The sequence below is a fragment of the Spinacia oleracea genome, chromosome 3 (genome assembly GCF_020520425.1).
Source record: "Spinacia oleracea cultivar Varoflay chromosome 3, BTI_SOV_V1, whole genome shotgun sequence".
Classification (NCBI taxonomy): domain Eukaryota; kingdom Viridiplantae; phylum Streptophyta; class Magnoliopsida; order Caryophyllales; family Amaranthaceae; genus Spinacia; species Spinacia oleracea.
The window spans coordinates 134193621-134337799 of NC_079489.1; the positions used below are offsets into that span (position 1 = coordinate 134193621).

Below are 144179 nucleotides of genomic sequence, written 5' to 3' on the forward strand. Positions count from 1 at the left end.
CCAAAATTAGAACAAACTTATCTGATTTTGATGAACTGAATGAAGAACAGTTGTTGCGTCGTGGACACCCACTGTCCTAAAAGACGATTCCGCGCTACCTCTCAGTGCAGTAGAACAGAAGCGGTCGCCCTCCAGGATTAGCGCAACTCCGACTTTGTGTGCACTCACAAAATCGGATGGAGTCAGAACATATGCCCAAAATCGAAGACAATTTTTGTGCGAGAGAGAGAACTGTGTTTTGATATTTCTGAAAAGTGTTTGAATGATTTTCTATGTTTTTGAAAGAATCCGAAATTCTGATTAAGTAATCAGAATTAAGGGAAGCCAACAGCCAGTAACGGTCAGAAGCAATAAAGCTTTGTAACAGCTAAAAACGGTCAGAAATGATGAATGTTGTAATGGACGTAATTAATGGTAATTAATCCAACGATTACGTAATCAACCCACCCCACGCCCGCGAACCGCATTCCCAAGAGCCCAAGGCCCACGACCTGAGCCCGGCCAGGTGCACGCTCATGTGTTATGTGTCCACCCACCACTCTCACAATTTCTTAAACAAGAGTTACATCCATTCCTCAATTAATAAACAAAGAGAACATGAGTTTTTCATGTGGGACTCTATATTTTTCACACTATTTTTTCCTTTGTGTTTCCCAATGAGAATTGCCAACACTTTTTCGTGTCGGATCGGTCCTCGAGTCGGCCTGGCCCGCAACCCTCTTCACACCTAGTAGTAAGGAAGTTGGGTCAAAATTCACAATTTCCTAAACGACTGCCGTGGATGGGGTCCAATACTCCAATCTAAAAGACAAGTTGAACTTTGAGTCAACAAAACAAACTTACCTTCTTCTCTTTCCTCTTCCACCACCACCACCTTTTCCTGTTTTCCTAACTTACAAGTTTGAAGAACTGCACAAACTAAACGACTTTCCTGACACGAAAACCCAGAAAAATAAAATGAGATCAGAGACAATAACACTGGTGCTGGTGAACTTAGCAGGAATCATGGAGAGAGCAGATGAGTCACTGCTACCTGGAGTATACAAAGAAGTTGGAGCAGCACTTCATACAGACCCGACTGGGCTGGGCTCATTGACCCTTTTCAGATCCATTGTTCAAGCCTCTTGTTACCCACTTGCTGCTTACCTTGCTATCCGCCATAATCGGGCTCATGTCATTGCTCTCGGCGCTTTTCTTTGGTCTGCTGCTACTTTCCTCGTCGCTTTCTCCTCCACCTTTTTCCAGGTCTCTGTCTTTCCTCTGTTTTTATTCTTCTTTGTGTTAAGTTTCTCGCAAATGAGATCATTTACACATGTTCACATGTTCACTATACACCAAAGAACAAGTGCAAGTTTATAGGCTTTGTTTTTCTGGTTTAGTTTCTCTTCTGTCTGAATTTGCATAGATCTAACTCACGTTGACTTTACTCAATATATCATATTCTGAGCTAAATTTACTTTCTTTACTGTTCTGATCAACCGTTACTCACTTACTGTTCCATTGATTTTATACAGTCGAAATGTGTTATTACTAATTAAAACTTTATGAGATGAATATGATTGTATGAGAATAATTTTTGAGACGAATAAAACAGTAACATATTTTATTTTTCTTGGTAAGGTAGGAATTTTATTGAAAAGAAAGGTCTAAGTACAAGGGTGTAGAGGGCATACCCTCACCTAAGGGTAAAGAACGGCTTGTTTGGCAACCGATCATAAACGTGTCAACGGAAATGAATTTGCACGTAAATTTACAAGGAAAATAAACATTTATTTCTATGGTAATGTTAGTTAACTCAAAATTTCTCTTTTTCATAAATTTCCATTACAGTCTGTTACCATTTGAAGAGCGATATTGGGTGAGAATGCAAATTTTTGAAGGAAAACACCTTGTTTGAGATAAGTTTCATTATAATGTTATTCCAACCATTTATTAGCGGATTCAAACGGGCCGTTGAAGCATACTTTCTAGGAAGGGCTTCCTCCCCTTAGTCTCCCTTAAAACTGTTTAACACAAAACAAATAATACCTTCTTGTCAAAAAAAAAAAAAAAAAAAAACAATACCTCTTAGTTTGGATAAGAAGAAAATTGTCAATTGCTACCTACGTCTTTAGTGACTTTACGAATTATTACCTATCTGGTTAGAAGTTGTCAATTACTACCTAGATGTTCAGTTATTGTTGTCAATTGCTAGTTTGCTACCGTAGCCCATATTTGTCCATCCCCTTTTCCTTCCCTTCCTTTTTTTTCTATCTGTTATCCAAACACATCGACATCGTACATCACCGAATTACAAAAGAGATACCAACCACAACCCACATTTAACAGAGACAGGTAATCAATGCACTTGACTTTTGTGGTCACCTCGAACTTCACTAGTTTAACAACCGCCTCAACAGTATCAATTGACCTACAAATTTGTTACTATGATGTTCAGCAAAATTGAAGGTCAAATTTAGATGAAAAGTCTCTTTTATCTTGCAGTGGAGGACTGGAGGTACAATTATTATGAATATGGATTTACATTACATGAAGTTTTTACTCTTCATTTCCTACGTGACGTTTCCTAGTCGAGTCCAAGTGATGCAAGTTAAATGTACACTTAATGTACATAGTGATCATGTTCTGAGGGATGATACCCTTATTTGGGGCATTGTACTTGTAAGATGCTGGAAAACTAATTCCCTGAACTTTTGCTATTTATGGACAGCTCTCATAACCCAATTGCTGGAACTCTATTATGAATCTTCTGAGTTGTGATTGATGCTGATTAGGTGGCAGTGTCAAGGGCATTGAATGGTATTGGACTTGCTATTGTTATACCTTCAGTACAGTCCCTCGTTGCAGACTCCACTGATGACAGTAACCGTGGCACAGCATTTGGGTGGTTACATCTCACAAGTGGCCTTGGCACAATCCTCGGAAACATCTGTTCTGTCTTAATAGCCTCAACATCCTTCATGGGAATCCCTGGTTGGAGGATCGCTTTTCATTTGGTCGGGATAGTCAGTGTTATAGTTGGCATTTTAGTGCGTCTTTTTGCCAATGATCCTCGCTTTTCAGATAAGAGTGAAAAGTCTAAACATGAAATAAAACCACGCGTATCCTTTTTGGAAGAAATGAAGGATCTGTTACAGGAAACAAAATCAGTTGTTCGAATTCCTTCTTTTCAGGTATTTGTTGCTCAGGGTGTGGCTGGTTCATTTCCATGGTCAGCATTGTCATTTACACCTATGTGGTTAGAGCTTATTGGCTTCTCACACAAGACTACCGCGTTACTTATAACCATATTTGCTGTTACTGGTTCTTTGGGAGGTTTTCTTGGAGGTAGAATGGGGGATATCCTTTCAAGACGTTTGCCTAATTCTGGAAGAATCATTTTGTCTCAGATAAGCTCTGGTTCTGCTATTCCATTAGCAGCAATTCTATTATTAGGTTTACCTGATAATCCTTCTACTGCCTTCTGGCACGGTTTAGTTTTCTGTGTTATGGGACTCGTCATAACTTGGAATGGAGCTGCCACTAACAAGTATGCCCTTTTACTCATTTAGGCCTCTTTTTGAACTTTCTGTATTTGTCTGAATATAACTGACGGTTATGGTTGATCAGCCCAATATTTGCAGAAATAGTACCTGAGAAACAACGAACAAGTATATATGCATTGGATCGTTCTTTCGAGACAATACTAGCCTCATTTGCACCCCCAATAGTTGGAATCCTGGCTCAGCATGTTTATGGGTATAAGCCAGCTGCAATAGGATCATCGGACGCTGCAGCAATTGAAACAGACAGAGAAAACGGTAAATCACTTGCCAAGGCGCTATACACAGCAATTGGAATTCCTTTTACAGTTTGCTGCTTCATCTACTCCTTCCTTTACTGCACATACCCTAGAGATAGAGACCGAGCAAAGATGCAAGCTCTCATAGCATCAGAGATACAGTTAATGGAAGATGATGCTTCTCCTATCATAGCAGAAGAGTCCCCACTACGATTTTCAGAATCAGATGATCCGAGTTCCAGAGATAAAAGCATCATTAATATCCAACACGGAGGTGATGGGGGTCTTGAATTTGATGAAAATGAACAAAAGACCCTTCTTCAACCCCAGGTAGTACCTTTGTCAGATTCTAGAAAAACAATGTCATACGTATAAGACCGTCTTTTTTCTTTCAAAGGAGCTTTTCTTACTCAGAAATATATATACATGTCACTTGAGATTACCCATTTTATAAGGGTGTTGCAATACAGGAAGCATTGTTTCTCTAAAGACTTCAGCCTATGCACATAGAAAGTTAATACTGCAGATTTATGATCCTTCTGACGAAAAAATCTGTACCTATTTACTTAGCAGAAAGTTGGCTTCTCCCATAACAATGCCACACACCTAATGACAATTTTTGTAATCGCTTGCTCTCTATAAGGAGGGATATAATATACTTTGAAAAAAAATTCCTAATTCTGGAAGAATTGTTCGATCAGACTCAGATTAGCTCTACCATACAGATAATGAAGGGTGGTATTTCTGCTGCAAGAGAAGAAGTGTCCCCTCACTTCAATTTTCAGAATCAGATGAGAATTTGATGTGTTACTAGATTCCAATGTGAAGGAGATGAAGGTCTGAAATCCGTGGACTATGGACCGTGGTGCACCAAAAGAACATATGTGTATAAGCAAAAGAACATGACACTACAGCGAAAGAACCTGCGATATAATATTTCACTTTTTTGTTATAAAAATAATAATATTATTTTACTATTTATAAAAAACCTGTCGGCCAAATATACATATGTAAGATCTGTTCAAGCTTTAAGCTTTATCTTGTTAGAAAACATAGATGAGCAAATAAACAAACGTACAGCTTAATCTGCTTATAGAAAACAATTAACATTAAGTCATTAACCATCCCTAGGCTCCTAAACAAGCAATATGGAATATTTTCACGTGTTAACGCGATCATCCAGTTTAGTAATAGTACTGGACTACTAGAGTTATAATCCGCTGAATGACAGCATGAGGCAATGAGCTCTTTTTTCAGATACAATGCTTTATTTTATACACCACTGGTTCTATGTCAATTAAACTAATGCTTAATTTCGGTTTAAGTACCGGATTTTTGGGAGTAAGTAACTTCAATTCAACGCGATTTCTGTTCTTTCTGTTACTGCAATATATATATAAATAACACAAAAAAAAAAAGGCAACTTTATGTTGTCTAGGGCCTATGACTCCAACTTGGGAAGAAGATATTCCGTGCTCCTACCAAAGCCAGAAGGACCATAATAGTGATTTTTCATACTGCAACCCCAATAAACCCGAAATACCCCTGTAATTTCTCTGGATGCTCGCAACATCCTGTCGAGTTGGCAATTGGCAGCCCTCGTTACAGTCTTACTTGTTACAGACAGTAGAATTGCTGTAAATTTTTTTAAAAAAAAAAGACAATAAAACAGGAAAACGTATTCTTCCTCCCCTGGCAAAAGAGGAAAAGAAGAAATGAGTCCAGAGACAGTAACACTTCTGCTTGTAAATATAGCAGGAATACTAGAAAGAGCAGACGAGTCATTACTCCCAGGTGTATACAAAGAAGTGGGAGCAGCCCTTAATATTGATCCCACAGGTCTTGGTTCCCTCACACTCTTCAGATGCATAGTTCAGTCTTCTTGCTACCCTCTTGCTGCTTACCTTGCCACCCGCCATGATCGAACCTTTGTCATCGCTATTGGTGCGTATCTTTGGGCTGCTGCCACCTTTCTTGTCGCCTTCTCCTCCACCTTCTTCCAGGTCTTCCTCTTTACCCTCCTTAATTGCTGTTTAGTTTAATTATAATAGTACTACTTCTGAAATTTTTGTGGGTTTGTTGATGGCGTTGACTTTTTTCTTCTTCATTATTTCTGTTGCATTGCATAGAATAGTTCTCTGACACTCTGATTATACTACTTATAATTGTGAAATGCAATGCATTTAGAGAATACAGATGTGCTTATAGTTTGTGTTCTTATTAAATTGTTCTAAAATCTTAATTAATCCAGATTAGCCCTATTAACAAGATTGTCCCAATTTGGATTATACACCCATTGTGCACACTGATGAACACTCATTGAACATTTAATGAACATGGAGAATGATTTCAAAGTACATGTACAAGTGAAATATTTAAACTATATGTTCTTTGGATTTGAATTATATGTTCATCTACTATATGTTCTTTGTATTTGAATTATATGTTCATTTAAAAACAGGGTGCATAAACCATATTTGAAAAATTGCTGAATGTAATAATTAATCTCAGGTTTTCTGATTTATTAGGTAGCAGTATCAAGAGCATTGAATGGAGTAGGACTAGCCATTGTAATACCTGCAATTCAGTCCCTTGTTGCAGACTCCACAGAAGAGAGCACCCGAGGCATGGCCTTTGGATGGTTGCAACTAACAGGAAACATGGGCGCCATCCTAGGAAGTATTTGCTCCGTAATGATAGCCTCAACATCATTCATGGGAATCCCAGGATGGAGGCTAGCCTTCCATTTAGTTGGGATCATAAGCGTTGCAGTTGGCATTTTAGTCCAACTATTTGCTAATGATTCTCGCTTTGCAAATAAGCCCAGGAGTGAGTGTGTAATTACAAACACCCCCTTCTGCTCAGAACTTAAGGAGGTACTATTAGAAGCGAAATCTGTTATCCGAATTCCATCTTTTCAGATAATTGTTGCTCAAGGTGTAGCTGGAACGTTTCCTTGGTCAGGGTTATCCTCTTTCGCGCCCATGTGGTTGGAGCTTATCGGCTTCTCACATGAAACTACCGCGTTCCTCATAACCATGTATGTGGTTGGCAATTCTCTTGGAGGTTTATTTGGTGGGAAAATGGGGGATATCCTTTCTAAAAGATTGCCTAATTGTGGGAGAATCATTCTGTCTCAGATAAGTTCAGGGTCTGCAATTCCTTTGGCAGCAATTCTATTTTTAGGATTACCAAATGATCCTTCTAGTTCTTTTAAGTATGGTTTGGTCTTGTTCATCATGGGACTCACCACTTCATGGAATGCTCCTGCCACAAACAAGTATGTTTTCATTTGCCATTTCACAGTTTCTTTCTGTCAGAGAACCAACTCAACCAAAAGCTTAAGCTGATGGTTGAAATACCAAGATTAGATTTGAACCCGTGACCTTTGTGTCACGCTGGCTTTGATACTATGTCAGAGGACCAACTCAACCAAAAACTTAAGCTGATGGTTGAAACCCCAAGATTAGTTTTATACTCTATCACTTCCTCAACTGATTGTTTGTTCATTGCAATTTTGTCAAGTCCAATATTTGCAGAAATAGTACCTGAGAAACATCGAACGAGCATCTACGCATTAGATTGTTCCTTTGAGTCGATACTCAATTCGTTTGCTCCGCCTCTAGTTGGTATACTGGCTCAGCATGTTTACGGCTACAAGCCAATCCCAGAAGGATCATCAGAGTCTGCAGTGATAGAAACTGACAGGGAGAATGCTACCGCGCTTGCAAAAGCTCTTAACATCAACTTCACAATCACAATGACAGTCTGCTGCGCCATCTACTCCTTCCTTTACTGCACTTATCCAAGAGACAGAGAACGGGCAAGGATGCAGAGTTTAGTAGAATCCGAATCACAGCTAATGGAGGGCACTAGTCATTCCTACAAGCTTCCATTTTCAAAACTAGAAAAGCAAGATGTTGAAGATGAAACAGTTATGACAGCTGAATATGAAGGTGACAAAAATGATGAAAAGAGTCTTCTAGCAACCCAGGTACATGTATGACTATGATCAGGTAAAGTGCAAATATACATCAGTAAGCTAAGCTAATTTTAGAGTACTAATTCTAGGCCTATGAATGGTTGAATTTCACAAGTTAAGGTCTGAGCTTCAGGCTAAGTGATCAAGTGGAGTAATATTTATCATTGTGCTAACTCACAACTCACAAGTAAAGAATCTTGCATGGTTTAATCTATCAAGTGGAGCAAAACTTATCATGACGGGCCTTACGGCCTACTTGGTAGGCGGTAATGAATCTTGCAGGGTTTAATTTATCAAGTGGAGTAAACTTATCATTACGGCCTATTTGGTAGGCGGTAATGAATCTTGTAGGGTTTAATTGTTTAAAGATCATCGTTAAGAAATGAAATGTGAAAATGGTTCTCTTCTTTTTATTATTCATACCCTTTGAGTAGCTCCCTTCAACTTGCTGTCGTATCACATGTGCTTTCATTTAATGTACTCCTGCAAATCTGCAATCCTGTTATTTCAATTACGTTGTATGATAATTTGGACCTATCTATCAAACCAGATCTTTACCAAAGTATGGAGTACTGAACAATAATAACACTAATAAGTTTACTTAAAAGTCAACATAATGAGCTATTGGTGTTTTCCCACACTCACCAGTCAACACCGCCTTAATTATGATCCGTTTGTTTGACTGTCTACAGTGTACAAATGTACAATACTTGTTTATTAGTGTCTACTTTCCATTTTCATTACCAGATGCAACTTTGGTGTTGGAACACTTTAAAATTTAAATCAAAAGTTCTCACTCCCTTGCTAATTTAGACTAGGCTCATAGCTTATTCGCCGACATTGATTTACCATCACTTTTGATCACAAGTTTAAACAATAGACATTAACTCAACTCTTAAGAGAAAAAAATCACTAGGGTGTGTTTTGTTTTGTTACGAGAGGCTTGTAGAAAAAAGAGCCTTGTGATGTGAATTTCAAAAATCTAATGAGAGTATTTATTTACGAGATATTTGGAAGAGAATTTTAGTATCAGAACTAATTTTAATCTCAATGTATGAACTTTTTACATTAGATGTTTGAATAAGGTTGTCATTTTATGTAAATATCCTTAATAGTCATTTTGCATATTTCCTCTGTTTCGAAAATATCGCACCATTTGTTTTTTACACTATTCGCATTACGATTTTGGTCATTTTTTGCGATTCGTAGGTAAGAAAGTTTTAGTCATTTGGGGTCATGTAAGATTCCTATCGATATATATTTTCTAAATATAACTTTTTTATAATTTTTACTTGCATACGATTTGAGATATTAAGAGTCAAAGTAATGGTTATATGAGTAAAAGTCAACCATGGTGCGATATTTCCGGAACGGAGGAAATATAAAAAAATTAGCGGTAACCCTTAATTTACCAAATACTATATCAACTAACTAGTCAAACTAACTGATACAACCTGTTACTCCGTAGATCGATAAACAAATATACGGTGTATACGATAAGCTCTTGTAAATTATTATGTGGCTTACTAAACCCCGCCCTAGTATTACTCACATCTCTATATTACCGCCCTATTAAATGACCCAACTATCCTTTTTATATTTCTTCAATCTTTTACACTTTGTACCCCATTTTCATTAACATATAATCAAATAAATAATTATTACTCCACATTTTTCCAAATTCAACATTAAATTACAAAAAACAATCACAAATAAAAATTGACAATTTTTTTTTTTTTAACATGGAGACTTCCACGGTATGAGCTTCTACCGTAATAGAGACTTCTTTTATTTGAGCTCCTTCCATGATATGAGCTCAAATAGGAGAAAGGTTGAATCAAATATGAGCTAAATAATAACCTACTTTAGAGAAGGGAACCTGTAGATTTAAGATTAGACTGCACTAACCATAAAACCGCGTATCTTTGCAGCTCCTGTGATTCACTACCATGTGTGAGTGTGTGTCCCCATCTCACCTCCTTTGTGCATTTAAATCATTGCCCTTCTTTCTCTCTCCTCTTTCCCTACTTGCTTAAATCCACCCTATTTCCGATCATTCACTCCTTCTTCCCCACACCCTTCTTTCTCTCTCCCTCCATTTTTAATTATGGCTCCACTTCCTCTGTTTTTCAGGTTCACCTTTTACTTCCTACTATTTGCTTCTTCTCTTTTTGCCTCTTCTTACTCTCATCGAATCTTCCTGTCTAGACGAAACTTACTTGATACTAATAGTAAAAAAAACCAAACTAAACTTATCAAACCTTCTTCTTCTTCTTCCTCCTCTAAAAACCAGACCATTTCTTCGAGTAATAGTAATTCTTCCAAGAAAAACCAAACCAAATTAGCTAAACCCATTTCAAAAACGTCCTCCAAAAATGTCGGTGCTCCTCCTAATACCGTCGGTAAACCCAAGGTTAATTCAACCAAGTCGTCAGATCCACTCAAATCCAAATCAATTACGAAGAACAAAACTAAATCTTCTCCATCGTCTACCCCGACTACCAAATTACCCTCGTCTGATACTAAAAGTGATCAGAATCAGAAACAGAAACAGAAACAGAAACTGAAATCTCCTTCGCCACCGACATGGATGCAAAGCCAAGACGATGACAACGACACAGACTACGATTTCATGGCGGAATTCAGAGATCTTTCAAACAAATTCCACCAAACATTCATCCCAGATATGCACAGATTCTCAACGACCTCCAAAATGTACATAACAAAAGCCAATAAAGAAATCACCCAAAGCTTCATCAAGCCTTATGTGAGTAAACAATACCATTCCTCAGCATCAACAGCTATCTCCTTCGCATTCATCATTGTCCCATTTTTACTAGTCTCTCTCCTTTTTAACCGCATCACCGCGTATTTCTCTCTCCAAAAACTCCTCATTTTTATCCAGATTTACCTCTCCATTTACTTCTCAATCCTGTGTTTCTCCAGTTTAATTACTGGGTTGGAGCCACTGCGGTTTTTTTACGCTACTTCGCAGTCCACCTATGTTTGGTTGCAAGTGTTGCAGACCCTTGGATACGTCATGTATTTGTTGATGTTGTTGATGTATCTTATACTTGTGTTCTCTACTGAGTCTGGGTTGGGCCAGAAGTTTTTGGGCTTGGCCCAAACTTTTGTGGGCTTTGCGGTTGGGTTTCATTATTACATGACGGTGTTTCATCGTGTGGTGTTGCATCTGCCGCCTAAAACCAATTGGAAAGTTCATGGGATCTATGCCACGTGTTTTCTTGTTATTTGTCTGCTCGCTCGTGCTGATAGAACAAAGAAGGCTTATCATGACGAAGAGGGTGTCGAAGAAGGCAAAATTAACTAGAAACTAGAAAGTTACAATTACACCCTTTTGTTATTTCCTAATTTTTTTTTCATACTCATATAGTCATATAGTAATTGAAAAGCGAGGGAAAGAAAGAAAATAAAATTCGCTTTTTTCTCGCTTTTTTTTTTTGCTATTATAAATTATTTAAGCTTTTTAGTAGTAAGATCCTACAATTGTACTTAGATCATATTTTTGCTAGTTGTATTGTATTGACAAAATAGTTTACTTCCTTCAAAATAAAAATAAAAAAGTTACGCGTTAAGAGAACTTTAAAAATTTGATGATTAAGATGTATGAAGTATTTCATAATGACAGAATCTAAGAAAGATTTGAAGTTAGATCTTAGACATCAAAGTATCACCTTTCCAAACTTCAATTCACTAATAAAGATACTTCTAAACTATGTCATGGATTCCAAACCTGAAACATATGTTGTATCATTGTATGTAAACCAAAAAAAAAGGCTATTAGGTGTATATGTGGCTTTATTATTAAATTCTTTATGAATTATGTGCTTCACAAAATAGTATGAGTAAATATTAGAGTACTAAATAACATGTCAGATTGTAAAACTTATTCATAATTTATTACGGAGAAATTTTATTTGGTTGTAATTGTTTATATTACTCTAGCTTGATTCTTGAATGATATATTGCCGACATTATGTTGCGGATGTAAAAACTAAAAAGTTTATGTTGTTTTTTTTTTTATGTCAATGAATGTAATTTCGCAAAGTTAATTGAGAAAAGTAGTTATTATATCAATTTAGCTAATCAAATGCTAGTACGTAGTACGTTACTAGTGAGTAGTATTTTTTTGCTTAACTCCAAATTACTTGTTATGGATTTAACTACTACGTATATATGGAAAAACAGTATTGTAATCTCTTGTGTACATGCATTCTAATTATTCGACTTTTGTAATCTAGGGTTCAAATATATTACTCCGTACTATTTTTTGTTTTCTTTTTCAGGTAAAAATAAGGGACTCTACTGAACCAGCACCTCGCATAGGTTAACCAGTCCAGCTACGCAAGTCATCGCTTGAGTCGCTCTCAAACATTTTTGCAGCTAATGGGGTTCGATCATGTGACCTCCAAGTCACAAGGTAAGTTTCCCACCAACTCCACCAACTTATGTTGGTACTCCGTACTACTCCCTCCGTCCCTTAATACTCGCACCGATTTGACCGGTGCGGAGTTTAAGACGGTTAAATTGACTTATTAATTTAATGGGTGTTAGTTGATAGTGGGGTATTTTTTTAATATAGTTAGTGGGAAATGGGTAAGGGGTGGGGAGTGGTGAGTGAGGGGTGTGGATTTTTAAATGATTTTTTGTAAGGAGTAGGGGTGTAGGTGGGTTAGTAGGTAAGTGTGAGAAATAATATAATATTGGTAAAAATTTCTATTTATAGAAGCGGTGCAAGTATTAAGGGACGACCCGAAAAAGAAAACGGTGCGAGTATTAAGGGGACGGAGGGAGTATTATATCCATTTTACAATACATACAATATTTTTTTTGTACGTATTCTAACATATACGCTTCTTTGGACATCAATATCACTAAATGTGTATGAGTAAAAATCATAAAAAGTTGATATTTAAAATCCTCGCATTGATACGAATTTAACAAAATTTCATTTGACGACTATATTTTTTCTTATACTTCTTCCATTTCAAAAAGTTCTTTACGCTTTGGAAAATGTGTCAAAAGTATAAAAACTTTGACCGTAAATTCTCACCATTATATACATCAAAACGTTACATGTAAGATCTTGTTAGATTGGTGTCGGGATGTATTTTCAGAATATCAAATTTTTATAATTTTTTCACATACGAAATTGGATATATTAGTAGTTAAATATTGCATTGGAATTCGTGCAAATAGTAACTGTAAAGATTTTTTTTGAAATGGAGGTAGTATAATGGTAAAAAAAAAATTATTAAAGCTAATTAATGAATAGTGTACAAATAAGAAATGATACATGTATTATTATGGAACGGATGCAGTATCAATTAAGAAAATGTAAGTTGTTCGTTATAAACTCTTAAAAACTATTACGGAGTACACTAATTGCTGGCTTGCTGCCTAACTTGTAATGAAATTCGCGCAAAATCCCATGCCAGTGTTACGACTTACGAGTCAATTTATGATTTTGTCGTCGGCGTAGTCTAGTGCCGACAGTTTTTTCCATATAAAGTATAATTTGAACAAAATGGCTAAAACAGTAGAACTATACTACCCTCCAAATATATTGGAAGAAGTGGGACAAATTTCCCACGTTGACAAATTGATAATGAGAAGAGAATTGAGGAGAGAATAAGTGACTAAGATTACATATACCTCCTTCGTTCAATGTTTAGGTACATCTACATACCACCTATTTACAAAATTTTACGGAGAATTTCATTCCTAATATATTGATCAAATAGTCAGTGGCGGTGTCAGTACGGGGTTAGTGGGTTCAACTGAACATGTACTGACATCTGGGGAAAAGCTGGAAATGAGAAGAAAACAAATAAAGTATATATAATATTCTACGCTTTAATATGAAATATAAATGAGGATGGTTCAGTGGTATATCCCGCATGTAACTTGTGCTTTTATCTGCTCCTATTTTGTTCATACATTTGGATAAAAACTGCATTTCTTTCTTTTTTTTTTTTTTTTTTTGCCTTGGACATACCCATATTGAAGAAGTTCTATATTTAGAACTACAAATTGAGAGAAAGAGAAGGGAATTTTATTAACTAAGAATCGAGAATGATTCTTGTTACAGAACAGAAGCTACAACACTACTGTTTTTATACTAGTGTGCTAGTTTACAAGCCTAAACAAACACGCCTAAGAGAGTTAGTTATAACTAACTATTACATCATGTAACAACCTTAGCCATGTCATCAATCTGTGTGCTGCAGTGCCACATCATCAATCTGTGCATTGTGGTCTTCTAGTGTCAGTAAACAAGTCAGCAGTGCAGTGATCAGTTTAGTTCTTGTGTTGGACTGATCTTGCTCGAATGTATTAGTCAGTTGTTGCTCAACTGTGTTGCTGTCTTGCCTCAGTTGTTGTTCAGCTTGATTGCTGTCTTGATCATGATCATGTATTCCATGATCATGTTCTCCAATAGCCCCCCTCAAGCTAGGTGGGGGTAGCATACCTAGCTTGGACAATAAATCAGAGTGTTGAGGGTATGGCAGCACCTTTGTTAACACATCAGCTAACTGATTAGAAGTAGGAACAAAAGTCAGATCAATCAATCATTCCAGCACTTTGTCCCTTGTAAAATGACAGTCCAGTTTAATATGTTTAGTTCTTTCATGGTGAACTGGATTCTTTGCAATGTGTATGGCAGACTGGTTGTCACACTGAAGTTTAACTGGACTTAGATTAGATATACCCATCTCTTGCAGCAATCTTACCAACCAAGTAATTTCTGAAGCTGCAGCTGCCATAGCTCTATACTCAGCTTCAGAAGATGATCTGGAGATGGTGCTTTGCTTTTTAGATTTCCAAGAAATTGGACTTGTACCAAGTAGCATAAGATAACCAGTGACAGATCTTCTAGTATCTGGACATGCAGCCCAATCAGAGTCATAGTAAGCTTGTAAAACCAATTGAGAAGAAGATTGAATGCATATCCCTTGACCAATTGTATGAGCTACATACCTAAGCAGATGATTCAAAGCATAGGAATGAGATACCTTGGGAGACTGCATGAATTGACTCAAAGTCTGTACTGCAAAGGAGAGATCAGGTCTGGTATGAGTGAGGAAATTGAGCTTGCCTACCAAGCACCTATACTGAGTAGGATCAGTATATGGTTCATCTGACAAAGCAGTCAGCTTGAGTTTGACAATAAGTGGTGTTTTGGCTAGCTTGGACACATCCATATTGCAATCTGCCAATAATTCTCTAGTAAACTTTGACTGAGACAGAAAAACACCATTATCAACTCTGGAAATTTCAATCCCAAGAAAGTAGCTCAATTCACCTAAATCTTTGATGCTAAATTTCTTGTGTAAGTGTGATTTCAGAGCAACAATCTCTGAATGATGAGGACCAGTAACCAAAATATCATCAACATAGACTGCAACTAAAGTGTGCTCATGATTTTGTGTTTTGATGAATAAAGAATAATCATTCTTTGATTGAACAAAACCAAGATGAAGCAGTTCAGATGTGAGCTTTGCAAACCACTGTCTACTTGCTTGTTTTAAACCATAAAGAGACTTTTTCAACCTGCATACTTGTTTATCTGGGTTAGAAATCCCATCAGGCACCCTCATATAGACTTCTTCTGTTAGATCACCATGCAGAAATGCATTATTGATGTCTAGTTGATGAACAATCCAACCTTTAGTGACTGCCAAAGCAATCAAGCACCTAACAGTAGCCATTTTGATAACTGGTGAAAAAGTTTCTGCATAGTCTATCCCATATTTCTGTGTAAACCCCTTAGCCACAAGTCTGGCTTTGTGCCTTTCAATAGAACCATCCTTCTTCATCTTTATCCTGTAAACCCATTTACACCCAATTGCCTTTTTGCCTTTTGGAAGCATACACATTTCCCATGTGTTGTTGGCAGTGAGAGCTTCAATTTCTTTGTTCATTGCTGTAACCCATTCTGCAGACTGAGAAGCTTCATTGAAAGTGACAGGTTCAGAAACTTTAACAGCTTGAGATGCCAAAACTTTATGAAAAGTTGGAAAATCATTGTAACTAACAATGTTGCACCAACTGAGTTCAGAAACTGTGCATACATAATCATCCAACCAAGTTGGAGGTTTGTGTAACCTTGTAGACTGTCTAGATGGCACCAACAGCTCTGTGGATGCAGAATTAGATGCATTAAGTTCAGGTTCAGAATCTGTATTTGTATTGGGAGTAGGTTCTGTTAGGTTATGATACATATGACAATACATAAATCATGCGGAAACAACCATTAAGCCAGGAATACATATTATTTACACATAATCATATAGCATAATTTAGATGCATACTCTTTGTTGCGTGCCTTCCCTAGCTGCGCCCGAACCGAACAAGAACAAGTCTTTAGGACTCCAAGTGTCGTCCCTCCGTAGATAGTCCACAGCACGTCCGGATCCGCCTTAAGATTGACCAACTAGAATCGCCCTTAAGGTACTAGAATTTTCGGCACTCTTAGGTAAGAAATATGGCTGAATTTTTCTCTCAAAACTCACTTTGAATACTTGAATTAATCTCAGAAAATATGTGACCCTAGGCACGTATTTATAGAGTTATGGAATGGGAATTGGAATCCTAGTAGGATACGAATTAATTAAACTTAGAATCCTACAAGAACTCTAATTAATTAATTTATCCTTTTAGGAATAGGATTTTAATCATATACTAATTCTAATAGTTTTAGGAATCGTGCATGAACACAAACTCACACACACACGGCAGCCACGATGGGCCGCCCATGCGTGTGCGTGCGAGCAGCAGCCCACGCAGCGAGGCCATGGCCTTGGCGCGCGCTGGGCCTGCCTTGCGGTGGGCCTGGGCGCTGCCTTGGCTGGGCGCGCGTTTGGCTTGCTGGGCGATGGCCCGACTTCGTGCTGGGCCTTCGTCCGGCAGGCCTCGTCCGATGCTAATTCGTACGATACGATTCCGATTAAATTCCCGGTTCCGGAATTCATTTCCGATACGAACAATATTTAATATTTCCGATTCCGGAATCAATTTCCGTTTCGAACAAATATTTAATATTTCTGTTTCCGGAATTATTTTCCGATTCCGATAATATTTCCGATTCTGACAATATTTCGTTTCCGGCAATATTTCCGATTCTGGTAATATTTCCATTTCCGATAATATTTTTCGATACGTACCATGTTTCCGTTTCCGGCAACATCTACGACTTGGATAATATTTATATTTCCGATACGATCCATATTTCCGTTTCCGGCAATATCATCGTTTCCGGAGTATTCATTTCTTGCCTGTGACGATCTCAGCTCCCACTGAAACCAAGATCCGTCGATTCCGAATATCCATAGATGGAGTATCTAATGCCATTAAATACTTGATCCGTTTACGTACTATTTGTGTGACCCTACGGGTTCAGTCAAGAGTAAGCTGTGGATTAATATCATTAATTCCACTTGAACTGAAGCGGCCTCTAGCTAGGCATTCAGCTCACTTGATCTCACTGAATTATTAACTTGTTAATTAATACTGAACCGCATTTATTAGACTTAACATAGAATGCATACTTGGACCAAGGGCATTATTTCCTTCAGTCTCCCACTTGTCCTTAGGGACAAGTGTGCATTTCCTAATTCCTTTGTCGCTCGATGCTTGCTCTTGAACATAAGGTAAGAGTTGTCATCCTTATTATGTCCAGAGGTGTTCCTCGGTTTCAGAGTTCAACTGATCAAATAAACAGATAATCATAGCCTATGATTCATCCGAGCACGGCCATGCATTTCACAGTTTCTAGCTCTCCGAGTGGCCTTGTACAACTTTTAAGCATCTCATCCCGATTTATGGGAGGACAATCCCAATCTTGCGATCTTGAGATTAGACTTCGTTTGATAGGTGATTACCTGAGCGTTGCCTTTATAGCCTCCTTTTACGGTGCGACGGTTGGTCAACGTCAAAGCAACCAGTTCTCAAACAAGTAATCTCAAATCACTCAGGTATTGAGGATTTAGTGTCTAATAATTTTAATGAAATTTACTTATGACAGACTTTCATCTCTTACAGTAAAGTTTCATAGGTCTTGTCCGATACTAGTCTTCCCAAAGTAAGTATCTATGCAAATGATTATGACATTGCCATGTCCACATAGTTCAAGAAACAGAACTACTAGTCATCTTGCATTCTAGTCGTCTAACGTTTTCTATGCGTCCAATTTTATAGAAAACTCCGACTAGGGACCATTTTCAACCTTTGACATTCAAGTTCACTTGATAGACATTTCTTAGTCACAGGACTGGTCCTGACAGTCTATCTTGAATATATCGTCAAATTTGAAGGGACTCATCATTTAATACTAAACCAAGATTAAATGGAATATGAAATTACATTTCATATATGATAAATGTTCAACCCCAATGTTTTATAACCATGGGCCTCAAACCCATCTTCTAAAACAATTCATGGAATTCAAAGCTATGCTTGATTTCCAGTGCTACAACGTGAGTGTTGCTTCTCACTTGTTGCATAGGTTTAGTTATCATGCTTTGCCAATCTTAATATCCTTTTCATCGAATGTTCTTCGAGATATGATGATAAGATCTTTTCGAGTTTGTTTATTATGTGATCTAGTCTTTCTTACTTCGATGGTGGTTTTACTCATTTTGCAATGAAGAACCATCAAGTTAGCAGACGTTTTTCTTGCTTCAAGAGTGGTTCTACGCATTTTTCAATGAAGAACCATCAAGCCAGCAGATAGGTGATCTACCCAAGTTCAGTGAAGAACTTTAAACAACCCTGTTTTATTGCTTCTTAGGCAATAATTACTTTTACTTCAACTGTATAGGTTGCTAGTGATGCTTTGTTTGGATTTACCTATCCAAGCAGTTTACAGATATGTGGAATACTTTCCAGCTGTATCTTAGAACATAGAAATTAATATTTTAATATCCCACGCAACAACTCATGGTCTCCAATCCATGTTGCCATTTCAAAACACGATGCTCTATAGCTCGTCCTTATCAATGGTTAACTCCAAAGGGTTTTGCTTGATCCTTTGCCAGTGTTTATGCGTGTAGCATCAATATTTAGCATATCTTTATTTCCTTGAATCAAGAACTATTCCTATGTACCTTTTCAAGTACCATAAGTATTCTTGATCTCAATCTAGTTGATCTTTACTTAGATCAATAGAGATTGGTATATGTTCGTCATGCCTAAAGTCATACGATACGTTTTTGTCGATCCTCATATTATATCATACATGATAAATTCTTTTGCAGAATAATTCCCAATTGAATTCTATTCATGTAACTTTAGCTTATCTAGTTTCAGTATATACTAAATTTAGCTAAATTCTTTGACATATAATATAGGTTAAGAATCGCATTTAGACTCTTTGATGTTTAACTTAGTAAATGCTTATACGTAGTTCAAACATCCTTTAATTAGATTTATTCACATGGGTCGAATATCTCCAATGGAGACTTTCGTGTTTGATTTAGTAAATGCCATTACTTAATCCAAAACAATATCATAAGATCTTTGTAAATAGATCTTAATACCCAGTATGTACTAAGTTTCGCCATGGTCCATTATTGATGAATAATCTCAAATCTAAGTCATTAGCATTTGAATGTTATTTTACAACAGAGAGATATGTGTGTGATACACATAGGACCAATTAAGTTTTATGTACTCCCACTAAACTTCTTATATATCTATAAGAATCATGTAAATTTTATGAAACTAAAATACTTATTAGCTTCGCTAAAATATAGTTAAAATTCCCAATTGCTTGCTTAAATCTGCACTTAGATTTTATAAGCTAGCTTTCCTTTTCAAGCATTTATTTGGATCCACAAATCCTATGACATACCATGTACATAGTTTCTTCCAACATTTGATTGAGGAATACGTTTTGTCATCCAATTGATATATGTACCAATATGCAATCATTGCTTGAATTATAGACTTGAGCATTACGATTATGCATGAGGTTTCAACACAATCCACACCGTGAATTTGCTTGTAACTTTTAGCAACTAATCTAGCTTTGTGTGTGAACACAATTCAATGTTTGATGGTTTTTATCCTTTAAAACAAACTTGCAACCAATAGGTGTGAAACTATTCTTGCAAATCAACAAAATTTCAATTTTGTCATCAAAACATTGAGTATGTTTTATGGCCTCTAACCATTTAAAACATTTGAGTCTATATATGGCCTCTAACCATTTTAGGGAATCGGGGTTTCGTCATAGCTTTCTTACAGGTCACAAACTCATTAATCTACATGATAATAGTTTGACTGCAAGTTGTAGGTTTCTTCACTATCTAATAGAAGAATTGCATAGTTTCAGTGACCTGAATTCCATGTTTCTTCACTATCTAATAGAAGAATCTCATAGTTTCAGTGACTTGAACTCTATGCCTACAAGGGTATAGAACATCAAACAATAGAATATCAATAGCCACTTAAAAGTCCTTTGAATATTCTGTTCTCCTTGAAGCACTTGTAAAGTCTTCTAAGAGATGTCTATTCTTTAAAGCCACTTGTAAAGTCCTTATAGAATAAGTTCGGATTTTCTGAAGCACTTCGAAAAGCCTCCGGAATGTCCGTTTATGTTTGTTGTTTGCCTCGAATACTTTCGAGGTCTATTTTCTCCCACTTGTCATTTTGGAAACGAATCTCCAAAAGGACATTATTTCGAGCAAACAAACATTATGTTCTCAAAAATTCGTGGTAGAAACAATACCCTTGTGTCTCATTTGAATAAATCACAATGAAACATATATCTATACTTGGGCCTTAGTTTGTCGAATGACAAACACTAAGCTCCCACTGAGTTTTGCAACTCTCTAGATATATTTTATGAAAAGTTATTCTGAAATTACTTTTCAATAGCTTTGACGAATTTGGTTTAGTTTGGTGGTAGTTGAGCATTTTGTTTTAGAAATTATAGGAAAAGTCTTTATGATTCATCATTAATCGAATCAAGTACTAATTGACTTCGATTATTCCAACTAAGATATGCCATATCTTATGGACCTAGATTGTGAAATTACACCACACAATCATTGATGATCATATTTGGTCTCAAGTAATCATCAACATGATCTAACCTAGATCTTTATGATTTCTTACCAAGTGGATTTTATACTTCGAATCTTTGAACTAGCCAAACAGATTCAACTTATATCACATTTGAGTAAATAAAACTATATTCACTCAAATCCATGTGAAATAATAAAGTCATAAAACCTTTCTTTAGCTTTGAACTCTATCGTCTAGGCGTTCTAACAATAGTTCATATTCTTTGTTACTTTCAACAAGTAAGACTACCTTGTCTTAAGTTGATCTAGAAATCAACCAACTTTCAAAAGTCCATTAAAATAGAGTTTTTGAATATTAACTTGTTGATATGGTCTAAGCAACAATGCCAAAGATTAGTGGAACTCAAATCAAGAAGTTGATTTAAAGAGTTGTTTGTTTTAATCAAGCATATTGACTCAATCTGTAATTGACCTTTTCATTCAAATAAACAAACAAACATTGTTTTTGTTTTTCTTGAATGTGAGTCTTTCTGTGTTTGAAAACAGAAATTTAGGTATGTTGATTATGGAACAAAATAGCCATTAAGTTCCAGCCTTTGAAAGGACTTAAAACAAACTAGATGACCCTACAACTAATGTAGCATTGCCATGCTTCATTTCCCACTTGTAGGTCATTAGTGTATCCTAGCTTCCATTGTTTGAGTTATTACCGAAGTAAGAATCTCAAGCGGTATATGATACCAAGGAACTTCTCTTTAAACATAAATTTATAGGTAGAAACGGAATCGTAAATTCCTTTCATTTGTTCCTCGTTTTCCTATTTCTTGTACCCTTTCTTATAGTCTTAAGAATTGAATTCTTTAGTGTTGACTTTTATACTTTGTTAGACATGTCCAATGTCACCAACAAGGTTCTTTACCAATTTAATTTATGTTGAATATTTTGTTTCAACTAGATGATCTTACCAGAAGCTTCTAAAGTTCTCTAAGCATCGATCTATTTGAATGTCTAGGGACTAGACTCATTCGAGAATTAAATGGACAAAGATATTAGGTTGTTAACCATTGGTAAAGCTGAGCGTATTAAACTCAATGCTTTATGATCTCAAAACTACATTGTATTTTGAATTCACAAGCACCAATCGGTTTGCCATTCGATTTTGATTCTCGAAAACAACCATAAAAGTCGATATAAGAAACGTACATTCTAAATTGCTCATTTTCTCTCATTTCCGTGAATCGTTCTTGGATTCACTACCAATCGAGGAAATTTACTGTTACCTTTCTAAAAGAATTTATTGCAGTGCAAGATATTTAATTATAAACAATAATTAAAACATAATTGAAGCATGCAAAGTCTAAACATTTATCATGAGTAATAACTTGAAAAGCAATCATGCAATTTAAACAAGTTATTAGCATTTTATTCGAATTTATTGTTCCGGCAGGTGTGAATAAAATGATTCCAAGATCCTAAAATCATTGAAGAACTAAGCACAGTTTGTCGACTTAATCCTAAAACATCTTAGGTAAGCAAAAGCCTTTTGCTAATAGTCTAGAAACTATTCTTGGTTGATAGGTACGTCTAAGAACTTATTAGGTAAACCTATCGATTTTGCCACGACATAAAAGGACTCCTTACTTATATCGTTGAGTTTCACCAAAACTAACATGTACTCACAATTATTTGTGTACCTTGCCCCTTTAGGACCAATAAGTAACACCTCGCTGAGCGAAAACTATTACTAGATTGATGTAAAGGATATCCAAGCAAGTGTATATTTTGGCATGGCACCTTTTAACTCAATTTTTAAGTTTGGAACTTAAGGCTCTTACTATGTTGGTTAGATTTTAAGTGAACTAAAATCCTTAATCATGCAACATAATCAAGCCACAATCTTACGCATAATTAAGACATATTTAAAGCAATAAATAACTTAAAGCATGCATAAGATAAATGTGATCTAGTATGGCCCGACTTCATCTTGAAGCTTTAACTTCAAAGTCCGTCTTGAAAATCTCCGTGGGAGGCACCATTTTCTTCAAATAGGATAAGCTATAATTAAAACTAATTACAACTATTTGATGGTACGCAGACCATATTTGAATTGAAAAACAACTTTGGTACTTTAGACCAATTACATTCAAATTAATGGTACGCAGACCATATTTTCTATCCTATTTGGGCCATACTACTCACTTCATAACCTGCAAAATAGTACATATACAATATATACCATTCACCCATTCATTATCATGAATGGCCCACATAGCTGGTTAGTAAAACACATTATGCATCACGTAAACATTTGCAGCAATTAATCAAGGGCACCAATAATCTACCAATTATTCAGTCCTTATTAATTCTAATCAAGTTGTTTTAACCTTAAGGATTTGTAGACCTAATCAAGAGTTTATGACTAAAAGGGCTCCCACTTAAACCAATAAATTCATATGCTTTACTAATTTTAAACATAAAAATGTATTTCTAGTTTAACCGGAAACATACAAATTTAATTAAAATTTAAAGCTCATATAAATTTATAATTGAATCCAAAAAGTTTAATTTAATTTCAGTCGTATTTAAATTAATTCATGATTTTAATTTTAGTAAAATAATTAGAATAAATAAAATTTATTATAATTACAATATTCAAAATTAAAATCCAAGAAAATAATTTAAATTATTAATTTTAAAATTAATTAAAATTACGTAAACTGAAAATTTTCAAATTAAACATTCAAAACGATCTAATCGCAACGCAAACACCCTACGCATCGCACGCCCATGGGCCGCACGCACACAGCCATCGCTGGCCATGTGCGCGCAGCCCATGCGCTCGTCGCATAGCTGCTGCATCTCCATCGCACGCTGTGGTGCTTGCTGCGCGCGCGCCAGCGCTCGACGCACGCGAGCCATCGCTCGCTGTACGCGCTCGCCAGCGCACGCTGCGCGCGCTCCATCGCTCGCTGTGCGCGCGAGCCATCGCTCGCTGTGCGCGCGAGCCATCGCTCGCTGTGCGCGCGAGCCATCGCTCGCTGTGCGCGCGAGCCATCGCTCGCTGTGCGCGCGAGCCATCGCTCGCTGTGCGCGCGAGCAATTGCGCGCGATCAATCGCTGGGCGCAGCGCTCGTGGCACGCGAGCTTGCGCTCGCTGCGCGCGAGGCTGCGCGCGCTTGCGCCAGGCAGTGCGCGTCGTGGCGCAGCTCGCTTGCTGCCCACACGCGACTGCCTTGGCTTGCCTCTCGCCCATGTCCATTTGTTCATAGCTCGTGGCCCACGACACAAGGCAGGGCTGCTGCCTTGTGCTCGTGCACCATGCCCTTGCTCATTGCATTCGTGCCGCACGGGCGACGAGCTCCCTTGCTCGTCGTCGCATGCCCGCACTGTACAACACCCCTTAACAACACCCCTTAAGGGTAACGCGAAGCGTCCATTGCTCTGTGTGTGCAAGTTATATGAACGAATCGCATAAAAATTTAAAACTTATATTTAAAATTAATGACAAATTAATAAATAATATTAATTTCATAATTTTAGGGCGAAAAATCGAAAATTTATTATTCAATTGATTTCCGATTTACATGGATTCAAGTCTAGGTCATAAAAATTTAAAATTTATCATAAATTTACAATTTTTATGGTGGTTTTTAATCATAGGTTTCTAATTAAATTATAATTAATTATGAAAATCAAATTAATTCTAAATTATTCTAATTTTCAAGAAATTAATCATAATTACAAATTAGATTGCATAATTAACAAGGCTAGGCATTTAAACTTGTTAAACATATACAGTAGGTCAATCAAAAATTCAAGATTTATCAACAAGAATCGCAAATATTTAATTTAACATCTTAAATTTACGAAATTTTGCATTCGAAAAACTAAAACCTTCGAAAAGTCATAGTTAGGCTTCTAATTTGAGAATTCTGGGTTCGGCAGAAAAATAGTTTTTTTGTCAAAATTTTAGAATGCCTTTTACATGCGGAATTGACACAAAAATCACTCGATTTGGATGAGTAACGAAGAAACTGCCGAAAAACTGCGTACGTATAATTAAATAAACGCAATTTGCAATTAATTAACAATTACGAAAATTAATCACCCCTTTTAATTCTTGCAAATTTGTAATATTTAACCATGTTTATGCAATTTAGATTATGAAAATAATAAGGGGCTCGTGATACCACTGTTAGGTTATGATACATATGACAATACATAAATCATGCGGAAACAACCATTAAGCCAGGAATACATATTATTTACACATAATCATATAGCATAATTTAGATGCATACTCTTTGTTGCGTGCCTTCCCTAGCTGCGCCCGAACCGAACAAGAACAAGTCTTTAGGACTCCAAGTGTCGTCCCTCCGTAGATAGTCCACAGCACGTCCGGATCCGCCTTAAGATTGACCAACTAGAATCGCCCTTAAGGTACTAGAATTTTCGGCACTCTTAGGTAAGAAATATGGCTGAATTTTTCTCTCAAAACTCACTTTGAATACTTGAATTAATCTCAGAAAATATGTGACCCTAGGCACGTATTTATAGAGTTATGGAAAGGGAATTGGAATCCTAGTAGGATACGAATTAATTAAACTTAGAATCCTACAAGAACTCTAATTAATTAATTTATCCTTTTAGGAATAGGATTTTAATCATATACTAATTCTAATAGTTTTAGGAATCGTGCATGAACACAAACTCACACACACACGGCAGCCACGATGGGCCGCCCATGCGTGTGCGTGCGAGCAGCAGCCCACGCAGCGAGGCCATGGCCTTGGCGCGCGCCGGGCCTGCCTTGCGGTGGGCCTGGGCGCTGCCTTGGCTGGGCGCGCGTTTGGCTTGCTGGGCGATGGCCCGACTTCGTGCTGGGCCTTCGTCCGGCAGGCCTCGTCCGATGCTAATTCGTACGATACGATTCCGATTAAATTCCCGGTTCCGGAATTCATTTCCGATACGAACAATATTTAATATTTCCGATTCCGGAATCAATTTCCGTTTCGAACAAATATTTAATATTTCCGTTTCCGGAATTATTTTCCGATTCCGATAATATTTCCGATTCTGACAATATTTCCGTTTCCGGCAATATTTCCGATTCTGGTAATATTTCCATTTCCGATAATATTTTCCGATACGTACCATGTTTCCGTTTCCGGCAACATCTACGACTTGGATAATATTTATATTTCCGATACGATCCATATTTCCGTTTCCGGCAATATCATCGTTTCCTGAGTATTCATTTCTTGCCTGTGACGATCTCAGCTCCCACTGAAACCAAGATCCGTCGATTCCGAATATCCATAGATGGAGTATCTAATGCCATTAAATACTTGATCCGTTTACGTACTATTTGTGTGACCCTACGGGTTCAGTCAAGAGTAAGCTGTGGATTAATATCATTAATTCCACTTGAACTGAAGCGGCCTCTAGCTAGGCATTCAGCTCACTTGATCTCACTGAATTATTAACTTGTTAATTAATACTGAACCGCATTTATTAGACTTAACATAGAATGCATACTTGGACCAAGGGCATTATTTCCTTCAGGTTCAGGTGAGGTGGTATGTGTTTCAGGTTCATTAGTTGTTTGAGAAAGTTCAAAATCTGTGCTAGGTGAATTTTGTTCTGTAGTTGGAGTATTTGGTTCAGATGGTATATCAAACACATCAGGGATATCAAAATCAGTTTGAAGGTCAAAGGGAGTGTGAATTGGGAGAAAAATAGGACTTGTGGTTGTGTGTTTGGTGGCTGAAATGTGGAATGGTAAGTGTTTCTCATGAAAGTGTACATCTCTGGAAACTATAATTTGTTTGGTTTCCAAATTGAGCATCCTATAACCCTTTTGATCAGGAGGATAACCAACTAGAACACATGGAATGGACCTAGGATCAAATTTAGACCTGTTGGCTTTGATGGTAGAAACATAGCCAAGACAGCCATAAACCCTCAAGTGATCCAACTGAACTTGAGTGTTGTTTAACCTTTCATAAGGTATGTCAAAGTTGATGCTAGTTAGTGGCATTCTATTGATGAGATGAGTAGCAGTGAGCAAACATTCTCCCCAAAATCTCATTGGAAGTCTAGATTGAAAGAACAAAGCTCTTGCTGTTTCTAATAGATGCCTATGCTTCCTTTCAACTACTCCATTTTGCTGTGGAGTATCAGTACAGCTTTTCTGATGTTTGATCCCAAATTTATGGTACAAGGACAAAATTCTCCCTTCACAAAGCTCTTTAGCATTATCTGATCTAAAACACTTTGCTTTCAAACCATATTGAGTATCAGCAAAAGTCAAGAAATTAGACAAAATATCAACAGAATCAGATTTATGCTTCATCAAAAAAGTCCATGTATTCCATGAATAGTCATCTACAATTGTAAGGAAAAATGTACAATTGTCATGAGTCTTTACTCTAAATGGTCCCCAAACATCAATATGAAGAAGTTCAAAACACTGAGAAGTCTTAGTATGACTAACAGGAAATGGTTTCCTACTTTGTTTTGCTTTGGGACAAATCTGGCAAAAACTATCACAATTTCTGCCAACAGAAGGCAAGGATTTATTCACTAAATGAAGTTTATCAAAAGGTAAATGGCCTATCCTTAAGTGCCATAACTTGATGTCTTCATTGACTGTAACCAAGACTTCTGAAACTGAGTTGTTCTTGAGCCTCTTATTCTCCAAATCATCCTCAACAACAGCATACAACCCTGATTCTATCTTACCAAGAACCACTGAAGCTTTCTGAGAATGTTCCTGAATCATACACTTGTCATGAGTGAAAATGATATCACAAGACAGATCTCTACACAGCTTATGAGTTGAGATAAGATTAAAATGACAACTAGGTACATGTAGAACATTCTTAAGCACAATGTTTTTCCCAATCATAACATTACCAACATGTTTAACCTCAACTTTCTTTCCATCAGCTACTGTTATAGACCTAACATCTCCTTGCAACTCAGAATATGTAAGAAACAAATCCAAATTAGAACAGATATGATCAGTTGCTCCACTATCAATGATCCACCTTGTATTAAAAGATGTGATTAGACAAGTACCTGCCACATTTGCTGAGTGAACAGACTGTTCTTGATCATTGATGAGTGTTAAAAATTGTTGGTATTGCTCTTCTGAGATGTGAGTAACATTCCCATCACTTGGAGTATCCTCAGTACCTTGCATCACTGCTGCAAATCTTTTTCCCCTGTGACCAGGTGGATACCCATGCAGCTTCCAGCATTTTTCAACAGAATGGCCAGCCATATTGCAGTGATTACAGAAATATGAATTGCCAGTTCTTTTGTTTGAGACTGAAATTCTGTTGTTACCAGGACCTTGCAACATCTTTGGCTGATAAACTCTGTTGTTATTGTTATTGTAATGAGTGTTCCTTCTGTCATCAGACACTGCAAACACCATTGGCTTTACATCTTGATCTTCAGACATTCTTTGTTGTTTCTCATCTTGAATAAGCAGCCTGTATGCAGTTGCAACACTAGGCAAAGGGTTCATCATTAGAATATTAGTTCTCACTTGAGAGTGCTTCTTATGCAGCTTCATTAACATCTGAATCAATCTTTCTTCTTCTTTTTCTTGCACAAACTTTTGACTGACATTACAGGTACAACCACTGCAAATACAAACTGGTGTAGCCTTAGCACTATTCAATTCATCCCAAATCATCTTGATTTTGGTAAAGAAATCAGTAATGCTGCTATCTCCTTGTGAAATTTCACTCAAACTTTGTTGCAGACCATAAAACTGTGGTCCAGATGTAACTGAAAAACGTTCCCCCAAATCTTTCCAAATATCTCTTGCAGTTGGAAGAAAAACAACACTCTTGGCAATTGTAGGACTTAGAGACCTCAATAAGTATGCCATGACCATGTTGTTGCATCTGTCCCAAGCTTGGTAATCAGCATGATTGAGAGCTGGTTTAGGCAAGGATCCATCAATGAATCGAACCTTGTTCTTGACTGCAAAAGCTAGTAATATGCCCCTCTTCCACTCTGCATAACCTTCTCCATCAAATTTATCAGACACTACTGCTGCATAAGGATTTTCTGATGTGTGTATGAAGTACACACTGTTTGGATCTTGCATTGCTTCTGTTGCCATGATGATCTCAGGAAATCAAATAGAAAATTTCAACAAATTGCTGCTTTCAATTATCAGGATTATTTTCTGGCTTTGAACAACAAACCAGTTGAGAATTTATCAAAGAATTGCTTTTCTGTTCTTCTAACAGTTTAAAGAAATGCAGAATTTTGGAATTTTGGCAGAATCTAAGCCTGCTCTGATACCATGAAGAAGTTCTATATTTAGAACTACAAATTGAGAGAAAGAGAAGGGAATTTTATTAACTAAGAATCGAGAATGATTCTTGTTACAGAATAGAAGCTACAACACTACTGTTTTTATACTAGTGTGCTAGTTTACAAGCCTAAACAAACACACCTAAGAGAGTTAGTTATAACTAACTATTACATCATGTAACAACCTTAGCCATGTCATCAATCTATGTGCTGCAGTGCCACATCATCAATCTGTGCATTGTGGTCTTCTAGTGTCAGCAAACAAGTCAGCAGTGCAGTGATCAGTTTAGTTCTTGTGTTGGACTGATCTTGCTCGAATGTATTAGTCAGTTGTTGCTCAACTGTGTTGCTGTCTTGCCTCAGTTGTTGTTCAGCTTGATTGCTGTCTTGATCATGATCATGTATTCCATGATCATGTTCTCCAATACATATTATTATTGTAATTTAAAAATAGGACATAAATATTTGATTTTATTATATTTGTTCCCTCAAAAAAATTATTATATTTTTAATGATACCAATAACTAAGTTGTGTCATATTCGAAAATATCGAACCCGTAACGAAATTTTCTGAAGCCTCCACTGCAAATAGTGATACGTCACGAGTTCGAAACTCTGTTCTCCCATTTATAATGCGTAATATCTAATAAAGTTTGGCATAATGAAAATTATTTTACTTTTCAATCTAAATGTAGAAGTTCAATCTCTACTAAAGGAGCTTTGGGCAGGCTCAACCCTTTACCGACTCAAAATAGACACAACAATGGGCCTCACAATTAAAAGGGCCTCACAATTAAAAGGGCCTCAAAATTTTGGTGAAAAATGGATTGGAAGTTAAAACAAATACTCCATACTTCCTATATATCTAAACAAAAGCCTACTCCACATGTAAAACAGTTAAAAAAGTGGGTCTCCCTACTTTTTCTTTCCTAGTTTTCCTAATTTACTTTCCACACAAGAGCCTAAAAGTCAAAACTCATAAGACCTCTCCTCATCATTATTTTGATTCACTAAATATAGAGTACAAATTACTCCCTCCATCCCTTAATGTTGGTAATATTTTGTCTTTTTGCACTATTCACATAATTTATTTTGACCCTATTTTATTTCTAGTATATGAAATTAAAATAGTGCAAAAAGTCAAAACATTACGGTATTAAGATGAAGCCAACAATATACTACGTATTACTCAGGGTGGGTTTTATTCAAGTTATTTGACCCGAACTTATTTTATAGAACTTATCTGAACTTATTGAAATGATCAAACCCAATAGACCTAATAGGAGCTTATTGGAACTTAATAATAATAATAATAATAATAATAATAATAATAATAATAATAATAACAACAACAACAACAACAACAACAACAACAACAACAACAACACCAACAACAACAACAACAACAACAACAACAACAACAATACGGAGTAATAACTAAACATATTAATAATTACTAATAAAAATAATTAATAATAATATAGAATACTTATTATTATTAATAATAAAAAAATGATACTAATTATTATTATTCATATGAGAAATGGATCATTAATTATTATTATTAACTAATTAATAATAATATCTCCATTTCAAAATGATATTTACGGTTATTATTTGCACAAACATTAAGATAAATATGATAAAGTGTATAAAAAGGTGGGTGAGTATAACAAAATATACTGTAAAAAAAGTAAGAGCTATTTGTAAAAAGGTGAGTGGCCGTAAGAAAAAAAACAAAGTAAGAGAAATTGAGTACAGAGTAGAAAATTGTAAATGTTGTGGGGTAAGAAGGGTAGAATGGTAAAACTTCATGTCCAAAAGTAGTATACACAATGCAAAGATTATTATGAAACAGATTAAAACAAAAAAGTGTAAAGATAATTATGAAACGGATATAGTAATATATAGTAAAATTATTATTACAGAGTATTATTATTATTAATTCACCAAATGCGTCCCCTTATTGTTATTGCTTTGTGACTGTTGTGATTATTATTATTATTATTATTGTGGGGTCATTCCTAATTTAGAAGTGTAACAACTAATCTCCAACGGAGGGAGTAATAAATAATAATAATAATAATAATAATAATAATAATAATAATAATAATAATAATAATAATAACCTCTCAAAAACAGGCGATTAGGGCACGATGATTACGTGCGTTTAAGGTCCCCTCCTCGTCGATCATCCAGGGAGCTCCGGCGTCGGCGTCGGTGTGCCGGGGTCAGGCGAAGGCGGTCAGGTGTCAGGCGACGGCGTTCAGGCGGTTGACAGCGATTTTTGCAGACTTTTCCGGTGGTTAAGCAGGCGGTTTTCAGGGGTCGTATGTGTCGGCGGTTTTCAGGCATTTCCGGTGGTTTAGCACGGCATCAGTTTCAGGTTCGTGGGTTCGTTTTCCGGCAGTTCGTCAGTTCCTGTTTTGGTTTCAGTTTGGGTTCTGCAGCAGTTCGTTAGTTTCAGTTTGGGTTTCAGGTTGGTGTTTCGGTCAATTACAGACAATTTGGGGATCACTGTGGTGTTTCGATCAGGTCTGTGGGGTCAGTTTCCGGCCAGTTGAGAGTTCAGTTTCAATCGTCAGTTCGGTTTGGTGATTTGTTCAGGTTCGTGTTCGCTTGGGTGATTCGATCAGTTTCTGGCAATTCCGGAGTTCGTTGGTGTTTTGGTATAGTTTGGGTTTACTGTGTGGTGTTCGTTGGTGTTCGTTGGTGTGTTGTGTCTTTGTGGGTGTGTAAGTGTGCTCGGTAGTGGGTACGTTGGAGTTACTTTTTGGTTGAAGTGCTTTGATATGGCTACTTCTGTGGAGAAGTTTCATTGCCCTTTTGTGGGTCTTAGCGGGTGCCAGGATGGAGGTGGGCGTGGTCTGGTGAGGAGTTCTTTGATCACTCACTTACGGGATCGTCATTGTTGCTCTGGAGTGCGAGATGTAACCCGTCATTCCCTTTCTACCAATTTGCAGGTTTTTTCTACGGCTGGGGTGACCTTTCGTCGTATGGGAATTTGGCTATGTGGAGATTGTTTCAAGACGCATACTCATCGTATTAGGTGTCGACATGGCAGTGGTTCTAATACTGTTTTTGTGGACCCACCTGATTCCGGGGATGGTACTATTCGTTTATATCTCTACGGTATTCAAAAACCGCAAGCTCCTACCTCCGAGCTGTCTACTTCTGATGCGCCTCGAGAACATCATTTTTCTTTTGATGTTGCTCTTCTAGACACTTTATTGTCTAAGCGGTTGCGTTATGTGAAATCCATCCCTCCTAAATGCCGTTTGGGTTTTTCGCGAGTTCTAAAAGGGGTGCTTGATAAGGTGATTTGGAGAACAGATGACATTGCTTGTTGGGTTCAGTTGCTCGTGTTACCTCTTTGTGTCCTGAAGACTTTTTCTCCGCGAAGTAATCGTGAGTGTTCCTCCGGTGTTAGGCGGCGACTACAGGAAGAGAGTATCACCTCTACTATTCGTTCTTGGGGTGTGCCTGGTGGTTCTGAGCGACTTTTCATAGACACATTGGCTAGCGTGTCTCCCCCTCTATTGGATTTTGACGAAGACCATGATTTGGCGGAGCGTAATATTAAGCAATGTAAGAGAAAGATTTCTGACGGTCACTACACTGCTGCCGTTAGAGTTCTTTCGTCCTCAGGTCTTGCCCCTTACAATGATGCTACTCTGGCAGATTTGCAAGCAAAGCACCCTTCAGTTCCGGTCCCTACCTTACCGGATATCCCTGTTGATCATCACCTTACTGCTTCCTCCGCTGTTGTGTTGGAGAACATTAGGGGATTTCCGCGTGGTACTTCGTGCGGTAGAGATGGCTTGCGTGCTCAACACCTTTTGGATTGCTTGGGTGGTGCTGCTGTAGCTGTTTCTGATGAGTTGGTGGACTCTATCACTCAGGTAGTTAATCTCTTTCTTGCTGGAAAGTGTCCTGCTGAGCTTGGAGGATATATTGCTAGTGCTCCTCTTACGCCACTTGTTAAGCCTGGTGGTGGTATTCGGCCTATTGCTGTGGGCACTATTTGGAGGCGCCTTGTTTCTAAGGTCGGGGCTGCTGTGATTGGTCCGCGTTTAGGGAACTACTTAGGAGGGCTTCAGTTTGGAGTTGGGGTTCCAGCAGGTGGTGAGGCCATTCTCCATGCTGTCAATCGTTTGGTTGAGGCTCGTGGGGCCGATGTTGGCCTCTCTATGTTATTGGTGGATTTTCAGAATGCATTCAATTTGGTTGATCGATCGGCTTTGTTGCGGGAGGTTCGGCTACATTGTCCTACTCTTTCGCGTTGGGTTGAATTCTGCTACTCTTCTCCAGCGCGGTTGTATTATGGGGAGCATACCTTGTGGTCTTGTCAAGGTGTGCAGCAAGGGGATCCTCTCGGCCCTTTGCTATTTTCTTTGGTTCTACATCCATTGGTGTGTCGAATCAGAGACTCTTTTGATCTATCTCTTCAGGCTTGGTACTTGGACGATGGCACTATCGTTGGTGAAACTTTGGTGGTTGGAAAGGTCTTGGAATTGATTTTGGAGGAGGGTCCTCATTTAGGTCTCCATGTTAATGTTGAGAAGACAGAGGTTTTCTGGCCTTCGGAGGACCCACGCAGTCGTCTAGAGGGTGTCTTTCCTACGGATATTGCTCGTCCTGTGCTTGGTGTTAAGTTGCTTGGTGGTCCAGTCAGTACGGATTCCTCTTTTTGTAAGGAGTTGGTTTCGCGACGGGTGTCGAAGACTGTTGTGTTGATGGATGCTGTAGTTAAGCTTAATGATCCCCAATGTGAGTTGTTTCTTCTTCGTGCGTGCACTGGAGTTTCTAAACTCTACTTTGCTATGCGCACTTGTCCGCCTCATCTTTTTGAAGCGGCCTAATTATCTTTTGATGTGGCTCTTCGGGCTTCTTCAGAGCGTATCGTGACTGCTTCGGGACCTGGGTTCGGCGACTGGCAATGGCGTCTTGCTACCTTGCCTTATTCTTATGGAGGATTGGGTATTTATTCAGCTGGTGATGTTCGGCATTATGCTTTTCTTGCATCCTGTTTGCAGTCTTCTGGTTTGCAGGATTCGCTTCTTCGGCTTTCAGGTGTTGTTGGTGCGGGGTCGGCCTTTGATGATGCTCTTGGTCTTTTCAATAGGACCGTGGAGACCGACCTTATGAGTAGCCCTAGTGAGATCGCTGCCCCCACTCTCATGAAGAAATTGGCAGACATATATTTCACGAAGGTTACTGCTGATGCGGAATCCGCCTACTCCTTATCTTCTCGTCATGTTGCCCTTTGGAAATCACAGCAGGGGGATCACTCCTCAGTTTGGTTGCGGGCAGTCCCCATCTCGGGTTTAGGCCAGACTATGAACGGTAAGACTTATCGTTCGGTTCTTTGCTATCGGTTGGGTATTTCGTTGTTCTCTGATTCGACGCCGTGTTCTGCTTGCTCTCGGGTTTTCGACGGGGACATTTTTGGGGATCTTGCCGTGTCTTGTGCTGGGATTGTGGGTATCAAACATCGACATAATGTTGTTCGTGATACCCTTTTGGATATTTGCTATCGGTCGGAGATTTCTGCTCGCAAGGAGGTTGATGTTGGGCTGACTAGTGAGAGTGATGGAGCTCTTCATCCTGCAGATATATTGCTTTACTCATGGGATGGCGGTCTGGATGTGTGTGTTGACTTGACTGGGTCTTCCCCTATGACGCAATCTGGGTTGTCAGGCTTCGTTCCGGGTCGGGTTGTGACGGTTGCAGCGCAGCGGAAGCAGGATAAGTATGCGGCACGTTGTAGGGCTTTGGGTTACGGTTTCTTTCCTTTTTCCTTCTCTTCTTTTGGGGAATTAGAGAAAGGGGCTGTTTCTTTGCTGAAGCGGGTCAAGACGTACTCCAGGGCTCAGGACATTGGGGCACGGGCAGCTGCCCACATTTTCAGCAGGATCGGGTTTGCCATAGCTAGAGGAGTGGGGGCCCAGATTGTATCTCGGCTCCCCTCCAACTTCTTGTAGTTCATTTGATCTTTGTAGCTTGTTGAGCTTGTAACGTTTTGGTGTTTTCCGATAATAATAATAATAATAATAATAATAATAATAATAATAATAATAATAATAATAATAATAATAATAATAATAATAATAATAATAATAATAATCTCCAACGACATGCTGATATTGTTGGTCCTGGTCGAGCATTTGAAGATGCGTTGAGTCTATTTAGTGGAACGGTGGAGTATGACATTCTGAGTAACCCTAGTGAGGTCGCTGCCCCAAAACTTATGAAGAAATTGGCAGATATATATTTCACAAAGGTTACTGCATCTGCAGAATCCACCTTCTCTTTATCGTCTCGGCCGTCGGCGTTGTGGAAATCGCAGCAGGGAGATCACACCTCTGCTTGGCTTCGTGCGGTCCCCATATCAGGTTTGGGACAGACGATGAATGCTAAGGCTTATCGATGTGTGTTGTGTTACCGGTTGGGGGTTCCTTTGTTCTTTGTTACGGTGCCATGTTCTGCTTGCTCCAGGGTCTTTGCCGGAGACATCTTTGGTGATCATGCGGTGTCATGTGCTGGCATCGTGGGTATTAAACATCGGCATAATGTGGTTCGGGATACCCTTGTTGATGTTTGTTACCGGTCTGGGATCTCGGCGCGGAAAGAGGTTGATATTGGTCTATCTGGAGGGAGCGATGGAGCTCTCCGACCAGCAGACGTGTTGCTCTACTCTTGGGATCGGGGTTGTGATATGTGTATTGACTTGACGGGATCTTCCCCTTTGACACAGTCTGGGTTGTCTAGCTTTGCCCCAGGCCGGGTTGTTCCTGATGCGGCTATTCGGAAGCGGGTCAAGTACGAAGCACTTTGCAGAGCTATTGGTTATGGTTTTCTTCCGTTTTCTTCTTTGGGGGAGCTGGATAAGGATGTTGTTGCGTTGCTGAAGCGGATTCAGAAGTTTTCTAGGACGCAGGACATTGGGGCTCGTGTTGCCGCTCATATTTTCACCAGGATAGGTTTTGCTATAGCCAGAGAAGTGGGGGCCCAGATTGTATCTCGGCTTCCCACTAATTATTTGTAAAATGTTTGACTTTATTAGCATTTGATAATAATAATAATAATAATAATAATAATAATAATAATAATGTAACGTTTTGGTGTTTTCTTATAATAATAATAATAATAATAATAATCACAACAGTCACAAAGCAATAACAATAAGGGGACGCATTTGGTGAATTAATAAGGGTGTCGGAGCCCAATTAGTGGCTAGGCTCCCATCCAACTTTGTGTAATCGCTTCTTCATAATAATAATAATAATAATAATAATAATAATAATGATAATAACTCCTGACTTTACTTGTCCTTGCTGCTCTTCGAAAATCATAGATCGTTTCGGGGATCAGGCAGTGCATTGTGGTAATGATGTTGGCTTGAAATTCCGCCATAACTTGGTTCGAGATGTGTTCGGGGATATCTGTTCGCAGGCTGGGGTTGTTGTGCAAAAGGAGGTGTCTTTGGAATTTCTGTCTGAGGAAGGGAGAGATCTCCGTCCTGCGGACCTTCTCGTCTACTCTTGGGACAAAGGGAAAAATGTATGCTTAGATGTCACAGGTATCTCTCCATTCACCGGGCCAGGAGTTGATGCTTTTGCTCCTGGGGTTGCTGTCGCTAATGCTGTTGCCAGGAAGAAGAAGAAGTATGAAGCGAAGTGCATAGGCAACGGATATGGTTTTATCGCTTTTGCTTTCTCCACCTTTGGAGAACTTGGGAGTGATGCCCTCGAGTTCATGTCTAGGGTCTCACGGGTTGCTCAGAGTAACACGGCTGCTGCTAACATTCGTTCTTTACTTTTTCATCGTTTGTGTTTTGCTTTGAATAAGGGTGTCGGAGTCCAATTAGTGGCTAGGCTCCCATCCAACTTTGTGTAATCGCTTCTTTACTAAATAATAATAATAATAATAATAAAAAGGACATACTTCCTCCGTTTCAAAAAAAATAAAACAATAATAATAATAACAATAATAATAATAATAATAATACTAATATTATTATTATTATTATTATTATTATTAATTCACCAAATACGCCCCCATATTGTTATTGCTTTGTGACTGTTGTGAGTTATTGGGCCGTACCGAACATTACGAGCCATTTCTTCATGGTCTGAAAAGTGGCTCAAATACTTCAAGGGGCTCTCTTGCTTGCTGTTGTGCAAACCTAGTTACTTTTTAGCTCATTTGTTATTGTTCTGGATATGGCCCAATTATGCATGCTACATACAAATAGATACACCAAGAAGAACTTTCACTCCGTATGTCTTGGTGTATTTCTTTTTTTCAAGTTTTATTAACGGTCTTTTCATTAAAGGATCATGAATTTTTAACTTAATTCACCATTTACCTCAATATTTTTAGGTATTAACCATATAGGCATATATCTTTAAGATTTTACAGTTGAGCACATCGTGCCACTGCCATTAAGTCTTCGTTAAAAATTGATTAAAAAACACTAGAAGGCCACATTACAAAAATTTGTATCATTAATGACAAACTAATAACGACGGGTCAAAAATCCCGTCGCAAAAGCCTTTTACGACGGAGCTACAATCAAATAAGGACTGGAACAACCGTCACAAATGTGGTAGATGGATGCAGGTGATGGGTTAAAAGCCTTTTAAGATTCTAGTTAAGCAAAACCTATTGCTAGTAATCTCCAATTTACTCTTGGTTAATAAATTAATACCATAATTTATCCCATTGCCACAACATATGCCATTGTTGTTTGAGTTAAAACTACAATCAACGTGTTCCTTTGGGATACCTTACCATCTAAGTCAACTAAAATAGCACCTCGCTTTGGCGGAAACCTACTACGTTAGATCCTTAGATTTTTGTAAGTGCTTGATTTCGAAGGCAACTTTTGAACTCAATATTACTTTGGATCTAGTTGTTTCCATGTTGGTTCGATTATTTAGTGAACTAAATCTAATCGAGCATACAAACAACATTCATGCATAATATATTCATACATTCACAATATATAGTGCATAAATAAATTGGTGAACTAGTATGGCCCAAAACTCTTGTCTTGAAGCATCCAATCTTATTCACCATCTTGTTAGCTTGGCATCGTCTTGAATCTTCATTCAATGCTAACTTAAAGTTCTAAACTAGAAATACTTGAAATAATAAAAATTACATCAAAATTTCAATGGTACGCAGACCATATTTAAAACTTTATATTCAAAGATAAACGGTTCGCAGACCGTAGATTGGCCATACTAGTCACTTGGAGTACCTGCATTACATAAAATATACATTCTATGCATTCATCCATTCGTATCCTAAAACGAATAGTCCAATGAAATTATGCAAGTATTTACGTGATTTATTAAAAGATCACGTTCACATAAACGCGTCCTAAAAGATTAATCAATTCTGAATTACTAATCCTTAGAATTTATTCTAATCAAAATTTAATTTAATTAAAATAAAGCACCCTACGAAAATAATTGAATTAAATATTTCATTTTAATTTCATTAGGCGGCTCCCACTCAAACCAATATTTATTCCGGATAATTAATATTTAAATATTTAATTAAACTCACGTCCCGGCCCAAGTTAAATAAAATAATTAATTAATTATCCCATTAGCCATTTTTAATACAAATATTAAATTTAAAGCCCAACGAACAAAAATTGCCAAAATTGTGCAATGTGGGCTAGGCGCTAGGCTTGCGCCTAGCCCAGCACTTCCATGTGCTGTGTGTGGCCATACGAGGCCACGAGCTCATCGCCCATGCCCCGCAAGCCCCATCGCACACTGCCGCAGCCCTCGCTGCTCGTGGCACGCTGCTCGTCGATGTGCTGCTCGTCACTGCGCGGAAGGCAAGGCAGCCTTGCCCCTTGCTTTCTCGCAGCTCGCAAGCCAAGGCATGCCTGCCTTGCTCGCTCACTTGGCCAGCGCGCGCGGCACGCAGCTCGCTTGCTGTTGCCCGCGTTGCTGCGCCTATGCTGCGGGGAGGCAACGCGCATGTGCTACGACGAGCCACACGTACCGCACACCCCTTTGTTCGTGCCTTTGGTTCGTGCCATACAAAGAAACTAATTTAAAAATAATATCAATTTCACGAAACATATTTGCATTTAGTTATTTTTCACAAAATTAACAATTTTTATTTTTCAAATAACAAGTTTACGATTTAATTAATTTTTACAACAATCCAATTTTACAAAATTTATTAAATCTAGGATAAAAATATTCAAATTTAACGAATGAACAATGTCAACAAAAATTTGAACATTTTGATAATCGAATCTCAAATTATAAATCGTTCTAAACATTCAAAATTCAGATTTTTACCAATTTGGTTTAAGTGTTGATTAAAATTAACGAATCTAATCAAAATTTTAATCCAATAATTTTTAAAGACTGCCACCTTTATGAAATTATATTCCCTTTCTCAATTAACCAAATTTCCAGATCTAAATTATTTAAAAAAAATCAATTAGCGATCTAAAAATTACAAATTTGGGAAAAGTGAAATTAGGGTTTACACTTAACATTTATGGCCGAAATTTTTACCATAATTTTAAAACATACCCAAAAACAGTAGGGGAAAATTTCAATCAATTCCGAGTAGTTTAGGTCGACCAATTAATTGAAAAACTTTCCGAATTTGTTAATTTTAATTCGTTAATTAACAAAAAATCCCAAAAACTCATACTTCGAGGCCTGTTTTTGCAGTTCTGTTCTCATGAGTTGATCTTAGGAAATTGTTTTCAATCAGATTAGGGTCATAAAAATCAAAATTTCGACAATTTTTGAATTCAGAACTGCTTTCTGCGATCTATACAATAATCCAGAAATATTCGAAAAAATTACGAAAAATAAAGGAAAATTCGACAGCATACAAAAACATAAAATCATGCTAAAAAATGCTTTAATACATAAGGCTCATGATACCACTGTAGGGGAATACAGTTAAATACATATAACATGTGCGGAACAATCCCCAAAGCCAGGAAACATGTATAAAGCACAGATTAAGCAAACTTACATTCGAAGCGTGTTTTCCCGAGTTCAGTATCAACAAGCACCAACAAAGAAATCCAATTTTTGTTCCAATATTTGGTTCACCGACACGTTCAGATCCGTCTTGATAATCGTAGCTTAGACAATATTCAAGAGTGTTTGCTTTTGGGGAAGAACAGTTTTGTGTAGAGAGCAAAACTGAAACTACGTAATTTCTGAATTAGGTTTAGGCCGGGTTGGAAAAACTGACTTAAGAGAGTGGAATATAATCTAGGTTATATTATATGTAACCGGCCAAGGCACAAGGCCTTGACCGGCCACACACTCACACTCACCGAAGCCACATAGCCACGCAAGCCCAGCAGCAGGCCGAAGCCCACAGCAGCCGAGCAGCAGCGATGGGCCGCGGGCCTCGCTTGCTATGTTCACTGCGCTGCTGCCCCTTGTGCGCGCACACTCGTGCCGCGGGCTGGCTTGCTTGCTGCGCGCAAGCTTGCTGGATCGTTGGGCCTTGCGCGCATGCGCGCTTGGCTCAACGGGCCGACAGCTTCGTTGCGGCTCGTATTCGCGACTAACGCCTTACGACTATTATTTATCGTATCATACACGACGAATCACCGTCGTACGATACGATTATTCGTTTCGCCCAGCTTACGAATATTCGCGATACGATATACGATTCTGATGCAAGGTCGTATCGTATATTATGTTTTTTCGAACTAATTCCCGAAAAGCTATTAAATGAATTTTCGATTCATTTAATCCGGTGATCTATTACATGCCATTGGTGTGACCTTATAGGTTCAGTCAAGAGTAAGCTGTGAGCCTAATATAGATTAGAACTCACTGATCGGAAGCATTGCTCCAGCTAGCTGTTCTGATCACTTGATCTCACTGAATTAATTGTTCGTAATTAATCTGAACTTTGGTATTAGACTTAATGCACCTTGGGTGAAGGACACATTTCCTTCAGTTCTGCCTGCTGCTATTCTGCTATACGTGTTGTGATTCTGATATGCTTCTTTTGTTTGACCTAATATGCAAATTTTTGACTTGATCTTCTGTTTATGATCTTCTTTTGATCTACTTCTTCTATTATGATCCTGTATTTTTGTTCTGATATGCTTATATGTTCTGCTTCTTCATGCAAGCAAGTGATTATTTATGGTCAAAGTCGACCATCGTTAACTTTCAGGTGTTTGTGTTTAGCTTGTGTGCTCAATTTTGTTTGGTTCAGGACTTTAAGTGTTAATTTTGTTAAGTTGCAATTTTTTTTAGTTCACAATATGTCAAAATATGCTAAGTTTAAACATCAATTGATTCCTTTAGCACTTGTTTAACAACCCCCTCCCCCTCCGTCGTTAGCTTGAAATGAAGAGAAATGAGCCCTAAATGTGTGTAGGTATTTAGGTTCATTATTTCAAAGTTAGGAGCGAAATAGCTTGTTTTAGACAAGATATAATCTATATTGATTGAATCAACCCTAAATGTGCAAACTAGGTGGATTTAGGCCCTGTTTAGTTCACCTTATTTCTCCTGATCTGATCTGATCTGATCTGGTCTGATTTGATATGAACTTATTTTTTCTGATCTGATCTGATCTGAATTTATTTTTTCTGATCTGGTCTGGTCTGATATGATATGATATGATATGATCTGATTATTCATAATTAAGTTTAAACAAAAATCACATTTATTAATATTAAACGACTTACGTGTAAAATAAATGTTACACAAATTTGTAATATTGTTATTATTTATTTGACTTTGCTCATGATTTAACTATTTCTTATATTAGATACACCTAGACATGATCTAGATAGATCGATTATGATCTAGACATATAAGTTCTGATCTGGATATGATCTATACAGATCGGTTCTGATCTTGGACATGATTTGTACATATCTGTTTTGTTTGGAAATGATCAGTTCTGGTATGGACATGATCTGTACAGTTCAGTTCTGATCTGGACATGATCTGTACAGTTTAGTTTGATCTGGGCATGATCTGTACAGATCAGTTCTGATCTGGACATGATCTGTACAAATCAGTTCTGATCTGGACATGATCTGTACAGTTCAGTTCTGATCTAGACATGATCTGTACAGACCAGTTCTGATCTGGACATGACCTGTACAGACCAGTTCTGATCTGGACATGATCTGTACAATTCAGTTCTGATCTAGACATGATCTGTACAGATCAGTTCTGATCTGGACATGATCTGTACATATCAATTCTGATCTGGACAGATCATTTCTGCTCTGGACATGATCTGTACATATTATTTCTGATCTGGACAGCATCTGTACATATCAGTTCTGATCTGGTCATGATCTTTACAGACCTGTTCTGATCTGGTCATGTTCAGTATAAATCAATTCTGATATGGACATGATCTTTGTAGATCAATTCTGATCTGAACATAATTTGTACAGAGTCGATATCTAGACTAGTTATAATCTGGACATATCGATTCTGATCTGGAATTGATCTGTACAAATCGGTTTTGATCTGAACATATTGGTTATGTAAGGATCGGTTCTGATGTAGACAAGATCTTTGCAGATTTGAACATGATATGGACATGATCTGTACAAATCAGTTATGATTTGGATATTATCTGATCTTATCAGTTCTGGTCTAGATATATAATGGTTTTGATCTATAAAAATCAGTTTTGATATGTACATGACCTGATCATATTGTTTCTAATCTGGACTTAATCGTTTTAATTTGGACATGATGAATTTGAATGTTTTGTTAATGTTTTTTTATGCCTTTAGTAATACGACAACAACATTCTTTTTTATTAAAGCAATAATAGTAATAAATATTAAATATAATAACAATGGTATAAATATATAATAATAATAATCATCATCATAATAATCTGGTCTGATCTGATCTGGTCTGATCTGATCTGAACTTATTTTTTCTGATCTGATCTGATCTTATTTTTTCTGATCTGATCTGATCTGGTTTGATCTTATCTGATTAAATCTGAAATAAGTAATAAGGTCCTGAAATAAGGTGAACTAAACAGGGCCTTAGTCTTAGAATCATAAAAGTAAGAACATGAAACATGAATAGGTTTTAATTTTATTATTTAAGTTCATTTTCAAAGTTAGGAGTGAAATAACTCATTTTAAATAAGACAAGACTTATATTGAATGAATGTGCCCTAAATATGCGTAATTAGATCAAATTAGATGAGATTGAGTCTTAAAATCATAGAAATGATAATATTAAACATGAATAGGTTTGAAGTTCATTGTATAGGTTCATTATTTCAAAGTTAGGAGTGAATAATCCATTTTAGACAAGATATGAACTATAATGATGAATGAACCCTAAATGTGCATAACTAGACCAAACTAGGTGAGATAGAGTCTTAGTATCATAAAACTAAGAATATAAAACATGAATAGATTTTAAGTTCATTTTTTAGATTCATCGTTCCAAAGTTAGGAGTAAAATAGTCTATTTTAGGCAAAATATGACCTATATTGATTGAATGAGCCCTAAATATGCATATCTAGACCAAAATAGGTGAGATTGAGTCTTACAATCATAAAAATAAGAATATTAAACATGAACATGTTTAAAAGTTCATTTTTTAGGTTCGTTTTTTAAAAGTTAGGAACCAAATAGCCTATTTTAGACAAAATATGACCTATAATGATGGAATGAGTCCTAAATGTGGATAACTAGACCAAAATAGATGTGATTGAGTCTTAAAAACATAAATCTAAGTATATTAATAAAACATGTAAAGGGTTTAAAATACTTATTTAGGTTCATTAGTTGAAAGTTGGGACCGAATAAGCATTTTATCAAATGTGACCTATAATGATCAAACGAGTCTTAAATGTGAATAACATGACCAAAGTAGGTGAAAATGAGTCTTTGAAACATAAAACTAAGTATATTAACTATTTAAAGGGTCTAAAAAACTTATTTAAGTTCATTAGTTGAAGTTAGGAGCGAAATAAGCCATTTTAGTCAAAATATGAAATGTAAAGAACGAATTACCCTTAAATGTTTATAACTCGACTACAGTAGGTGAAAATGAGTCTTATAAACATTATAATAAGTCTAATAAAAATGTAAAAATTTTAAAATACTTATTTAGTTTCATTAGTTGAAAGTTGGGAGAGAAATAAGTCACTTTAGTCAAAATGTGACATATAATGAACAAACAAGCCTTAAATATGCATAAGTTAACCAAAGTAGGTAAGAATGAGTCTTTAAAATATTAAATTAAGTATATTAACATGTAAAGGGTTCAAATACTTATTCAAGTTTATTAGTTATTGAAAGTTAAGAGCGAAATAAGTCATTTTTATTATTAATTATACGGTTCATTATATATTAATGTTCATTATTTCATTGTTAGGAGCAAAGTCTTAATTCATTAAACGATACAATATTTATAATATAACTAGAGTATATTTTTCTTTTTTGATGGTGAATCTTCTTAAGGTATTCAACAATCGAAGGGAGTTTCCCTTCACAACTAAGGAGATAAATGAAGATCGAGACAAGTTGGCAAACTTCATTACTAGTGATTGTCTTTGATATTTGAACTTTCTTTTGCTTGTAATGAATCTTAGATTATTGATGCTAATTTTTCAATTGATTATAATATAATCGACTTTTAGATTTACAATAATATACTATTAAATTTAACTATCTATATAGTTGGATATTTTTTTTAGTGATGTATAGAGGTTAACTAGTGGCGTGGTTAAATCGTATAATATATGTAGCAGGAAAATCAATAATATAATAAACTTTAGAACAAGCGCTGCTCATTTTAGGCCAAGTGCTACCCAATTTTCAGGCCAAGTGTTGCTCGTTTATAGGTCAAGTGTTACTCGTTTATATACCAATGTCGCTCGTTTTTATATCAAGTGCATCTCATTTTTATGCTAGTGCTGCCCATTTTTATGTAAAGTGGTGTCCATCTTCCAAAACAAGAAGCACTTGAAACTATCAAGTGCTCATTTTTCAAAATTGGCAGGACCATATTTGTCAAGTGCGGTTCATTTTCCTAAATTGGCAAAACTTGAGACATCAAGTGATGTCAATATTTTGTAAAACTTGAGAAACATCAAGTGTGGACATGCCACGTGCTGCACATGTAAAAGCCCTTCACTTAGGGCCTTAAAATGAGCCCACACTTGAGCATTTTTGTACTAGTGCTACTTGGTTCAATTGGGAATGACATTGACTAAGTTGGGCTGGTAGGGGTGGTTGAAATGTTCGGGTGTGTGGTTGTGTGATGGTAAAGTGAGAAATGAAGGGTCGATTGGAAAGAGGAAGGAAAGACGTACTGGTGCGTTGTTGAAGGGAAATGATGTGCGTAGACCATGATTGTTGAATTTTCTTGCGTGGGTAGTGGTTGGCCGGAATTGATGGACACAGAGGTTGTGATGGTGGTGGAGGGGAGGGGAGGGGAGAGCAAAGGATTGTGGAGGGGTAGTTTCGTAGGATGTTTTTTTTGAAGTTAATATGTTAAAAGGTTAGCTTAGTAATCACAGTTTATTGTAATTTTAAAGGTGTTTTAATATTTAATATATCATTAATGTCATGCTCGTGAAAATTTAAATACTCGGTGCTACCAATTATAATTGAAAAAAAATGGGTTCCATTGAGAAAAAGCAATAACACAAGGTTACCATTGAAATTTCCCCAATAATTTTTTATCTTAATCATCAAAATAAGAGTCAATTTTACCGAAATGTATTTTCCATAAATGTCATCAATACCTAGTATTTAAAAACTCAAACCACTCATGACATGGTGACATTTGACATCTCCTCTCTTTGTTCCTCTTTTTATTTTTAAAATCCACTTATGACACGTGGCATCCTCATTTCCTTTTTTATATAAAAATAAAATAAAAACTTTATGATTGTACAAAGATTTATGGAAAATTCTTCACCTTCATTATCTCTCTAACTTCCTTCAACCCTCAAAATTAATGACAAAGTTAATTCATAGAGTTTCATTCAAATTCATTCATTCCTTCATTGAAAGGTTTTTAGTAATTTTAAAATCATTAATTAACTAAATAATCAATTTATAAATGGATGAATTGGAAAAGGTAGGAGTTTATGGATATAATTAGTTTTTATACCCACAACCAATTTTCATTCGGGTTTCTCCATTGCAACAATCCTAATCTTCTGTTCATAATTTTCTTCCAAGAAATTTACAAGCTGGGTGCATTTTTATCTTCAAATCTAAAATTGTTCGAAATCGGTGCAAGGGTTCTCTTAATTGATTTTATATAATCTTATTTTATTTGAGGTAAATTTGTCTTCCCTATATTTATCTTTTTTTAATCCATTTTAAGCATAATGATATGTTTCGCTCTAATTTGCTTCTAGATTCATGCTATCTACCAGTTTTTGCTATGGTTCTGATTTGAATTAAGGTTTTTAGTTTTTTCTTTGATCTGTTAGTTTAGATTCTTTCACGAACAATAATAGTGGTGTGACACATTTCTTGAAAAAGATAAATTAAAGCTAAGGAGTTTATTGAATTCGTTTGCAGGTTTGTAGTTTTCCTACTAGGATCTTTCTAATTATTAAGTAGTAGGTATTAAAGCCACTAAAGTATTATTTCTGAATTTTGTTCACTTGGGTTCAATATCATGTTTTGCTAAATTTGAAAAATCCATGACAATCGGCATATTTGATGATGAAGTAGATAATTTGTTTGGACTGGATGAATTAGACAAATTTGATTCTCATTAATGGATACACAGTGAGTAACATGAACATAATAATGCTAATGACTCGAGGTGGTGAAAATTATTAGGTTCAACCAAGGGTATTTTTATGTTATACGAGATGAGAATGTCATTTGTCTTTAATATTAATACGACTTAATTTAAGTGGGCAGTAATAACGTTATGAAAGTCATTAAGAGTCTACATTTCGTTCAAGCATTTCATCGACCATTTTATGGACATGATGTAAACAACCATTTTAAGCGTAAAAGTGGAATACACGGAGTGACGTAAGAAGCTGGAATATAAGCCGAATTTTATGACATTGAGAACGGGACAATATAACCACGTACTTAGAACTTAAAAAGACAGAGTAAATAACCACTATATACCCGCCCGTTATTTGAACGGGCTCAAAAGCTAGTTTTAATCAAAAAGTTACCGGCTTTTTGGCAATCAACCAAGTGTTACCAAACACATATTTGCAAATAACTAGTCAAATTTGCTAAACAAAAAGGTAATCGGCTAACTGCTACGGTAAACACTCTAAACTCTAATTACCAAACAAAGCCTTAATTAAGGTTCTATTTTCAATACAAAGTAGTATTATTAATTCAAGATACTCACTACAAGAAATTGTACTATTAACGACGGGAAATCCCGTCGCTAAAGGCCAATAATTGTTGATTAACGACGGGATTTTCCGTCGCGAACCCGTCATAAAAGGGGGCCGTCGTTAATGGAAAATCCCGTCGTTAACCCGTCGTAAAAGACATTTGCGACGGTTGTTCCCGTCTTTGTTGGGTTGTTATCCCCGTCGCAAAAGCCCTTTTGCGACGAGATTTTTCCCCGTCGTTATTAGGTTGTCGTAAAAGATACAAATTTTTGTAGTGACTATTTGGCATTCAGTAAAGTACTAGTTTACAAACTCGAGCAAACACAAGGTATTTTACGATAATTATAATTTTGGTCTTGCTTTTAATATTATAGTGAAAGTGCATAATTGGAGAAAACACAATTACTAAAAAGCACTTTCAATTGGAAGAACGAACTAGTGTAACTCTCCTTGGTGTCATAGTGTGTGGCTATATGGATGGATAAGAAGAGCTGAAGAAGCAAAAATCAAAAGTTACGGCTGTCCATAAAAAGAGAGAGTCTAATATATCCTCTTGACTCCTAAAATTAAAGAAGGCAAAAGTGTAAGTAGTATAATTAAATTAAATTAAATGGTGTTTGAGTGTAAGCCGATGTGTTCTTCCTTCATCACTGTGGTTATCTGAAGTTGTATACAAATATATATTTTGATTGTTTAGGATTCGCCGCCTATGTTTTAACTTGCATAGTGAACCATTAACTATTTAACAACCATATAAATTTAATATACGATATACATACTACGTATGATGTGATTTTATCACGATCTTTTGTATACATATCAAATTCTATTTATTTCATGCGTTCCTTAACTATTATTCTGTAACGACTTTACGATTTCCAACACGTGTATTTGACTCTTAACCTCTCAAATTATGTATAATTAAATTGTTAAGTAGAAAGTATATATCAATAGGAATTAAACAAGATTCTACATGAATACATATTTTCTTACGTATATATATTAAAAAAGAAGGTCAAAACCGTAAAAGCATAAACCGTTGTCTGATCCAACTTGGTCTCCATTATCATCAATTATAATACTACCATCTATATGGTCGATGTGTACTTTATTTGTATATACAAGTATATATATTTTATAGGCGGATCTCAAAGTTCTTTCTTATATAGCAGAATATCACATCGTTGTAAATTAAAGTTGTAAACTGATAGTGATTTTTTGTGATACTGTTTTAAGCTTACTGGCTAGCTAGGTTTTTTTTAAAGGGCACTAATAATCTTGTTTATGATTTTATGACTGTGGATATATGATCCACGATTAAGTTATGAAGCTACATGCGGAGTAATTTAATTATTGTTATCATTGCTGGTTACGGTTAGTTGTACTCGTATTTAATTAATTTTGTGGTATATCCGGAAATAAGATGGAGACTGTTCACGCACTATATTTGATTTTTGTTATCTAAGTCATATGAATATGAGAATATTATGTCATGGCTCATGATTCCATGATCAATTGAACATCTATATCTAGTCCATAAAAAGCAACATTAAGTTATTAATAGTCTAATATACTCATTAGCCTCTTCCACTCCACCCCTTTAACATCCAATATTTATTCAACATATAATTTTTATTTTTGTCCAACCTTCAAATTACACCTCTATTTAATTCATATATTACCAAAAATCAAAAGAACTCACTAATTAAAACTTCAAAAGACAGCTGAACAACCACTATACAACCGTCCGTTCTATGAACGGGCTCAAAACCTAGTTGAGTATAACTGACCCCAATTACCGGAATTGATTTAGGTACACTAAAAAATTGATTTATTTTGTCACATCCTGCATAAGTAGAGCACGGAAAACTATACCTCGCTTAGGTCTATCAAAATTAATTTTTTTAGTGCGTCAAGATCAGTTTTTCCAATTACCCTCATCACCGACCTGCATACTCGCTAGTCACTAATCATATTGAAATTAAAAAGAGTTAGAAATTAATTGGTCCCCAATTTCCCATATATAGAACCCAATATGAGCATGTTGAACATTCTAATTTGGTGGAAATATTCGTGTCCTCTACTAGATGGAAAAAAATATATGCTTCATTATGTAGGGACAATGATACATGAGAATGAATTTTCAATTTCAAAAATTGATTATGACACTTTTACTATAAATAAAGAAAGGTGTCCATATCAATATTTAGAGTGGAAAATCGTCCTTTCTAAAATTATGTAGAAAATATGTACGAAGTGTTGCATTTTATGAATTCAACAAATACTTTCCTCTTCCCCAATAGTTATTTAAGAAATACAGGAACAAGAAATTTTGTATACCCTAAATGAGAATGGTCTTTTATGGTCAATCAACTGAATGAAGGATCCACTTTCTCTAGTATAAATCACCACCACCAACAATACAAAACTTTTAATTAAGATCTTCTCTAAAAAATAAGACTACAGTCTATAGTTACACTTTATAATTAGAAAGTTACACTCTTATTATTAATTTTGCGTTAGCATTTATAAGTTATAATTTTTGTATTTAATAGCTAAAATTTTCTTGTTAATAATTGAGTGATGTCAGTCGTACGTCTTATGAGTATAAGATGGTTTTAAAAGAAACTTACTCCACTAACAAAGAGTTCCCTCTCTCATCAACACAAAAGTGAGAAAACAAAAAATGGCAAGGGTCATATTTTAAGAAATTTGATCCCTTCATGAATGAGAAGGGATCATTTACTGTAATAAACTATGATTAATCCCCCCAACAAATAATAATCCCACTAAATTAAATTAAATGTAATCAAAATTTCACTAATTAGCATATCAAAGTTGGAAGATTCAAAGAAGTCCTATTTTGTTGGCACTTGCAAGTGTATCTTCTTCCCACTCGTTCAAAGTTGATTGCCTTCTCATCACTTTAAAAAAAAAAAAAAAAAGTAGTCCCTTTATTTATCCTCTATATATAACTAGATTCTTGCATTATTATCCTCAACTCAACTCAACTCAATCCAACAATAGAATTAATTCTCATTCATATACATTTCATGGCTTCTTCTTACTCTGCATTTTCGTCCTCCTTAAAATGCGAATTAAACATAATTGGTGTTAAAAATGTACAAACAAAGCACAAAGGTAATCTCTTCATCAGGTGCTACCTTTGTGCAGGAAGCAACAACAGGAGAATCCAGGTAAACACGAAGGAAATCGCTTCTTCTTCGTCGTCTTCTCGAAAAAACGATGGCTATATATTTTGGGATGATACTTTTTCTCTAGAGTGTAACGGTACTTCAGAGGATTCAGTCCATGGTTTAAAGGAAGAACTGGTGGTTTTCGAGCTGAGGTGGCGAAATACAAAGTCTTTCCTTGGTGGGTCTCAACTAATAGCAACAGCTGAGATGCCATGGAAGAACGCCTTTGAAGCGCCGAAAATGGAATTTCAGAGGTGGGTTGTTATGACTATGAATAAACAAGGGAATAAGTTGGTTAAGGTTGAGGATGGGGTTAAACCACCAGCGTTGCAGATAACAATGAAGGTTGAAGTTGTTCCGGCAACCGCGACGAGGGTGGTTTCCGGGGAAGAGATGAGGAAGAGGAGGAGAAGTGAAAGGTTGAAGGGGTTGGGTGAGTGTGGCTGCAAATCAAATGGAGGGTGTTACTGCTCTTCTTGTGTTGATACTGAGATGCTTTTTATTGGTTTAGCTTTTGATGCCTGTTAATTAGTAATTTTGTACAACTTTTCTTTTCTTTTTTTGGGGGTTTACTTGAGCTGATTGTTGTATAGATCAATTTAGTAGTTCACTAATTTAATTAGAAGTGGTTCATTTGAAAACAAACACTGCCATTCTGCTAATACTCAGTTTTTTGCTTAATTGCCTATTTGATTTGATTTGCGCTATTGTTTACTCATACAAGTTTAAATTAGACCATATCAAATGTCGGGCTGGGTTAGATTTTTGTCCGGGTCATACCACAAATTTTCATTCCATCATGTCGGACCGGGTCCGTCAAACAAAGGGCAAATTTCCGTGTCCAAAACCCCGCTATTCCGGAACAAAATAGCGGAGTTTCCAGTACGTTTTCTGGCCTGCCAAATTTACAACTAAAAACTCAATTTGAGTCACTCAAAACCTGCCCAAAAAATAAATAAATTGGGTTGGGCCTATCTGGGCCCGAATAATTGGGCTGAGAGCCATGTTACATATGGACTTAATAGTTAATATGTCCAAATCTGCTACAATTCATAAATCAGGTCATCCATTTTGATTCTTAAATGAATGAGAATTAGAAGTTATAATTGCATCTTGTAACATCATGAAAACGATATAATCAACTGGGACACATTTGGCCCATATTGATCAACTACTTGTCTACTTCTATATATTTGAGAACTAGATTTAAGCCCGTGCGATGCACGGTTTTTTTTAAATATGATTTGTTAATCGTTCTTAGAACTATACTCACTTACTATTGTGATCAAGAATTGCGTTAATCATTTATTTTATTTTATTTTAATTGTGAGATCCAATTTGTACTTTTATTTTTTTAACTCTTATTAGTTATTACTATGGATAAATAACAAACTAAAACAACTACTCCCTTTGCCTCTAATGTTACACTTTCGAATGTTAACGGTATTCATAATTGAAGAGAATCTACTAAACTCTTTCCAATACTTAAGAAAAAACATATTCATGTAGGGTCTTGTTTGATCCATTTTTATGGGTACATTAAGAATATCAATGTTATTATTTTGTCTAATGTATTATTAGAGATTAAAGTGATACAAAATACGTATTGGCAAACATGAAAAATAGAAACTGTAATGTCTGATTATTTGTTAAAAAACAATTTAAAGAATTTCCTAGATCATTTTTCTAAATAAACCCGCCAAATCATTACAACATGTGTTATCATATATAAATAGGTGTTTTATAAATTACACATATAATAGAAAGTTAAAATAGATCCCTATTCAAGTTAGAATATAAATATTTTCTTAACATTGAAAATGTTTATGCATAAGAGTCTCATAGAAAAACCGAGTTTATAAAATGGTTAGTTCAATAATGGAAAAACTCGAGTTAGTTATTCATGTGATGCTATTAGAACTCTATTAAATACTTAATAATAATTATCATAATTAAAATTTATGATATGAATTGATCCAAATATCAAACGTTTAATATAAATAAAACTCTATTACATGCTTGATAATTATCTAAAAATAGAAGTTAATCGTATATCATGTGTATGTTATCGCACTTTTATAATAATGTATTAGTAAAGTAATTGTCATTACCTACTTGTTACCAGCTTTGAAACATTAGTTGTTGTTTTCTTGGTAATGTCGTGCTTAAAAACTGTATACGACTATAATAATGTATTAGTAATTGTCATTTGAATTAATTATTCGCATCTAGCACTTGAAGAGTTGTAGTCTTGTAGGGGTTTAAATCACGGGTTACACTCTATGTTACGAATATCAAAGGCTTAATGTAAGTAAAACTCTATTATGTTAAAAAGTAGAAGTACGTAGGATAAATTTACGTTGAAAATCTACTATCATTTTGTTTGTTATCATCTTTTCAAATATTTATCTTATCACTATGGATAATTTACACGTAGTACAAAACATGGAAGAGATAGAATATGATAAATTTTCGTTAGGATATTTTATTCGTATGGGGTATTTTAAAGATAATTAGAATGCTATTTTAGTTATCATCTTTTATAATATTTATCTTATCATTATGGGTAACATATATAGAATATAAAGCATGGAAGAGATAGAATATGATAAATTTTCGTTAGAACATTTTTCATAAGGAATATTTTAAAGATAATAATGATACTATGTTAATTATAGACTCCTTAAAAAAGTATTAGCATTATCTGACTCAAATTCCAACTGAAAAACGCAATCCAAACTGGGAAAAAAAGTTGGATCATAATCACACCATACATTAGAGAAGTGAATACTTATTAAAAATTAATTAGAAGCTATCACACCATGCATTATTTTTAATAGTTCGACTATTGTTTCAGTATAAGACCCCAAATTTAGATTCGTTTATGTTCAGGCTGACCATTATTTTGGTTTAGTATAATATGTTGGAGCCAACTATTAAAAACAACGTTGTTAATAGCTTAAAGTGTAGCCTAAACTATATCAATTAAAGTTGTTACCGTTTAGGCTAAAATTAAATTGTGTTTACGTATTGGTTTACTTGTTTACCTCTTTTCATCCATCACCTCTCACGGTTGTGATTAACGGTTTTATGTGTGATATTAGGGTAGAGTTCACCTTGCTTTTGTAGTGTACATCTTATATACGGAAAACCTATTGTTGCAGCATTAGTTTATATATGCAGCACATGATCTTGAATTTGTTTTTGTTCTCTCTTTACAGTGCTTAAACAAATACAAATTGTTTATCTCCAACATAATGGACTTGCTTAAAAAAGGAAATATCCAGATATCTAAACATCTAAAGAATAAGAGGGATCTGAGAAGGTAGGAGGAGAATTGAAAAAATGAAACAATTGAGGAGTTTGGCCAAAGTCTTCCTCCTTAATTGAAGCTAAGGGAATTCTATAGTATTTTAAAGGAAAAGGAAATGCAAGCAATTAAGGAGAGAACCAATTTACTTTTATTAATCATCAGCACAGTTTTAGGATTATACTTCATATAAACTCTAATTCAAGTCACGGCATTTATAACGCAACTTCAACTAAAATTGTGAAGGCTATTAAGATGAAAACTTCAAACACATGAAGGTTCCTTTGAACCATGCAAACTACTTCGTATACCATTATATAATAACGAAAATACTCAGTATATAATTGTGTGCTCGTATATTAATTACGGCTACACGGACCTAATTAACTAAAATTATACCATCAACCGTGAGTTTTTGTGGATTGTTGAAGTAGGATTTTTGGTAGCCATGAGCTTATATGTATATATATACAAAAAGGTAAAAGAAAAGTAAGATAATTTTTTGTTGGAATCTATCTTTATCATATTATGTATCTATCTTTTTTTTTAATTAATTAAAATATATTAATAATGATTATATTTTAATCCAAGTAGAATTATAATGTAAATAAAATTCTAATGTAAATGTAAATAACATTCTAACGAAATTTTTAGGTGTTAGCACTCTTATGGTGTTAGGATTCTTAACATAAAGTAAGATTTTGATACCTAACATTCCAACGGAAACTTTGATCCAATGGAAATTTTAATTTATCCTTTTTTTTAATTAATTAAAATATATTAATAATGATTTTGTTTTAATTTATCTTTATTTTTAATTAATTAAAATATATTAATAATGATTTTGTGACTGGACATTCCTACGTGGCGTTTCGAATGCTCTCCAAAAAACTCCCCTTTATATATATATATTAGATTGTAGTAGATTTTTTTCACGACATCTATTTAAAACTTTACTACGTACCATTTGTGAGTCACGAGATTATTAATTGTAAAATCTTAAACGTCATTTTTGAACAAGTAGAGTAGAGTCTAGTGATTCCAAGGCTCCTAGCTCCTCCTTTCGGCAAAAAACCGTGACTCTTTTTTTGATTGATAGGAAAAGGTTGCAAAGGAATAAAAACATAATAAACCTAAACTATAACTACGGAGGAATTTGGTTAGGGATAATCATGCCTTTAGAGTTGTTTACTAAAATTATTAAACACAACGAACCTAATCATAACTATTTCATTAGAAAGTTTAACTATTTCATTGATTATAAATATTGAAAACTATTTGATCACAATGTTTAACTAACTTTTTGGTAAGAAGTTCATCTTATACATAATACCGGGTAATCTGTCAAAAATTGATCTGACCCGAAATTATCGGGTCTTGAATACAACCCTGTGACCCGAAACTCAATTATATCCGAACCCGAACATTTTGAAACATAATGGGTCAAAATCCGACTCAAGCCGTTTTCAAATCGACCGATCGAAAATCATTACATTCATAGTAATCCGTAAGAAAGAAATTTTGAGGACTTTTTAGCACAATAAACATTTTATTGTTACTACTGTTGATTGAAATATAAATTCATTCATAGTACTCCGAATATTCATGATCGTAAACAAACATTTATCTACCCGAATTTAAGAATGACCAATAAGATCGAAAATAAATTGTTATTTTATATAACATGATTTTACCCTAACCTGTTTGACAGGTCTACCTAGACGTGGTTGATCTTCACCGCCCAAGGTCTTTAAAAACCTCATTGACTACGAAAGTCTCTAACAAAAGCAATCTTATATTTAATTATTTGAATTAAGTGTGGTGTCAGCGCTAAAGTATCCAGTGAAATTCAAATTCTTTTGAATATCTCATCATCTTCAGTCTTCCTCAGTCCTAGACAGTACTACCAGAAAAAGAGAAAAAAAAAAAAAAAAAAAAGTAGTGAGGAGAGAGAAAGCAGAAGATCTTCAAAAATGGCGGAGAGAGCAAGAGCTGGTCAAAAATCTCACACATCAACAGCTGATCTACTCACTTGGACCGAAGCATCTTCGTATGATTCACCTGCTCCTTCCTCCGCCTCTCGTTCTCACCAGGTTCTTTTTCCGATAATTACAATTAGAAATTAATTCAATAATTTTTCTTTATGGTTCATTTTTTCTATTTGATAGCTTGCTAAATTAATTAATTTACTTATTGATTGTGTTGTTTGATTTGAACCTCAGCCGTCGGACGGGGTGAGTAAGGTGTTGTTTGGTGGTCAGATCACTGAGGAGGAAGCTCAGAGTCTTGCTTCGAGGTTTATGATCTGCTTTTCTTTTCTCCATATATTGTTTTCTTCCAATTTGATGGAGTATTTTTGCTGCAGTCTGTGCTTTGATTCCTTTAAATTATTAGATTAATCTAAATAATAACTATAATGATCCCTATATTGCAGTGGGAAGCATTACATCTGGTAATTGGAGTTTGTTGAGATGTAATGCTTCCAACAGTCTACCAAAACGACTCAACAAATCATTAATTTGCTAATATTGGATTTGCTGTTTGGTAGATTTGCTAAATGGGTGTAGTTAATGTCCGAGTTTCTTTCTAGAGATTGTTAGTTTCCGGATTTTTAGGTTAAGTTTAGAGCCAACGAGGGAAAATATTATAGTAAGTTGAGATAAGTAGATTTCACGCCAAAAGAACACACCCTAATGTTAATACTTGGAAGCATTGAAGTCCATAAATTTAAAGTTGTTTATATCAAGAGGTTTCATAGAAGTCCATCTTATATAAGCTTGCATGTATGGTAGAATCTTCACACTAATTCATGAATCAGTGTAGCGATTGCAGATTTCGTTTAAGCTCCTACTTTCTTTAAAATGGTACTTTCTCCGTTGCAACACTTTTAGTTTTGCCACTATTCATATACCAACTTTGACCATATAAAGTGAAAGGTCGTTGAATTGGTCTCACTATGTACTTTCATAATGTTAAATTTTAAGTTTCTTTTAGAACAAGATAATTAGAGATAATTATGGCCAAAGTTATACCTCGGAAAACGTGCTAGTCAAATCATTCAAGACTATCTATTTGCGTTTGTTAGCTACTTCCCATACTATGCCCTTTCTATTTTCGTCAACAAAACACCAACATGCATGATTTAAACATGCTCAAAAGATGCCCAGATACAGAATTTCCAAATTTGGTTGATAGTTAAGCCCTTATCTTGTTTATTTAGTGTCCCCTCAATTTTTGATTGATTTGATTTCCTTCAAATCATGATAATCTTGTTGATGTTGGAGCTCAAGTTGCATTTAAAATCTGATTGAGGCACTACAATATCCCAAACACACCTTCTTCTTGATTCATGACTGAAACCTTTGTTGTTCATCATATTGGTTATGCACTTATGCTGCCTAGCTATATGGCCTATGTCTTATCTAGTTTTGTTGAATATCCACCTCAGATCAGTCATTTTGGCACATTGGTTTGTCATTCTTCATACTCAAGAAAAGAACATGACCAGCAGGTCCAGCACAAACCAATTCGTCATATGGACTGTTGGTCTATGCTAATCCAGCTACATCAATATGGTTTTGTTAAAATATCTTGTATGATCCAAATTCATCTGCTTTTAAAAGATATACGACGTATATTTATTCCTTGCTCTTGTTATAGTAATATGCTGCACTGATTCTTATTAGACTAATCAGTGATTCTTCAGAACATCTGGATCATTTACTTCTCTGTATAACCGGCCTATTTATTTTCTACTTCAGGAAGCCTTGTTCCGGATATAAAATGAAGGAAATGACTGGAAGTGGAATATTTGCTGGATCTGGTGATGATTCTACAACAGAATCTGGTAGTGCTAATCCCCATTCTAATAAAACTGGATTGCGCGTTTATCAGGTTTATTCTAATTTATATACTTCGTATAAAGTACTTCGTATATTTTACTGTAAGAAGTTAAGAACACACCAGAGCAACTCTTGACTCACACTGTTGTAACTCTAAACCTGCAGCAAGCTGTTAATGGAATTAGCCAGATTTCTTTTAGTGTTGACGAAAGTGTGACTCCCAAGAAACCCACATCTGTACCGGAAGTTGCAAAGCAACGCGAACTGAGTGGCACTCTAGAAGCAGAGGCAGACTCAAGGATCAAAAAGGGATTGTCAGATGCCAAGTGTAAGGAGCTCAGTGGAAATGACATTTTTGGCCCACCACCAGAAAATCCTCCTCGTTCATTGGCTGCTGCGCGTTCATTGGAGTCAAAAGAAAAGGACATGGGAGAGCCAGCGCCGCGAGCTGTCCGGACCTCCGTTAGAGTTTCCAATGTGAGTATATTTCGTGTATATATCTTTTACTTCTCCGATTCTCCTGAGTTTGTTTACCCCCTATCCTATCCTATATTCCTATTTGTTTGCTCAGAAACGCTTATAAGTTATAACATCTTAACTGTTGATTGCCTTGAGCTTGCTGGGTGTACTTATAGGACAACTGTTACAGGAAGGTAGGGTCTAAAGGGGCCTAACAGAATATGAACATCTAAATATGAAAATTCCATGTGTGTTTACAGCTAGTTTCCTGCACAGTAAGTAGGTTATTGATAAAGCATTTGATCCCTTTGTAGCCTGCGGGAGGGCAGAGTAATATTATGTTTGGTGATGAACCTGTGGTGAAGTCATCAAGAAAGCTTCATGATCAGAAGTTCCAAGAACTGACTGGTAACGATATATTCAAAGGGGATGCACCTGAAGGGTCAACAGAGAAGTCTCTCAGCAAGGCCAAGCTGAGAGAGATGAGTGGCAGCAATATATTTGCCGAGGGAGAGAAAGTGGAACCCCGAGATTATTTTGGTGGTGTTCGCAAGCCACCTGGCGGGGAAAGCAGCATTGCTTTGGTTTAACCGAGATCCTACGCTGCTAACCATGGCTTATGGCTATATATTGACCAACTTTTATCTGTAGGATCAATGAAGGCTCTTCCTGCCTTCTATGCCACTGCCCTTTGAGGGGTTTGTGAGCTAGTTATAGTTAGCTTAACCATCACGGTAGTAGGTTTTAGCTTTGTAACCTGAATAAATTAGCTTCAGACTATGGCATTATGCCATTATGTTAATTTTAAGGATTTCTGCATGCTCTGTGGCTATATTAGCAGAATCCTCTTATGTATGATTGTATTTTACCTTCAAATCCTCCTTTCATGTATGACTATACGTTTACCGTCAGTTCATGTTGCCTGATTGCTGTATGCTGATTAGTGACTAGCTCTATCTCACCATACGTTCACATTCTTTTTCTTGCAAAGCCCTTAAACAAAGTAAAGAAACAAACCGCTACAGAAAATCGGAAAATCACCTTTTGTTATGATAGAACTCCGTAGTTGGGCCAACCAATCAACAACCCAATTAACTTCCCTATAGCAGTGTCCAGTCGTGTACATTTGATTTGGGGTCATTTAAAAGGAAAATAGTTTACGGAGAACTTTTTTTCACATTTCTAAAATACCAAAACAGCAATGGTAGATTGGTATTTGGTAGTATTCAATAGAATTCCTTAAAAGTGTGAAGGTTGTCTGGGAAAGTTTAATTTTTAACTTAATTAATTTGGAAAATGGCCTGTTATTTTGGACCAAAGCTAGTTACAATATTACTGCTTAATTTGGTCCAATCCATTAAAACAGGCAAGTTCAAACTAAATACTGTATCTTTCCAAATGCTTGTTTGGTTCACATAGAAATTAAATTCTTGTCAGAAGTTTGTTTTCATGGGAAGTTACTTATTTTATGAACTCTGGGAAATTAAATTCATGTCAAAAGTTTGATTTGGGAAATGTCATGCTCTTGTTTGGTTACACTAAGGAATTTACATTTATATTTCCCAGGAAATGACATGGGAATTGCGACTTACCAGAGGAAGGGTGTGTAAGTCGTTTCCCATATCGGAACTCCGAACTCCCCCATTTTATTTATTTGATGTCAACCAAACAACATGATAATTGTCCCACCTCTAGTCACTCACACTCATGGTGTAAAAACTCGCCCGAGTTAACTCGTATCTCCCGAGTTAACTAGGTTTTGGAGGCCGGCGATACGAGATATCCCAAGTTGTAAAGGTGTTTTTAAAAACGGCGATATCTCGGCCGGTTCAACCGATCCGAACGAATTTTGTCCGCATTAAACGTTATTAACCTTACATCTACTCGGTTTCCGGCCAAATTCCCCATGTTTTCGACAAATAGAAAGGGAAAAAGGAAAGAAATGGAGAAACTCCACTGAAATAGAATAGAGAACTCCATTTTCAGATCTAAAACAAGAGAGAAGAGAGAAGGTAGACTAAGGAATTCATTTGATTATGTCATGCGTACGATTTAGGGGAGGGGGACTAGGGTGGGTAGTGAGTGGGGCTGACATGGGGCTTCTTTTTCAAATTTCAAATTCCTACGCAACAACAACGACACGGTCCGCGACTAACGCATCATTTCCGTTACCGAGATTCCGCGACCGATCCCGCGACCGTGACCGATACCGCATTTTTTATCTATGCTCACACTTCTAGTCACTTACACTTCCTCTTTTAGTTTCTTGCAACCAAACAACACCCTAGTTTCCTGTTTGGAGATTACTCCCTATTTCCTGGTGCTCGTTGGTATTAGACTGTTAGTTGGATTAGCAGAACAACCCATGTAACCTTTATTCAACCATATTTCTGAAGTACAATAAAAACAGAAAAAACCAACAATAACAGGAGCCGAAAACAAAAATAAAATCTCAACCAGGTTGTCCCCATTCTTAGGTAGAGTTGCTCAAGCATTCTCAGCACCAACTAACTCAATCAGCATTTTTTCATAGTCACCATGAGTATCCTTCTTAATAGCATGATCAAGATGAACGCTGTTCCTGCGGTAATACTCTTCCTTGATGCGTTGCATATCCACTTCTGCCCGGGTAGCCACAACTCTAGTCAGAGCCGATTCATCTGTTCCCATCTTGTTTACAGCAAGTCGAAGAAGCTTCTCAAAGTATTTTTCAGGGCAGGTCAGGCACTTGATAGTTGCCCTCAGCAACTTCAAGAAATCATCCTTAGGATCCTCCTTAAGATCCTGCACACAGTCACCAATCACCAATATGATGGTCTTAGATTTAAGAATCGCAACAAAATCATATTACTGACGGCTTGTTTGGTAGCTGGCTATAAATGGTGTCAATGAAAATGAATTTGTATGTAAATTTGTAAGGAAAATCAATATTAATTCTCATGGTAATGCTAGTTGCTCAAAATTATGTTATTTTCTTACAAATTTTCATTACCGCCCATTACCATATAAGGAGTGGTATTAGGTGGAAATGCAAATTTATCAAGAAAAACACCCAAGTTTGAGACAAAATTTCGTTACCATAGGCATCATGATGTTATTTTCTTGCCAAATTACACTTGGGTTCCGTTTGGTTTGGTGTAAAACATTTTCAGCGTAAAATGATTTTCCATGGAAAACATTTTCCAATGAAAAACACAATTTCAAACTACTTTTTCTTTGTTTGGTTCGTTAAAAGAAAATGGGGAGAAGTGGATGAAAATTGAGGGGAAGAAGGGAGAGGGAGGTGAGGAGGAAAGTTAGAAAAGTGGTTTCCCTCCCTTTCAAATGGAAAATGTTTTTCCACGAGTTATGAAAAACTGTTTTTCATCCCTTGTCAAACCATACAACGAAAACGTTTTCCACCCTACCTAACGGAGCCTTAGATTTATTCTCATTACCACCATTTATTACCGGCTATTAAATGGGCTGCGAAATTTTATACCTTGGTAATAGCATGACCATAGGAATTGTTGTAGGTGTTGAGCGTGGCGCTGAGCTGCGCTTTGCTCCTTGTAGCGATGATTCTGATGAGATCGTCATCAGAATAAGCCTTGTCTGAGATCTTTTCATGAAGTATCTTAGCATCTGATTTAGCCAGGTGCGTGTTAACCTCTGGCCCTTCATACCTGAATGAGGTCACCAGAGCAACCAAAAGCTGCACAAAAGATGATTGAAATTGTTCAATTCATAACTTCTGGGAAATTTTTCTACTTTTTTTATCAAAATTTGAGAAACTTCTTCCTACACATTTGTAGCCATAACATGTCTTACACCATAATACCATAAATTGTTAATGAGATTCAAGTTTAAGTCAATGAATTATAGATTTATAGTACTACCTAATGTAACATTTGAACTCAGATTTCTGAAAAAGGACACAATAAAATGCAGCTTTTGGTTAGGGAGGCAGAGGGAATAGTAATAAACTGCACCTTGCGGAAGTCACCGGTGGTGTGTTGAGCCACATCTTCTTCAATGGATTTCTTGAAACGAACATGGTAGGCTCGCCTAGCGTTAAAGAGATCATCTGAAGATCTTGCGCAGGCAATTTCAATGAGAACCCAGTTGCTGGAAGTGAACTTCTTAGTAGCTTCATTAGCCAAAAAAGCATCACGCTCTGGAGGATCCAAGGTAAACAAATGAACTATCCTCTGCATCATTCAATTCATACAAACAAACAAACAATTTCTTTAGGCTTTCTTCTTACAGATTGTTTAATAGATCCAAATTCCAACACAAATAAATAAATAAAACTACCTCTAACAATTCTCATTTTTTAGTTCTTTTTTTTTTAAATCATGGATAAAGAGCTGCAAAAAAACAATGATATAAACAAGATTTGATCCCACCATACCAACTTCAATTCTTATAACAATTCCCTAGTGATTAATCATTCATCACTTGCCTAGAATTCTATGGTCTTTAACCTCTAATACAGATCAAAACAATGGATCATATGTCACCATTAATTTGTATGAGAAAACCACATTCAATTTCAACGAAAAATTCGATCACCATTGTTTTTCGATCGTGACAATGACGGTTAATAAAAGAATAGAAAGATGACCTCAAAGTCATTAGTAAGCTCCTTGTCGAGTGTTTTAAGGAGATCTTCTCCATAGGTGGAAGTGTAAACTTCACGGATCAACTTACGTTGGTAAGCATTCCTGTGAGCCAATATTGTTATGATCAAATCCTCGTTCGTTCCCCATCCTGCAACAATTATTTATTAGCAATTCCCCATTAATGAATCCAATCATTTAAAATCATTCATATGATCACGTAAAACATATAGATGTTTTCTACTTTCATTTTACAGAGGTATTGAAATTAGACCTGAAAAGGCTTTGTGGAGTTGCTCAACATCTTCGGCGACATCAGGGAGAGCAGATGGAACAGAGAGGGTTGCCATTATTGTCAGAATTCAGATCTCCTTTTCCTTTTTCTTTTTCTTTTTGGGATTTGAAATTTTGAATGATGAGAAAGGGGATCGTTTGAGATGGTGACATTATGTGATTGAAATGGGTGTATTTATAGGGAAGGCAAAAGGGGATGAATCATGAATCATTAATGTGGGGATTTTCAGTATTTCCATCATTTTAATTTCCTTTTTAATTTTATTTCACAATTTTTTTACGACCGGACATTCATTCGGACACCCGCATGGAATGCTTTTCTCGCAATTGTCGTGTAAAAGTCTTTTAGCATTTCATTACCCGTGGTGATGACTGTACGGATCATTTACCTATCTTTACTTCTTTAGTAAAAATTGCCAATGGGTCGGGTTTTATCCAACCCACCCTAACATATCATGTAGTAGGTCATATGGATCGGATTTATTACCCATCAACATAATCTGTCCAATACGGGTATCTTTTTCGATGTGTCGTGGGTCAAGTTTTTCTAACACATCTCATTTCAACCCAACCCACAAAACCCAACCCCACCCAACCCACTTAACACTTGAACCTAACCCACATCATCCCCCATAACATGTCTAAACCCACTAGACATATCTGACCCATCATACGTCAAAACCTATACAAATCAACCAAACCCATCGGACCCTTCGCCCCGCACAACCCACCACGACCTATCACATATTGTGTCCATTTTTATCGACACAACCACGACCCTATCCAACATGACTTTCCCTATGTTGGTCGTGACTCGTGTGTCAACTAATACACAAATCATAACCCACCAAACTCATATGTGACCCGCCCAACCCACCTTGTGCCTATCTCTAAACATTAGAGCCCATAAATTCTTATTTAAAACTGGTGTACGATAAATATTATACAATCCTACCCCTTTAAAAAGCAAGAACTCCCTTCTTAACTCTCCTTAAGAATAGTGGAATTACGTCCACGTCCTTAAATTCCTTCATTATTTACGTCCCTTCCATTACCAGCTGTCAGTTTTTCATTAACATAGATCCAGATGTCCCCTTCCCTGTCTTCGTCCTTCTACTTCCCCCTCTGCAATGGCGTTCTTCACCTTTCTCGGTTTTTTCTCTCCATCTTCCCATGTCTTCGTACAGCTCCTCTATTCCTCCTCTATCTTCTCTCTCCTTCGCCTATTTCCCATCAATACTCTGAATTAACAGTAAACCCTAAATCCCTAATTTTGGGATTTCAATGAACCAGAAGAATCACAAGATTCCAAGCAATGCCTTAAGGTGTCCACCCCTCTTTCTTTTTCTTCGTGCGGCTGATTTCCTTTCCTCGACATGCCGTAGGTGCCTCCACCCTCCTCTTCATCGCGGTGGCCCCTCCGCCATCTTCTCTCCTACCTTTCTTCTTCGATCTGCTGGTAAATGCGAGTATCCAACTTCTGGTGGGTATTCTCCATTCAATTGTTCAATTTTTTTATTCCACTCTTAATTATGGTTTATTTATTATAATATTTTTTTTTTTACAACTCTTGAAATTGAAAAGTTCAGGTTATTAAAGAAGCATGGTTGGATGGAAAGCACAGGTTTTGGTTATTTTCAAGAGGTTCATTTTCACTTGCACTCATCCAATTATTCTATTTTAGGGTTTTTTTTATTGTTGTCGAACACTTTTTTGATCTCTAACAATCACAAATTTATCATTGAAATTTGCAATTCAATTTAATTGATTCATAGTACAAGACGATGATTGAGTATTGCTTAATTCTGCAATATTGTTACTTTCATTTGGGTATTGCTCAATTTTATGTGTTTCTTATGTATTTGATTGTGGGGGTACTGCTATCAAATCATCATTTGATCTAGGTTTTGCTTAATTTGATTCTTGCTTAATTTGATTGTGGGTAGTGATTTACAGTCGCTAATTTATCTGGATCTCTAATTATGGGAATTTTCCAAACTTTATGGTTAAGTTATGGTTTGGTGTCCTTTTAATGTCGAAACAACATAATATCAGGAACCAAACTGAATATCCAATTCCACTTTTCTGGAGGGACGAAGTATGGTGGTTGCAAAGGTTATGTTTTGTGCCTCGGTGGCTTTTGTGATGGTTAACTATCACATTTTTTTTAAGCTCTTGACTTTCCTTTGGTACTTGGGGGGTTTTGTGTGTTTTTTCTGTGAGTGGTTGCTATTTTGGTACTTCTAGCTTCCGAGTTTAGCTATCCCTTCAAGTGAGTGGGTTCCTGTGCATAATGTATCCATTTGTAGGGGGTCAATTTGAATTCTATAAAGAGGGATATGACATGCCTGCCCAAAGTGCTTTCTACTGTTTGGTCACTTGGTGGCCTTTAAGTTCACTCATGTAACTCCACTTCAGTAACAACATTCTAGATTTATGGGAACAAAATAACTCTATATACGTTATATAGAAATAGCATTTGCTAGAAAGGGTCAAAGGGATAGGAGGGAAAACAAGCACATATCAATAAGTTCCTAACAATGTTGTACCCTTGTACAACTCTACTGCATGATAAGATGTTATTACTATATCAGGAACTTATTGAAGTTTGTCATCAGCCTTCTTCCCCATTCTTCGGGGAAAGTTTGTTATATATAAGGGAGCTAACTCATTTTTAACATCTGGAAGAGGAAGAAAAGTAAAAGGATGAGAGTGTTTGTGACTCCCTTGTTTACTTAGAAGTGAAAACAAAGAGGTAAAGGAGATGTTGAGATTAATACAATGTATTCATTTGAAAGGATTATTTAGTGGCATAAGAAGAGACGGGACCTCTAATTTTTCCCTAGGTTTTTTGCATAACATTTCCATTGGGCATTTTGGGGTTGAGAAATGACGAGTGTCCAAGAGGGAGAGGTATCCTAAAGCTTGCAAAATTAGGATGTACCATGTCCTGCTGAAGTTTGGCTTATTAACATTTTTCAACTGGTCGAGAGCTTATGCAAGGGTGAAGCTTGAGCTACTGAAGTTAAGGCCTTATGTTACCTTCTTCTTCAAGAAATTAAATAAAGCTTTGCTTAATATATATATATTGTCAATATTATATGATTGAAAAATTTTATATGCTGTTAGTTGATATATGATATATCATTTCCCTAGGCTTATGGGTTATGTTTTTTCTGCATTGTTAGCTAAAGTATTTCCGATACCCATTTCTCAAAAGCGTATTGGTGTTTATAATGTATAAGATGTCCACATATATTACTTCCATTAAATCAATGAAGTCTGTTATGAAAGTTGAACACTGTTTTTGTCGTTATACTCCGAGCTCCATCTTGAATTTAATGGTGTTTTCATTAGAGTATTCCCCCCCCCCCCCCCCCCCCCCCCCCTTAAAATGGCTTTCATGTATTAATGTACCACTGCTCGTTTTCTTATCATTTACTTTTTGTAGCAATTGATTTTATTTTAGTTAGGTTGGCATCTAATCATCTATGACCGTTTAGTTTTGCTTGAAGAAAGGGGGTTTTTTAGCACAATTTTTAGTTTGGACTTAGGGTCTTTTTTTTTTGAACATAATTGTAAAATTCATGTATAGTTTAAATAGCTTATGGCTTCTTTGTAAATCGACTTTAGGCATTAGACAAAATCATATTGTCATGTTGTTAAGTTTTTTTATTTCCACTTGCCTTGGACATTAGGGGAATGTTAAGTGAGATATTGTCGTCTTTGAGATTCCAAGGGGAAGCCACCTGGTGTAATATTGAGTTTCTGGTCTGCAAAGGCTATTACATTTCTTGATAATCATGACACTGGCTCAGCGCAGGTACTTTACTTACTGTATATTGATGCAATAATAAGTCAAATGCATATTCTAGAAAATTCTTGCATGCCGTAAGTTGGAATGTTGGACCATAGATGGAATAATATGTGGAAGGCAAACCACCGAAAGTAAATTGGACTATAAGTTTAGTTCAAGCAGTTTCTCCTTGATTTTTTTCATTTTTACTGTGTAATATACTTCGTATGTTTTTTCCTTCGTTATTTTTCACTTTTACTTCGTATATTTGACTACACGTAAGCAAACAATGTGAACATTAGTTTCTATTTGGAGAACAAAGATAATTTGACTGTGGAGGTTAGACTTGGTAAAGAGGTTGAGTTAAATGAACGTGCTTGGAAAAGTCCGTATGAACAACCTTTAATGTAGCTAGGTCTGCAACAAGCCACCAAGGTTACTTGTGCACTACTTCCAGCATATTGAGTATTTGGGTCAGAGAATGGGAGTAATTTTGGAACATATTCATGGTTTGGATTATTGGAGAGTAGTCTTGGGAATTTGGGTAGACGACCCGTCTCCTACCCTTATATGAGTATCAAATTTGATTTATGCTAGAAGTTGAATAGTGCCTTCATGACTAAATCATGTTCACTATGTTTCTTTTTGTGGTCTGTAAATCTGTAATTAACTCTATGTTAGTGAAATACAAAATATTCATCCATTTGTAGAAGCTTCTTTTGTCCTTAAAAATTATGACTTTATCAGTAATAATTCTTGTGGGAGAAAGAGTGAAAACAGAGAAGACAGGGTTATAGATAGAGGGATAAAAAGTAAGTTGTACCTAAAGATGACAGTTAGAGAGAGAAGGGGAGAGGGAGAGGGAGTGAAGAAGATATATATGGATAGACACTAGAATTTAGAGACAAGATTCTTAAACAATTGTGTTTTATCAGTAATAATACTATCTTTAGTTTTTTTACTTTGTTCCGATTTTGGTAGCATATCATTTATGAACACCCTGATGCAATGTTATTCATGCAAAATACAGAGTATAGTGTTTTGGGGCAATATTATGAGTACACTACACATGGTTTATGTCTTTTCGAGTTTCCTACCTAAAACTTTCTTGCCTTTTCTGCATCAAATGCTACTTATCTGGTTGCCTTTGTGTTCTTGTTCACTTTGATGTTGCTATATTGATCTGTCGTAGTTGGATGAGGTGGTTGTGGTTTATGATACATAACCGATCAGCTTTTTCTGTTGGCTAACGTGTTTGTGTAATCGATTCTTGTATAGGTCTCTTTGATTTGAAAGGTAGAAACTTACAGAGATCAGACTTGATTGAACTGAACTAATTTTGCATTGCAAAGAACAGACACATGTCGTCATCAAGGCTTCAGTGGTCCAACAATTGCGATGCTCTTCTAGGTCTATGGATATATATACTGTAAGTTGTTCACTTAACTTTCTGCAATATATCTAACTAGAAGGAGATTGATTTATATTGTGCATTAATGATTTAATGGGTTCAGGTTCCAAGTACCTTTTTGCAACAGAGATCAAGCATCTTTTCTGCATTAACCTTCATGCACATTGTGAAAAACCGAATCAGTCTATCTCTTTCTGATTTTTATGTTGATGTATCCAAATAAGCTGATGTGTGTATAATTCTTTTTCTATATAAAGATACTCCAGCAGAAATGGGCACATCTAGAAAGAGGTCGATGGATCTTAGAGGATACAAATGACCTGCGCTGATGTCCAAGTGCACCATTACCGCCATAATGTTGTGGAAGTTGTTCAAAATTATTGATTTATAGATGTTATTGTTGCCTCTAGAGTTGATGTACAAGTCCGATACAAATAAGTCGTTTTAGCCTTTTAAGTTGGGTCAAGTTTTACCGCTAAATCTAGCTTGTCAGCATAACAATAATGGTTATCCAACACTTTGTAAAGGATATGATTGACTAGAATGAAAACTTCTATTGAGCCATACAGAGTATTATTGTAATTATAGCTTAAAATTATTATATGATATGATGTATAATTTTATTTATTTTTGAATAATGTATTTCAAAAAGAATATGCAGCCTTCAATGAAGTTCTCATATTCTTCTATATTTTTAGTAAACATCACAACTATATTACAGGGACATTTTATATAACTAACTAGATTAGCCCCCGTGCACGCATGGATATTCGAAAGTTATTATTTGTCCATTTTTTTATGAAATATTTATCTCTTAAATCTAATGCGTAATTTATAAATCTCGAACATACTCATTTTATCATCTAATATGCATTTTTCGTCCTACTACGTATTATATATTTTATATATTTTATATATTTATATGTCTAATATGATAATTTGATCAAAATATTTTGATATGCTTGATTTGTTAATTTGACCAAAATATTTAGTAACAATATTTTCTACTATTGTTATAACAATTTGAGTAAAATATTTACCAAAGTCGTCTAATATTTTAATATTCAAAAGGAGAGGAAATAGTCTTTTGGCGGGAAAATTTTACACCAGAAAGTGACACGTGTCATTCTTGGTGTCTATTTTACTATAATATGTGTGTAATAGATACTTTATACATCTATTACTTACTCTCAAAATGAAAACTAGAATTACATTAACAAATTACTACAACTGAGATATTTTAGCTAAAATAATTAAGCTATTAATTTCACTAATTAGATTTGACTATCTTGGGGGACCGCGCGCGATAGCGCGCGGGCCAACAACTAGTATGGTAAAAGTTAGCTCAAGATGTCTAGAAGTTACTGCAATAAAATGTAAAAGCTATCTATTATTTTAGTGATATTTTTTTTCTCTTTAATAAATGTATCCTTTCAAAATCGCTAATAATGTATCTAGTGTCGAGCTTCGAGCTTGCTCTAGAGGATGGGGCGTCATCATATATCGTTCGGCTAATCGTCTACCTTTGAAATCTAAGCTTATATGGAACTGAGGATGGGGTAATATGAGGTTAGAACGTAAGTTTCATTCTATTGTTTGTTTTCTATCTTATTTGCTCGAAGTCCATGTATTTCATCTGAAATGATGGGTCACCCGAAAGGGTGAACTAGGTAGTCCGCCCAGCTTTCTTTCCTTATCAAAAAATAAAATAAAATAAAATAAAATTTAACCTTTAAAATGTTTATTTTACAATTTCTTTTCATAATTAAAATTTCCTCAGACATGTTAAAAGTTAACAAAATTTGGGTAAAAGTTACTCTGATACACAATAAATTCATTGTAGACGGATGCATACAAGACCTTTTGTTTAAAGGCTCATTTGCACTAATTAAATGTAACCTCAAATGATTTGTCGCCAATATTTAAGAAATATCATAGTAAAATAAATGAAAAATTGATTCTAAAAATACAATTTTTAAGCGATCTGCTTAAAAAGGGCCGACTTTTCGTTTAACTAAGAATAACACAACGTTTTAGACTTGTCTTCTTTTAAAGGGATCCCTCATAAATGACTTGCTACAATAGGTAATATGAAAACCAACCTCACAAATTAAATATATTTTCTTTATATAATTAACAAGAAGATTATAAAATGGTGTTGCATATTACCTATTTTAGCAAGTTATTGTAGAGGGGAGTCTTTTAAAAGAAGATAGGCCAAAAGGTTGTGTTATTCCTAGATAAACATAAAATCTGCCATTTTTAAGTAGATCATTTAAAGGTTGTATTTTTACAATCAATTTTTCCTAAAATAAAAGAGTTATCTTAGTATGTGTGTCACTCCCGAGTGTAAGGGATATTTGTAAACCCAAAGGACAAGTAATTACAATACATGGAGTATGAGATATGATATTATTTTTCGTTTGACGAGGATCTATATTATGCTTCTACTGTCACGTATTATTAAAATAGATATTGGAAGTGATACGTGTCATTTCCTGGTGCAAATTATTTCGCCAAATTTTTTTTTCTTAAAAAACTTAAACGTTAAGTACATACACGATACCTAAATTTAGTAATAGAATATAATGGGTCTTAACAGTTACTCATAAACGCTCATTCTTCTTTTGACGAGGAACATCTATCTCTAGTATTTAAAAACTAAAACCATAGGTGATAATGAGACATGTGTCTCACCTCATCAATCTCTCATTTTTTTTTTCATAAGTAAAATAGAAAACTAAAAAGACATGAATATTAATGTGTACTTGTATTAAAAGAAGGAAAACCCAAAAGACTTCCCATAAAAAAAACCTCAAATACACCACTAAAAATAAATAATCAAAACTTAATTAGCTAACTTACATTGTTATTAATATTCCATAACAATAACAATAAACATTAGTATTTCTGAGTTAATAGTTTAAAAAAAAAATTAACTCAAAATAAATCATAAGAAACTAAACACCTTCTTCATCAACCTCTCATCTTCCACGCACCCTCTTATAAATGTCGCCCCTCCGTAGATAGTCCACAGCACGTTCGGATCCGCCTTAGATTCAACCAACTAAAATATTCTCTAAATTTTTATGTGCACTCGGGAAACTCACAATAATGTTAGGCAAATATTAAATTCTCTCTTGAACTTAATAATTTAGAATAGTATATTGAATTGCATTATAAATTGTGATCATGAACCACATATTTATAGGTGGAAATAGAGGAGTTTGAATCCTACTAGGAATCGATTAACTAAATCCATTAGGATTCTAATTAATTAATAACATTAGAATTCTAGGGAGAATCAAATACTAAGTATTTCATTTTTACCTAAGATATCAAATTTCAGTAGAATTAGGAAAACAAGATTGCTTGACTCGCAAGCCACCTAGCCGGCCAAGGCTTTGCACGATGTGGCCTTAAGCCCATGTTGCTGCTGTGCTTGGCGTCCAGCAATCATCCCGCGGCCCACGGATGGGCGCTGCTGCCTTGCTCGGCCCATGCGCGCTGGGCGTAGCAGCACCAGCACGCGGCCCATGCAATGGGCGCTGTTGCCTTTGCTCGGCCCAAGCCTTGCTGCTCCGCGCGAGCTTGCTTGGCGCTGGGCCTGGCGCTTGCGTTGGGCCTTACGTCTCGCAAGCTCGTTCGTCGAGCGTTCGCACAGCGCGCTTTTAATTCGTTTGCCGATTCCGAAATTTATTTCCGATTCGAACAAATATTTACATTTCCGTTAATATTTCCGATTCCGGCAATATTTCTGTTTCCGGCAATATTTCCGATTCCGGTAACATTTCTATTTCCGAAAATATTTTCCGATACGAACCATGTTTCCGTTTCCGGCAACATCTACCACTTGGATAATATTTATATTTCCGTCATTGATCCATATTTCCGTTTCCGGCAATATCATCATTTCCGGATCATTCTATAATTTTTCTTTTGACGATTGCAGCTCCCATTGGAACCGAGATCCGTCATTTCCGAATGTTCATAAATGGAGTATTTAATGAATAATATATTCACTTCAATGCTTAATCCGTTCACGTACTATTTGTCTGACCCTACAGGTTCAGTCAAGAGTAAGTTGTGGATTAATATTATTAATTCCACTTGAACTGAAGCGGCCTCTAGCTAGGCATTCAACATCAATTACCAATAGTCCAATAAACACATTAACCTCTTACTCTTCACCCCCTTTAACATTCAATATTAATTCAACATATAATTTTTATATTTTTCAACCTTCAAATTAGGGGTGACAATTTCATCAAAGTCCGAAGGATATTCGAACAACCCGAACCGAATATATGGTTGAAACCCGATAAAACACTGATGTTAAACGGGTGGCGCGTGGATCTGGTGATGGGTCGGGTCGGATTCTGGTGGAGTTTCATCCAACCCGACACCCGATCCATCATCTGATCCATCCATCCATCCGTTAAAATTATTAATTTTTTTTACTACAATTACTTAATTATTAATAGAATCATGTATGTATTACCTAATAATTTTTTATTATTAGCATTTTCGGTTATTTTATAATGTAGATGTATCAAAATTATAATTCATTGTCCACTATATTAACACATATTACTTTATATGGATTGATATTATACATAAAGTTGACGATACTTTTAATTACACCCGTTAATCATCCGATCAACCCGATTCATCCGCGGATGCATGATGGATGAGTCGGATGTGGATGGAGGGTAAATGGAGTGACGGATGGGTTGGATGATGGATGAAAAGTTAACGGATGGAGGCGGATGAATCTCCACCCGATCCACCTCTGATCCATTGTCACCCCCTACTTCAAATTACACCTCTATTTAATTCATATATTACCAAAAATCAGAAGTCCTCACTAATTAAAACTTTAAAAGAGAGCTGAACAACCATTATACAACCGCCCGTACTACACTAGAGGAAAAAACCTCAAGTGCGGGCTCATTTTAAGGGGTTTAGTGCGGGCTTTTACATGTACAGCACATGGCCTGCCCGCACTTGATGTTTCTCAAGTGTTGCCAAAATATTGGCAGCACTTGATGTTTCTAGTGCTGCCAATTTGGAAATGAACCCGCACTTGACATATTTTGTGCTGCCAATTTTAGAATATGAGCCCGCACTTGATATATTTGGTGCTGCCAATTTTGAAAATGAGCCCGCACTTGACATATTTGGTGCTGCCAATATTGAAAATGAGCCCGCACTTGACATATTTAGTGCTGCCAAATTTAAAAATGAGCCCGCACTTGACATAGAAATGGGCAACACAAGCATACAAATGAGGCGCACTTGATATATAAATGAGCCGCACTTGGCCTATAAATGAGCCGCACTTGATAGATTTGTTGTATAACCGATTTCCCTGCTACATATTACAATTGGACCACGCCACTGATTAACCTCCATACGTCATATAAAAAGTATCCAATTATATAGATAATTAAATTAAATAGTACATAATTGTAAATATAAAAGTCTCTTACATTACAATCATATGAAAAACTAGCTAGTATCCGTAATTTAAGATTCAATACAAGAAAATATCAAAGACAATCATTGGTAATGAAGTTTGCCAACATTTCTCGAACTTCATCTTTCTCCTCAAAGGTGAAAGGCCGCTCCCTCGGATTATTGAATACCTTAAAAAGATGGACCATCGAAAAATATATATAAACTTTAGTTATATTATAAATATTGAATTGTACAATAAATTAAGACTTAATTTGTTCATAACAAAGAAATAATGAACCGTATAATAATAAAATTGGTTAATTTCGGTCCCAACTTTCCCTAATAAACTTAAATAAATATTTGAAAGTCCTTCCATGTTTAATAAACTTAGTTTTATGTTTCAAATACTCATTCTCACCCATTTTGGTGAAGTTATGCACATTTAAACCTCGTTAGTTCATTATCGGTCACATTTTGACTAAAATGGCTAATTTCGGTCCCAACTTTCAACTAATGAACTTAAATGAGTATTTTAAAGTCTTTCCATGTTTAATACACTTAGTTTTATGTTTCAAAGACTCATTCTCACCCATTTTGGTGAAGTTATGCACATATAAGCCTCGTTAGTTCATTATTGGTCACATTTTGACTAAAATGGCTAATTTCAGGCACAACTTTCATCTAATGAACTTAAATGTGTATTTTAAAGTCTTTCCAAGTTTAATACACTTAGATTTATGTTTCAAATACTCATTCTCACCCATTTGGTGAAGTTATGCACATTTAAGCCTCGTTAGTTAATTATCGGTCACGTTTTGACTAAAATGGCTAATTTCGGTCCTAACTTTCAACTAATGAACTTAAATGAGTATTTTAAAATCTTTCCATTTTTAATACACTTAGTTTTATGTTTTAAAGACTCATTCTCACTATTTTGGTGAAGTTATGCACATTTAAGCTTCGTTAGTTCATTATCGGTCACGTTTTGACTAAAATGGCTAATTTCGGTCCCAACTTTCAACTAATGAACTTAAATGAGTATTTTAAAGTCTCTCCATGTTTAATACACTTATTTTTATGTTTCAAATACTCATTCTCACCATTTTGGTGAAGTTATGCACATTTAAACTTCGTTAGTTCATTATCGGTCACGTTTTGACTAAAATGGCTAATTTTGGTCCCAACTTTCAACTAATGAACTTAAATGAGTATTTTAAAGTCTTTCCATGTTTAATACACTTAGTTTTATGTTTCAAAGACTCATTATCACCCATTTTGGTGAAGTTATGCACATTTAAACCTCTTTAGTTCATTATCGGTCACGTTTTGACTAAAATGGCCAATTTCGGTCCCAACTTTCAACTAATGAACTTAAATAAGTGTTTTAAAGCCTTTCCATGTTCAGCACACCCTTAGTTTTATGTTTCAAAGACTCATTATCACCCATTTTGGTCAAATTATGCACATATAAGGATTGTTTGATCATTATAGGTCATATTTCGACAAAAATGGCTTATTTCGCTCCCAACTTTCAACTAACCAACCTAAATAAGTATTTTAAATCTTTACATGTTTAATACACTTAGTTTTATGTTTCAAAGACTCATTCTCACTCATTTTGTTGAAGTTATGCACATTTAAGCCTCGTTAATTCATTATAGTTCATATTTTGACTAAAATGGCTTATTTCGCTCCTAACTTTCAATTAATGAACTTAAATAAATATTTTAAACCCTTTACAAGTTTAATACACTTAGATTCATGTTTCAAAGACTCGTTCTCACCCACTTTTGTCAATTTCTGCACATATAAGACTCGTTTGATCATTATAGGTCACATTTTCACTAATTTGTTTGTCCTAGATTGTGAACTAACTTAGTTTACTCTTCCTTGTGTGTCTTGGTTTGTTTTCTTTGTTTTGTAGATTTTTGCTTAGCTTCAACTCATCTCAATGGCACCAAAACGCGCAAAGAATAACCCCACCGCGGCCGCGACCACCTCTTCATCAAAGAGGAAGGCAATTACCCCGCCGAACATGGAAACTTACGGAATTGAGTTCGCCGAGCAAGGGTCTTGGGACTTCTTCGAGCTCCTTTCCAAAAGGACAATTAATCCCACCAAGTTCTTCCATCGGGAGGGTGTTCATAGCTTGGGGGTCGAGGCCGAGGTTGACAAGTTTCTCAAAGGTCTAGGGTGGGAAGAGTTCACAAAGATGAGTGCCCCAACCTATAAAAGGTTGACATTGGAGTTCCTCTCCTCGGCTCGGAAGAACCTTGTAGAAGATGAGGATGGTGATAATGTGGTGGAATTGAGCTTCCAAGTCTTCGGTCGCCAATACAAGTTGAACCACAATCAAATCAATGCCCTCTTCTCCATCGACTCAGAGCATGGTTTCATCACGAACCCAAGGTCCGAATGTGCTAACAACTATTATGAAAATAGTTGGTGGAGAGAGCTCACCGGAGACGACGGGGATTTCTTCTCCGCCTCGGCCAAGTCTTCTTCATTCCATCATCCGGCCATCCACATCATGAGCCGGCTCCTCATCTATGCCCTTTTCTCTAAGGGTGCTACCGGTGCCTTGTCGGGCACGGAACTTGGTGGCTTATGGTTGGCCACACAAGAGGAGCAAGGGGTACTTGATTTCGGGCAATTGCTCATTTCCCGGATTATCGAAGTTCGGGATAGCCACTTGAATAAATCCGACATCCTCCTTGGTGGCATGCTCACTCTTCTTGTTCGGCTTCTACCGAACAACCCTCATGCCAAGGAGATGTTTCATGCTACTTGGCTCCACTACACCACCAATGAGGCCCAATGGATTTGGATTGTGAGGAAGAACGATTGGTGCTTTCTTCCGCACCCGCCCATCACCTCATGGTCCCCTAATGTCCGCTTCTTGCTTCCGCGGCATCAAAAGTTTGTCAAGGCCGCCGCCGCCGCCACTTCTGAGCCTACCGATACCACTACCGAGCCTACTCAAGCTCCTCCTCGGTCCCCTAGTCCTCCTCCTCCGATGTGGGTAATATACCTTTCTCCTCTCCTTTTGACATGACAGGTTTGCAATCCACCCTTGCGTCTATCTTGCAAGGGCAAGAGGACCAAGCACGTGTCTTGGCTTCTCTTGCTCCTCAAGGGAGACGCACGGGAGATTCACTTCCCGATTTTGACTCGTCCTACTACGGTAGGCGAGTGTACGACTTTAATGTTGACCAAGGGGAATTTGCCCCCTATGTCAACTACCCCTACCACCCTCCCCAACAAGGGCCCATCCCTAGTTGGAATGAGGAGCGTACACCCACCTAAACGTATTGGACGGGTCCATCCCAACCCGGTGTCACTCCCCCCTCCTTTCCGCCCTATGACTATACTATGATGGGCGGTAGTGGCTACCGTGGTGACTCTATGTACCCCACTACCCCACCGGTGGATCGGCCTAGTGAGTGGCCCGAGGATTTCACCGGGTGGCCTAGGGGATATATGGGTGGTTGGGATGGCCCCCGAGGAGATCCACCCCATGGTAACTACCCCCTTGTGCCCGAATTGAAGGAAAAAATGCCCTTGGTCCAAGTATGCATATAATATTAAGTCTAATAAATGCGGTTCAGTATCAATTAACAAGTTAATAATTCAGTGAGATCAAGTGAGCTGAATGCCTAGCTAGAGGCCGCTTCAGTTCAAGTGGAATTAATGATATTAATCCACATCTTACTCTTGACTAAACCCGTAGGATCACACAAATAGTACGTAAACGGATCAAGTATTTAATGGCATTAAATACTCCATCTATGGATATTCGGAATCGACGGATCTTGGTTTCAGTGGGAGCTGAGATCGTCACAAGCAAGAAATGAATACTCAGGAAACGATGATATTACCGGAAACGGAAATATGGATCGTATCGGAAATATAAATATTATCCAAGTCGTAGATGTTGCCGGAAACGGAAACATGGTACGTATCGGAAAATATTATTGGAAATGGAAATATTACCGGAATCGGAAATATTGCCGGAAACGGAAATATTGTCAGAATCGGAAATATTATCGGAATCGGAAAATAATTCCGCAAACGGAAATATTAAATATTTGTTCGAAACGGAAATTAATTCCGGAATCGGAAATATTAAATATTGTTCGTATCAGAAATGAATTCCGGAACCGGGAATTTAATTGGAAGCGCATCGTACGAATTAGCATCGGACAAGGTTTGCTAGACGAAGGCCCAACACGAAGCCAGGCCCGCGCCCAGCAAGCCGAGCGCCCAACATAGAGCTGCCACAGCATCGCCAGGCCCAACGTAAGGCAAGGCCCAGCAAGGCCTTGGCGCGCGCACGCTAATGTGCTGTTGGGCTGCGAGCAGCGACTGCTCGTGTGGTCCACAAGGCCTGCGCGGGTGGTGCGATGCTCGTGGCCATACGATGCTCATGTTCGTAACGAATCCTAATCCTATCGAAATTCGTGTATTGATTAAATCATAATCCTAATAGATTAAGTTTATTATTTAGAGTTCAAGTTGGATTCTAATTAATAAATCCAAATCCTAGTAGGATTATAATTCCTTTTCCATACCTCTATAAATAGGTGCCTAGGGTCATAATTTATAGACACAATTGAAGTATTCTAAAGGTAAGATTTTGAAGAAAAAATCAGCCATACACTTGCACCTAATAGCCGAAATTCCTAAGCAACCTTAAGGGCGATTCTAGTTGGTCAAGCTTAAGGCGGATCCGGACGTGCTGTGGACTATCTACGGAGGGACGACACTTGGAGTCCTAAAGACTTGTTCTTGTTCGGTTCGGGCGCAGCTAGGGAGGGCACGCAACAAAGTGTATGCATCTAAACTATGCTAAATGATTATGTGTAAATAATATGCTTTCCTGGCTTTATGGTTTTTCCGCATGATTTATGTTTTGTCATATGAATCATAACCCAACAGTGGTATCAGAGCCTCTTATTATTTTCATAATCTAAATTGCATAAACATGGTTAAATATTACAAATTTGCACGGAATTAAAATGGGTGATTAATTTTCGTAATTGTTAATTAATTGCAAGTTGCGTTTATTTAATTATATGTACGCAGTTTTTCGGCAGTTTCTTCGTTACCCATCTAAATCGAGTGATTTTTGTGTCAATTGTGCATGTAAAAGGCATTCTAAAATTTTGACAAAATAGTGTTTTTCGGCCGAACCCAGAATTCCCAAATTCGAAGCCTAACTATGACTTTTTGGAGGTTTTAGTTTTTCGAACGCAAAAGTTTGTAAATTTAAGATGTTAAATTAAGTATTTGCTATTCTTGTTGATAAATCTTGAGTTTTTGATTGACCTACAGTATATGTTTAACAAGTTTGAATGTCTAGCCTTGTTAATTATACAACCTAATTTGTAATTATGATTAATTTGTTGAAATTCGAATAATTTAGAATTAATTTGATTTTCATAATTAATTAATAATTTAATTAGGTACCAATGATTAAAAACCACCATAAAAATTGTTAATTTGTGTTAAATTTTAAATTTTTATGACCTAGATTTGAATCCATGTTAATCGGAAATTAATTGATTAATAAATTTTCGATTTTCGCCCTAAAATTATGAAATTAATATGATTTATTAATTTGTCATTAATTTTGGAAATGAAAGTTTTAATTTTTATGCAATTCGCTTATAAAACTTGCACGCACAAAGCAATGGACGCTACGTGTTACCCTTAAGGGGTGTTGTATAGTGCGGGCATGGGACGACGAGCAAGGGAGCTCGTCGCCCATGCGGTATGAATGCAGCGAGCAAGGCGAGTAGCACGCGAGAACAAGGCAGCAGCCCTGCCTTGCGTCGAGTGCTGCGATGATGCATGGGCGGATGGGCGAAGAAGCAAGGCGAGCGAGAATGGCAGGCGCACGCGCGCGGGCAGCGAGGGGTGCCTCGCAGCACGAGCGCTGCCTCGCCCAGCCTCGCCAAGCAACTGCTGCGCTACGAAGCAGCGAGCGATGCTGCGCGCAAGCGTGGCTCGGCTTGCTGCGTTTGCGCGTGGAAGCTGCTCGTGCCTTGCTGTGCGATCACTCGTGAGGGGCGATGCTGCCTCGAGGACTCGACGGGGCATGGGCGCAAGCCCATGGCCTCGTCTTGACCCGATTGATGCGCTTTGAATTTAATTTTTAAATTTTCAGTTCGGAAACGATTTTAATTAATTTTAAAAATTCGTAATTTAAATTGTTTTCTTGGATTCTAATTTTGAATATTATAATTATTATAAATTTTATTTATACTAATTATTTTACTAAAATTAAATCTTGAATTAATTTAAATTCGTTTAATTCAACTGAAATAAATTAAATTAATGGATTCGATTATAAATTTATATGAGCTTTAAATTTTAATTAAATTTGTATGTTTCCGGTTAGACTAGAAATACATTTTTATGTTTAAAATTAGTAAAGCATATGCATTTATTGGTTTAAGTGGGAGCATTTTTAGTCATAAACTCTTGATTAGGTCTACAAATCCTTTAAGGTTAAACAACTTGATTAGAATTAATAATTAAGGACTGAATAATTGGTAGATTATTGGTGCCCTTAATTAATTGCTGCAAATATTTATGTGATGCATAACGTGTTTTACTAACCAGCTATGTGGGCCATTCATGATAATGAATGGGTAAATGGTATATATTCTATATGTACTGTTTTGCAGGTTATGGAGTGACTAGTATGGCCCAAATAGGATAGAAAATATGGTCTGCGTACCATTAATTTGAATGTAATTGGTCTAATGCACCAAATTTGTTTTTCAATTTAAATATGGTCTGCGTACCATCAAATAGTTGTAATTAGTTTAATTATAGCTTATCCTATTTGAAGAAAATGGCGCCTCTCACCGTGAAATTCAAGACGAAGTTACCATTTTCGAGACGGACTTTGAAGTTGAAGCTTCAAGATGAAGTCGGACCATACTAGATCACATTTATCTTATGCATGATTTAAGTTATTTATTGCTTTAAATATGTCTTAATTATGCATGAGATTGTGGCTTGATTATAGGATTTTAGTTCACTTAAAATCTAGCCAACATCGTAAGAGCCTTAAGTTCCAAATTTAAAAATTGAGTTAAAAGGTGCCATGCCAAAATAAACACTTACTTGGATATCATTTACATCAATCTAGTAATAGTTTTCGCTCAGCGAGGTGTTACTTATTGGTCCTAAAGGGGTAAGGTACACAAATAATTGTGAGTACATGTTAGTTTTGGTGAAACTCAACGATATAAGTAAGGAGTCCTTTTATGTCGTGGCAAAATCGATAGGTTTACCTAATAAGTTCTTAGACGTATCTATCAACCAAGAGTAGTTTCTAGACTATTAGCAAAAGGCTTTTGCTTAACTAAAATGTTTTAGAATTGAGTCAAAATACATAATGTGCTTAATTATTCAATGGTTTTAGGGTCTTGGAATCATTTTATTCACACCTGCCGGAACAATAAATTCGAATAAAATGCTAATAACTTGTTTGAATTTCATGATTGCTTTAATTTTCAAGTTATTATTCATGATAAATGTTTAGGCTTTGCATGCTTCAATGTATGTTTTAATTATTGTTTATAATTAAATATCTTGCACTACAATAAATCCTTTTAGAAAGGTGACAGTAAATTTCCTCGATTGGTAATGAATCCAAGAACGATTCACGGAAATGAAAGAAAATGAGAAATTTAAAATGTACGTTCCTTATAGCGACTTTTATGGTTGTTTTCGAGTATCAAAGTTGAATGGCGTGGTGCTTGTGAATTCAAAATACAATATAGTTTTGAGATCATAAAGCATTGAGTTTAAACGCTCAGCTTTACCAATGGTTAACAACCTAATATCTTTGTCCATTTAATTCTCGAATGAGTCTAGTCCCTAGACATTCGAATAGAACGATGATTAGAGAACTTTAGAAGCTTCTGGTAAGATCATCTAGTTGAAACTTAATATTCAACATAAAATGGTAAGAACTTTGTTGAAGTGACATTGGACTTGTCTAAACAAGGTATAAAAGTCAACACTAGAGAATTCAATTCTTAAGGCTATTAGAAAGGGTACAAGAAATAGGAAAACAAAGGAACAAATGAAAGGAATTTACAATTCCGTTTCTACCTATAAGTTTATGTTTAAAGAGAAGTGACCTAGCAATCAAACTTCCTTGGTATCATATACCGCTTGAGGTTCTTACTTCGGTAATAACTCAAACAATGGAAGCTAGGCTACACTAATGACCTACAAGTGGGAAATGAATCATGGCAATGCTACATTAGTTGTAGGGTCATCTAGTTTGTTTTAAGTCCTTTCAAAGGCTGGAACTTAATGGCTATTTTGTTCCATAATCAGCATACCTAAATTTCTGCTTCAAACACAGAAAGGCTCGCATTCAAGAAAAACAAAAACAATGTTTGTTTGTTTATTTGAATAAAATGGTCATTTATGGGTTAAGTCAATATGCTTGATTAAAACAAACAACTCTTTAACAATAAAACTTTACTAGGTTCAAATCAAACCCTTGATTTGAGTTCCACTAATCTTTGGCATTGTTGCTTAGACCATATCAACAAGTTAACATTCAAAAGCTCTATTTTGATGGACTTTTGAAAGTTCATTGATTTCTAGATCAATTCAAGACAAGCTAGTCTTACTTGTTGAAAGTAACAAAATATATGAACTATTGTTAGAACGCCTAGACAATAGAGTTCAAAGCTAAAGAAAGGTTTTATGACTTTATTATTTCACATAGATTTGAGTGAATATAGGTTTATTTACTCAAAGTGATATAAGTTTGAATCTGTTTGGCTAGTTCAAAGATTCAGAAGTATAAATCCACATGGCAAGAAATCATAAAGATCTAGGTTAGATCATGACGATGATTACTTTAAGACCAAATATGATCATCTATGATTGTGTGTTTAACGATCTAGCTCCATAAGATATGGCATATTTACGTTGGAATGATCGAAGTCAATTGGTACTTGATTCGATCAATGATGAATCATATAGACTTTTCCTATAATTTCTAAAACAAAATGCTCAACTACCACCAAACTAAACCAAATTCGTCAAAGCTATTGAAAAGTAATTTCAGAATATCTTTTCATAATATATATCTAAGGAGTTGCAAAACTCAGTGGGAGCTTAGTGTTTGTTATTCAAACAAACTAAGGCCCAATAATAGATATATGTTTCATTGTGATTTATTCAAATGAGACACAAGGGTATTATTTCTACCACGAATTTTGAGAACATAATGTTTGTTTGCTCGAAATGATGTTCTTTTGGAGATTCGTTTCCAAAATGACAAGTGGGAGAAAATAGACCTCGAAAGTCTTCGAGGAGAACAACAAACATAAAACGGAGATTCTAGAGGCTTTTCGAAGTTCTTTAGAAAATCCGAACAATTATTCTTTGAGGACTTTAGAAGTGGCTTTAAAGAATAGACATCTCTTAGAAGACTTCACAAGTGCTTCAAGGAGAACAGAATATTCAAAGGACTTTCAAGTGGCTATTGATATTCTATTTGTTTGATGTTCTATACCCAAGTAGGCATAGAGTTCAAGTCACTGAAACTATGAGATTCTTCTATTAGATAGTGAAGAATCATGGAGTTCAGGTCACTGAAGCTATGCGATTCTTCTATTAGATAGTGAAGAAACCTACAACTTGCAGTCAAACTATTATCATGTAGCTAGATTAATGAGTTTGTGACTTGTAAGAAAGCTATGACGAAACCCAGATTCCCTAAAATGGTTAGAGGCCATATATAAACTCAAATGTTTTTAATGGTTAGAGGCCATAAAACATAACCAATGTTTTGATGACAAAATTGAAATTTTGTTGATTTGCAAGAATAGTTTCACACCTATTGGTTGCAAGTTTGATAAAAACCATCAAACATGAAATTGTGTTCACACACAAAGCTAGATTTGTTGCTAAAGGTTACAAGCAAATTCACGGTGTGGATTGTGTTGAAACCTCATGCAAAATCGTAATGCTTAAGTCTATAATTCAAGCACTGATTGCATATTGGTACATATGGCAATTGGATGACAAAAGAATTCCTCAATCAAATGTTGGAATAAACTATGTACATGGTATGTCATAGGATTTGTGGATCCAAATAAATGCTTGAAAAGGAAAGCTAGCTTATGAAATCTAAGTACAGATTTAAGCAAGCAATTGGGAATTGGAATTGTATTTTAGTGAAGCTAATAAGTATTTTAGTTTCATAAAATATACATGAATCTTATAGATGTATAAGAAGTTTAGTGGGACTACATAAAACTTAATTGGTCCTATGTGTATCACACACATATCTCTCTATTGTTAAATGACATTCAAATGCTAATGACTTAGATTTGAAACTATTCATCAATGACGGACCAAGGCGAAACTTAGTGCATACTGGGTTTTAAGATCTATTTACAAAGATCTTATAATGTTGTTTTGGATTAAGTATTGGCATTTACTAAATCAAACACGAAATACTCCATTGGAGATATTCGACCCATGTGAGTAAATCTAAGTAAAAGATGTTTGAACTATGTATAAGCGTTTACTAAGTTAAACATCAAAGGATCTAAGTAAGATTCTTAACCTATATTATATGTCAAAGAATTTAGCTGGATTTAGTATCTACTGAAACTAGATGAGCTAAACTTACATGAATAGAATTCAATTGGGAATTATTCTGCAAAAGAATTTATCATGTATGATATAATATGAGGATCGCCAAAAACTTATCGTATGACTTTAGGCATGACGAACATATACCAATCTCTATTGATCTAAGTGAAGATCAACTAGATTGAGATCAAGAATACTTATGGTACTTGAAAAGGTACATAGGAATAATCCTTGATTCAAGGAAATAAAGATATGCTAATATTGATGCTACACGCATAAACACTGGCAAAGGATCAAGCAAGATTCCTTTGGAGTTAACCATTGACAAAGACGAGCTAAAGAGCATCGTGTTTTTAAATGGCAACATGGATTGAAGACCATGAGTTGTTGCGTGGGAAATTAAAATAATAATTTCTATGTTCTAAGATATAGTTGGAGAGTCTTCCACATATCTATGAACTGCTTGGATAGGTAAATCCAAACAAAGCATCACTAGCAACCTATACAGTTGAAGTAAAAGTAATTATTGCCTAAGAAGCAATAAAACAGGGTTGTTTAAAGTTCTTCACTGAACTTGGGTAGATCACCTATCTGCTGGCTTGATGGTTCTTCATTGAAAAATGCGTAGAACCACTCTTGAAGCAAGAAAAACGTCTGCTAACTTGATGGTTCTTCATTGCAAAATGCGTAAAACCACTATCAAAGTAAGAAAGACTAGATCACATAATAAACAAACTCAAAAAGATCTTATCATCATATCTCGGAGAACATTCGATGAAAAGGATATTAAGATTGGAAAAGCATGATAACTAAACCTATGCAACAAGTGAGAAGCAACACTCACATTGTAGCACTGGAAATCAAGCATAACTTTGAATTCCATGAATTGTTTTAAAGATGGGTTTGAGGCCCATGGTTGTGAAACATTGGGGTTGAACAATTACCATATATGAAATGTATTTTCATATTCCATTTAATCTTGGTTTAGTATTAAATGATGAGTCCCTTCAATTTGACGAAATATTTAAGATAGACAGTCAGGACCAGTCTTGTGACTAAGAAATGTCTATCAAGTGAACTTGAATGTCAAAAGTTGAAAATGGTCCCTGGTCGGTTTTTTTATATAAAATTGGACGCATAGAAAACGTTAGACGACTAGAATGCAAGATGACTAGTAGTTCTGTTTCTTGAACTATGTGGACATGGCAATGTCATAATCATTTGCATAGATACTTACTTTGGGAAGACTAGTATCGGACAGACCTATGAAACTTTACTGTAAGAGATGAAAATCTGTCATAAGTAAATTTCATTAAAATTATTAGACACTAAATCCTCAATACCTGAGTGATTTGAGATTACTTGTTTGAGAACTGGTTGCTTTGACGTTGACCAACCGTCGCACCGTAAAAGGATGCTATAAAAGCAACGCTCAGGTAATCACCTATCAAACGAAGTCTAATCTCAAGATCGCAAGATTGGGATTGTCCTCCCATAAATCGGGATGAGATGCTTAAAAGTTGTACAAGGCCACTCGGAGAGCTAGAAACTGTAAAATGCATGGCCGTGCTCGGATGAATCATAGGCTATGATTATCTGTTTATTTGATCAGTTGAACTCTGAAACCGAGAAACACCTCGGGACATAATAAGGATGACAACTCTTACCTTATGTTCAACAACAAGCATCGAGCGACAAAGGAATTAGGTAAATGCACACTTGTCCCTAAGGACAAGTGGGAGACTGAAGGAAATAATGCCCTTGGTCCAAGTATGCATATAATATTAAGTCTAATAAATGCGGTTCAGTATCAATTAACAAGTTAATAATTCAGTGAGATCAAGTGAGCTGAATGCCTAGCTAGAGGCCGCTTCAGTTCAAGTGGAATTAATGATATTAATCCACAGCTTATTCTTGACTGAACCCGTAAGATCACACAAATAGTACGTAAACGGATCAAGTATTTAATGACATTAAATACTCCATCTATGGATATTCGGAATCGACGGATCTTGGTTTCAGTGGGAGCTGAGATCGTCACAAGCAAGAAATGAATACTCCGGAAACGATGATATTACCGGAAACGGAAATATGGATCGTATCGGAAATATAAATATTATCCAAGTCGTAGATGTTGCCGGAAACGGAAACATGGTACGTATCAGAAAATATTATTGGAAATGGAAATATTACCGGAATCGGAAATATTGCCGGAAACGGAAATATTGTCAGAATCGGAAATATTATCGGAATCGGAAAATAATTCCGGTAACGGAAATATTAAATATTTGTTCGAAACGGAAATTAATTCCGGAATCGGAAATATTAAATATTGTTCGTATCAGAAATGAATTCCGGAACCGGGAATTTAATCGGAAGTGCATCGTACGAATTAGCATCGGACGAGGTTTGCTAGACGAAGGCCCAACACGAAGCCAGGCCCGCGCCCAGCAAGCCGAGCGCCCAACATTGAGCTGCCACAGCCTCGCCAGGCCCAACAAGGCCTTGGCGCGCGCACGCTAAGCGTGCTGTTGGGCTGCGAGCAGCGACTGCTCGTGTGGGCCGCAAGGCCTGCGCGGGTGGTGCGATGCTCGTGGCCATACGATGTTCATGTTCGTAACGAATCCTAATCCTATCGGAATTCGTGTATTGATTAAATCCTAATCCTAATAGATTAAGTTTATTATTTAGAGTTCAAGTTGGATTCTAATTAATAAATCCAAATCCTAGTAGGATTATAATTCCTTTTCCATACCTCTATAAATAGGTTCCTAGGGTCATAATTTATAGACACAATTGAAGTATTCTAAAGGTAAGATTTTGAAGAAAAAATCAGCTATACACTTGCACCTAATAGCCGAAATTTCTAAGCAACCTTAAGGGCGATTCTAGTTGGTCAATCTTAAGGCGGATCCGGACGGGCTGTGGACTATCTACGGAGGGACGACACTTGGAGTCCTAAAGACTTTTTCTTGTTCGGTTCGGGCGCAGCTAGGGAGGGCACGCAACAAAGTGTATGCATCTAAACTATGCTAAATGATTATGTGTAAATAATATGCTTTCCTGGCTTTATGGTTTTTCCGCATGATTTATGTTTTGTCATATGAATCATAACCTAACACGAATATGGTTGGCCGCCCTATACCGACGCTTCGGGTCCCGATGTGGACCCCACCTACAATTTCACCCCGTTCATCGATGACGCGGCTCGTGCTTATCGTCTTGAGCGGGATGAACATTGGAGGATTTATGATGCCAAGGGTAAAGGGCATACCCCGGGCCCTTCTTCTTAGGGTTCACCCCATTTCTCCCCCATCTTGATGTGATGGTATGCTTGTGATTAGCTTCGGGGAGAAATGCGGAGTAGGGGTTTGCTATGGGGAGTGTTTGATGTTTGTTGGTGTGATCTTCTTGCCACTTCATGTGGTTGTATATATGATGATGGGTTTTTGTTTGTTTTGTGTTTGTTTTGGCCATTTGGCCTTGTCTACTAACATTTTTTTTGATTGTTTTTGAGTGTTTCGTATGGTTTGGTTTCGTTGATGTGGGTTCCCACTTTCCACCTATGCCTTGTTCGTCGTTATTTTGGTGAGTTTGTTCGGTTTTTACCGGTTCTTTGCGGGACTTGCTCCCACGACATTTCGGGTAATATCCTTCTATCTCACATGCATTCTTTGGGACGGGCATCTTGCATATGGGGCATTTGGTTGGATGGGTAGTTGTGCCCCTCCTTGCTTAGTTTTAGGCCTTGAGGACACGGCCTATTTCTAGCTTGGGCGGAGTTTTGTTGTGTAGTTACCTATTTGTGATGCTCATGTTTTGGAAACCATACCATTATGTGCACTTGTATATGTTAGTTTCTTTGTTTTTAGTTTGATTTTAGTTTCTTTTCTTTTCGTTTGTTTTGTTTGTTTCTTTTTGTTTTCATATTTGGTGTGTTTTCTTATTCTTTTCCTTTTTCTTCTTTTTCCCTTCCTTTTGTCGAGGCAAGTTTTTCTAAGTTTTCTTAGGCAATATTCTTGATTTGGGCAAATAAAATTGGAACTTGTAGACTAGAATGCTTTTATTCCCAATTGGTAGATGTTTACACGGTTTTTAATGTCTTGGGTCGAATTTAGGATTTGGTGTTAAGGAAGTTGGTTAGAACTTTGGGTAGCATGCGTCTTGAACCCTTGGCTTGTGGTAAGATGGTGTCGATCTCTCTAGTGATTTGAAACCGGAGAGAGTGGTATTTTCTCCCATGTGAGGTTCATGTTCAAATTAGCCCAAACACATATACATATATTTTGAGTGGCATGGATCCTTGGCATTGACTTTCTTACTTCCCGAATTTGACTATTTCCTTCCCGAGACCGCGACCGAACTACTTTAGGGGACGATAGAGGCATTTATTTTGGTGACTATTTTTCTTTTTAGTTTAGGACTTTATTTTCTATTTTCCTCATATGTTTTTGTTTGCATTTGCCCCCTTGCTAGCCATTTGAGCCTTGCCCCTTCATTTCTTATGAGCACATTACAAACCTAATAGCCTTTGTTTTGTTTTCACCCTTAGAAGTGATAGTGACGTTTAGAGTTATGATGCTTGTTGGTTTTGGAATGATTATGCATATTTGAGGAATGATGTTTATTGGTATGAATGGCAAAGTTTGGGAAATGTGTTGTATATAGTGAATAAATGATGCAAAAGCTAAAATGAGAAGTAAAAGTTTTGAAAAAGCCAAAAATAGAGAAAAACAAGGCATGAGAAAAGTTTCAATTGAAACGCAAAAAAAAAAGAGAAAATCAAATCAAGAAAAGTGCAAAAAGAGTTGTAGTTTAGAATTGTTGTTGAATAAGCTTGGGGGTACCCCAAATAGGTGGTATGAGTTTGTATTTGGTTCGTTTTGCTTGAGTTGAGTTCTATCATTGCGCTTCACTTTAGGTATGAGCACCAAATTACCAAATTTGTTCCACACCTTACCCCTAGCCTACGTTACGCCTTAAAAGTCCTCTTGACCCTTTAGAGTTGAGTCATTGTTGGTGGAGGGAGGATTTGGTGAAGTTTATAGAATGGGATTGTCATGCTAAGATGTCGGGTAGCCTATCTTATTTTCTCCGGCGCCTTCACGGTGTCTCGAGACGCTACTCTCAAGGGTGGAAAAGATCTAGAGATTTGATGTGGTATGCTCGGTTGAAGGGGAATTGATTAGTGTTCACCCTTAGTTCGCTTTGCTTGGCACTTGAATCTTTCACTCGATTTAGGACATTAGTTAGCGTGTACTCATTTATTTGATTGGTAATGTTAGTGTTCTTTTATACTCGTTCCATAATAAAGGCCCTATCTTGGATTTTGTAGTTTAATTTCTTTTCTTCTCTTTACTTTTCTTCTTCTTTTCTTTCTTTCTTTTCTTGGTTTGTGCTTTTCATTTTTAGTCTTGCCTTGATTAGATTTGCTGTTTTTTTTTTTGTGTTTGTCAGTTTTTAGGATTCAATTAGTTGCTCATTCTTTCCTAGTTGAGTTTAGTTTGCTAGAGACTAGTAAACGCTTAGCTTGGGGGAGTTTGATGAGCGACATTTATGTCTCTCTTAGCTTAGGATTTTATGTTAGTTTTTATACCTTTTTTTATAGTTTTTGTAGATTTTTGTGTGAATTTTATAAGTTCCGTTCCATCTTGTGCTTTATAGGTGATTATGATGAAAAGTGATGGAAAACAAGTAGAATCAAGCCAAAACAGGGCTTGTGCGATCAAGTGATGGTTTGTGCGCCCGAACAGAGGAGTGTAAATGGGCACAAGGAATATCCAGTTCTGTGCGATCGAACGTGCTCTGTTGTTCGGTCGCACAAGATTGATTTTTGGAGTCAGAATGTCTCTAATTTGGGATGCGACCGCAGAGCCTACTATTCGACATCACAGGTTTTGTGCGATCGAACGTGCTCTGTTGTTCGGTCGCACATGTTTGGTTTTTGGATGCAGAATGTCCCTAATTTGGGATGCGACCGCACAAGTCTCTCAACTCGACCGCACAAGAGTTGTGCGCCCACACAAGGCCCTCCGTTCGAGCGAATCATGCTGCAGAGGAATTATGAGCCAAAGAAACCCCATTCGACCGAACAGGGTTCTTCGTTCGGTCGCACATGACGAAGGAAGTGTTCTTCGCTGCCTTCGCTCGCACAGGACCCAGTATTTGCTCGCATGACTCTTTTACGTTCGGTCGCACAAAAGGTCTGTGCGACCGAATGGCTGCGCGGGCTGCTCTTATTCGAATTTTGGCTTCTATTTGGGGAAACTTATAAATAGAATTTTCGATTATTTTGTTAAGTGTAGAATTTTAGTTGATAATTTTAGACTCTCAAAGTTAGTTTTTCAGCATTTCTAGAGAGAGAAACTCTCCTCCATTGAAGCATCAATTTGTAATTCTCTAAACTCTTCTTCTAATTTTGTGCAATTCAATTCAATTTCTTAATTCTTGCTTTTGTTGTGATTGTTGATTGTTCTATAATTCCTTCTATTCTTGAATTCTTCTTGATTTTACTTTAGTTACTTTGATCTTTAATTCTCTTGTTGATTGTTCAATTGATTGTTCTAGTCTTTGATTCTCTCTTCCTAATCCTTCAATTTCATGCTTGTTAGTGTAGAATTAATGGATTTCTTGATTTCTAGAATGGCTAGTGAGTAGATTTAGGTTAGGTAAAGGGGAGAATCTAGGGGCCTAATTAGGGGAATTTGATGATTTGATTGATGAATGATTGATGTGATTAAATTGATTTAGTGCTAGGATTTTCCATGATCAATTGAGTAGTAGTTGCAAATGCTAGTTGATTGAATTAGGTTGGAATGTATGATTTAGGTTTGGCAAGACATTGTGAGCCTAATTCATGCAAGTGAATGATAGTTCCTATTATATGCAAGCTAATCTAGCTTAGGACTATGCGAAAGCTTTTCTATAGGCTAGGTTGCTTCGCGTGCTCTATCCGAGATGTGGCGAGTACGTCATTAGTTTTCATTCCCCTATGTGCTATTTCATTGCATCATTCATGATTACTAGATGGTAGTTCATTTCCCCCGATTTCCCTAGACTATCCCCAATTCCCTAACGTTTAGCTTCCTTGATTCAATCTAGTTTAATTCTTAGTTTAGCATCTTAGTGATAATTCAAATCAAACCTCCCTTCGAATTAGCTTGACATTTAAACTCGAGAACCATCGTTTCTTTGGGACGATCCCTTTACTTGCCACTATAGTTCATATAGTTGGTTAGTCTAGTGGTTCTATAAATTTTGTTTGATTGAGGCGTTGATTTTTCAACGACGGAAAAACGCCTTATCACTTAGGCATTCAAATTTATTAAACATATACAGTAGGTCAATAAAACATTCAAGATTTAACAACAAGATTCGCAAATATTCAATTTAGCATCTTAAAATTACAAACTTTTGCGTTCGAAAAACTAAAACCTCCGAAAAGTCATAGTTAGGCTTCGAATTTGGGAATTCTGGGTTCGGCCGAAAAATAATAATTTTGTCAAAATTTAGAATGCCTTTTACATGCGGAATTGACACAAAAATCACTCGATTTGGTTGAGTAACGAAGAAACTGCCGAAAAACTGCGTACATATAATTAAATAAACGCAATTTGCAATTAATTAACAATTACGAAAATTAATCACCCCTTTTAATTCTTTGCAGATTTGTAAAATTTAACCATCTTAAGCAATTAATAGATCATGCAATTAATAAGAGGCTCTGATACCACTGTTAGGTTATGATACATATGAACAACATAAATCATGAGGAAAAACCTTAATGCCAGGAATCATACTAATTGCACATAATCATATAATTAGTCTAGGATGCATACACTTTGTAGCGTGCCCTCCCTAGCTGCGCCCGAACCGAACAAGAACAAGTCTTTAGGACTCCAATTGTCGTCCCTCCGTAGAAAGTCCACGTACAGCACGTCCGGATCCGCCTTAAGATTGACCAACTAGAATCGCCCTTAAGGTACTATTATTTTCGGCTAAAATAGGCAAATATTATGGCTGATTTTTCTGCTTAAAAATCCTAGCTTTTATTGTTTGAATACTTATTAAACTCGCCCTTAAATTGTGAACCTAGGCCACATATTTATAGGGATATGGAAAGAGAATTGGAATCCTACTAGGATACTAATTAGCTTAATTAGAATTATATTAAAACTCTTATTAACTATTTTATCCTATATAGGATTAGGAATTTAATCTTTGAACAAACCCCTTTAGATTTAGGATTTGTATCAGACACAAACACCCACGAGCACGACCCTTGCGGGCGCTCAGCCCACGCAAGCCTTGCGGCCCACGCGAGCCTCGCAGCCCACGCGAGCAGCGCATCTCGCAGCCCACTCGTGCGCGCGCCTTGGCCTGCTGGGCCTGGCCTTGCGCTGGGCCTGGCGTGGCCTTGGCTGCCTTGTGTGGCGCGCAGGCTTGCTGGACGCGGGCCTGGCTTCGTGTTGGGCCTTCGTCTAGCAAGTCTCGTCCGATGCTAATTCGTACGACGCGCTTCCGATTAATTTCCCGATTCCGGAATTCATTTCCGATACGAACAATATTTAACATTTCCGATTCCAGAATTAATTTCCGTTTCGAACAAATATTTAATATTTCCGTTTCCGGAATTATTTTCCGATTCCAATAATATTTCCGATTCCGACAATATTTTCGTTTCCGGCAATATTTTAGATTCCGGCAATATTTCCATTTCCGGTAATATTTTCCGATACGTACCATGTTTCCGTTTTCGGCAACATCTACGACTTGGATAATATTTATATTTCCGATACGATCCATATTTCCGTTTCCAGCAATATCATCGTTTCCGGAGTATTCATTATTTGCCTTTGACGATCTTAGCTCCCACTGAAACCAAGATCCGTCGATTCCGAATGTCCATAGATGGAGTATTTAATGCCATTAAATACTTGATCCGTTTACGTACTATTTGTGTGACCCTACGGGTTCAGTCAAGAGTAAGCTGTGGATTAATATCATTAATTCCACTTGAACTGAAGCGGTCTCTAGCTAGGCATTCAGCTCACTTGATCTCACTGAATTATTAACTTGTTAATTAATACTGAACCGCATTTATTAGACTTAACATTAAATGCATACTTGGACCAAGGGCATTATTTCCTTCAGACCCCATAAATCAAGATGAACTAATTCAAACATTCTACTAGCATGATTGTTACTAATTGGAAAACTCTCCCTACATTGTTTTGCACGCGGGCATACATCACAAATTTTATTTTTTCTTCTACTAGAATTACTCACAGGAGGGAGTAACTTTAAAACTTTATCCAGCGGATTTCCCATTCGTTGATGCCACAGATCGACCACGCACTCCACTGCGCACACCCTCACTCGTGGCACTCCTCGGAAAAAATATAGTCCCTCTTGTCGTTCACCCACGCCAATCACCGTCCTCGTCAAACGATCCTGAATCACACACATTTTGTCAGTAAACTGAGCAGAACATTTTAATTCGTCGCTTAATTGAGTTACAAAAATTAAATTGCAGTTTATTTTAGGCACAAATAAAACATTGTTCAATACAAAACCACCCTCCAATGTAACGGACCCATATTGATTTGAGTTTGCCGAGTAACCGTTCGGTAACACTACCGGGAAATTTACTGAGGTTTTGACATTTCTCAAAATCGAGATATCACCCGTCACATGATTCGAAGCTCCGGTGTCAACAATCCACCGTAAATCTACATTACCTTGCAATTTAATTGATGGTTTAGACAATATGTCTACAATTTGCTGAACCTATGTGCTTGTCACGCCTACAAGGCCATACGAATTAAATCAGCATTGTCATGTGTAAGAGGCTGCTGCCCAGCGCTATTATGCTGCTTCCCTGCACTCCCCGTAGCTGCTGGACTGCTGCTGGTCACAGCGTTAGCACACACTGCTGGACCCGCAGCACCCCTCGTGCCTCTGCCTCCTCTTCCAGCCATCTTGCCCCCTCTTCCAGTCCCTCTTCCTCCTCTTTTTTTCTCATCCCACCAGTCGGGAAAATCTATCAATTGATAGCAACTCTCCTCCTCGTGTCCCTCTCTATTGCAGTGATTACATAATTTGTCGCTTGCATCTCCATATTCGAACGACCCTTGGACTCTACCTTAAATGCCATCACACTCTCCTTCCCTTTACTTCCCTTGGCACGCATGTTTTCCGTGTTGATTACCGTTTGATACGCCTCATCCAACGAAGGTAAAGGAGTCTGAGCCAACAATTGGGCTCGGATAGCCTCGTAATGATCCTCTAGACCGATTAAAAAATAATGCAACTGATCCTCATCACGTATATCACCAACCTGTTTGGCTATGTTGCACGTACACTTGGAACACGAACACCGCGGCACCCTTGCATACATGACATAGTCCTTCCATAGCTTCGACAGTCGGCCGTAATACTCTGTAACTCCCTCAAAAACTGCCTGTGTGCAGCCACTCAATGCCATCTTGATATGGCAAACTCTAGCTCCCGTCACAACAGAAAATCTCTTCCTCAAGTGGTCCCATAACTCAGTAGCAATATCAAAATCCTCTAGAGTTGAACGTAAGTGTTCATCAATGCTGTTATTTATCCACGACACCACCATAGAGTTAACCACCAACCAAAGCTTCATCTTGGTTGCATCGGACGTAGGCTCCGTAATCGAACCATCGATAAAACCATACTTAAACTTTGAAAGCGATCTATGTATAGCTTTCGCCCACTCATCATAATTCGTTGCTCCTCTCAATTTTATGGGGGTAATCACAATTCCCGGACCGTCGCCGGAGCCCAGATGGTAGTCCAGGTCAATGGCCGGCGGTGGCCTTGGGATACTCTGTCCGTCAGTGTCCATGGAAGGGGACGACGGCTACCTCTACGATTTGCGGAAAAAAATTTAGGGTTTCTAACCTAAGCTCTTGATACCATGTCAAATTACGGCTCAATCTCATCTCTTCTCATTGATTCTCAACGTATATATATTACAACGTAATTAACCTAGCAAGGTCAGGAAGGTAACTTAACATAATTAAAACTATACAATATTAACACAATATTGACACATATTCTATCGCAACAAATTGACATTGGTTTTAGGAAATTAGAAGATGAATTTTATCACAAGATTGCTAATCCTTTGTTGTAGATATTGGAGTATGATTAAAAAAAATATCTAATGAAATAGGGGAAATTTTCTTTCATTTACATGACCAACAAATAAAAAATAATTTATACCTAGTGGATGGCGTGCATAGCTACAATAGGGAAATGCTGCAAAATCATCCACGCCCTTTTCCTATTACTCTTCAATTCCTCTACAACACCTTCTCCTTGAAAGAGCAAAAATTATATGGTTTATCAATAATTCGAAAAGTTGAAATAAAAAAATCAATACGAAACCTTTTTTAATAACATGTGGGAATAAATCTTGAACTTTTGGCTTTGAGGTAGAAATGATTCTAACCAAATTTCCTAAAGCCAGTAAAATTTAAATTAGAAAGGTAAAATCAAAATTAAGAATTGTAAATTGAGAACTAAAATATCCAATTATTTAAGTGATAAACTTTAAAGGAATTTATGGATGAAATATGTTACAGGGAGAATGTGAAGCCCAAGAGGAATTGTAATTAAAATATTAAATAGCGAATGTGAAGGGCAAGAAGAGCATTGAGTCACTGACTAGTTAAAAGAGCGTTGAAAAACACATGGCAAACAAAATAGTAGAGTGACACATGACAACCAAAAGTAGACTGACAAATGGCAACCAAAAGCAGATTGACACATGGCAATGAATGGTAATTGATTTTGCTTTTTAAATACTATGTATTGATGTATTGATGTATTGATATTCCATAACAATAACAATAAACATTAGTACTTATGAGTTAATAGTTTTTTAAAAAAATTAACTCAAAATAAATTATAAGAAACTAAACACCTTCTTCATCAACCTCTCATCTTCCATGCACTCTCTTATAAATAATTTGACTAACAATCATTTCCGTTGTATCACTTACACAATCACTGTATATCATCATACCATATTCAGAGGTAATGTGTGTTTTACTTTGGGTCTATTTTTTTTTTTTTTTATGGCTAAGTTTGATTTTTCGTCAACGTATTATGATTATTTTATTAACTGTTTATTTTTCTATTGACATCATATTATACATCACTATCGTTGATGTTCCTTCTAAATGTTGTTAGATTAATTTATTAATAATCTTAAATATATAAATGTGGTTCTATTTGATTATATATTTATATCATAATACCTAAAGTTATTGTATGTTAAGCAATACAAGTTTATATAACACCTTAAAAATGCTCCCGTGCATTCACGGGTGCTCAAATGCTAGTTAGAATATAATGAGTCTTAACAAAGTACTCATGATTCATGAACACTCATCAAAGGTTCCATCAAAAATAAAAAGAAAAAAGAAGTGACCACCATTAATAAATAAATAAAAAAAAAAACTCCTACCGTCCTAGGTAGTATTTAAATAGATATTGGGAGTGATATGTGTCACTTTCGAGTGTAAATTTTTCCGTCAATTTTTTTTTCTTTAAAAAACTTTAAGTACATACTACCTTCGTTCCTTAATGTTCTTTACGCTGACTATTTGCACGGACTCCAATGCAATATTTAACGACTTATATATCTATTTCCGTATGTGAAAAAATTATAAAAATTTGATATTTTGAAAATACATAACGGGGCTAGACCTGATCAAGACGAGCCCGGCCCGTCCGCCCGCCTGAATTTTTTGTGGGTTTAGGCAGAATTTTCCTGTCCGGCCCGAAACTTTAATTTTTTTGGGCGGGTTTGGGAAACACAAAAACCACACTTTTAAGTTATAAATTTAACCCAGCCCAAAAATGGCCCGAAAAGCCCGGTATTTTAGGCCCGAAAATAGCGGGTTTGGGCACAATTTTTTGGGCCGAATCTTGGCCCGTCTCGGCCCGACCAAGCGGGCTGATTTTTAAGCCTAGGTCCGGCCCGACCCGTCATTTGATCAGGTCTAAACGAGATCAATTTAACAAGATCTTATATGATAACATTTTGATGTATATAACAGAATCCACGGTCAAAGTTTTCATACTTTGAACACATATTTCAAAGCGTAAAAAACATTAAGGAACAGAGGCAGTACATGATACCTAAATTTAGTAATAGAATATAATGGGTCTTAACAGTTGCTCATAAACACAAAGAAAAAGAAGAAGAAAAAGTGACCACTGACCACCATTCATAAACAAAAAAACGACTCCACTGGGGATCGAACCCAGAGTCTCTGGTTTCGTAGACCAGCGCCTTATCCATTGGGCCATGGAGTCTTGTTGATGCTGTAATTTGTCAATTATGTTATAAATATATAGAGTATGGAGTACATGTTATCTGATAACTTTAGGATGAAGCTAAAACAGAAAAACTGACAACGACTTGCTGCCTAATTCTTCTTTCTGTTTGCGGTCTGGTCTATCTTTTCAGGGTTTGGGTTTTTGGGTTCTCATAAATCATAATCTCCCTTGATATTGACCAAATCCACAAATTTTCCTATTTTGGAACGATTCTTCATCGTATTATTTTTTAAAAAAGTTTATCATTTATATTGATGATCCTTTGTGTTTGGATTTTTGATGATTGGTGAAATTTGGGAAAATAAATGGGGAAGCAACGATCTCTTCGTAGTAAAGCAGTCAATCTTTTCTCAGACTTCACCACTATCCTACTTAACCCCATTTCTGATAAAATCTCCAAGAATCCCCCTTCTCCTTCTGTACGTCTTTCTCTCTCTATTTATCTTGCAATTTCTTTATTTTTCTATGATTTTTTTGGACTTTAGTTCAATTATTTCATGGGTTTGATGTTAATTGAGCTTAATTTGAAGCCATTTCGAGGGTCTGATGATTTGATTTGAATTTACTTCATGGGTTTGTTGTTCATTGAGCTTGGTTTGATGATTTAATTGGACTCAAGTGCAATTTAATTTCATGGGTTTTGATGTTACTTGAGCTTGAGTTAAAGCTATTTTATGGTTTTGATGATTGCACATGAATATAATTTCATGGTTTGATGTTACTGAAGCTTAATTTGAAGCAATTTATGTACCAATTTCATAAATTATAGTAATTTTGCTGTTTTTGGGTTTACCTTTATGGTAATTAAGACTGGTTTCTCTCTCTATCCCTTTTGTTTTTAGGAGAATGATGAAATGGACTCAGAGGAAAGTCAGCAAGAGTCAATTTGTGAAGAGGGTTCTTTAAATTCAGTTGATGGACCTGATACCTCATCTTTTACTGCCTTTCTTTATTCTCTATTAAAAGATGATTACTTTAGTGCCGAAAGAGAAGATGGACAGCAGAATAATGATAATAGTACTAATAATATAGCAACTGTTAAAGTTGAATCAGAACCTGAAACTGGAGCTGGAGCTGAAATCAAGCCTGAACCTGTAATGGCAGAACCTGAAAAAGTGAGTGTAGTGAAAGAGAGTAGTGGAAAGAGAGGGTTGATTTCTAAGGGGAGACAGTCTATTGGTAAAGCTATGAATTATGCAACCAGATTAGCATGGTTCCGGAGTCAAGCATCCGAGAGAACGCCAAAGTCTGAAGCTAAAACTGATGGTAAAGATGGTAATCAAGATGGAGGAAACATGAGTCCAATAGAGAGGACAAATGAACAGATTTTATCACTGGCTGAACTCCCAGACATGTCTGAAAAGTCATTGCTTCTTTCAGAGAAAACCAGGATCATACTCTATGCTTCCCTTCCAGCCCTTGTTAAAGGACGAAAATGGGTGTTGCTCTACAGGTGTTGGATCACATTTTGTTTTATTTTTTGATTTTAGCTTCTGAAAATTTGTTTCGTTCATTGTGCAATGTTTGATGACCTGTATGCTAACTGTTCTCTTGTGTACTGCAGCACATGGAGGCATGGCATTTCACTCTCAACCCTTTATCGGAAGAGCCTGCTCTGCCCTGGCTTGAGCCTGCTGGTATCTTCTTTTCCTCTTTATCTTACTGTCTCGAATCTCAGTTGTAATGAGTATTATTAGTTATTTCTTCAAGAACCTTTATACCCGTTTGTGATTGTATGTATTAGTACAATACAAGCCTAAAACTCTTGCACTTACTCCAGTGCCTATACAGTGACTGTTAATCAAAGATATTCATTCTGCAATTTGCATTGTGTGTGTTTGTCAATGAAAGTACTTTTGTTATAAACGTGTCCTTGTTTTGGATACTCGTATCTTTTTAAATGAAAGAATGACTGGACAAATGACATGATATTTCACCTATGGTGGTTTCTGCTCTTGAAACTACATACACAAGATTTGAGTGATTGATTCTGGTGAACTTGTGGAAATTGGAATTCAGCTTATTTTCACAGACAATATTCTTCACTGGCCAGTTGCATGTAATGTAGCTTCTAGAATGTTTCTCTTTTTTGTTGTTCAAAAATATAGTTTTTGTCGTTGGAATTCAGACATTGTATGATCTGGTAGTCTGGTACGGTTGTACCATATTTGACAGGTGGTTGGTGATCGAGGAGGTGCAGTTTTTGGTGGCTTGGTCGAGGCACCACTTAAACCTTCTAAAAGCAGGAGGTATCAGGTGAGTCTGTTCTGTATACGAAGTATTTTGTTAAATTCATCGCCTTGATTTTTCAACACCTGGCTAATCCCTCAATTCATACTCAGGGGACAAATAGCACATTTCTTTTTACTGATGTAGCTGGCCAACCAGCTATTTATCGTCCCACAGGTATCAATACCGAAGCTGTGCCTACATATTTAGAGTACTATATTAGACTATGGTCTATGCTCTATCCCAAAATTCAATATGTTTTAGGAATTCATCCTTAACACACCATGAGAGACGGCTTATGTTAAATTTCACTTAGGATTAGGAAAGGATAAATAAGAAGGGGAAAGGGCAGTGTTGACTATTACCAATGTTAGTTGTTTGGTATACCTTAGGAAATGAATCAATTGTAACAAATTGGGGATTGAGGAGGTAACAATGTAGTTACCATAGGGTTGGGAGAGGTAGCAAATGGTGGTAATGGTTACCCTTAGGAAATGGATTATGTTACCACTTCTCTCATACCAAACATTAGGTAATGGAAATAGTTAATTGATTCCCATTTCCATCACATAAAAACACTATACCAAACATGCTCTAAAAGGTTTTCACTGCCGTGTGGTATTTAGTTTAAAACTTTGCCTAGGATGTGAAGTGATATCCTTGTGCATTGAAAATCTATTTGGTTTTCTATATGTGGTTTATGAAACCATTCTTTTCAGTAGATAATGAAATACTTGATGTTCATCTGCAGGTATAAATCGGTATTATACAGTGTGTTCTCCTGATTTCCTTGCACTGGGTGGTGGTCGTCACTTTGCACTATACCTTGACAGCGATCTGTAAGTTTTACTCTGTATCTCCTCTTCTATTTTGCAAGATTATTTTTATTTAGAGGTGGAGATGATGGGGTAGGTTGCCTTTGTTAATCTTTATTGAGTTTTGAAGATTTATAGTTCCATTTGCGTGTTATTATTGAACAGATTGAATGGATCAAGTGCTGCATCTGACACCTATGGCAATTCTTGCCTTGCTCTTTCAGAAGATTTCGCCGTTAAAGAAGTTGAGGTAATCCTTGACTAACTTTCCCTGATCCTCTTGTCCGTCTCTTAAATGTGTACAATTCAAGTCTCATGAAGTTAATAATGACTTCTATCTTCTGCAGTTATGGGGCTTCGTATATGCTTCAAAGTACGAGGAAATTCTTGCTTTAAGTCAGAATGAGCTACCTGGTATATGTAGATGGTGACTTTTGTAAGAAGTCAATAATACCGGAGTGATTACGCTCTGGGATCATGATTTTGCCGGATATTAGGTGCTCTTTTAACTAACTTTGGAATGCCCAACATTGTATATATTGCAACTGCATCCTCCACTGTTATACCATGACAATGGAAAGAAACCTACTGCTTTTGTACAGATTATGTATAGAGTACCAGCAGAAGTTCAATCATCACTGGTTTAGATTTGTAAAACCTACTGTTACCCATGAAGATTTTAACATGTCAATCTAGAAATCTCAACTCTTTTCATCCCTAGCAAGAACAAAAAGGTAAAATGTGCAGTAGCTAATTTGGTTGCTACTTTCACCTAGACTGAACCGAACTGTTGAGACCTTTCTGCACTGGTATTGTAATACTCCTTATGTCTCGTTTCACTTTTTCCATTTTGACCAAAAATCTCACTTGATTTACATATGACAAGTATTTCAGTGGTTTCGTTCTTTCAATGAATCAATCACATATTGAAGAGAGTGTCCTATAATCAAATAGTAAAAACTGGGGAAGAAATTGCTCATCGAGTTAAACTGTACTGTTTTCTTTATCTTAAAAATAAACTTGGACTCACACTGTTAAAGGTAAACACTTACGCATTAAGACACCGATGTTAAAGGTAAACACTAAACACTAAACACTAAACAGGCGTTAATTTCTGACTAAACTGGAAGAAGACCGATATATCTAAGGAACTGTTTACTATAATAGGCAACAACAAGAAGCTATACTCACCCTCATCACTGAAAGAAGGCAGTAATGATCCTAAAAGACCAATTTGGACGGAAACAAAAGGGCCAATATTAGCAAATAACAATACAGAAGAATTCCTGATCAAAGAAAATTCATCCTCAATCAGAAGAGGGCACAAATCTGTCAAAAGGAAAACAAATGATGTAAAAACGCTAATCTTTTGCGTTGTTTAAAGTTGAAAGAAACAACAGATGCCGCTAATTTTTCATCTTCAAGCAACCCGAAGTCCACGCAATAAATTCCTCCTGAAACAAGGCACCGTGAAATTGTTTCTCAAGAGAGAATGCACCGGCGACAAGTCCTCATTTAGACAACTGTGGGTCTTGACTCCATCTTGACCTCCTGGAGCTTGACTGACAGGAGTCACTAAACTGGAATATCATTTTTACCGGCCTCTTCTTCGTGGTAAGCAGCGTCATGAACTCCAAGAGCTGCACGACCAGATGGATCAAGATTTTTCGACCATGCGGCATCCCACTCCACTGCTTTTGCAGTACTGCAGGCAACAGTTGGACCACCTGGAACTGTTTGTCTAGCAGCATTCTGGTCAAACACAACCATCAAGGAAACAATTAGTATCATGATATAAAGCATGACATAAAATGTGCAACAATGAAAGACTTTGATTCACAAAACTTGACTACAGGCTACCATATCAAATATTTTGATATTTCGTATTTGGCAAATCCACAAACTAAATAGTCAATACCAAGTTAAGATTTTATAATGACACTTTGAACTTTAATTATTCATCCTAACATTCCTTCAATTCCATTTCCTAGCACCTATAGGAGGACATTTACAAGGAATCTAAGAGAGGAACTACTACAATAGATGAATAGATCGCATGAAACCCTAACAAAAACTATTCCATACACCTTCAAGAAGAGAGGGAAAGAGAAACCGCCACTACAATATTACCAAAACCCTATTCTGAAAGTTCCCTAATCAATAATCTCCTTACAGAACAAAATAATCTACTAAAACAAGGAAAAAGGAAGCATGGCAAGCCTCTACTGTGGGAAAAAGCTGAAAAACAAATTTTACAGAAGGGCTATATGAATAAAGATAACACAGGATACAGCAACAGAATTACAGAAATAAGTAAGGGGGCCATCAATGCTAGATAGGAATTACATTATAGTATTATACACGTGCCCAACCCCTAAATTGAGGAAAAAGCAAAAGAGATAGACCAACCTTAGGAAAGAATTTTTCAAAAATCGACCTGTAGTAATACCCTTCTTTTGTTGTTGGAGTATTGTCAGGATATATAAAACTCGCGTTAGCTAGCATTGAATCTGTAACCTGAAACAGTTCATAATAAAAGATTAACAACAAGACATTGGATGCCAATGAAATTGAAGGCTTTATTAATCACCATAATCAAAATCTCATACATGTTTGCTAGCATGATCCTTCAAACCATCAATCCAACTGTATCCCACTCCATCACTGAACTGTTCCTTCTGCCTGTACAATATGTGCTAAAGCCAAAAATACAAGAATATATTATCAATCTCTTGGAGTGTCCCATAAAACAGTAAGATCACAATTTTTCAAGAAAAATACTCCTATAAGAAACTGGAAGTGGATGTCCTAGTCCTACTGATCCATTAGGTCAAAAGGTAGTATAATGATAGTAACACGGGTAAGCTGCACACCTTGGGAAGATACGGCTTTTTATCATCATCAAAAGCATTGCGTAAAATCCACTTCTCAATCCTCCCTTGATCACGTTTTATCTGCATATGTTAAAACATACATGACATAGTATACTAAATTCCATCCTTGAGGAAACTAATCAAGAATAACACACGTTAAAATATTCAATCCTGGAACATCCATCTGATACTCCAGATGTGCTGAGAATTTCAAGAGGAAATGCAATAGAGTAACTTGGACAACAGAATATACTAGTACTTATTTTACTACAGCAAAGTATCTTCAAAATTACATGGAAGCCCTATCAATATATGCTCATAAACTAAAAGAAAGAATACTGGTAGCTCTTATGATAGGAATTAAACTTCATACAAGCAGAATTTTAGCCAGATAAGACAGTTAGCAGGGAACTTCCTTATTGAAGTGTATGCGAGAAGTAAGGGAGTGCAGTTTTCTCTTATCACTTCCCCCTTTTGTCAATCCAGCCCCCAAATTGGAAAGGGAAAATAACAAAGATGACGACAGGTGAATTGACAGTGAGGAATTCTTTAATAATCTTAAGGAGGCATACTTGAGCAGTATAGTAAAAAGGCTGCAGAAATTGATACCAGTTGATGTTTCACTGAATGAAAATAGTTCAAAACCGACAAGGGGTATTTATAATGAAATTTTCAATTACCATTTTCCACTCTGGATCAATACTCATTGCAACATTAATGAAATCTTTGTCCAGAAAGGGAACACGTGCTTCAACACCCCAAGCTGATGTTGACTTATTGGCCCTCAGGCAATCATACAGATGAAGAGCTTTGACCTGAAGAACACCAACATCAGGTCAAGGACAAAATCAAAATGTTGACTTAAACAAAACATTAACAAGGTCCTTACAGAAATGATTCACACCAACGGAATACCTTTCTGCATGTTTCCTCATGAAGTTCCTTCTTATTAGGTGCCTTGTGGAAATACAAGTAACCACCAAAAATTTCATCAGCTCCTTCACCAGAGAGAACCATCTTAACTCCAAGAGACTTGATTTTGCGAGACATCAGAAACATAGGGGTGCTGGCTCTGATAGTTGTAACATCGTAGGTTTCAATATGATATATAACCTCTTCAAGTGCATCAATGCCTTCCTAAATTTGAACGGAAACTTTAGTTGTCTCGTGTGTATAAAGAGGATTTTGGTTTGATACTCTCTGAATCAAGTGATTTTGTGTGAGGAAACTACCTGAACAGTGAAAGTAAGCTCATGATGACGTGTTCCAAGATAATCAGCAACTTCTCTTGCAGCTGCGAGATCTGGAGAACCCTGAGCAGCAAAAGATGAATTTAGTTCCAAGATTCCAGATTGACCGGAACAAAGATCAACTTAAGTTCCACATCAGAGAATCTAAAGAGACCATTGAGCAATGCACTGCATGTATACTTCCATTAGTTTCATACCCAATTACAAAGCTGGTCTATGCACAAATATGGCCAGTCAAGAATATCTCCAACCAAGCGAACAAAGCTCTCATTAAAACATCCCTATTTTATGATATGAACAGCAGCATGTCAACAAAATTTATTTTTGTAATCAACTCATCTAAGAAAGATGTAGTTTTATGTAAATTCATCACATCATAGATACTGGAAGTATTGTTACAAGTTAACTTTCATCTCTCCTGTCCAGAAGAGAACAAGCAATTATCAAATCCAACTCTCTGGCTCCCCCACGACAATCAAAACCTAACCAGCTCAAGAAGAATAGTTATGCTATGAGAAAATGGGACAAATAGAAGCTTCAGGGCAAAAGGGTCATTTTGTCCCAATTCTATTCTCTTTCATTAAGGACAAAAGGTCCTTTTTTTTTCTATTTCCGTCCCTTTAATAGCTAATACCCCCACCCACCAACCCCCCCCCCCATAAAAGTAGGGAATAGAAGGCAAATATCCTTAACCCCAGTCCCACCAACCCTTTATTTTTAATTCCTTTAAACAAACATGGGATCCACTTTCTCTTCCTTGCTTTTTTCTTTTTACTTCCTGCTCCTTTCTGGTTTGATTGGTGACAATGACGATCTCCTACGACGATTCATGTTAGCCGACCCCAAATCATTTTAGGACTAAGGCTTTGTTGTCGTTGTTGTTGTTGTTGTTTAAACAAACATGGGACTTTGAGGATTTGGGACTAAAATTACAATTCCCACCTTCAAACTCCCACAAAACAAACACCCCCTAGTTCTTTTCTTTTTTTTCTGAGGGGGGAAAAAATAAAAAACAAATAAGCATAGCAGTTTAACTTGAGCAACAACAGCTGAATTTTTTTTACATCTGGATTACAAAGGCATATTCACCTCCAGTCCAATGCAAAAGGAGTGCAACTGTGAACCCCATTGGTAAGCTCCTTCCATTTCTTCCAAGTGACGTGATGCTACAGCAGCAACAAGTGATGAATCCAATCCACCCGACAGAAGTACACCAAATGGCACATCTGTCATTAATCTCTTAAGTACAGACTGAAAAGAAATCAAGAGAGTAATCAAAAGTTAAATTAATTTCCAGAAGATATAAGTCTACCGTAAATCAGAAAATAAGAAGAAATCTAACACAAGTAATTTCATATTCTGCAAAAATAAGAAGAGAATAAATTCTTCACGTCGTATAAACGAGGTCTTAAGTCAGGAGCAAGTCGAAATGACCGAGTAGTAAAGCCAGGGGAGAAGTTTGGGTTATTGTGACGCTGAAACTAAGAGAAAATAGACAATCAACAATTTTAATAAACCTTTTCAAAAGCTTCACGTAAAACTGTTGGGTCGTATGGAGTTGAAGGTATCTGCTCTGAGTACCATGGCGGGTTGTTCCACCTTCTCAATCCACCTGCAATACGTTAAATTTAATGGCATTTAAGTCCTTGAATGCCTAGTCTATAAGTTGAAACCATGTCTTAGCCAGATAGTCTATGAATTAGATAGTAGCATACCCTGTTTGCTTGAATATATATGTCCAGGAGGAAAAGCGATGAACCGTTCACAATCATCACTTATTGCTTTCATTTCTGAAGCAAACCAAGTGGACCCTGCAAAGATAGCGTATTTATTGTGTAATATATGCATAGCACACAATTTTCAATTAAATAACTCCGGTGCTAAACAATAAAATTAAAACAGTAAAGAATTATAAAAAAAAAAATTAATAAAGAACGACGAATAAACCCAAAACAGTTGTTGAAGTCGGCTCTCTTGAGAGCAAAAGAAAATATAGGATAATGCCCAAAAATGTGTTACGATGAACTTCTTCATTTCTAAGCAACTCCATTTCTCCCCCAGTTGTCTAAAATCCAGCTTAATATATACTCTCTTGCAAGACAAATGCCTAAAGCACATTGGCACATCAAAGAGATTTTTGGATTAAAATATGTGAACCACCATGCTATAGCACGGTATCACACACTTAAAACATCATAACGAAGTGAAAGTTAAAGTCTTTAATTGAAAGGTATCAAAGTGATCAACTTGGCATCATAAGATAGTTTTACATCACTACCCTGCTGAATTAAGGAAAAGATATACTATATGTTGGCTTACCATCGAGACCCCAACCCATGTACATTGGGGTAATACCAACACCATCACGAGCAGCAATGAAGCTTTTATCACGTGTATCAAGAAGTACAAAAGAGAACATTCCATCCAGCATATCCACAAACTCTTCCCCATACTCTTCATACTGACATAGAAGAAAATTTTAAAAGGAGCTCATGTTAAAGTGAAGATGCCAAGCTCCTTAGAACAATTTCCAGTAACCAGGTATTTTCACTTGAAATTGGTTGTGTACTTGTGTAAGTAGAGTAGACAGCTAGAAAAGGAGCATTATATAACATTAAGGTACTTACAAGGTGAGCAATCACTTCACAATCACTACCAGTACGAAACTTATGCGACTTAAGCTTCAGCTTCTCTCTTAACTGTTTGTGATTGTATATCTCTCCATTGACCTGACATAAAAATTAATCCAGGTAACTTTCATGAGAATGAGTTCAGAGCATCAAAAAATAAGCATACAAGGAGATTTGGAAGCTTAAATGTGTACTTTGCATCGAATAGTAATTATTATATGCTAGAAACAAAGTACAATGAGAGAGTACAGATTAAAGGTGAAGTGGATGAAACAGAAAAATTGTCCTTGATAAAACTTACAGAACCCCCAATGATACATGAAATAATCATTCATGTCTCTGATATATAATGTCTCTGATACATAATACGAAGTATAATAAATAAAAATTATATTTGTTGGGATGGAAAGTTTATTTACTGTGACAACAATTGTCTTGTCCTCGTTATAAAGTGGCTGATCTCCCGAAGTGGGATCAACAATAGCTAATCGCTGATGGGCAAGGTAACAATCCTCAAAACAGTGTATGCCACTCCAGTCAGGGCCTCTATGACGTAACCTATAATTTTACAAAAGACTACCAATTAGGCACTTCTTATACACTCTATGATTGTTTCCATGTCAAGCAATGAAAGAGAAATTGTGAATAAAAGTTCAAGGGATACAATGAGCAAAGTGCCAATAGGCTGGACTTAATCCATTACATCTCACACAAAACTGGCATGAACACGGAACAGATATCACTGCGAAAAACGACAATCCTAAAATGCTAACAATTTTTAAGCACAAATAACACTTAGAGGGTGTATTAACTTATGTGAACTTATTATTTTTGTGAAATGAGCTTATCCAGAATAGGTTAACATAAGTTGAACAGAACACACACTAAGTAGTGCCTTCTTTAACATAAAACAAGCCGCAATCAGTCTCATACAGTCTTACAAGTGAAGTTCTTACTTCGTATATTACAACAAACCCCCTCCCTTAGTTATTAACATGATTCTTCTCAGTTTATCCAACCTCGTCAACTTCATTTTAGTCAGCAAACACTTCTTCCTTATTTAAGCTTCTTACAAGTTAGGCCAATTAAACCTTCACACTAACACTCCTAATTCAGAACAATCCACTCCAACAAACTACACATGTCCAGGACCAAAACAATCCAATTTCAAACAAAATTCATTAACAATTGCATCATATTGCCATTTAGTAATTAATTTCCTACACCTAATTTCACATTCTGTTACAATCTAAATTACAATTTTCATAATTTTACAATTATAATTGTATAAATACAATTAGATAAAATAACAAAACATATAAATAATACAATTTCAAGTTGTATTTACAATTATGATTACATAAACAAAATTACAATTCAGAATCATAATCATAATTTTCTCGAAAAAATAAATACGAATCATCAACTATAACATTGTTAACATAAAATGTGTTATTTCGTATCGCCGAATGAATCATTTGAATGAATTAAATTAGAAAATGTAGTTAAATTCGAATGTAATACCTCCGAGAAAGCTCGATGATTCTAGACCTCTTAGTATGGGAAGTATCGAGGCATCCGAAGACCGCGAGAATGCCACACATGATGCCGGACCACCTCTTTCTCTCTCCTTGGCTTTCTCACTCCTCAGCGCTTTCTCTCTCTTCCTTTGCTGTGTATTGAATCAGAAATGTGAAATTAAGTTAGTGGTGCTGAAATGGTGAAGGATTTATAAGTCCGCCAATTGGAACCGTTGATGAGTACTGGAATCAGAAAGATTCCGGGGTTTTGGGTTTTTCTTTATTTAGCACTGAAACTAGGGTTTTGCCTTCTTGGCAACTGTTTTTTTTATTCTGTATTCTATTTTCGTGGGACCGTTTTTCCTTTAATTTGGATGACGGGAGTTTTTAGATTCTGTCTCCACTCTCCACTACTCGTGAGATTCTTTTACCGTTGTTAAATATAGTCTGGTTTTACTTAGAATATTTTCAAAATTATCATCTTATACATTTCACTTTCTCAAATTTAATATTTTATAAAATTTTAATTTAAAATTACCAGTTTATAAAATCACAAACCTTTAAAGTTACCACCTATTAACGATTTTTTTCAATTTTTTCGTTAATAGATGATAAATTTGGAAATTTATGTTTTTCCTCCAAAATTTTCACTTTTGGATTTAAAATTACCACCTTATAAAATCACAAACCTTCAAAGTTACCGCATGTTAACGAAAAAATTGACAAAATTCGTTAACAGGTGGTAACTTTATGATCTGTTTTTTTTTTTTTTAATTCAACGGGGAAGAGAAGTTTCAAAGCAATAAAAAAGGTGCGAAAAGAAAATACAAACAGAACAAACTACTACATCTTAGGGTGGGACTAGGCGAGGAAAAGCCACCCTCCTTATGTCCTCCTCCAAGATTGAAGCTAACTCAGTAGGGATAGTATCTAGAAACACTAGAATATTTGAATGTGCGACACCCCGATTGGCTAACCAATCCGCCGCTCGATTACCTTCCCGGTACACATGTATTAACTTGATTCTCCAATCCTCCAACCTTAGTAGCTCTTGGCATTTTCGAAGCTCATGGACGCATTCGTTGCTGTTAACTATATCCTTATTCAAAGCTTGAACACATGCGAGGCTATCCATTTGGACTTCAAGTTGATTAATTTGCAGGTTCCTAACGAACTGAAGACCAAACTCAAGTGCTTTCACCTCGGCTCTGTAGGCGTTGCAATGACCATAATTGGCATAGTAAACAGCCACAAACGTACCTTGATGATCTCTAATAATGCCACCTCCTCCAGCCGGTCCCGGGCAACCCTTAGCTGCCCCATCGCAATTGAGGGAATACCACCCTCTTCTGGTCCTCGCCAAGTGACAAACTTCTGGACCTTAACATTCCCCATGCTGTTCGGTTCATCATCTTCATCCATTAAGGCCCGTCTTGTTAGATTATGATACATATGATAATTCATAAATCATGCGGAAAAACCATAAAGCCAGGAAAACATATTATTTACACATAATCATTTAGCATAGTTTAGATGCATACTCTTTGTTGCGTGCCTTCCCTAGCTGCGCCCGAACCGAACAAGAACAAGTCTTTAGGACTCCAAGTGTCGTCCCTCCGTAGATAGTCCACAGCACGTCCGGATCCGCCTTAAGATTGACCAACTAGAATCGCCCTTAAGGTACTATTATTTTCGACACTTTATAGGCAAATGTGTGACTGAATTTTTCTCTCAAAAACTCACTTTGAATACTTTGAAACTTGTTATAAATTGTGAGCCCTAGCCTCATATTTATAGGGGTATGGAAAGGGAATCGAAATCCTATTCAGATACAAATTAATTAAACCTAGAATCCTACAAGAACTCTAATTCAATTAATTTATCAAATAGAATTAGGAATTTAATCATTAACCGAACTCTGCATGTTTTAGGAAACGTGCACGAACACAAACACTTGCACACACACGCACGGCAGCCACGATGGGCCCCCATGCGTGCGCGCGAGCAGCAGCCCACGCAGCGCCCGCGCGTGCTGCGCGCTGCGCGTGCTGCGCGCTGCGCGTGCTGTGCGCGCTGCGCAGCCTGCTGGGCCTGGCCTTGCGCTGGGCCTGGCGAGGCTGTTTGTGCGGCGCGCTTGGCTTGCTGGGCGATGGCCTGGCTTCGTGCTGGGCCTCGTCCGGCAGGCCTCGTCCGATGCTTATTCGTACGATGCGCTTCCGATTAAATTTTCCGATTCCGGAATTCATTTCCGATACGAACAATATTTAATATTTCCGATTCCGGAATTAATTTCCGTTTCGAACAAATATTTAATATTTCCGTTTCCGGAATTATTTTCCGATTCCGGTAATATTTCCGATTCTGACAATATTTCCGTTTCCGGCAATATTTCCGATTCTGGCAATATTTCCATTTCCGATAATATTTTCCGATACGTACCATGTTTCCTTTTCCGGCAACATCTACGACTTGGATAATATTTATATTTCCGATACGATCCATATTTCCGTTTCCGGCAATATCATCGTTTCCGAAGTATTCATTTCTTGCCTGTGACGATCTTAGCTCCCACTGAAACCAAGATCCGTTGGTTCCTAATATTCATAGATGGAGTATTTAATGCCATTAAATACTTGATCCGTTTACGTACTATTTGTGTGACCCTACGGGTTCAGTCAAGAGTAAGCTGTGGATTAATATCATTAATTCCACTTGAACTGAAGCGGCCTCTAGCTAGGCATTCAGCTCACTTGATCTCACTGAATTATTAACTTGTTAATTAATACTGAACCGCATTTATTAGACTTAACATAGAATGCATACTTGGACCAAGGGCATTATTTCCTTCAGTCTCCCACTTGTCCTTAGGGACAAGTGTGCATTTCCTAATTCCTTTGTCGCTCGATGCTTGCTCTTGAACATAAGGTAAGAGTTGTCATCCTTATTACGTCCAGAGGTGTTCCTCGGTTTCAGAGTTCAACTGATCAAATAAACAGATAATCATAGCCTATGATTCATCCGAGCACGGCCATGCATTTCACAGTTTCTAGCTCTCCGAGTGGCCTTGTACAACTTTTAAGCATCTCATCCCGATTTATGGGAGGACAATCCTAATCTTGCGATCTTGAGATTAGACTTCGTTTGATAGGTGATTACCTGAGCGTTGCCTTTATAGCCTCCTTTTACGGTGCGACGGTTGGTCAACGTCAAAGCAACCAGTTCTCAAACAAGTAATCTCAAATCACTCAGGTATTGAGGATTTAGTGTCTAATAATTTAATGAAATTTACTTATGACAGATTTTCATCTCTTACAGTAAAGTTTCATAGGTCTTGTCCGATACTAGTCTTCCCAAAGTAAGTATCTATGCAAATGATTATGACATTGCCATGTCCACATAGTTCAAGAAACAGAACTACTAGTCATCTTGCATTCTAATCGTCTAACGTTTTCTATGCGTCCAATTTTATAGAAAACTCCGATTAGGGACCATTTTCAACCTTTGACATTCAAGTTCACTTGATAGACATTTCTTAGTCACAGGACTGGTCCTGACAGTCTATCTTGAATATATCGTCAAATTGAAGGGACTCATCATTTAATAAACCATAAATTAAATGGAAAAATGAATTCATTTCATTTATTGTGAATGATTAACCAATAATGTTTTACAAAGATTTAAACTCTAAAACTTTAAAACATTAAACAGAGACATCAAAGCCATTCTCCAATATGCTTGATTCCCATAGCTGCAGTGTGCGAGTTGTGCTTCGCCTGCGGCAGAGGTTTAGTTAATGGATCTGATATGTTGTCATCAGTTCCAATTTTGCTTATCTCGACTTCTTTTCTTTCAACGAACTCTCGTAGAAGGTGAAATCTACGAAGTACATGCTTGACTCTCTGGTGGTGTCTAGGCTCTTTTGCCTGTGCAATAGCTCCGTTATTATCACAATACAGGGCTAGTGGTCCTTTAATGGAGGGGACTACACCAAGTTCTCCTATGAACTTCCTTAGCCATATAGCTTCCTTTGCTGCTTCATGTGCAGCAATGTACTCCGCTTCAGTTGTAGAATCCGCAATGGTGCTTTGCTTAGCACTTTTCCAGCTTACTGCTCCTCCGTTGAGGCAGAAGACAAACCCAGACTGTGATCTAAAATCATCTTTGTCGGTTTGGAAACTTGCGTCCGTATAGCCTTTAACAATTAATTCATCATCTCCACCATAGACCAGGAAGTCATCTTAGTGCCTTTTCAGGTACTTCAGAATGTTCTTGGCAGCAGTCCAATGCGCCTCTCCTGGGTCTGACTGGTATCTGCTCGTAGCACTGAGTGCGTACGCAACATCCGGGCGTGTACATATCATAGCATACATTATTGAACCAATCAATGATGCATATGGAATCCCATTCATTCGTCTACGCTCATCAAGTGTTTTTGGGCACTGAGTCTTGCTTAGAGTCATTCCATGAGACATGGGTAGGTAGCCTCGCTTGGAGTCCGCCATCTTGAACCTATCAAGCACCTTATTGATATAAGTGCTTTGACTAAGTCCAATCATCTTTTTAGATCTATCTCTGTAAATCTTGATGCCCAATATGTACTGTGCTTCTCCTAGATCCTTCATCGAAAAACATTTCCCAAGCCAAATCTTGACAGAGTTCAACATAGGAATGTCATTTCCGATAAGCAATATGTCGTCGACATATAATACTAGGAAAGCAATTTTGCTCCCACTGACCTTCTTGTATACACAAGATTCGTCCGCGTTCTTGATGAAACCAAAGTCACTGACTGCTTCATCAAAACGTATATTCCAGCTCCTGGATGCCTGCTTCAATCCGTAGATTGACTTCTTTAGCTTGCATACCTTTTTAGCATTCTTTGGATCCTCAAAACCTTCAGGCTGTGTCATAAACACAGTTTCTGTTAAAACGCCGTTTAAGAAAGCAGTTTTGACATCCATCTGCCATATTTCGTAATCGTAATATGCAGCGATTGCTAACATTATCCGAATAGACTTTAGCATTGCAACTGGTGAAAAGGTTTCATCGTAATCCACACCGTGGACTTGCCTGTAACCTTTTGCGACCAATCTAGCTTTGAAAACTTCAAGTTTCCCATCCTTGTCCTTTTTCAGTTTGAAAACCCATTTGCTTCCAATGGCTTGGTAGCCATCTGGCAAATCGACCAAATCCCATACTTGGTTTTCAGACATGGAGTCTAATTCAGATTGCATGGCTTCTTGCCACTGCTTGGAGCTAGGGCTCGTCATAGCTTGCTTGTAAGTCGCAGGTTCATCACTTTCAAGTAATAGAACGTCATAGCTCTCGTTCGTCAAAATACCTAAGTATCTTTCCGGTTGAGATCTATATCTTTGAGATCTACGCGGGGTAACATTTCTAGATTGACCATGATTCTCACCAGATTCTTCTAAAGATCTCTGAGTTTCATCCTGAATGTCATCTTGAGCATTCTCTAGAGTTTGTTGTTCGACTCGAATTTCTTCGAGGTCTACTTTTCTCCCACTTGTCATTTTGGAAATGTGATCCTTCTCCAAAAAGACACCATCTCGAGCAACAAACACTTTGTTCTCAGATGTATTGTAGAAGTAATACCCCTTTGTTTCCTTTGGATAGCCCACAAGGATACATTTGTCAGATTTTGGATGAAGTTTGTCTGAAATTAATCGTTTGACGTATACTTCACATCCCCAAATCTTAAGAAAAGACACATTTGGAGGCTTTCCAAACCATAATTCGTATGGAGTCTTTTCGACAGCTTTAGACGGAGCTCTATTTATAGTGAGTGCAGCTGTATTTAGTGCATGTCCCCAAAATTCTAATGGAAGTTCGGCCTGACCCGTCATTGACCTGACCATGTCTAGCAAGGTTCTGTTCCTCCGTTCCGACACACCGTTCCATTGTGGTGTTCCAGGAGGAGTCAATTCTGATAGAATTCCACATTCTTTCAGATGGTCATCAAATTCATAGCTCAGATATTCACCGCCTCTATCAGACCGCAGTGCCTTAATCTTCTTGCCTAATTGATTCTCTACTTCACTCTGAAATTCCTTGAATTTGTCAAAGGATTCAGACTTATGCTTCATTAGGTAGACATAACCATACCTACTGAAGTCATCAGTGAAAGTGATAAAGTAGCTGAAACCACCTCTAGCATTTGTACTCATTGGTCCACATACATCTGTATGGATTAAACCCAATAGTTCATTTGCTCTTTCTCCAACTTTAGAGAAAGGTTGCTTTGTCATTTTGCCAAGTAAACATGATTCGCATTTACCATAATCCTCTAAGTCAAATGGTTCTAGAATTCCTTCTCTTTGAAGTCTTTCTAAGCGTTTCAAGTTTATATGGCCTAATCGACAATGCCACAGATAGGTGAGATCTGAATCATCCTTTTTGGCCTTTTTGGTATTTATGTTATATACTTGTTTGTCGTGATCTAATAAATAAAGTCCATTGACTAATCTAGCAGATCCATAAAACATCTCTTTAAAATAAAACGAACAACTATTGTCTTTTATTAAAAAGGAAAATCCCTTAGCATCTAAGCAAGAAACTGAAATGATGTTTTTAGTAAGACTTGGAACATGGAAACATTCTTCCAGTTCCAAAACTAGCCCGGAGGGCATCGACAAATAGTAAGTTCCTACGGCTAATGCAGCAATCCGTGCTCCATTTTCCACTCGTAGGTCGACTTCACCCTTGCTTAACTTTCTACTTCTTCTTAGTCCCTGTGGATTGGAACATAAGTGTGAGCCACAACCTGTATCTAATACCCAAGAAGTTGAATTAGCAAGTATACAGTCTATAACGAAAATACCTGAAGATGGAACGACTGTTCCGTTCTTCTGATCTTCCTTTAGCTTCAAGCAATCTCTCTTCCAATGCCCCTTCTTCTTGCAGTAGAAGCATTCGGATTCAGAAGTGGGTTGACTGACCTTCCTCTTTGCAGATTTGGCGCCAGTTTGCTTAGTTGGGCTGGCCTTGTTGCCACCTTTCTTAGCATTCCTCTTCTTTCCAGATTTCTTGAACTTGCCCCCACGCACCATAAGCACATCCTGCTTATCACTTTTGAGCGTCTTTTCAGCGGTCTTCAGCATACCGTGAAGCTCAGTGAGCGTTTTGTCCAGACTGTTCATACTGTAGTTCAGTTTGAACTGATCATACCCGCTATGAAGAGAATGGAGGATGGTGTCTATAGCCATTTCCTGAGAAAATTGCTGATCCAGCCGACTCATATTCTCAATGAGTCCAATCATTTTGAGAACATGTGGACTTACGGGCTCGCCTTTCTTAAGCTTGGTCTCAAGAATTTGCCTATGAGTCTCGAATCTTTCGACTCGAGCCAGATCTTGGAACATGTTCTTCAACTCACTGATGATTGTGAAAGCATCTGAGTTGATGAACGTTTTCTGCAGATCCGCACTCATGGTGGCGAGCATTAGACATTTCACATCCTTGTTGGCATCAATCCAACGATTGAGGGCTGCCTGAGTGACCCCGTCGCCTGCAGCTTCGGGCATCGCCTCATCTAGGACATACTCCTTTTCTTCCTGCATAAGAACTATTTGCAAGTTCCTTTGCCAGTCAAGGAAGTTTTTCCCGTTCAACTTCTCCTTTTCGAGAACTGATCGAATGTTGAATGAATTGTTGTTTGCCATATTAAAAACTACAATTGAAAAGAATAAACAAATAAATAACCATTCACAGTTTCTCTTAATAAACTTAAATTCTAGCATACATGCATAATTCAATGTTTATTAAGCATTTTATTCAAATTATGTGTTCCGGCAGGTGTGAATAAAATGATTCCAAGATCCTAAAATCATTGAAGAACTAAGCACAGTTTGTCGACTTAATCCTAGAACATCTTAGGTAAGCAAAAGCCTTTTGCTAATAGTCTAGAAACTATTCTTGGTTGATAGGTACGTCTAAGAACTTATTAGGTAAACCTATCGAATTTGCCACGACATAAAAGGACTCCTTACTTATATCGTTGAGTTTCACCAAAACTAACATGTACTCACAATTATTTGTGTACCTTGCCCCTTTAGGACCAATAAGTAACACCTCGCTGAGCGAAAACTATTACTAGATTGATGTAAAGGATATCCAAGCAAGTGTATATTTTGGCATGGCACCTTTTAACTCAATTTTTAAGTTTGGAACTTAAGGCTCTTACTATGTTGGTTAGATTTTAAGTGAACTAAAATCCTTAATCATGCAACATAATCAAGCTTTTGATCTCATGCATTTTAAGACATATTTAAAACAATAAATAACTTAAAACATGCATAAGATATTTGTGATCTAGTATGGCCCGACTTCATCTTGAAGCTTTGACTTCAAAGTCCGTCTTGAAAATCTCCGTGGGAGGCACCATTTTCTTCAAATAGGATAAGCTATAACTAATTACAACTATTTGATGGTTCGCAGACCATATTTGAATTGAAAAATAACTTTGGTACTTTAGACCAATTACATTCAAATTAATGGTACGCAGACCATATTTTCTATCCTATTTGGGCCATACTAGTCACTTCATAACCTGCAAAACAGTACATATACAATATATACCATTCACCCATTCATTATCATGAATGGCCCACATAGCTGGTTAGTAAAACACATTATGCATCACGTAAACATTTGCAGCAATTAATCAAGGGCACCAATAATCTACCAATTATTCAGTCCTTATTAATTCTAATCAAGTTGTTTTAACCTTAAGGATTTGTAGACCTAATCAAGAGTTTATGACTAAAATACGCTCCCACTTAAACCAATAAATTCATATGCTTTACTAATTTTAAACATAAAAATGTATTTCTAGTCTAACCGGAAACATACAAATTTAATTAAAATTTAAAGCTCATATAAAATTATAATTGAATCCAAAAAGTTTAATTTAATTTCAGTCGTATTTAAATTAATTCATGATTTTAATTTTAGTAAAATAATTAGAATAAATAAAATTTATTATAATTACAATATTCAAAATTAAAATCCAAGAAAATAATTTAAATTATTAATTTTAAAATTAATTAAAATTACGTGAACTGGAATTTTCAAATTAAACATTCAAAACGATCTTTAATCGTAACGCAAACACCCTACGCGTTGCACGCCCATGGGCCGCACGCACACAGCCATTGCTGGCCATGTGCGCGCAGCCCATGCGCTCGTCGCATAGCTGCTGCATCCCCATCGCAAGCCTCCGCACGCATTGGTGCTCGCTGCGCGCGCCAGCGCTCATCGCACGCGAGCTATCGCTCGCTGGGCGCGCGACATCGCTCGCTGGTCGCGCGAGCCATCGCTCGCTGGGCGCGCGAGCCATCGCTCGCTGGGCGCGCGACATCGCTCGCTGTGCGCGCGAGCAATGCTGGGCGCAGCACTCGTGGCACGCGAGCTTGCGCTCGCTGCGCGCGAGGCTGCGCGCTCTTGTGCGAGGCAGCGCGCGTTGTGGCGCAGCTCGCTTGCTGCCCACACGCGACTGCCTTGGCTCGCCCTTCGCCCATGGCCATTCGTCCATTGCTCGTGGCACACGACACAAGGCAGGGCTGCTGCCTTGTGCTCGTGCACTACGCCCTTGCTCATTGCATTCGTGCCGCACGGGCGACGAGCTCCCTTGCTCGTCGTCGCATGCCCGCATTATACAACACCCCTTAAGGGTAACACGAAGCGTCCATTACTTTGTGCGTGCAAGTTTTATGAACGAATCGCATAAAAATTTAAAATTTATAAAATTAATGACAAATTAATAAATATTATTAATTTCATAATTTTAGGGCGAAAAATCGAAAATTTATTATCCAATTGATTTCCGATTGTTATGGATTCAAGTCTAGGTCATAAAAATTTAAAATTTATCATAAATTTACAATTTTTATGGTGGTTTTTAATCATAGGTTTCTAATTAAATTACAATTAATTATGAAAATCAAATTAATTCTAAATTATTCTAATTTTCAACAAATTAATCATAATTACAAATTAGATTGCATAATTAACAAGACTAGGCATTCAAACTTGTTAAACATATGCAGTAGGTCAATCAAAAATTCAAGATTTATCAACAAGAATCGCAAATATTTAATTTAACATCTTAAATTTACGAAATTTTGCATTCGAAAAACTAAAACCTTCGAAAAGTCATAGTTAGGCTTCGAATTTGAGAATTCTGGGTTCGGCAGAAAAATACTGTTTTTGTCAAAATTTTAGAATGCCTTTTACATGCGGAATTGACACAAAAATCACTCAATTCGGATGAGTAACGAAGAAACTGCCGAAAAACTGCGTACGTATAATTAAATAAACGCAATTTGCAATTAATTAACAATTACGAAAATTAATCACCCCTTTTAATTCTTGCAAATTTGTAATATTTAACCATGTTCATGCAATTTAGATTATGAAAATAATAAGGGGCTCGTGATACCACTGTTAGGTTATGATACATATGATAATTCATAAATCATGCGGAAAAACCATAAAGCCAGGAAAACATATTATTTACACATAATCATTTAGCATAGTTTAGATGCATACTCTTTGTTGCGTGCCTTCCCTAGCTGCGCCCGAACCGAACAAGAACAAGTCTTTAGGACTCCAAGTGTCGTCCCTCCGTAGATAGTCCACAGCACGTCCGGATCCGCCTTAAGATTGACCAACTAGAATCGCCCTTAAGGTACTATTATTTTCGGCACTTTATAGGCAAATGTGTGACTGAATTTTTCTCTCAAAAACTCACTTTGAATACTTTGAAACTTGTTATAAATTGTGAGCCCTAGCCTCATATTTATAGGGGTATGGAAAGGGAATCGAAATCCTATTCAGATACAAATTAATTAAACCTAGAATCCTACAAGAACTCTAATTCAATTAATTTATCAAATAGAATTAGGAATTTAATCATTAACCGAACTCTGCATGTTTTAGGAAACGTGCACGAACACAAACACTTGCACACACACGCACGGCATCCACGATGGGCCCCCATGCGTGCGCGCGAGCAGCAGCCCACGCAGCGCCCGCGCGTGCTGCGCGTTGCGCGTGCTGTGCGCGCTGTGCGCGCTGCGCAGCCTGCTGGGCCTGGCCTTGCGCTGGGCCTGGCGAGGCTGTTTGTGCGGCGCGCTTGGCTTGTTGGGCGATGGCCTGGCTTCGTGCTGGGCCTCGTTCGGCAGGCCTCGTCCGATGCTTATTCGTACGATGCGCTTCCGATTAAATTTTCCGATTCCGGAATTCATTTCCGATACGAACAATATTTAATATTTCCGATTCCGGAATTAATTTCCGTTTCGAACAAATATTTAATATTTCCGTTTCCGGAATTATTTTCCGATTCCGGTAATATTTCCGATTCTGACAATATTTCCGTTTCCGGCAATATTTCCGATTCTGGCAATATTTCCATTTCCGATAATATTTTCCGATACGTACCATGTTTCCGTTTCCGGCAACATCTACGACTTGGATAATATTTATATTTTCGATACGATCCATATTTCCGTTTCCGGCAATATCATCGTTTCCGGAGTATTCATTTCTTGCCTGTGACGATCTTAGCTCCCACTGAAACCAAGATCCGTTGGTTCCGAATGTTCATAGATGGAGTATTTAATGCCATTAAATACTTGATCCGTTTACGTACTATTTGTGTGACCCTACGGGTTCAGTCAAGAGTAAGCTGTGGATTAATATCATTAATTCCACTTGAACTGAAGCGGCCTCTAGCTAGGCATTCAGCTCACTTGATCTCACTGAATTATTAACTTGTTAATTAATACTGAACCGCATTTATTAGACTTAACATAGAATGCATACTTGGACCAAGGGCATTATTTCCTTCACGTCTTGCCTCGTCAAAGCGTATTTGAATAAAAGCACCTGTATCAAGGGGAATTTCAAAGCTTCTATTAAACACGAAGCAATTACGCCAACGCCATAGCCATCACAAAGTGACTCCATAGTATGTTTTCCATAATTCTGCATTTTGTGCTTCTTTCCCTTGGAGATTTGTAGTCAGCCACTGTCTTAGTGGTGTGGTAAAGAACTCAGGTTTGAGGGCTGGGCCACCTATTTTTCGCCAGATCATTCGAGCAGCCGCACAATCTCTTAATATATGCAACGTTGATTCTTCTTCCACCCCACAAATATAACATTTTGGGTCATCCGTCATTCTTCTCTTGAACCTGTTCAAGTTGCCTAGAACTCTATCATGGCACACAAACCAAAGGAAATCTTTGATTCTTTGCTGCACCGGGACTAACCAGATCTCATTCCAGGCTACATCATCGATGACATCACTCTCGTGCCTCATGATACGAATAGCTGACTTGATTGTGAATTTACCTTTAGAGTTTCCTTGCCAATATACTAGGTCATGGACTGTAGGATCTTCCTTGAGATCATACGCTTGAATTTGTTTTAAAATTTCTTGCGGTAAAAAAGGGCTAAAGGCATCCCATTTCCATCCTTCTCCCGCTTCCCACATGTCACCTACCGTTGCACCTAACATGTCTATGGGCACTGGCTGTGTTGTGAGCTCGCTTAAGGGCTTTTTTGTGACCCAATTATGATCCCAAAACAAAGTGTTGGCACCATTGCCAACTGACGATCGTAGCCCTTCACAAAGAAACCTTGCATTTTCGGTGATTCCCGCCCACACATTCGAGCTGCCAGGTTTAGAGTTGAACATGTCGACATCACATCTTCCCTTACAGTATTTCGAGCGTAAGACCCGGGGCCATAGTGCATTGGGCTCTGTGATCACCCTCCATCCAAGTTTTGTAAGAAAGGCTGCATTGGCCTGCCTAGCTGATCCAATGTCCAAGCCCCCATGCTCTTTCGGTTTTTACAAAGTTTCCCAGGCAAGGAGATGTGTGGTACGCTTTTCATCGCAACCTCCCCATATGAATCTCCGCGTTTTTTTGTCCACTTCATCACATATCGAGCGAGGCAGCTTAGCGGTTTGCATCGAGTAATAAGATATTGAGGAGATGGTAGACTTGGTTAGTGTAATACGACCCGCTAAGGAAAGGTATTTAGTTTTCCATCCAAAAAGTCTACGGTCTATTTTCTCACAGAGATGGCTGAAAGTGGCCTGACAGGCTTAAGTCGTATCACCTAATCAAAAATAACCTAAGTCCACTAGCTAGGTATCAAGGGAAGTCATGATCGAATCCACAGGGAAACATGCGTTCTTTCTACTATCAATTAATTAATCTAGACTATTGGGAACAGGAATTGGTTGGTGGTTTGTATGCTAAAACTACGAACGATAATTAAACGAATAAGAATCAATATATTAAGGAATCTAGGGCATAGGTTCACCAACAAATAACAATCTAGGACAATGAACAATCACGATAATCAACAAAGTAATTAATTAGACTAGCATGCTCTCTCGAATCGATACTAATCATAGACTTAGGAATTAACGGGCTCTCGCTACGTATTAACTCTAATTCCACCTATTGACACAAGCCTAAACATCAAATTGCATCTCTCGAATCTTAATTTGATATTGCATAACTACCACAATTAAACCTGCGCAAATCTAATTGTATAGTGAAATAAACCAATCAATAGGAATCAATTACAATGCCAATAATCATGATTATTCAATATCCCTTCATATTATTCATGGATCCCCAAACCCTAGAAATTAGACTACTCAAGCATATTAACAATAAACAAAGCAATTAGCATGATTGAAAATATAATTAGAGCTAAACAAAGAATTGAAATAGTGAACAATACCTTAATTGAAGAACAATGGAAATAGAAATCTTGAATTTTGGTTGAAATTGAAAACTAAGTGTTTGCATAAATTTAGAGAGAAATTAACTAAGGAAAATAAAACTAAGGGTTTCAATACTAGAATAAGGTGCCCAACTAAAATAATCAAGCCTAGTATTTATAGTTTGCCCATAAACATAAGGGAAAAAACCGGAAGAAAAAACGCGCCTAAAGCCTGCTGGGTTGTCGTCGCCCGGTCGGGCAGCCAACCGCCCGTCGGGCGACCAGCTCGAAATCCGCCCGTCGGGCGCAGGTCTGCCCGCCGGGCGGAGGGAGACAATATGGAAGTCATGCGCACGCGCCCGGTCGGGCGCCTCTCGCCCGTCGGGCGAAGGGAGAGAATCTGTTGCTGCTGTTTCGATGGGCGCCCGATGGGCACCGGGCGAAACTCCGCCCGTCGGGCGCCTGCTGAGTGCTTAAGTCTTCTGCTTGCTCGTCCGGTGGGCGAGGGGAGATCAATTACCCTTCGTCCGCAACACCAAGTCTAACTTCCGTGCTCAATCATGAGCATCTAAGGCTCCCGCAAGTTGACAATAGTCGTCCCGAACTCCCTCGGGATTACGTAGTGGCCTAAATCATCATGAAACGGGTCTAAAAAGACCAATTTCTCACTAAGTAGTCCTGAAACTCAAGGCACACTCAAATACACAGATTAGTACTAAAAACGGCTCCTAAGTGCTCATTTAACGCATAAAAGTACTAAGGGACGGGGGTGAAAACACTATATAAAACACACATATCATGGCCTTTGTAACCCTACTTGTGAGAGTTGGCATGCCTAGGTAAAGGCCCAAATCTGTTGTGGTAGTCATCCCCAGAACCTTGCTAATTTCCTCTTGTTTCGAAGGCAACACATTTGTAGAGTAATACACGCTTGACTTCGCCAAGCTTACCTTCTGATCGGAAGCTTTGTAAAATTGTTCTAGGCAGTCATGTATGACTAGGGCTTGGTCCGTTGAAGCCTCTGCAAACAAGATTATGTCATCCGCGAAGAAGAGGTTCGATAGCATTGGGCCATCTCGAGAAGCTCGTATGGGCTTCCATCTTTGTTGCACTATTGCTTCTTCGATCGTCTGGTAAAGGCGCTCCATACACATTACAAAGAGGTATGGAGAAACAAACTTTATAGGTCTGTGATTTTATAAGGTGGTAATTTTAAATTACTCCCTCTGGCCCCGAATACTCGCAACATTTTGACTGGACACGTTTGTCAATGCACAACTTTGACTACTAATATCTTTATTTATATATTTGAAAACTTATAAAATATTAATATTTTGAAAATATATATTAAGATAAAGCCAACAATATATTATATGCTAACATTTGTTTTCATATACTATAAATAAAATAGGATCAAAGTGAATTATGTGAATATTGTAAAAAGTCAAACCGTTGCGAGTATTCTGGAACGGATGGAATAAAATTTTGTAAGGTGGTAAATTTGAAAATATGGACATTATAAGGTGGTAATTTTGAAATTTTCCTTTTATTTAACGCATTCCTTTTTTCTTTTATTTTTTGCATTTTGAAAAAAACCCTATTTCCTTTCTCTTTTTTTTCTTAACCATATTTTATACGGATTTTTCATGAAATGACCTTGAGATTTGCGTTAATGCACCAAATACCCCTTAATGTTTCCAGAATTCACCAAATATCCTTGAGGTATGGAATAATAACAAAAAAAGCTCTTAATGAGAATCTCCGTCCATTCCGTTAAGTCTCTGTTAGCGTGAATTTACTTTTTTGCCCTTATTCAAATATTTTCTCAATTAATCTTAACATTAACCCTTAATTAACTTAATTAAACACCTAAAAAACATTTAAATATTATCTAAAAAAAAATTAACCTCAAAACTTTCTCCTTTCTCTTTCCTCTTTCTCCGATCCATCACACACCCACCTCCGCCATCACGCCCCCCTTTCCCCAACCACTCCATCCCTCCCAACCCCAACCTCGAACAATGTCATGTCAAACAAATCAATTGGGAAATTCCCATTCTCCCTCTTCAAAGGCATCTCCACCACCACCCCGCCCTCTCTCCTCCCAGACACCTCTATCATCGCTCTAGCACAGTTCGGCCATCTCCACCACCCCGCTCTCTCTCCTCCCAGCCTCCATCTTCACCACCACCCCTCCCTCTCTCCTCCCAGCCGTCTCCATCACCGCTCTAGCACATTTCGACTAGCCACCACCACCTTCTTTGGCCACGTTCGATCTCCTTGCAGCCCCCGTCAAAAATCAAAATATTTCACCCACCACTTTACCACAAATATTTCCCCTTCCTCCCTGCGAAGATGTAAGAAAGAGAAAAGATAAAGTCAATCATCAATTAACCATCCCAACCAAAACCCCAAAACCCTCTACCAACTCTCTCCTCCTCCTAAGAATCTTAAGATCACAGCCTCGGTGAATTTGTTTACGTTGAGCCGAAGCTTTGTGTGGAAGAATCTAGATGATCTTCCTCTCTCTCTCTCTCTCGCTGAATCGTCTCCAATTGGATTTGTGTACGCAGCTGACTATTTGACAAATCAATTTGCACCAGAAATGAAAGCTGGGAAAATGAATCTAAGATGTTCCTCTGCATAAAAAACACCCAAATTCTTCAGATTCCCAAGAGTTGAAGGGATCTCCCCAGTTAACTGATTTTGGGATATCTCAAGCACTTGTAATGCTACTATATCACCAAACTCATGTGGGGTGGAATTTTGATAGTGGAATTGGGTATTAGAGGAGAGAGAAAGGGGAAACCCTAATCGCGTCGGGAAGAATTGAGAAAAGAATTTGGGCTTTCATTGATTTATGCATCAAGTTTTGTTTGATGATTTTTGTTGTTTAAAGGAGATGATGATGTTGTTGATGATGATAAGGGGAGATGTAATATGGAAGAGGAGATGAGATGAGGGAGGAGGAGAGTAAAAAAAAAAAGTAAAACTTTATTGAAGGTAAGTTAAATAATTAAGGTTAAATTGAATCAATAATAAGATGATTGGGGCGTTAATGACTAACGACATTAACGTTCGTTAGCCTAATGGGCATTTTTTGTTATTATTCCATACCTCAGGGGTATTTGGTGCATTCTAGAAACAATAGGGGGTATTTGGTGCATTAACGCAAACCACAGGGTCATTTCATGAAAAATCTGTTTTTCATATTATTTTGGTTCACGTAAACTTAATTTTTTTAGTATAACATGCCCTTACAAAATTAGAATACATATTTGGATTGAAGTGAACAATTATTTTGACCTGGAAGACCTTGGAATTGAGATAATATTCGTTTTTTCTATTTTTTCGAGTCATTTCATGCAACTTGTATGAAATAGACACTTCTATTTTGTACAGATTGATCGGAATAGAATTAAATATTTCGTATAGATTGAACATAGTGAACTGACTATTTCATATAGATTGAACAAAATATAATTAACAATTTTCTACAGATTGAATATAATAGATTTAAGTATTCCCTACAAATTGAACAAAACATAATTAATTATTTCGTATACATTGGACGAAATAGTGTACCTTAATTCACTCTTAATACATGTAATAATACATAAGATTTCATGTACAACGAGCAATATAGCACATGCCAATTTGCACAAATTGAATAAAATGGTATTCAGGCTCCGTCTATTGGACTTATTTTGACTGAACTTATATTATCCGAACTTATCTGGACTTATTTTTATCTGGAAAAAAAAAACTTATTTTGTCTGAAATTAACTTATTTGTGTGTGAAAATAGCTGAAAAAACTTATTTTTGCTGAACTTATATTTTCTGAACTTAATTGTACTCATCTGAACTTATCTGAACTTAAGTGACTTATCTGAACTTATTTTGTATGAAATAAGTCAAAATAAGCCGAACAAAATAGATATTGTTTCATATATGTTGGACAAAGTAACATATATGATTTATGAAACTATTGCATTACGTTTCTTGTATAATGTATGAAATAATTATTATTAGTGTTTGAAAATTGGTTGAAATGTGTTATATTCATGTATTTTACATGAATTATTGTGATTTTATTTTTTTCGTTGTTGTTGTCTTAATAAATCTTTAAAAAGCTTGTTATGTAGGATGGTGCACACATTGAAAAAGTTAGCGAGAATGCGGTTGATTATACATAATTTTTTACAACCACTACAGTGTTTGCTACTCGAAGAGAAATGCTTGATTGAATTATTGAACTGGGTAAAATGCATAATGTCGTCATTATCATTGCTCGATCTGGAGGTGGGAGAGGTCATGGTTTTGGAACGGCGAAAGCTACCCTTACTTGTGAGAGAACGGGAAAAAATAGGCTTAGCAAGTTGAAAGTTGCAATAAATATGAAAAAATTTACTGGAACAAAAAAGATGGTGTGTCCCTTTAGACTTGAAGCAAAGGAGCATGTTGGTGGCGGAAGGTGTAACACCCTAATAATTCCTTGATTTTATAAAATCATTTTCCAACTTAAAATAGGAAAATTTGGTAATATTAATCCAACCTTTGGCCGATTTTCTTTTATTAATCCCACCTACGACATATTTTTTAATAATCCCACCTTTACTACCCGACGACTTTTATTGGGCTTAAGTGGCGTAATCGGTGAAAAAGTCAACGAGATGGTGATGAATTGATGATGATGACTGAATATATCGAGAGAGAGTACTGCCATGTAGAGAAATAATACCGCTTACAACAGTTTTATGACCTGTTGGGCCCAATAAAAGTTGTTGGGTAATAAAGGTGGGATTATTAAAAAATATGTCGTAGGTGGGCTTAATAAAAGAAAATCGGTCAAAGGTTGGATTAATATTACCAAATTTTCCCTTAAAATAAAGGAATTACTAAAGTATTACCACCACCGTGATAACGGTTAAGGCTATTACCAGAATTACGCAGCGGAATTTAATGTCAACTAACTTTTAAAAACATAATAAATTAAATATCGAGGCCTCCTACAATTTGGAACCATAATGGCCCAAAACCAAAACATAAATATTTCAAACATAATTAAAGTATTATTAAATAGTTTCAAAGTACGAAAACATGCAACTCTCTCGATCATCCCAAGCCACATGATTCCGATCTACCAACCTGCTATATTATTCTACTCCCCATCAATGCAAGTGCAAATGATAGATCATCATAGGGTCATTAAGGCAAAGACCATGACCAAAACACACGAAGCACGTAGTCAGCAAAAGCTGAGTACTTACAAGCATAGAGTGAATGAAACTAAAACATGCATCACTCACTAAGTACTAATCAACATGCAAAAGCCATATAATAATAAACAATCAATCATGAATACAAGACTCGACTCTTGACTCACAATTCAATTAGAATAAGCTTCGAACGGGCCAAAAGAATATTCCATAAAGGAAAAGGTGATGGGAGCCAACCATACACCAAATAATAAATAATAAAATCGGGCCATACCGAGTGTCGGGCCATACCGACGGAATTCCTGCGCATATTATAAATGAAACAACGTCTTGTATCATTAGTAGGAGTATGAGCTTTCCGGCAAGACTCCCCCCATTGTTCATACTCAAGGTATATACGTTCCAAGAGTTTTGAAGCTTGTTCCGGTTGCACTTTACGTTTATTAATATTTTATTTGAAGGTGAACTCAAGACTCAACAATGTACATTCATACAATTAATAAACAACAACCAAAACAATCTTATTTTAATGCTTTAAGACTTGTGATCAACCAAGCAAGACTCTTGTGAAATTACTACCATGTTCCTCCTCACCAAAGTGAGACTCCACATCATGCACATTAACATTGTGCCCTTGTACGACAAATCCTAATTCATTTCATACAAAATATTCCCAACTGAACCCTACATGTGCGGTGGCTTACATGAGCTAACCCTTCATATGTGGTAAAATAAATAGTACAACGAGGTACGAACAATTGGCTCAAAGTATGCTAGACATCCCGTACAATAGCATGCAATTAAATAATTCATCCCTTGCATGTGAAACAAACCATACATGCATAAATATTGAACAACATGATTGACAATGAAATCCACACTCATAATAATATCAACATGCTTGTTCAACCAACAATTCAATAATTCCAATAATATTAATCCACATGATCGTGCACCAAAGCATATATGAATCCACATAATATAATTCACATCATCAACAATCATGTAATGTCATTAACAAAAGGTGTGGTCGCCCTAAACTTGTACGTACCTTGAATACCTAAGCGTAGGGGCCACTTTGCAATAACGAGCACTCAACTAGAAATCACCTCATATCATCAAAATAATCAAACTTAAATTATTTCCATATTCATTAAATTTCCAGAAACTTTATAAAATCTAAAACCTTATTTAAACTTTAGAATTCAATCGTTTTTCAATAATATAATCGTCTCCATTTACAAAACCAATCCCTAGTACGAAAACATAATTTTTTCGTCTTTAAAATCAATAAAAATCAACACTTTAAGCCTTTATTCAAATCTGAAAATATAATTGATTATCATAATTAAAATCATCACCTAATTATGCTAATCAATTGACTCATTAGGTCTAGGTTAAAACCCTAACTTGAAAATCCCAATAAAACTAATTTATCATCATAAAAATCAATTCTTTATTCAATAAACAAATCTGAAAATTCGTCCTTTAATAATTAAAACAAGCCTAATGAATCACAACACGCAAATCCTCAAACCACGGTATTCATAACCAGTTCCCAGCATTTTAATTACTCAAAACAATATTAATATTATAATTTAAAATACAGAATTGAAATAGAATAGGTAAGGAAGAAGAGAATTATACCAATCCGGCCTATAGCACGGAACAATCACGAATTAGGATGATTGGGCGAAAAAGAATTGAATTACGAACACGAACACCACACACACACACACACGTCCGTGTGTGTGCGCGCGCGGGAGTGAGGGGCGACGAGCAGGGCTGCGCGCAGGGGTTGGCGCGAGGGCGCGAAGGCTGGCGACAGGGGCTGGCGCGAGGGCACACAAGAGAGAGACGAGAGTAGGGGTGTGCGGTGCACACGAAGCAACAACAACACAGCAGCACGGCACCAGCAGCGATGCGTGTGTTGGAAACAATGCAAAGAAAGAGTTTTTTCATATTATGAAAAAGTCCCACATTGGTGGAAATGAAAAGTGGCATTTTCAAGTGGAGTATTTAAAGGAAAGGGTTTTGTCCCACATGGAAAGAAAATGAACTTTTCTCCTTGTTTAAATATAGGGAAGTGTTGTTTACTTCTTGAAGTGCTTCCCCTAGTGGTTTGGGCTAGGAAGGGAATCCCCACACGCGCGCCGCCGCCGTCCGTCCGGCCGGTTCGTGTTCGTGGCACGTGCGCGGTGTGGTGGGGCCTTCTTTTTGGGCCAAGTCGTAACTGACGGTCCAGTTCTTATGAGACCGTTCAGTTACGTAGCTCACTCGACATTCTTAAATTAAAACCGTAACGGTCGCATTTATTACGAAAACGGTTCCATGATTTCCGCTTCCGTTTTAATTCAGATTTTCGAGTTTGATTTTGAATATCTGATTTTATTCACCAATCAATTATGATTTTAATCACTAATTAATTCTGATTTTATTCACTAATTAAAACTCTGAATTTCGGTTACAGTTTTGGACTCCCTATGAAATCAGTTGGGCAGTTCAGTATTGACACACCGAAAAATTATTCTACCCTCTATCTATTTCTGAGCATATTATGAGTTCCTAATTCGTTTTATTCGAGTGCACGTTAAAACGAGTTGCTGTGTAAAATCTTGGGGGGCAACGCCTATTACGATTGCACCATATAGTCGGGGCGAATTTTACTTCTAAGACAGTGTTTTGTAGCACGTCACAGTTTTATTCACATCAAATATTCGGTCCACATTTATTCTCATTTTCGGATTTTACAGTATCATTTCCCACAGCGTGCTGGCTGGGCGGGCTGCGAGAGAAAGGGAGGGCGAGAGTGTGTGTGTGGGAGATGGGCGAGCACACGGCACAAGGCGCGCAGCACTCGAGGAGTAGGGGCGATGGCACGGCAGCACGAAGGCACGAGCACCAGGCTGTGCGGGCGTGCGTGCGGGCGGACGAGAGAGAGAAGAGGGAGTTGGAGTGAGGGGCAAGCAAAGCAAAAATAGGGTTTATGAATTTTAGGGGCTCATTTAATGATGAGGAGTCCTATTTATAGGCTCCTTATTTTTAATGGGCTAGGCTTAGGAAAATGGGATTGGGCATAGCAATTAAATGATTGGGCTAGCCAAGAGTTTGGAATTAAATTCTTTTGATTGGGCTCGTTTAATAAAACGAATTGGACTTTTCATTTAAAACCCGAAGCCTTTAAAATCATTTGTAACCCATTAAATTTTCCGAATCAAGAATTAAATTCGTTTCGTAATTAATTAAAATAATAAATATTCTAATTAATTAAAATACATTTAAATAAGATACATTTAAACATTATTTAAATGCGAATTAATCGTAAAATTCTTTATAAATATAATAAAATATACTTTAAATATTATAAAAATACGAGGTATTACAGATGGAGTGTAGTTTTTCGTCATGGTATGCACAATCGTGATCTCCCTAATTACAACGAAGGTCGTGCGATTATTGAAAAGTTGATAGTTAAAGAACTGTCAACTAGTCATGTCAAGCCAAACATGATTATGACTATTTTGAAGAATTTGGATCCTTGAATCTTAACTACAGCAAAACATATTTACAATGCTCGTCAAACTTAAAAACTGAAACAATGAGAGGTCGATTAGTGATGCAACAACTTATGAAACTCATTGTTGATAATAATTATGTGCAGTACCATCGGGAAGAAGTTGGAACATACGTGGTAAGGGACATATTTTTTGCACACCCAAGTGCTATTGAATTTGTGCGTTTATTTCCTCATGTCATAGTAATTGATTGCACTTATAAAATAAACTAATATAGGATGTCTTTTTTTAGAAATAGTTGGTGTGCATCCTACTGGATTTTTTTTGGCTATTGGATTTGCATGGTTGATAGACGAGCAACAAGGGAGTTATGAATGGGCTCTTCGATGTGTAAGACAATTATTTGATCAAGAGAAGTTGTCAATTGCAATTGTAACTGATGGGGAATTGACTCTAATGAATGATATCGTTGTTGTGTTTCCTACTTCATTCAATCTTTTATGCACAATACATATTCATAAAAATATCGAAAACTATGTGTTGAAAATCACAAAAAATAAGCTTATTGTGAAATCTTTTATAAAAAGGTGGCAAAGAGTAGTGGAAGATGATACGGTCGAAATGTATAGGAAAAGGGATATAGAAATGGTTAAAGAATTTGCTAAAATGTGAGCACTGAACTACGTGAGATCATCATGGATCGAATTGAGAAACATAGAAATAGATTTGTTAGTGCTTATACGATGAATGTTTTACACTCTTGAGGACCACGAAGACCAATAGGTAACTATTTTATTGCAATAATTTTATTAATGTAATTAATATTAATGAAAATTTCCGTAATTTATATTTGTTAAATTTTGGTTTGTAATATAGGATTGAAAGTGCACATGCAGCATTGAAAGCGTGGCTAAAGGCATCGACATGAAGTTTTGATACCATTTGGCCTAAGATTTATTATTTTTTGGAATCACATATGATTGAAATTGTTTGGGCTCCCAATTGAATATCAATTGGGCCATTAAGTCCAAAGCCCAAGGGCTCATAGCAACAACATCAAACCCACTATAGTCCAAAAGGCTAGTCAGCCGCCAACCAAGGCCCAAGGCCCACTTGCAATAAATGACCTAAGGGGATTTATTGTACAAACACTATAAATAAGCCGTCATGGCTCACATACCAAGGTACGTCCATTTCACGCCTTAAGACTACTCTTCTAGAGAACTTCTCTCTCTAGAACCCGAGCATTGTTCTTACTTAGGCATCAGAGGGGCTTTCCTCGGAAACACCCCCGAGGCTAGTAACTTGTTTATTGTGCAGGTTGACTTGGACACGACATATTCGAGCTAGCAAGATCTTCAACACACACGAAAGGGCCTTCATTCGAAGCCCATTGTTTCAACCACCTCAACACCGGAACAATTTGGCGCCGTCTGTGGGGAAGAACACTTGAAAGCTCCGAAAAATACTTCACTTTTCACGAAAAAAATGGAAATTCCCAACAATGACAACCAGGTGGGAGATGTCCTTGTCCAAACGGATTCGGAATCCGATGGAGGTGAACAGCTGCACTCGGTGGCGAGATCGCAGCCAACAAGGGCCACCACCACGACAGCAGACCACTCCCTTCTCGAGAAGAGCTCGCTGCGGCCATTACCATCATGCAGAACTTTCTCTTCAACGAGAAAGAACAAGCCCAGGCAGCAGCACGGCGAGAAGCGAGGAGAGATAGGCGACATGTATTGCTGAATATGCCCTCGACTGACGAGGACAATGTGAGACCCGAGCAAGATCTCTCCACAATGTCAGGAACGCACCTAATGACAAGGTGGAGAGAGAGCACGTGGGATACGCAGCAGAGAGCTGCACAGCAGCCAGAGTGGTTCGCAACACCGTCTCCAACACCGCAAGCTCTCCAAAGCGGAGCAAGTGATCGCACTCGGATCCGAAGCTCGGTCCATAGCAGACTGCGACCTTCGGTTCATGATAGGCTGGGTAGTCCCTGCGGGTCCAGTAGACAACCCGAAGGCAGTGGCCAGTCGAGAAGGAGAAGGAGAAGCGACCGAACTCCTAGCCCCTTACACGCCCCCGAACAATCCCTTAGAGGGAACTCGAGGAGCGAAGGTATCAGGGCGAGGCTAGGAAAGAGGATCATGACTCCAGCATCGTCCCCATTCTCGGATGACATTGTCATGGAGACAATCCCCAAAGTGAGGCTGCCAGCACACCTGACATACAGCGGGATTACGGATCCGAGGGATCACGTCATCTCCTATGAACAACAGATGTTTCTGAGTCCCTACTACGAAGCCTATTGGTGCAAATACTTCCCAACCACGTTGACAGGAGTTGCGGGAGAATGGTTCAGATCGCTGCCGAAGGGATCGATCAAAAGTTGGAATAAGCTGAAGAAAAGGTTCTGTGTGCAGTTCGTGAGAAACAATCGCCCAGAACGAACCACTGCCGAGCTAACTTCTATACAGCAAGAAAGGGATGAGAGCCTGCAAGACTTCATGGCCAGATTCATGAAGGAATCCACCAACATTCCGAACCTGCAGCCAGACGTGGCAATCTTCGCTTTGAAGCACGCGCTACGGGAGGGAAAATTCCGAGACAAACTGACAATGAAAAACCCCTCCAAGATAGCGAACGTGCTCCAAATGGCAGACGCGTTCATCAGAACAGAAGAGTTCAACAAGGCCGCAGCAAGGCTAAGAGGATCCTCGGATCCGAAAGACAACAAAGCAAATCAGAGTAAGCCCGAGGGCAACTCGAGAAAGGGGAAAGAGAAGGTGGGTGCGAGAGAGGCGAGCCCAAAGAAGGATGGGAAAAAGAGTGAATTTCAACCCAAATACACCAATTACACTCCACTCGCCATACCCCGAAGAGAAATTTTCAATCTCCACAAAGATGATGAAAAGTGGAAGCTACTAGACAAGCTCAGATCCAACCCTCTCCGTAGGAACAAGAACAAATGGTGTGAGTTCCACGATGACTTCGGCCATACCACTGAGGAATGCAACTCGCTAAAGGACAACATCGAGGACCTCATCCGCCGAGGCTACCTAAAGCAATACTTGCTCGACCGTAGAACGGAGAGGGAAGAAAAAGAGAAAGCAACATCTGGAAAGCTACAAGAGCAAGCCCAGAGAAGAGTCCATGAAACCGAGGGGCAAAAGAAGAAACCAATTCTCGTGGTGTTCGGAGGACAGAGGTCCGGCCACGCCAGCAAGAAACACTTAAGAGCTCTCTCCCACCGAGTCAACTTCAGCAATGTCGGGGAAAACCAGCCTACCCCCCCGAACATGACCTTCACTGCTGATGACTGCCTCGGGACCCAGTACAAACATGATGACCCGTTGGTGATCGAAATGGATCTCAATAACCACAATGTCCACAGAGTACTAGTCGATGGAGGAAGCGCCGTCAATATCATCTTCAGGAACTGTTTCGAGCAGCTCATCCTCGAAGAGGGAGAAGAGTCACTGACCAAGGTCAGCTACCCACTGATCGGATTCAACGGATCCGCAACTATTCCCTGAGGAAAGATCACCCTACCCATCACAATCGGCCAAGGCCTGGCGGCGAGAAACGTCTGAGAAGAATTCCTGGTGATGGACTGCGACTCAGTGTATAACGTCATCATGGGACGAACCATGATCCACAAAATACAAGCAGTCCCATCCACATACCATCAGATGATGATGTACGTCTCGGATGCAGGCTTCGCCGAGCGGATAAAAGGCGACCAAGAGGTGGCAAGGTCAACCTGTCACACGGCCATCCGAAAGCCGAGGCTAGGAGACAGTCCTGAGGACGAAGATGAGAAGAGCCCTCCCCCAGGTGGAGAAAAAGATGCCAAGAGGAGAAAGGCAGAGCCGAGCAGTCTGGTAAAGCCTGCAGAGGTTGATGCTCGACCAGAGACCCTTTCCCCCGAACCAGACCAAGAAATGGAAGACATCCCCCTAGAGGATGAATCAGACAGAAGTATCCGAATAGGCAGAGGCCTAGGCTCGGGACTTCGAATAGAGTTGATCCAGTTGCTGAGGGATCACAAAGACATGCCAGGGATAGATCCGAAGATGATCTGTCACAAGCTGGATGTCAATCCCGAAGCTCGTCCAATCAAACAGAAGAAAAGGAACTACTCCTCGGAGAAAAACAAATCTATCGCCAAAGAGGTGAAAAAGCTACAAGAGGCAGGCTTCATCGAGCCATGCATGTACCCCAAGTGGTTGGCCAATGTAGTCATGGTCAAAAAAGCGAATGGCTCATGGCGCATGTGCGTCGATTTCACTGATCTGAACCGAGCCTGCCCAAAAGACTAATATCCCCTCCCGAGGATAGATCAGCTAGTGGACTCAACCAGTGGCCATGCATTGCTGAGCTTCATGGACGCCTTTTCAGGGTACCACCAAGTGTTCATGCACCCCGACGATAGAGCGAAGACCGCCTTCATCACAAGCGCGGGAGTGTTCAACTACAGAATGATGCCCTTCGGATTGAAAAATGCCGGAGCCACCTACCAAAGACTAGTTGATCACGTCTTCGCCGACCAAAAGGGAAGGAATGTCGAGGTTTATGTGGACGATTCCATAGTAAAAAGCGTGAAGGAAGAAGATCACATCAAAGACTTGGCTGAGACCTTCGCCAACCTGAGGAAATACAACATGAAACTGAACCCGAAGGAATGTGTCTTCGGGGTAAAGTCAGGGAAATTCCTCGGATTCATGGTGAGCGAAAGGGGAATAGACGCGAACCCGGACAAGGTCCAGGCTGCGCTAGATTTACCCGAGCCGAAGACAAAGAGAGACGTGCAAAGGCTAACAGGCAGGTTAGCCGCACTATCAAGATTCATATCGAAAGCTTCGGATAAAGGGGCACCCTTCTTCAAAGCTCTCAAACCTAAGACCCTCCCAGGAGGAGAAGCAGAACCCATCAAAAAGAAATGCGTCCCGAGGAAAGTGGACCCCGAGTTGACATGGGAACAAGAGCAAAGAGACGCATTCCAGCAACTCAGGGCTCACTTAGCCCAACTGCCGACGCTAGCCAGGCCGAAAGAAGGGGAAAATCTGTAATTGTACGTCGCAATCAGCCCCAGAACTGTAAGCGCAGTGCTCCTCCGAGAGGAGGAAAAGAAACAACAACCAATCTATTTTACCAGCCGAACCTTGACAGACGCCGAAACTCGGTACCCGCTCATTGAGAAAGTAGCATACGCGGTGGTGGTAGCAGCTCGGAAACTGAGACCCTATTTCGATTCCCATCAAATAGTGGTGTTAACTGACCAACCATTGGAGAAAGTGCTAGACAAAATAGAGAGATCGGGAAGATTGGCTGCATGGACTTTTGAGCTATCTGAGTTCGGGATCAAGTATCAACCAAGGACGGCCATTAAAGCGCAAACGCTCGCAGACTTCTTGGCCGAATGCTCATATCAGGAAATGCTAGATGACACCAAAAGGACATGGGAGGTCTAAACTGACGGATCTTCCACTGTGAACGGCTCGGGAGCCGGAGTAGTACTGATACCCCCAGTGGGAAAGAGCATAGAGTACGCCCTAAAGTTCGGTTTCAAAGCAACCAACAATGAGGCCGAATATGAGGCCGCAATCGCAGGAATAGAGCTGTGCTTATCTCTGGAAGCCGAACATGTTTGTCTCAAGACTGATTCTCAGCTCGTAGCCAACCAGATCCGAGGGGAGTATGAGACCAAATGGCCAAGCATGACAGCTTACCTAGCAAAAATCAAATCCTTAACGTCAAAGTTAAGATCCTTCGAAGTCATACTCATCCCCCGAGGTCAGAACGCACAAGCAGATGCACTATCCAAACTTGCAAGCTCAACGCTCACCGACCTAAACAGGTCAGTCCATGTGGAAGTACACCAAGAAAGAAGCATTGACATGCCACCCCCCACAGTGAGCAATGTGCGTCCAGAGCCGAGCTGGATGGACGCAGTCATTGCGTACAAAGTGAGGGGAGAACTTCCCGAAGACAAGCTGCAAGCAAGGAAGCTGAAAAGGTTCAACCAATGGTTCATCATTGACGCCAACGGAGAGCTCATGAGGAAGTCATTCTCAGCCCCACTGCTGAAGTGTGTAGGCCCAACCGACGCCGATTATATCCTCAGGGAAATCCACCTCGGCATATGTGGGAATCACATCGGAGGCAGGGTACTGGCCACAAGGCACTAAGGGCCGGATTCTGGTGGCCCACCATGGTCTCCGAAGCAAAGGCGCTGACAAGGAAATGTGAGAAATGCCAAAAGTTCGCACCTGCAATCCACCAGCCAGCCCAAACCGTGCAAGCAACACTCTACCCCTTACCATTTGCACAATGGGGTTTGGATATCATTGGTCCATTCCCTTCGGCTGTGAATCAGAAGAAGTGGTTGATTGTAGGGGTTGACTACTTCAGTAAGTGGATTGAGGCCGAGGCAGTCTCATCCATCACGGAGCAGCAGGTCCGCAAGTTCATTTGGCAAAATATCATTACAAGGTTCGGAATACCGAGGCTAATGGTCTTTGACCATGGGAAGCAATTCGACAACACACCACTGCAAAGATGGTGTAAACAGTTCGGTATTCACCTCGCCTACTCAGCAGTATGCCATCCTCAGAGCAATGGCCAAGCCGAAGCCGCAAACAAACTCATCCTCAACGCACTCAAGAAAAGGGTTGAGAACGAAAAAAGCAAATGGCTAGAGGAGCTCCCTGGGACACTCTGGTCCCTTCGGACCACCGAGAAAGAAGCCACAGGACAAACACCCTTCCACTTGGTTTACGGTTCCGAAGCTGTCATCCCTGTAGAGATCGGAACAGAAAGCCTAAGGGTCCAAGCATACAACAAGTATGATGGAATCCATGGGCAAAGCAACAATCAACTTCTATCCGAATCCTTGGATCTACTAGATGAGGCTCGGGACGAAGCCAGAACTCTCAACGCAGCCTATCAGCAAAGAGTCAGCAAGCACTACAACCGAAGAGTCAATGCCAGACCTCTAAAGGTCGGCGATCTAGTGCTCAGAAATGCTGCTGCAGTTCAGAAGGGAAAGATCCACGGGAAACTCTCGGCAACATGGAAAGGACCATACATCATCCACTCTGAAAAGAGGACTGACACCTTTATGCTTAAACAGTTAGATGGAACCATCTTGAAGAACCATTGGAATGCCGATGTTCTCAAGAAATATTTTGTATGATCTCACCCCTCCTTTTGTATTCCAAGTAAGTCGTTTAATGAGAAGAGGAAAGCCACTGGCACCATGTGTTTCATTAAACATATCCCTATGTCTTTTTTATTTTCCTATCACTATGTTTGTTTTTACGAATACATGCAACTTCGGATCTGATCAATTCGAAGCTAAAATCAACCCGAAGTAGCCATTTCCTGGGGTCAAAAGGCCCAAGAAATAGCTAATTCGAAACAACCCGCAAGGTACCGTCCAGAATCCTCGGATTCGCGGTACCCAGGGACATTCCGTTCGCAAAAAAGTCTCGAACAGTTATAAAGAGCTCGGCTCAGATCCACGGATCCCCGAAACTCATAACTAAATCAGACTTGCGATTTTTTGCCCAGGTTTCCGAACCACAAGAAATCGGAAGAACGGAAGTAGACATTAAAAGAGCTCAAAAGCAGCCTCAACAGATCCACGGATCTGAAGAGCTCAGAAGCAGACTCTAAACATGTCTACAAACATTAAAAGAGCTCAAAAGCAGACTCAACAGATCCACGGATCTGAAGAGCTCAGAAGCAGACTCTAAACATGTCTACAAACATTAAAGAGCTCAAAAGCAGACTCAACAGATCCACGGATCTGAAGAGCTCAGAAGCAGACTCTAGACATGTCTACAAACATTAAAAGAGCTCAAAAGCAGACTCAGTAGATCCACGGATCTAAAGAGCTCAGAAGCAGACTCTAAACACGTCAACAAGTGTTAAAAAGCTCAGAGTAGCCTCCTAACAGATCCTCGAATCTGAAGAGCTCGGAAGCGAAGCTCCAAGGAAATCAAAGACTAAAGTCCAAAGCTACTGAATCCACCCGCAGAACCTAAGCAAGACTCGAAACGAGTCTTAGAAAACCTACGGATTGGGAGAGCTCGCAAATGAGGAAACAACTTAGCAATAAAAAAAAAACAGATACTTCGGTAATGTACGAAACAACAAAGTCATTTTTCATTCAATATTTGGGGGGACAAGTACAATCATACCAACTAAAGCTCGGCACAGCCCGAGGAGTCCTCAAAAATTGAAAACAAAATGACCAAAAGAAAAAGCTAAATTCGGCAGCCATCAACAGACAAAACATCGGCCTACCAAAGTACTAAAGGAAAGCAAAAATAAATTATTAAAGTACAACGCAGCACCGAGGCAAAAAGGGAGAAAATAAAGCGCAAGTTCGGAGGCCCTCAACTGGAACCGACCGACTCTGAGGAAGACGACTGCCCGAATTCCTAAGGGACATCACCAACGCGTCCCTGAGGAGCAGACCGCGAAGAGGCGCCGGCAGTGGTATCACCCTCCGAGGCGACCTTCCGAGCTTGCTGCGCCTTAGCAGCTTCTTCGCGCTCCTTGGCAGCATCGTCTCTGTCGGCCTGGCATTCCACCAAGTTATCCTCGGCCTCGAGCCACTGAGGCACATGCTCAGTCCACTTGAAGTCAGGCATATGCTTGGCGAACATCCGACGAGCACCAAGGATCCCCTCCCAGTATTGGTCTCGACACTGGTCGGCGGTGTACAGCAAGGCTTTCTCCGCTTCGAGCTGACGAACCTTGGCCTTAAGCTCATCAGCTTCGTGCTCAAGCACGGGGATCCGTTCAAGAGCAGCTGTAAACTTCAGAGCGCTCTCGCGAAGGTTCAGGATGACAGCATCCTTGCTCTGCAGTGCAGCATCAAAGCGAGCCTTCTCCTCAGCTTTCTCCGCCTTCAAGGCCTCATGCTCCCGAGCATCAGCCTCCATCTTCGACTTCAGATCATGAATCCCCTTGCCGAGCAGCTCGAGTGTGCCCGTCTGTTCCCGAGTAAACTCGGCAACCAAGCCCTTTGCTTCTTCAAGCTCGGCAAGGAGAGTGTTCGCCTTCTCATCCAGAAGAGGAACATCATGATCATAGCGCTCCTCAAATCTGGCCAGCCTCACTTCGTCAAAATACTGACATTCTGCAGCGAAGGAAGACCAGAAGTGAGCCTACGAGGATGAGAGAAAGAATAGTGAATACAAAAAAAAGAGTAAAAGCAAAAAAAAATCACAAGAAATAAATGATGCTTACCTCGTTCAAATGGAACTGAGCCATTTGAGTAGGGTGGTTCGCCTCCTGCCCAGGGACATGCCAGTCAGGGATGCCCCGAAGCATGTTCTCCCTAGCGGCGCTAGGGCCAATCATGAACTCGGGGTGTGCCTCGGGGTCTTCACCCAGAACAGAAGCACGAGAAAACCGAGCCATGGTGTCCCTCACCTTCCGAGGAACCCTCCTGATCGGCACGTCGAAGGAAGGGTAGGTCAGACGCTCCAACACCGAAGTAGATGTGGAGCCCAAAGTCTCGTGGAACTTCCTTTTCAGTCCGCGTTGAGGGCCGAGCTCCCCACCTTCGGGAACCACGAAATCAGCGCCCTTGGCTGCCGAAGGACCACCTTCCTCAATACCCGAAGAGGTAAGGTCGACAACCACCTTCGGGGGATCTTGCAGATCATCCCCCTGCCCAGCCGCAGCAGCGTCCTCGGACCCAGCAGCCTCAATAGAGCCAAAAGGGGGATCCATCTCAAACCTCTCCACCATCGGAGTGACATCAGTAACAGTCCCCCCACCGGAGTGAACTCAGGCTTCAGAGGCGAAGGCGTAGTAAACTCTTCGCCCATGGGCTGGTTCACAGGCTCGTCCTGCACCAGAATCGCCACGCTTTTCAGCTTCTGGCCAGGAAGCGGAAGCTTACTCCTGAGGCTCGGCGGCGGACCCATCTCCTCCTTCTGCCGAGCAAGATAGCGTTCACCCGCCTCAGCTAGACTGGGATCCGCAGCAACAACCTGTCGAATTCTTTCCTCAGTCAGATAAGGGCGACGGCTCAAAAACTCGAGAACTTCGGGACTAGGGGTTACCTTCGACGAAGAAGAAGCTTTCTTCTTCAACTTCGAAGGAGGCCTCTCCTTCCTATGCTTCTTAGGAGAATTCTCTTTCTCCGAAGCTTTTCTCTTCTTTGGCTTCGTCGACTCCTACAAAAAGAGAAGGCGGATGAGAAACGACCAAAACACCGAAGAAGATAAACAGAGTACGAATGTAAGATCGCTTACCTCGGGAGCGGCGAAAGATGGAGGAGACGAAGCAGAGGAAATGACAGGCGCAACGGCTGTTACCTCTGGTCCCTAAGAAAAACAGACACCGAAGACAAGGTCAAAATCGAGACCACAAGAATCCACAGAGTCGAAGTCTAAACAAAATGAACGAACTAATCAGCGTTACCGGATCAGAGGTAGTTACCAATTCAGGAAGCACTGTCCGCCTCGGAACAACCTCTCCAAGGTTCTGAGAATCCCAAGGGTCGGCTCGAACGTCTTCCAGATGCGCAAGAGCGTGATCCGAGAACTTGTGATCCTCGAGCTTCGGCTGCCGAGGATTCTGCGCTTTGAAATCGTAGGGAGGGCAACGAACGAGAACCCCTTCGCCGTTGAGCTGGTAGCCGAGCACCGCGGGGTCAACAGCTTTCTCGCCTTGATCTACACAAAAAAGAGGAGATAGAAAAGATGAGACTCAAAGGGGTAAAGAAAGGGGAGGCCAACACCCCAACTGAAACACGATCTCAGCAAAGAAAGCCTCACCCCTGTCATATATCCTACTGAAACCAGCAGCAGCGAGGATGACCTCCCGTGTGATATAGTGCAGGTTCGGGAGCCAGTACATCAGCTCCCGAGCCGTCTTGGCTTTAAAACACTCTAGCTGCATTGCGTGATCAGGATTCTCTCGGTCAACAGGGCCAACCCGCGACATCGAGGGGTCCGGCTTCACGAACCACTTCGGCGGCGAGAAATAATGAGGATGCCTCGGATCAACGGGAACACGGACCAACAACCATCGTTCTTTCCACCCATGGACCGAGGATACATACGGAAAAGCGGTCATATAAAGAACCTCACCTTTTCGTTTGTTCTTATTGTTGATGGCCCACCAACCAGCCTCGGCATTCGCGTTCCGCACGAGCTCATGCATCTCTTTGAAAACCTCGACCGACGACTTATAGCCGAGGTAATCGCACATCCAGAGATACCCGACAATATGGCGCATAGACTTCGGGGTCAACTGACACAATGAGACGTTGTACTCCTCCAGTACACGGGCGATGAACGGATCCAAAGGAAACCGAAGCCCGTAGTCGAAGTGGTGGAGATACACAGGAACGTACTCCGGAGGAGTACGAGTCACCCTCGCATTTTTCTGCTTCGGGAGCTCGCACCAATAGCCCAAGGCATGTTGAATGCCATATAGATCCTCGGCAAGCCGGTGATATCTCCCTTTCTTGGCATCCACTAGCCACTTCCCATCAACTGCCACTCCGTCCAGGCCGGCAATCTCGGACTTGTCCTCGTAGAGGCTAGCAAGCCTCCCCAAAGGATCAGCCTCCTCCCACCGCCTCGGAAAGAGCGAGCGAATAGGAAAACGACCCGTCACGCCAGCCCCTTGGCTCGACTCAGCACGAGCCTCGTTCCCCGAGCCCTCTCCAACACCAACCCCGGGAGCAACCCTATCCTCTTCATCACTAGAGGAGGACACCACATCGGATTTCTTCTTCCATCTTCCCCCAGCCATGGCAAAACAAAGAATGCCGAAGATACACAGAAAGGAGTAGAAAAAGAAGGAAGCAAAAACGGAAAACAAATTACCTTCCCGGAAGCGGAAAACGCCGATGAAGCGAACAAAGTAAAGTCCCGAAGCAAATTCACGATGAATATGCAAAGATCTGAAGAAAACACCCAAAGAAATCGCCGGAATTCTGAAGATACGGAAAACGTTTGAGTGAATAAAGTTTGAAATGAAGAAAAAGATGCGGTATTTATAGGCCACGTCCTAAAAACCGCCCAACTTCCGCTCTCCACACTTGTCACTCATCCACGAACTCGCATCATCTCCCCTTCGAAAAAAGAGAGAACCTTTGGACTCCTCATAGCTGGAAACCCACCCATTTAATTCTAAATGGGCCGGGTCTGGGGGGCATGTTGTTTGGGCTCCCAATTGAATACCAATTGGGCCATTAAGTCCAAAGCCCAAGGGCTCACAGCAACAACATCAAACCCACTATAATCCAAAAGGCTAGTCAGCCGCCAACCAAGGCCCAAGGCCCACTTGCAATAAATGACCTAAGGGGATTTATTGTACAAACACTATAAATAAGCCGTCATGGCTCACATACCAAGGTACGTCCATTTCACGCCTTAAGACTACTCTTCTAGAGAACTT

The 144179-nt window shown here is 37.9% G+C and overlaps 9 protein-coding genes, 1 long non-coding RNA gene and 1 other non-coding gene across 18 annotated transcripts; 7 read left to right on the forward strand and 4 right to left on the reverse strand.

Annotated features, from left to right (window-relative positions):
• The first annotated feature begins 790 nt into the window (after positions 1-790).
• Positions 791-4481, forward strand: LOC110791060 (uncharacterized). Its single transcript, XM_021995823.2, has 3 exons — positions 791-1245; positions 2775-3529; positions 3610-4481. Exons 1-3 carry the CDS (start codon positions 958-960, stop codon positions 4154-4156), a joined length of 1590 nt encoding a protein of 529 aa, XP_021851515.1. The 5' UTR covers positions 791-957; the 3' UTR covers positions 4157-4481.
• A 224-nt stretch (positions 4482-4705) lies between these two features.
• On the reverse strand, positions 4706-6495 carry LOC130470530 (uncharacterized). The gene is made up of 2 exons (XR_008931109.1): positions 6359-6495; positions 4706-5894 (listed from the first exon to the last, which is right to left on the reverse strand). It is a non-coding gene; the product is annotated as an uncharacterized lncRNA (long non-coding RNA).
• LOC110791059 (uncharacterized) lies at positions 5358-12300 on the forward strand. Of its 2 annotated transcripts, XM_056840816.1 has the most exons (4): positions 5358-5784; positions 6310-7061; positions 7307-7797; positions 12071-12300. In XM_056840816.1, the coding sequence occupies exons 1-3, from the start codon at positions 5497-5499 to the stop codon at positions 7785-7787; spliced, it is 1521 nt and encodes a 506-aa protein (XP_056696794.1). In that variant the 5' UTR covers positions 5358-5496; the 3' UTR covers positions 7788-7797; positions 12071-12300. The 2 variants fall into 2 exon arrangements, with proteins under 2 accessions (XP_056696794.1, XP_021851514.1); XM_021995822.2 differs by lacking the exon at positions 12071-12300 and having other exon boundaries at positions 5493-5784; positions 7307-8183.
• Positions 9650-11216, forward strand: LOC110791058 (uncharacterized). The gene has a single exon (XM_021995821.2). It carries the CDS (start codon positions 9871-9873, stop codon positions 11092-11094), a length of 1224 nt encoding a protein of 407 aa, XP_021851513.1. The 5' UTR covers positions 9650-9870; the 3' UTR covers positions 11095-11216.
• Positions 12301-50472: 38172 nt separating the features above from the next.
• LOC110791046 (uncharacterized) lies at positions 50473-51421 on the forward strand. Its single transcript, XM_021995808.2, has one exon. The coding sequence runs from the start codon at positions 50576-50578 to the stop codon at positions 51245-51247; it is 672 nt and encodes a 223-aa protein (XP_021851500.2). The 5' UTR covers positions 50473-50575; the 3' UTR covers positions 51248-51421.
• Positions 51422-55847: 4426 nt separating this feature from the next.
• On the forward strand, positions 55848-59241 carry LOC110791057 (uncharacterized). Its single transcript, XM_021995820.2, has 5 exons — positions 55848-56122; positions 56252-56325; positions 57791-57923; positions 58037-58348; positions 58645-59241. The coding sequence occupies exons 1-5, from the start codon at positions 56003-56005 to the stop codon at positions 58918-58920; spliced, it is 915 nt and encodes a 304-aa protein (XP_021851512.1). The 5' UTR covers positions 55848-56002; the 3' UTR covers positions 58921-59241.
• Positions 59242-60680: 1439 nt separating this feature from the next.
• On the reverse strand, positions 60681-63377 carry LOC110780490 (annexin Gh1). Its single transcript, XM_021984871.2, has 5 exons — positions 63206-63377; positions 62937-63082; positions 62302-62520; positions 61812-62024; positions 60681-61114 (listed from the first exon to the last, which is right to left on the reverse strand). The coding sequence occupies exons 1-5, from the start codon at positions 63279-63281 to the stop codon at positions 60818-60820; spliced, it is 951 nt and encodes a 316-aa protein (XP_021840563.1). The 5' UTR covers positions 63282-63377; the 3' UTR covers positions 60681-60817.
• A 137-nt stretch (positions 63378-63514) lies between these two features.
• On the forward strand, positions 63515-69090 carry LOC110791056 (uncharacterized). Of its 7 annotated transcripts, none has more exons than XR_008931114.1 (3): positions 64238-64708; positions 64810-64869; positions 66924-69090. XR_008931114.1 is itself a non-coding variant. In XM_056840817.1 (3 exons), exons 1-3 carry the CDS (start codon positions 64510-64512, stop codon positions 68356-68358), a joined length of 318 nt encoding a protein of 105 aa, XP_056696795.1. In that variant the 5' UTR covers positions 64241-64509; the 3' UTR covers positions 68359-69090. The 7 variants fall into 7 exon arrangements, 1 of the variants encoding a protein (XP_056696795.1); XR_008931110.1 differs by having other exon boundaries at positions 64241-64708; positions 64815-68450; positions 68690-69090; XR_008931113.1 differs by having other exon boundaries at positions 64241-64708; positions 64815-64869.
• Positions 69091-97825: 28735 nt separating this feature from the next.
• Positions 97826-97898, reverse strand: TRNAR-ACG (transfer RNA arginine (anticodon ACG)). Its single transcript has one exon. It is a non-coding gene; the product is annotated as a tRNA-Arg (tRNA).
• A 102-nt stretch (positions 97899-98000) lies between these two features.
• Positions 98001-101812, forward strand: LOC110791055 (uncharacterized). Its single transcript, XM_021995818.2, has 8 exons — positions 98001-98341; positions 98765-99375; positions 99487-99559; positions 100098-100178; positions 100265-100328; positions 100903-100990; positions 101132-101216; positions 101314-101812. The coding sequence occupies exons 1-8, from the start codon at positions 98228-98230 to the stop codon at positions 101395-101397; spliced, it is 1200 nt and encodes a 399-aa protein (XP_021851510.2). The 5' UTR covers positions 98001-98227; the 3' UTR covers positions 101398-101812.
• Positions 101813-102199: 387 nt separating this feature from the next.
• LOC110791054 (asparagine synthetase [glutamine-hydrolyzing] 2) lies at positions 102200-109615 on the reverse strand. Its single transcript, XM_021995817.2, has 14 exons — positions 109244-109615; positions 108139-108277; positions 107717-107818; positions 107409-107550; positions 106805-106900; positions 106607-106701; positions 106179-106340; positions 105072-105152; positions 104755-104976; positions 104520-104654; positions 103840-103920; positions 103576-103662; positions 103376-103483; positions 102200-102718 (listed from the first exon to the last, which is right to left on the reverse strand). Exons 1-14 carry the CDS (start codon positions 109321-109323, stop codon positions 102542-102544), a joined length of 1707 nt encoding a protein of 568 aa, XP_021851509.2. The 5' UTR covers positions 109324-109615; the 3' UTR covers positions 102200-102541.
• Positions 109616-144179: the final 34564 nt, after the last annotated feature.

Coding starts and splice junctions, on each gene's coding strand:
- LOC110791054 (XM_021995817.2), bottom strand. CDS start 109,323: ATGTGTGGCATTCTCGCGGTCTTCGGATGCCTCGATACTTCCCATACT. Junction 107,819..108,138: donor ACAAGACAATTGTTGTCACA/GTAAATAAACTT, acceptor TTTTTATGTCAG/GTCAATGGAGAGATATACAA. Junction 103,921..104,519: donor TTGATCCAGAGTGGAAAATG/GTAATTGAAAAT, acceptor TAACATATGCAG/ATAAAACGTGATCAAGGGAG.
- LOC110791059 (XM_056840816.1), top strand. CDS start 5,497: ATGAGTCCAGAGACAGTAACACTTCTGCTTGTAAATATAGCAGGAATA. Junction 5,785..6,309: donor TCTCCTCCACCTTCTTCCAG/GTCTTCCTCTTT, acceptor CTGATTTATTAG/GTAGCAGTATCAAGAGCATT. Junction 7,062..7,306: donor AATGCTCCTGCCACAAACAA/GTATGTTTTCAT, acceptor AATTTTGTCAAG/TCCAATATTTGCAGAAATAG.
- LOC110791057 (XM_021995820.2), top strand. CDS start 56,003: ATGGCGGAGAGAGCAAGAGCTGGTCAAAAATCTCACACATCAACAGCT. Junction 56,123..56,251: donor CCGCCTCTCGTTCTCACCAG/GTTCTTTTTCCG, acceptor TTTGAACCTCAG/CCGTCGGACGGGGTGAGTAA. Junction 58,349..58,644: donor CCTCCGTTAGAGTTTCCAAT/GTGAGTATATTT, acceptor ATCCCTTTGTAG/CCTGCGGGAGGGCAGAGTAA.
- LOC110791056 (XM_056840817.1), top strand. CDS start 64,510: ATGAACCAGAAGAATCACAAGATTCCAAGCAATGCCTTAAGGTGTCCA. Junction 64,709..64,809: donor ATGCGAGTATCCAACTTCTG/GTGGGTATTCTC, acceptor GAAATTGAAAAG/TTCAGGTTATTAAAGAAGCA. Junction 64,870..68,299: donor GTTTTGGTTATTTTCAAGAG/GTTCATTTTCAC, acceptor ATTCTTGTATAG/GTCTCTTTGATTTGAAAGGT.
- LOC110791060 (XM_021995823.2), top strand. CDS start 958: ATGAGATCAGAGACAATAACACTGGTGCTGGTGAACTTAGCAGGAATC. Junction 1,246..2,774: donor TCTCCTCCACCTTTTTCCAG/GTCTCTGTCTTT, acceptor GATGCTGATTAG/GTGGCAGTGTCAAGGGCATT. Junction 3,530..3,609: donor AATGGAGCTGCCACTAACAA/GTATGCCCTTTT, acceptor ATGGTTGATCAG/CCCAATATTTGCAGAAATAG.
- LOC110780490 (XM_021984871.2), bottom strand. CDS start 63,281: ATGGCAACCCTCTCTGTTCCATCTGCTCTCCCTGATGTCGCCGAAGAT. Junction 63,083..63,205: donor ACTCCACAAAGCCTTTTCAG/GTCTAATTTCAA, acceptor TAATTGTTGCAG/GATGGGGAACGAACGAGGAT. Junction 62,025..62,301: donor CCACCGGTGACTTCCGCAAG/GTGCAGTTTATT, acceptor TCTTTTGTGCAG/CTTTTGGTTGCTCTGGTGAC.
- LOC110791055 (XM_021995818.2), top strand. CDS start 98,228: ATGGGGAAGCAACGATCTCTTCGTAGTAAAGCAGTCAATCTTTTCTCA. Junction 99,376..99,486: donor AAATGGGTGTTGCTCTACAG/GTGTTGGATCAC, acceptor TGTGTACTGCAG/CACATGGAGGCATGGCATTT. Junction 101,217..101,313: donor TCGCCGTTAAAGAAGTTGAG/GTAATCCTTGAC, acceptor TATCTTCTGCAG/TTATGGGGCTTCGTATATGC.
- LOC110791058 (XM_021995821.2), top strand. CDS start 9,871: ATGGCTCCACTTCCTCTGTTTTTCAGGTTCACCTTTTACTTCCTACTA.
- LOC110791046 (XM_021995808.2), top strand. CDS start 50,576: ATGGCTTCTTCTTACTCTGCATTTTCGTCCTCCTTAAAATGCGAATTA.